Genomic DNA, 144,179 nt, shown 5'->3' on the forward strand with positions numbered 1-144,179 from the left:
CGCTCCATAGAGCTCTCAGTCCAGCTCAGTGTGTCCACTCCATTTTCTCTTTTCATCGCAATTTCGGGCCACCCACAAAGCTTTTTCTCCTCTTAATGCGATAGAATGCTCATCCAATCTTCATTTCAACTGGGAGGAATCCACATCATTCGCACTAGAGCTGCAAAACCACAAAAGACTTCGGAACCTCGCTTTAACCACTCGGCCGCAAATACCGCTCTTTACTCGCCACAATGTTGGTCAGTTGAAATTATATTTCTCTCCGTTTAAGCGACTTTTCAAAAACAGCCTCTCCTTTTGTTTTCTTCCCCCTGCTCTTCGGGTCTTTCCCATTGCTTTTCCAGTAGGAGGTTTCACTAGAAATGTGAATAAACCTCTTCAGCTAAAAGTAACTCCCTCTGCAAAGGGCCTGTCAGCCCATGTGGCAGGTCTGGATATTCACCGTTCTGCCAAAACGGAACTGGGCGCCATTGCTGGTTTGTATTTCCTGCAGAAGCTTCATCTCAAGAATCACTCAGTCAACAGTCTCCTCACATTTCCCAAGCCCGGAGGCAATAGTTTTATTACCGAGAGCGATTGCTGTTTGGACAACACAGAGTCGGGAAAGACAGAAAGAAACACAAAGGGACAGAGATGAAGTGAGCTGGACAGAAAAAACACCTTTTTACTCTGTTAGTATTTTTTCAGATTATTGCAGTCATTCCTTGCCTCCATCAATCTGTCCTAAGTATCTGATTCTCCTCAGCTCTCACCACAGAATTCCGACTCATCGACCTGTACTGCCCAGGTACTGACAATCGCCACTTTGCTGGCAGTTGAACCATGGGCATTGCAAGTACATCAATTTAGTAGATGTGACCAGGCGCCAATCGCTGAAGCTACACTGGGAATGGAGCCGAGACCAAAGCTGGATCTGAATTGGGAATGTCGCCAATCGCCTTATATTTGCGCTTCTCCTCGATATTTTACCTGTAGTTTCCGTCATATACAAGATGCTTTCAGGTTTTATTCTAGCAGATAGTGCGCTCTATTTCCTTCGCACATTTCCAATAAGGTTCGTGTTATTATCTGGTACATTTGTTCTTGTATTTGAAATTAATAGCGATAAAGTGTGTCGGTAACGTCAGAACTAACAATGTTTCTGCAATCATTTGTTGCAGGTGAAGACAGAGCACAAGAATTTCCGGCAGAAACTTTTTAAGGCGGGAACTGAAAGTATCAGTTTCGCCTGAGGGTGTAATTCTATTTTCAACATTTCCTTTCCCATTTCAGATTTAATTTTAGCGATTTAAATTCTGGAGCACCAAGCAGGAACATGGGGACTGCGCTCAGCTTGGAAGCAATACATTGTTTTTGGCATCACAAGATATGTTCTCATGAATAACTGTTTGTTTCCAGACTACTTTCCGGAGATGACACTGTAAAACACATGGAGGACTCGCTGCCGTGACTGGGATTTGAACCGACGTTGCTACTGCCACAAGACAGAGTGCTGACCATTAGACAGTCACACTGACACACACCAACTGCTTGCAAACTGCTGACCTCCTGTTACTTCTCATGATTCTGCGGAGGGAAGGACCGTTGTCCGGGTGATTGTTCAACTGAGGTTTCTGTAGGAAACTCATAGCAGCAATGGTAGCCAGTTTCCCGCTAGTAATGTCGCGAATATCCCCACCACCTGTCCTCGAAAGGGCTGACGCGCAGAGGTCATCATTACAACGTGAAGGCTTTCATTTTCATGTATTTATGGATAAAAAGAGTGGAGAAGAGCAAAACAGCAAACACAGAACATGCAAATGGCTGTGCTCCAAATGATAAATAGACACTTCCACAACCAGGATCCGATTGAGCAGAGTCAGCATGGATTTACAAATAACCAATCTTGTTTGACCACCTTAACAGAATCATGGAATCCGTCCACTGCAGGAGGAGGCCATTCGGCCCAACGGCTCTTTATTGATCCTCTGAAAGAGCACCCTGCTTAGGCCCACTCCACCCGCTCTATCCCCATACCCACACCAAACATTTGGGCACTAAGGGGCAATTTATCACGGCAAATCCACCTAGCCTGCTCATCTTTGGACAGTGAGAGAATACCGGAGCACCCTAAGAACAAAGAACAAAGAAATGTACAGCACAGGAACAGGCCCTTCGACCCTCGAAGCCTGCGCCGACCGTGCTGCCAGTCTACCCTAAAATCTTCTGCACTTCCGGGGTCCGTAATCCCTCTGTTCCCATCCTATTCATGTGTTTGTCAAGATGCACATTAAACTTCACTATCGTCCCTGCATCCACCACCTCCTCCGGCAGCGTGTTCCAGGCACCCACTACACTCTGTGCAAAACCTTTGCCTCATACATCTCCTCTAAACCTTGCCCGTCGCACCTTAAACCTATGCCCCCGAATAATTAACCCTTCTACCCTGGGAAAAAATCTCTGAATATCCACTCAGGCTATGCCCGTCTGAATTCTGTAGAACTCTATTAGGTCGCCCCTCAATCTCCGTTGTTCCAGTGAGAACAACCCGAGCTTATTCAACCTCTTATCATAGCTAATGCCCTCCATACCAGGCAACATCCTGGTAAATCTCTTCTGCACCCTCTCTAAAGCCTCCGCATCCTTCTGGTAGTGTGGCGACCAGAATTGAACACTATACTCCAAGTGTGGCCTAACTAAATTTCTATACAGCTGCAACATGACTTGCCAATTTTTATACTCAATGCCCCGCCAATGAAGGCAAGCATGCCGTATGCCTCCTTGACTACCTTCTCCACCTGTGTTGCCCCTTTCAGTGACCTGTGGACCTGCACACCTAGATCTCTCTGACTGTCAATATTCTTGAGGGTTCTACCATCCGCTGTATGTTCCCTACTTGTATTAGAACTTCCAAAATTCATTACCTCACATTTGTCCGGATTGAACTCCATCTGCCATCTCTCCGCTGAAGTCTCCAAATGATCTAAATGCTGCTTTTTCCTCTGACAGTCTTCATCACTATCCGCAATTCCACCAACCTTTGTGTCATCCGCAAACTTACTAATCAGACGAGCTCCATTTTCCTCCAAATGATTCATATATACTATGGACAGCAAAGGTCCCAGTACTGATCCCTGCAGAACACCATTAGTCACAGCCCTCCAATCAGAATGCACAATTCCATTGCTACTCTCTGCCCTCTAATACCTAGCCAGTTCTGTATTCACCTTGACAGCTCACCTCTGATCCCGTGTTAATACACCTTTTGTACCAGTCTGCCATGAAGGACCTTGTCAAAGGCATGACTGAAGTCTATATAGACAACAGCCACTGCCCTGCCTGCATGAATCACCTTTGTAACCTCCTCGAAAAACGTGTACAAAGCCTTGGGATTTTCCTTAACCCTATTTGCCTATGACTTTTCGTGACCCCTTTTAGTTCTTCTGACTTTCTTCCTACTTTCCTTATATTCCACACAGGTTTCGTCTGCCACCACCCTTCTAGCCCTGAAAAATGCCTCCTTTTTCTTTTTGACGAGGCCAAGAATATATCTCGTTATCCAAGGTTCCCGACATTTGCCAGAGGACACCCTTGTAGACACGTGGAGAACGTGCAAACTCCAGTCACCGAAGATGGGAATAGTAACCTGGATCCCTGGTGCTGTGAGGCAGCAGTGGTAACTACAGTGTCACCGTTCCACCAAAACTGGTGACGTTTTTTTGACAATGTCACTCCGAAATGGATAAAGGTCCATGCAACGAGAATATTTAGTCTTTCACATGATAAAATCCCCACATGAGATATTTAACATGGAATGTGAAGCAACAAACTGTCAGGGATTGAGGCAAGATGACTCTTTAACAAAGCAGCTTTGGCAAAGCGTCACCTGGACTCGAAACGTTAGCTCTTTTCTCTCCCTACAGAGCTGCCAGACCTTCTGAGATTTTCCAGGATTCTCTCTTTGGTGTCACGGATTGAGAATTGGTTAAACAGAGATAAGGAATAAGTGTGCGATTCTCATGTGGCAGCCTTTGACTAATGGGGTACTGGAAGGATCAATACTTTGGGTTAAAATCAGAAAATTCCTGATAATCTCAAGAGATGTGGCAGCATTAGTGGATAGACGCAAAGTTCACGTTTTGGTTCAAAAGTTCCTGCTGCAGAACCATTGAATTCATTCTGCATTATCTGTTATTTTTATTTCAGATTTCACGAAGCCGAAGTATTTTGCTTTTAGGTCAGTACGTAGGCCCCAGCTGTTCACAATCTATTACAATCATTTGGATGTGGGCGCCAAATGTAATATTTCCAAGTTCAGGCATGATACAAAACTAGATGGGAAGGTGTTTAAAAATCGAGCTTTGACAGAGGGTCATCTGGACTCGAAACGTTAGCTCTTTTCTCTCCGTACAGATGCTGCCAGACCTGCTGAGATTTTCCAGCATTTTCTCTCACTAGGTGGGAATGTGTTTTGTGAAGAAGATGCAAACTGATTACAGGAGGATTTGGACAGACTTAGCTAGCGAACGGGCAAGAACATGCAGAATGTGCAAAAATGTGGGGTAATTCATTTTATTAGAAGGAACAGATGTGCACAGTATTTTCTAAATGGTAAGAAACTAGAAAGCATAGGTATACAAAGGGAAGCCTGTGTCCTTGTCCAGAAGTTACTGAAGGCTAGTATGCAGGCGCAGCAAGTTACGAGAAGGCTGAGGGATTTTCTGCCTTTGCAGTAAGAGTGAGGTCTTGCTTCAACTGTATCGGAGTTCAGTGAGTAAGTACTGTGCATCGATTTGATCCACTTACATCAGAAGGGATATTTTTCTCACGGAGGGGAAACAACAAAGGTTCACTGGACTTGTTCCGAGGACGGAGGGATTTACACAGGTTTCTTCAATTTATTAAAGAGGAATATACTGACATTGAAGGTTGTCCTGAGAAGGTTGCCCGGGTTGATTCCAGGAATTTAAAGTTATTTTTGAGGAACGGTTGCGCATATTAGATCGGAGACAAATGAGAGTTGACTAGCTGAAACCCACGTTGACAGTTGGTGTGTGGCGCTGTGATCGTACGGTGGTTAATACTCTGCGTTGTGGCCCCAGCAACCACGGTACCAATGCGAGCCATGGCAATTATATTCATTGGATTATATTCATTGGAGTTTAGGAGGTTGAGGGGAGATCTAATAGAAGCTTACAAGATAATGAATGGCTTAGATAGGGTGGATGTAGAGAAGTTGTTTCCATTAGCAGGGGAGACTAGGACCCGGGGGCACAGCCTTAGAATAAAAGGGAGTCACTTTAGAACAGAGATGAGAAATTTCTTCAGCCAGAGCGTGGTGGGTCTGTGGAATTCAATGCGACAGAGGGCGGTGGAGGCCGGGATGTTGAGTGTCTTTAAGACAGAAGTTGATAAATTCTTGATTTCTCGAGGAATTAAGGGCTATGGAGAGAGAGCGGGTAAATGGAGTTGAAATCAGCCATGATTGAATGGTGGAGTGGACTCGATGGGCCGAATGGCCTTACTTCCACTCCTATGTCTTCTGGTCTTATGGTCTTAATGGGTAATTTGCTGCATTATCTCCAACGTGAATGCATTGAGGAATCAAACATTTTCGTTCGTAAATACATTTTTTTCATGACACACTCTACTTATTGTTTCCAAACTGAGTGCATGTCTATGCCCTTGTTAGTGAAATGGTGAAACATATTATCAAGGGACAGTAGCTGTGCTAGCCTATGTATCACGAATACTCAGGTCCCACAATTAATTCTCAATGTCAGTAAACTTCCACATTCATCAAAACGTTCACACAGTGGAAAAACATTCTCCGATGAAGTCTGTAACCTCAGCTTTTCAGAATTATCGAGCCTTGTGAATCACCGGCGCATCACATGGGGGAGAAACAATTCAGATGCGAGGTATACGAAAAATCATTGTCAAAATCATCAAACTTCCTTTCAGATCAACAAAGTCAGATGGGGATAAACCATTGAAATGCGCTTTTAGCAAAGAAGCTTTTGTAAGGTATTCGAACCTTCAGATACTCCAGAGAATTCACATGGGAGAGAAACCCTCAAAGTGTGAGATGCGTGATCAAACCTTTTTGAAGTCAGAGAAACTGCACACACATCAACACATGCATACTGGTGAAACCATTTAAATGTGACATATGTAACAGAGGTTTTGCACAATCATTGGCTCTGCTGGATAACTCTCAAATTCACACTGGTTAGAAAAACTTCGTCTGTGAGGGGGGAAACTGAACAGTCACAGGGTCATCGACCTACCGTGAAGGCTATCAGTTTCACATGGGGAGAAACCATTCACCTGAAATGTGTGCAACAAATCCTACTCCAGATGATACCAGCTTCCGCTCCATCAGATTTATCATTCTTGAAATAAAGAGACAGCAATGCATGCACACAGGAGAGAACTGACTATAGGGCGATGTTTGTGACGAGGCTCTCACCCACGACGCTGGCCTCCCAAGACACCAGCGATTGTACACGGGAGAGAACGTGTTCAATGTGAGATGTGTGATACAATGTTCACTCACTCATTGACACTCCGCACACACCAATGTACGCTAACAGGGGAATGAATATTGTCCAAGGAGTACAAGAAATCCTTCTCGAGATCGTAAAATGCCCTGCTTCAGCAGATACGATCCTGGACCAGTCTGCAACAGTTGCTGGATTACTGGATAGAAATGCAAATATTTTATTTAATTTCGGAAGACTCTGATCTCCAGAATGATTTTTATGCACAAATAGGGATGTGTGGCGAGATTCTCCATTGTCTGACGCCGAAATCGGCAAAGGTGATTGGCCGGCGTATAAGTTCTGATGTCAAAATCGCAGCGGCAGTCACTTTGATGTCAAATTGCAATTCCCGTTATCTCAGCAACAGTGTCAATGGGGTCGGGAACGCCCGTACAGTAAACACCGTTGACATGGCCGCATGCTCTGATCCTGAGGCTAAGTGTTGATGACGTCATAAATGCCGCCATGTGCATGTCTGGCCAGGGACCCAGCAATTCTCCGGGGCATATCGGCAGCTAGAGCCGCATGCTCTATGCTGCTGTCCTGCTCGCCCTCAGCAAAGTGGGAATCTGTGGCCCTTTCGCGCCAGTTTTCCTGGTGCACGGTTCCCACGCCGGCGTGGGACATAACCCTAGAATAGGAGAATCTAGCCCAGGATAAATCTTCCACGCCGGCGGGAACTCGGCCCATACAGGGCTGAGCATCGGGTGATGTCCCGAGGTCGTCCAGACAGCGTGCAGAGTACTCTGCAAGTATGTTGTTTTGGACGGAGCGGAGAATCGCAAAAGAGGCGCCACCCTCGATTTTGGACCACACGGGGATTATCCGGCCCATCACCAAATGGAATTTCGGCGTTGTAGACCAGAGAATTCCGTCTGGAGACTTGCACTTGGCATTGATGCTATGCCCTTAACAGTAGCCGGATCAGTCCATGTGCAGCGCCAGTTTTACTGGCATGAAAGTCCTCGAATTCTGCGCCAGCATCAATGCTTAGTCTCATAAACGGAATATCCCACCCATGGTATATTAAAACAAATTTTATTACTGACACAATATTAGTAATTTTAGCATCACAAAGAAAATTACATACAATTACCCATTAATAATGTTTAACAATACAGTGAAAATAATACCCGTATTCTCTCACAAACAAAGGCATCTCAGGTCACAATACACTTTTAAACACAGTTGCAGAGGCTTACATACTGGTTTAAGAGATGTGCTTTGAGACTTTTTTCAGAGATAGGTCTGAACACTGACAGAATAATGCAGAAGCTTTGTGTGGCCTCTTCAAAAAACTGTCTTCATAGCTTGACTTGCAGGAACCAAACAGAAAGCTCTGCCTGGTACACCGCTAAAATGCCTGGTCACCTAACTTCCTCCATTAGTTATATCATGTTACAAAGATTAACACAATGTCTGCAACTATCTACTCCCCAGGGAACCCTCTTAAGACAAACAAAAAACCAATCACCCAAGCTTTTACGATGTTTTAATTGCACGTCTAGTTCCAACCCAGCTGCCATTCAAACCAGGGTTCGTTTAAAACCATGATGTATCAGTCACATACGAACACAAATTTATAACGCTTACTGCAGCAAATACACATCATGCAATATATCTGAAATTCTGACATTCATCAAACCCCTTTAAAAAAATGAACCAACAATATGAAAAGGTGGCTTAATTGCTCAAAGCCTTTCAACTCTAAACATTACTGTTTACTAAACACTACCAATACTCTGTAAGATATATATCATGTTACATTTAAGCATACAAATTTAAACATGAGAATGGTTGATTTCAGTCGTTCTTTTCCACATTCCACCTTTCGAGTTTTGTCACATTTCAAAGTTTTGATAAAACATCTTCAATCATATTTCCCGTCCTTCTACATGTGAACGTTTGGAGTAAATGGTTGTAAGCAAAGAACTCCATCTGAGCAGTCTTGCATTTCCACCCTTCGTCTTTTCCCAAAAACTTTAATGGATTATAGTTTGTATATATAATTGCCTTCGATAAATGGTTCGCAACAAAAATGCGAAACTGTTGTAATGCCAATACCAAGCTCAATATTTCCTTTCCAATGTCCGAATATTATTTTGAGGCATTTTTAATTTCTGAGGAAAAATACCCCACACGTTGTTCTAATCATTTGTCGTCTTCCCACAATGGTACAGCACAAACAACCACATCACATGTAGCAATTGCTACCTTAAATTGGTTGGCATAATTAGGTGTCACCAACACTGGTTCCGTGGTTAAATCAGTCTTCAGATTACCTCCTGACATTATGATATCAAATACATTTCCTGGGCGGGATTCTCCGTTGGCTAACGCGATTGCGGAGAGAATCGGATCTGATGCCAAAATCGCGGTGGATGCTGATTTGATGCCAAATTGCAATTCTCTGCCACCGCAACAGTGGCATCAAACCACATGTACAGTAAGCACCGTTTGCATGTCATTAGGGGGCCCGACCAGTATTTTCCGAGCGAATCTCCATCTCTGATGGCTAAAGTCCCCGATGGCGTAGTTCAGTTGTGCTTTTAAAAATCGTGAAACCGGCGCGTGGCTGCCGAGGGAGAGAGAGAGAGCAGGTAGGTACCAGAGAACTGCGACTGGGGGCTGCCGGCCCGGACATTGGCTGGGCTGGCCGGGGCGGGGAGAGGCCCTTTCAGGGCCAGATGGGGAGGAGACGACGTGGACGGACGGCAGAAGAGGCCGAGTGATCGGAGTGACCCCCCCCACAGGACCGGGGTGGTGTCCAGTCACAGACTGCTATGACCGGGGCCTGCAAGCCAGCCATTTTGCTGCGCACCGCACTGATCACACACCCCGGCCCCATGTTCTGCAGACTGACACCGGATGTCTCGGTTCCCCAACACCCGCCCCCCCACGCGCACATCCCACCCCCCGCCAACCCCCCCCCCCACCCACCACCCCCTCCCCTCCACCGCCACCCCCCACCCGGCCGCAACTTGCTGGCACCCCACCCAGGGCACCGCCCACAGTAGCAGCTGCGGAGGCCACAAATCCTACCGCTGCCTTGTATAGTGCTCGCTGATGGTACCCTCGCTGAAATCAGGGACAGGCGCCAGTGCCAGCAGCCCCGACCCTACCAGCCACCTGGGATGAAGGGATGGAGGGAGGGAAATGTGGGGGCAGAGTCCGCAGTGCAAACCGGGGCCACCATGTTGGGTACGGCAAACAAACCATCGTAACTTGTCAGCCTTTCACCCACTGCGGACAATGGATATTGGAAGTCAAGCAGTAATGGCGCCACTTCTTGCTCATCGCCACAGCCCTGTGAGATACCCTACGGCTTTACAAGGATGCCCTGCTTGAGGACGAGGAGGAGTCTGCAACAGGGGGGCAGCCACCCAGGATGGAGAGCGAGCCACCCAACAGGCCGAGGAGGAGGAGGTGCAAACTAGGCACCACATCAGGCCTTGTGTGTAATGACACCACCTGTCATTCGTGGATCTGCCGGACCAGGCATGCTGTCGTAGACTCCGGCTTTGCAGAGGGAGAGACAGTGTGACAAATCTGCCAGATGATGGAGCACGTACCAGAACGGGGACAAAGAGAAAGACACCCACTCCCGGTGGCATCAAGTCAATGTGACTGTCGCCTTGATCATTTACGCCACCGGGCCTTTCCATGCCCCGAATGGGGCCCGTCCAGGAGCTCACAGACCTCAATGCACAGGTCCATCCATGCCGTCCTAGCGGGCCTATATGCCTGGCCGCGTCAATACATCCATTTCAACATGGACCAACTCCAAAGGACAGCCTGGGGAGCAGGGTTTGCCGCCACCGTCAGGATGCCCTTGGGTGCAGGGGGTGATCAACAGAGTGCATGACACCCTGCGAGCACCTGCAAATGACATGCCGCTCTACACAAACCAAAAGGGGTTCCACACGATGAACGTGCACCATCAGATTCACATCATACACATCTGCACAAGATACCCGGACAGTGGACCTGACATCTTTACAATAGCAAACTCGACGATTTCTGACAGGTTTGAGACCCCCCTCCCCCACCTCCCTCCACACACACACGCTGGGGGGATGGCATCTGGGTGACAGGGGTTATCCACTGGAGTCATTGAAAATGACGCTTCTCCGGAGGCCATACTCGAGACCGCTACAACGACGCCTGTGGAGCGATTAGGGGCATGATCACGCGGTGTTGAACCTCCTGAAGATGCGGTTCAAGTGCTTGGACAGTTCTGGAGGGGACCTCCAGCATGATGCTGAGAGAATCGCCAGCACAGTGGCGGCATGCTGTGTCATCCACAACATCGCGCATCAGAGAAGCGATGATCATGAGGGTGAACGCCAGCCCTTGTCCAACGAGGAGAATGCCGGGGAGGGCGAGGCTGGGCAGGACATTTAGACTAGGCAGGCATGGTATGCCGCAAGACGTGTGCACCAGGGCCAACATGTACGTGACGCTCTGATCACCTCCAGGTTCACCAGCGAGGGGAGGGGCTGGCCAGCGATACAGATACCACATCCCCCAGCCAAACACCTTTACTTCCTCTCGCTGGCCACTCTCTCCTGCAACTTCCCCCCTCCATGTGACATACCTGTCACACTATGTAGTTGGGGCCCTGGGTCGACAGTAACAGCGAGTCTTCTCCATTAGATGGGGGATGATGAAAACCCGCTCTGTGATGAGCTCTGGTGCCCTACATTATTTGGAAATGTGTGACTCCTGCCCACAGTAACACTTTCCATCGTCCACCTGTGTGATTCCAGCATGCGAGCTGTCTATTCCATGAAAGAGTCCCATCGGATCCCTGGGATGACAGTGATGAGGAAAGTCAGAGGTTGGGGGGGTGGGGCAACCGATGTGTAGGCCAGGCACCCGACTGGGTCGGCCCATACCCCGAAACGTCCGACCATTCCCCCCCCCCCCCCCATGTCCTCCAATTCCCCCCACCCTGCGGGAGTCACCGGCACTGGTCCCATCATTTCCTCCTCCTTCGGCGTGCTCGTTGGCTCCTGGGCTACCCCACGGGATGGGGGTGCGGACGGAGCTAACCCCCGAGCTTCGCCGGCACCTGGCCCTGTCAGCCCTGAAGATCCGCCCTGGTCTCGGACAGGGTCCGCGCGCTAAAGACCATTGAGCATAGGGAGTGGACCATCGGTGTCTGGGACTGCGCCACATCACCCATTAACTGGGCCACCACCTTCTGGCATTGTGTCACATCAGCCAGTGACTGCGCATCTCCCTCTGGGAATGGGCATCTCACTCAATTTCTGCACCACATCAGCCAGTACCTGGGCAATGCCGCCGATGTTTCAACTCATAGTCCGCTGTGATTAGGTCACGCTCAGGAGCGCCACTACGATGTTCAGGTGGCTCTGACCCACGACTGTCTGTGAGAGTTCAAACGTGCACAGAATGCCCGAGTCCTTGGACATGCTGCTCCATAGCCACGACGTTCACCCTCTATGCCTCCACAACAGCGCCACACGTGCAGTATTAGGTTGGGTGGCACACATGGTCAGCACCATTCCCTGCACCTGTACATGGTTGGACTCGTCCAACTGCACGTCGAGGTACTGGATGTTCGCCGATTTCCCCTCATGTCGTACCTGGCTCTGCAACTGTATCTCCACCATAGATGGGACTATCTGTCCAAGACACCCGAGACCCACCTGGGCGGCATCTAGATCCTCGGGCCGGCCTGCCCTCCGATCGTCCACCCCTGGGTATTCCTACGTGCAACTGTTGTACCGCATCAGCTGTGTAATGTCCACAGAGAGTGTCCCACGAAATTATTCACTCAAGTTCCCAACTGAGGTGAGTGTCTCTGGAATGGTGAATTGTGTTGGACACAGCTGTGATGGAGAAGCACTATCACGCTTCGCCCCGAGATCCGGGGTCTCTGAGGCTCGTGTGTACGAGCTACTCCCATCGCTGCTCAGCTCACGGTGGGTGGAGGGGGCTCTGGCTGTGGCACTGTCAGTGGGTGGAGTACACCAGATGGACCCATCCCATCAACAGCAGGTCCTGCAAGACTCAAGACAAGACACATGATTAAACCCCAGTCCGGGGTGGTGTGTGGATGGCGCAGGTGAGGGTGGTGTGAAGATGAGCGTGGTGTGGAGGTGGCATTTGGGCGGAAGGTGAGGGTGTGAGAGTGCTCTGTGGGTGGAGTGGATGGGGGTAAGTGTGCTTTGCTGGTGAAGGGTGGTGTGGGGGTGAGGATGGTATGGAGATGAGGGTTCTGTGAAGGTGAGGATGGCGTTGGGGAAGGGGTGAGTGTAGTGAGGTAAGGGAGGTGTTGGATTGAGAGTGTTGTGGGGGTGATGGTGTTCTTGGGGGTGAGCGTGGTATGGGGTGAGGGTGGTGATGCGGGTCAGTGTGGTGTGGAGTGAGAGTGGTGTTGTGGGGCTGACTCACGTGTCACGGGAACCACAACTAAGGAAGGTCTCACTTCCTCACTCATGACAGAACTACACATTGGGCGACCTCCCTTTCCTCCAGGCTGCCAACCACGCCCATAGCCCTCTGCTCTGTCATGGTGAGGGGCCGCAGGCCCGGCGGTCCCCCTCCTATCTTCTCCCGCTGACGGTATTTAAGCAAAGCCTTCTACTGTGCTGGCGGGGAATCATATAAAATTACTGTGCTAGACAGTCCGACTGATGCACGCCGCCCAGCGGTGTGTAGCTGCTGGGCGCAGTGGCCAGAACACCCGGCCATGGCGGCCGATATGGGTCCCGGCATGTGAGGCAGGATGCGGGCTTGGCCGCCCTCCGAGTTGAGTGCGGTAGGGTTATGGGTGTGTGGGACTGGCGTTCCTGACGAGGCAGTGCTGTCTAATCACCCTGGCCGCCCTGAGGAGGTTGTACAGGTTTTTACGGCACTGCTGGTGGTCCGGACGGTGTTGCCCACAGCAGCCACGACCTCTGCCACCTATGCTCAGGCATAACAAACTGTGGTGGCTGGCAGTCTCCTTCCCATGCTGGGCATAGAATCATGCTCGTCTCCTCTATGGCATCCAGGAGGGTCTCCAGCCCGGTGTCGGTGAAACATGGGACTGCGCTTCTTGATTCCTTCTTGTTGGCTGGGATGGAACCTGTAGGGGAGAATTGTTTATTCCTGAGTGCCTCCAGAGTGACCATCGCGAATCCGGATAATCCGGCACCATTTCTGATTGGAATCGACTGTATCCCATGTGGCGCCAGTGCTAGCCCCTTAACAGTAGCGGAATCGGTCCAGGTACGGCGTCAGTTTTACTGTCATGAAAGTCCACCAATTCTGGGTTGGCATCAATACTTAGTCTCAGAAATGGAGATTCCCGCCCCCTATGCTTTTTCAGAGATCCAGTCAGTGGCGCAACCAGACTGCTAAAATTCAGCATGAATTCAGCATGAGAACGCTTCATACCTCTGTGCAGCTAGAAGTATTTCAACCTGGCTGTGTTCATTCGCATGCTCGCCAATTGAGCAGCGTACAGTAGTTTCACCCAGGCAGTGAACCTGATCCAAATCCAAACTATTCCAGTACCTTTATGAGGTATTTGTACTGAACTCTGTCAATGGTCTTTACTACATCCAAGGAGATGACCACTTCTGGTGTCCTCTCCCGAGATGGGGTCACCATAACATTCAGCAGGCGCCTGAAGTTCAATATTAGCTGCCTGTCCTTGACAAGTCCGTTTGGACTTCCGCGACCATCTCTGGCAAGCAGCTCTCCAGTCGCCCCAACAGGGTGCTTGCCAGGGTTTTCACATCTGCAATAAACAGCGGGATGGGTCTGTCGGACCTGCACTCAGTCGGGTCTTTGTCTTTCTTTGATGTCAGCGATATTGCGGCTTGCGCCAGTATTGGTGACAGGGAGCCACTTACCAGCGAGTCTGCAAACGTCCCTTGCATGTAAGGGACACATATTTGCCCAAATCGTAGTAGACGTCCGTCAGGAATCCATTTGAGTCCGGCGTCTCCCCCTCCCCCTTCCCACCTCCCCCGGCTTGGACTTTATACTCTGAATTACTTCCCCCAGTACTCCCAGGCCCCTCATCTATCTTGCCCCACGACTGTCATGTCCAGTTCAACGAGGGACAGATTCATCTTCGAATCCACCGAAGAGGGCGAGGAGGTGCATAGTCCCCTACAGAAGGCCTTGAATGCTTCGTTGACCTTTCCCAGTTGAGCTACCAGCCTGCTCTCTTATGGTTGCGTGCTGCGTCTCCAGCCGCACCTCTGCCTTTCCCAGGGCCACCTGCAACGTGATCTGTGCCTCTGCCACTGTCACTTTGACGATTGCCCTCATCGCTGCTTCGATGGCCTCCTTAAGCTACGAGTTATTTTGTAAGGAACATCCTCCATCCGTTATTCGGGGAAGGGGAGCTCTCTGCACGGGCCTGGTGGTCTCTGTCGGCCAGGAGTGGCCGGGACCTCGTCACCCCACATGCTTATCTCCTCGATTCGTCATTCAGGCTTTTGCTGCCTTTTCCGTTCTTTCAGCCACTGGACCTGCTGCTGCTCGGTATATCCAGTGCTGGTGTTGTTGGAAGAGGGCGAGGATTGTTTTGTACTGATTTTAGAGGGTATTTTTGAGCATACAGTGCTAAATTCCAAGTTTTCATGAGGAGACCCACCTTTCGTGCGTCTGTTCAGGTCATCCCCCTCACCAGAAGTCTGGTCCAGTTTCTCTTCGGACAAATCCCACCCGCCTTCCTAAGTTTTCAATTAGCTGAAACAATTTTCCCCAATCTACACGAGCTTGTCTCCTTAAAATCTTCAAAAACTTCGATCAGACTTTGTAATTTCAGGAAAACTAACCTTAGTATTTACAATCTTTCTTTTAAATTATCCCTTCGAGTCCATGCAATATTTTGGAAAAATTGCACTTTGTTCCGCTAAGCCATTATATTCTCGCAAGGTCTGCTTCCCGGTATCGCACAAAATACACAGATACAATCTCATCCATGTTTTGTACAGCTGAAACGTGATTCATAGAGTTTGAAATATTTCTTCGAGATTCAAAGGGCAGAATTCCAGTAGATTTCCCGACGGCGCATTTCACCTGTGCTCTCAGTTGCCGGATGTCCCCAGCGCCACCTCAGACGGGCGGGAGCCGTGCTGCTGGTGGGGGGCTTCAGCGAGGGCGAGGGGAATGGTCGGGAATGGCGAGAGTCCAGGGGGGCACGTCCTAGAAAGTCGGGTCCGCGTGCAGCCAGCGCCATGTTGTACGGCAAAACCGCTGCAAGTTGTCACCGTGCGCACGTGTGGCCACGGACCAGGCGATTCTCCAAGCGGGATGGTTGTCAATTCTTCGTGTCGCAGCTGCTTGCCCCTCACCGGTTCTGGAATCTGCTGGGGCCTCGTCGACATTTTAATCGCAAAACTGGACACATGCTCCGGAAATAGCCACAAAACCCGAACAAATGATTTTGTTTCCCTCCACCTCAGTCAATGCCATCCAGTTTCAAACCAGTCAGTGCATAAAAAAGGTTTGTTCACATATCTTCATTTCTTGTTTCATCAATCTGAAATTATAATGTCCACTGGTTTTCATGGATTCCACCAATTGGAAGATTTGCTCTCTATCTGCTCTGCTGAGAACCGTAATGGTTTTGAACATACCTATCCAATGTGCTTTCAGGCCTCTCTTCGCTAAGCTGAACAAATTTCAGCATGTACAATCTAACCATGTAGCTCATACATAGCTCATACATGACTGGTGAAATGATGGAAAGATATCCACGGGGAAACAGAGAGCATAGCGGCTCACTCTATGCAGATAACCTGCTCCACCACGTCTCGGAACCCCAAGCCAGTATCATAAAGCTCTCAACGGAGTTTGGAACCTTTTCGTCTACAACCTCAGCCTGAATACAAGTGAAATATTCCCGTGAACCTGCAAGGGAGAGGGACAACGCCGGGGTGATTACGATTCAAAGGAGCCAAAACAAATTCTGCTACCATTAAACCAAATTCCCCACGACTGCACACCGCTGCACAAATGGAACCTGAAGAATCATTTAGAAAGCAGTGGCAGGATCATTCAGAGTCAGCATGGATTTATGAAGGGAAAATCATGCTTGACAAATCTGTTGGAATTCTTTAAGAGGTAACCAGTACAGTCGATAAAGGGGAGCCAGTCGATTTGATATATTTGGTCTTTCAGAAGGCGCTTGACAAAATCCCGCATAAGAGATTATTGTGCAAAATGAGAGCGCATGGGATTGGGGGAAATGTATTGAGGTGGATAGAAAACTGATTGGCAGAGAAGAAACAAAGAGTAGGGATTAATGGGTCCTTTTCAAATTGGCAGGCAGTAACCAGTGGGGTGCCACAGGGATCGGTGCTGGGACCCCAGCTATTTACAATATATATTAATGATTTGGGTGAGGGAACAAAATGTAACATCTCAAAATTTGCAGATGATACCAAATTAGGTGGGAGGGTGAATTGTGACGAGGATGCAGGGATACTACAACAAGATTTGGAGAGGCTGAGCGAGGGAGCAAACCAATGGCAGATGCTGTATAATTTGGAATAGTGTGAGGTTATTCATTTTGGAATCAAAATCAGGAAGCAGATTACTACCTGAATGGTTGCAAATTGGGAGAGGGGAGTGTTCAGCGGGACCTGGGTATCCTTGTGCACCATTCGCTGAAGGTATGCATGCAGGTGCAGCCGTCGGTAAAGAAGGCTAATGGTATGTTGGCCTTCATTGCAAGAGGTTTCGAGTATAGAAGGAGCGATGTGTTGCTGCAATTATACAGTGCCTTGGTGAGGCCACATTTGGAGTATTGTGTGCAGTTTTGGTCTCCTTCTCTGAGGAAGGATGGTCTTTCTCCAGGGATGGCGGGACTGTCATATAAGGAGAGATTGACTAGGTTGGGATTGAAGATGGAGCCAGTTCCAAAAGTGGCCTTTTTCTGGGTAAAATCAGCCACAGATTTATAATGCTCCTAGTTTGACTATGTGCTTTCTTTATCTGGTTTTCTGTTTTGTATGTTCTTTCTCGTTTTTTAACGACCTACTGCACAATTGTAAATATAAATTTCTCTCTGGTTGTTTGGCTCAACAATATGCGCTTTGATGAACTCTGTAAAATATAAAAGTACAAATTTGGATGTGTAACACAAAATGTGAAAACCGATAAAAACATTTCCAAAAAAGGAAATAGAACCGATCCTTCAGTAGTGAATCTGGGAACGACTTTGACATACAAAGGGTGTTTCTGACCTCTTTCCACAAACAGATTTTCATGATCGACAAATTTAAAACTGACATTGATTTTTGTTCGCCAGAGGTATCAAAGGTTATGAGGCAGAGGAGGGGCATATAGAGTTAGACTGCAGATCTGCCATGATCGCATTGTGGCAGAGCAGCCTCGAAGGGCTAAACTAACATCTCTTATTCCGATATTATGGTTGTTACCGGATCAGTCAACGTTCTGATCTTCTCTTAATGTCCTTCCCAATGAAAATGGACTTGGGGAGCGGTGGTAAAGCATCCCCAAATGAAAGATATCACCAGTCTGACATCATCAACACATGCAAATATTATAACCATTGATTGCCATTGGGAATAAAATCAGGCAAGCATTGAAACAGGCAGTGAAGCAGTTGAGGCTCCTTCTTTAAACGTTTTTAAGAAAAAGATAGATGCCTTTCTAAAGAATAAAGGGATTCGGGGGTATGGTGTACGGGCCGGAGAGTGGAGCTGAGTCCACAAAGATCAGCCATGATCTCATTAAATGGCGGAGCAGGCTCGAGGGGCCAGATGGCGTACTCCTGTTCCTAGTTCCTCGTTCTTATGTTCTTTACTGTTTCCTGTAATCAACAGTGACGTTGTCCAAAACTAATTCTGTCTTTATTGGCATTTACCTAGATTAAGTCTTATTCCTTCAATAATTGTGTCATTTTACAGATTGAACAAAGAAGGGAGATTCCCTGTGAGAGGGCCTTCCCACAACTCAAGGCCAAGTGCAGGCCTGTTTAAATTTGCTCAATTGGTGCCAAAACTAGAGGATAGGGATGTTGAGGCATTTTTTCTTTTCAGTTGAGGAAATTACAAAACATGAAATGGCCTGAAGAACGCTGGATGCTGCTAATGCAACGTAAATTAACAGGCAAAGCCCATGGGCGTGGAATGCCCTGCCTGCAACAGTAGTGGACTCACCAACACTAAGGGCATTCAAATGGTCATTGGATAGACATAGGGACGATAAGGGAATAGTGTAGATGGGCTTTAGAGTGGTTTCACAGGTCGGCGCAACATCGGGGGCCGAAGGGCCTGTACTGCGCTGTAATGTTCTATGTTCTATGTTCTATATGTTGAGCAGACAGAAGTGGAGAGAGACAGCAAACAAGACAACATTTTAACGTGTCATTTAGTTTCAATTTCCTGGAGGCACTAACTTTATGAGAGTCAACGGAATTTAAGAATACGTTTTCATTCCTCTCTGAATTTAGCCTGAGCCACTGCATAGATAACTGTATTTGTCCATGAACTCAAACACTGAAGCATATATCCAGTCTGCTCCGTGATGGCGAATGTGTCATTATAATCTGTGAGCATAAACTGAATGCCGGCGAAATGTTTAAATACAGAATGAAGAAAAGTCACCATTCATAACAATATAAAGCAGTCAGAGGTGTTCAGCATTAATATGATCTATTTTCTTTGGTTCTCCATCTCTGGGTCGTTGTGCTCGTCACCAGTATTACTCCTACTCCGGCCCTTTCTCACTCTGTTTGCCTAACACTGTGTCTGATGATGAAACATTGAGCAGCACAATCAATACAGCGGTGCAAATGGAGTGCAGGTGATGTCAAAGAAGAGGTATGCTACCCATAGAGGTAAATTGGAGAGGCTTGATTTCACACTGCAGAACCAGGCTACAGTATCAATCATCCCCAAATGCTCAGTTTCAAAGTACATCGGAATGTTTTCCACAAAGCTCAGTCCAAACCCAATGGCTAAAACTACGTTCTCATTTCTTTCATTCCATTAGTTTTCTTTAAACCTCTGGCAACAAATGGCGATGAATGAATCAAAGGTGAAACAGACAGTTAACCAGACCGAACAATCAATGGCTGTGAAAACCAGAACACCGTTGAGACGGCAAACGGGTGTGTAGTCCAAGAACGACTATGAGAGATAAATCTCATTAATTTCAGAACATATTACATAAAATATTATCACCAGTAGATCTGCCACTGACATGGCACCAGGAAACAAGTGATACATTTGGAAAGATGCCATATTCCACAAGAGAGAATAACAATTGCCATTAAATTACCTGCAGGAAAAGGGAAAATCAAATGATGCACTTCACAGCAGTAATCAGTTTGAGAATATGTTAGACGTACATTGTGTAGGATGAAAAGAGTAACCATGGCCATTTTGAATGGACATCTATCAAAAGGAAATCCGGTGTACAGGGGCACATCCTCAAGGTAAGTATGGGTGATCCCGCAGGAACAGAAACCACCCACCAGGATAGTCACCTGAAACTTTGGGGGATTTATCGGCACAGTGAAAACATAGAACATAGAAAAATACAGCACAGAACAGGGCCTTCGGCCCATGATGCTGTGCCGAACTTTTGTCCGAGATTGAGAACAAATGAATCTACACCCCATCATTCTACCGTAATCCATGTACCTATCCAATATCCGCTTGAAGGTCCCTAATGTTTCAACCTCAATTACTTCCACAGGCACTGCATTCCATGCCCCCACTCCTCGCTGGGTAAAGAACCCACCTCTCATATCCCCCCTATATCTTCCACCATTCACCTTAAATTTATGTCTCCTTGTAATGGTTTGTTCCACCCGGGGAAACAGTCTCTGACTGTCTACTCTATCTATTCCCCTGATCATCTTATAAACCTCTATCAAGTCGCCCCTCATCCTTCTCCGTTCTAATGAGAAAAGGCCTAACACCCTCAACCTTTTTTTCGTAAGATCTACTCTCCATTCCAGGCACCGTCCTGGTAAATCTACTTTGCACCTTTTCCAAAGCTTCCACATCCTTCCTAAAATGAGGCGATCAGAACTGCACACAGTACTCCAAATGTGGCCTTACCAAGATTTTGTACAGCTGCATCATCACCGACGGCTCTTAAATTCAATCCCTCTGCTAATGAACGTTAGCACACCATAAGCCTTCTTCACAGCTCTATCCACTTGAGTGGCAACTTTCAAAGATGTATGAACATAGACCCCAAGATCTCTCTGCTCCTCCACATTGCTAAGAACACTACCGTTAACCCTATATTCCGCATTCATATTTGTCCTTCGAAAATGGACAACCTCACACTTTTCAGACTCTCTTTGCAGCCGCCAACAGCCCTCCTCACGATCCACATCTCCACCAATCATTGTATCGTCTGCCAATTTACTGACCCACATATCACCTCCCTCATCCAAGTCATTAATGAAAATCACAAACAGCAGAGAACCCAGAATTGATCCCTGCGGTACGCCACTGGTAACTGGGATCCAGACTGAATTATTGCCATCCACCACCACGCTCTGACTTCTATCGGTTAGCCAGTTCATTATCTAACTGGCAAAATTCCCCACTATCCCATGCCTCCTTACTTTCTGCATAAGCCTACCATGGGGAACGTTATCAAATGCCTTACTAAAATCCATGTACACTACATCCACTGCTTTACCTTCATCCACATGCTTGGTCACCTACTCAAAGAATTCAATAAGACTTGTGAGGCAAGACCTACCCCTCACAAATCCGTGCTGACTAACCCTAATCAAGCAGTGTCTTTCCAGATGCTCAGAAATCCCATCCCTCGGTACCCTTTCCATTACTTTGCCTACCACCGAAGTAAGTCTAAATGGCCTGTAATTCCCAAGGTTATCCCTCCCCTCTTTTTTGAACAGCGGCACGACATTCGCCCCTGATCCAGAGTTGTGCCCAACTGGGATGACACAGAATTTATAATGAAGACCATGGTGGAAATCCCTGATAGATACGCAACGTCTGAAGTTTGGGGGCGGGTGGGGGGAGAGGGGGGGGGAGGGGAGGACTTTAACTGTGAACAGGATCTGCTGATGGACAGATCAACCACTAGAACAGGGAAAACGGCAGGCTGGTAGGGAACTGGGAAGGTTCATGGGGCAGATGGGGGCTGTGAATCCATGGTGTCATCAGCGCACAAGGTCTACACCTGTATCGACTTATTTCCAGTGGGGAAATTCGTGCTTCCAGAAAAAGTAAGTGTGGAATACTCTGCGATTCTAATCTCTGACCAAACTCCACTTTACATGGATCTGAGGTTGGAGACGGGCCATGCCCAGCACCCCACATGGATGTTTTACAGGTCGACACGATCGTCTCTGAGAAATTAACTCAGGCCACAGGCGGGTATGTAATGAGCAACTGCAATGGGGAAGTCTGACTGTCCACATTCTGGGAGACATTGAAGGCTGGAATTAGGGGAAATACTATTGCCTACAAGGCACGCAGAGATAGGGAAGATAAGGCGGCTAGGCAGCAACTGATCGACTCCATACCAAAGACCGACAGACCGTACTCCGAGGTCCTTACCGTAGATTGCCTGCGGAGAGCAAGACGCTACAAATGGACCATTACCTGCTTTCCAACAGGGAAGTTTTGTACCAACTCCGCCACACACAGCGGACCTTTTGTGGGCATGGAGACAACGCTAGTCGCTCGCTGGCTCACCAGCTGAGAAAGCAGGTAGCCACGAGGGAATAGCCAAGGTAAAGGACAAAAGAGGCAGAAGGTGGCACGGTAGCACGGTGGTTAGCACTGATGCTTTACAGGTCCAGGGTCAAAGCTTGGGTCACTGTCTGTGCGGAGTCTGCACATTCTCCCTGTTTCTGCGTGGGTTACTGCCTGATGCTCCGGTTTCCCCCCACAGTCCAAAGATGTGCAGTTTAGGTGGATTGGCCATGCTAAATTGTCCTTAGTGTCCAAAAACTTTCGGTGTGGTTCCTGGGTTACGGGAATAGGGTGGAGATGTGGCCTTAAGTAGGGTGCTCTTTTCAAGAGTCAGTGCAGGTTCGATGAACTGAATGCCTCCGTCTGCATTGTAAGTTCTCTGATTCTCTGATTATATGGTAGCCAAACCAAAAAATGTCAACAAAGCAGTCGAGGTGTTCTACTGGGGAAACCTACGAGCCACCGACAGGGACTCGGCGATAAAGTGGGTTATCAATGGATTGGGCTTGCCAGTCGTGGGGTCTCAAAGGTGGAGGGAGCTGGACGCATCATTCTTACCGGGAGAGGTCATGAAGAGCAGCAACTCTATGCAGGCGGGGAAAACTCTGCGCTGACTTTTACAGAATATTCGTGCCAGCACCCGAGGGAGATGTTTGCAGACTCACTCGTGAGGGGCACTCTGCCTCCAATGCTAACACAGGCCACTATATTGGTGGATCATACAAAGCCATTATGCTGCTCAACGGAGCCGTAAAAATACCCGCAAACCTCCTGGCCAAGAGACTACAGAATTGCATAACGCAGGTGGTCACAGAAGACCAGACAAGGGTAGGCAGCTAACTGCGAACATCTGACGTTTGCTGAATGTGATATTAACCTCATCCATGGAGGGAACACTAGAGGTATCGTCTCCCTGGACGCAGAAAAGGCCTTCAACAGAGTACAGTGGAATTACCTCTTTAAGATGCTGAAGTGGTTTGGGCTGGGGATAGGGTTCACCTCATGGGTGAAACTCATATATGACACTCCTAACATGAGCGCATGGACCAATCCAACAGTCCTAAACACCTCCAGCTGCACAGAGGCAAAAGACAGGGATGCTCGCTGTCCCTGCTCTTATTAACCCTGACAATTTGCCATTGGCAATCACTGTGCAGGAATCAGGAGGCTGGAAGAGAATCCGAAGAGGAGCCAGTGAGCACAGACGCAGTAGCTCTGATGTAGCTCTGGCGTCCACCCTCAACCAAGAGGGCAGACCCGTGGCCTTCTTCTCTCGTACCCTCCATGATTCCTAAATCTTCCACTCCTCAGTCGATGCCCAGGCCATAGAAGAAGCTTTGCGACATTGGAGGCATTAGCTTGCCGGCAGGAGATTCACTCTCCTCACGGACCAACGGTCGGTTGCTTTCATGTTTGATAATGCACAGCGGGGCAAGATAAAAAACGACAAGATCTTGCGGTGGAGGATCGAACTCTCCACCTTCAACTACGAGATCTTGTATCGTCCCGGGAAGCTAAACGAGCCTCCTGACGCCCTGTCCCGCGGGACATGTGCCACCACACAAGTGGACCGCCTCCGAGCCCTCCATGAGGACCTCTGCCACCCAATTTTACCATTTTGTCAAGACCCGCAACCTGCCCTGCTCCATCGAGGAGGTCAGGACATCCCCCAGGGACTGCCAAATCTGCGCGGAGTGCAAACCGTACTTCTAACGACCAGAGAAAGCGCACCTGATAAAGGCTTCTCGTCCCTTTGAACGCCTCAGTATGGACTTCAAAGGCCCCCTCCCCTCTCCCGACCGCAACACGTACTTTCTGAACGTGATTGACAAGTACTCCCGGTTTCCATTCGCCATCCCCTGCCTCGACATGACTGCAACCACCGTCATCAAGGCGCTCCAGAGCATCTTTGCACTGCTCGGGTTCCCCGCTTACATACACAGTGGTAGGGGTTCCTCCTTTATGAGTGACGAACTGCGTCAATTCCTGCTCAGCAAGGGCATCGCCTCGAGCAGGACGACCAGTTACAACCCCCGGGATAACGGACAGGTAGAGAGGGAGAACGGAACGATCTGGAAGGCCGTCCTATTGGCCCTATGGTCCAGGAACCTCCCAGTCTCCCGCTGGCAAGAATTCCCCCGGATGCCCTCCACTCCATCCGGTCACTGCTTTGTACGACCACCAATCAGGCACCTCACAAATGCCTCCTTGTCTGCCGTAGGAAGTCCTCCTCTGGGACCTCGCTCCCGACCTAGCTGGCAACACCCGGACCCATCCTGCTCCGAACATACGTGCGGGCGCACAAGTCGGACGCGTTGGTCGAGAGGGTCCATCTGCTCCATGCTAACTCAGTACGCCTCCGTGGCGTACCCCGATGGCCGACAAGATAGGGTCTCCCTACGGGACCCGGCGCCTGCCGGAACCCCACACACTTCCCAGCCACCACTCCCACCCTCCCCTCCACGGCAGCACCTTACAGGAGGCTCGGTCCTTCCACCGGCCCCGTCTAGGCCCCCCACCCACGGACGCCCCCGCAGGTGCTTCGTTTTCCCCACCAGCCGAAGGGTGCCGAAGCTGCCATGGAGATCGAAGCCACGCTCCCGGAGTCACAGACGCCCAAGCCTCCACCGGAGTCACCACCGAAGCTCCGACGATCACAATGGACGACCAGGGCCCCCGATCGACTGATTGCTTCATTTCAATTGTAAACTGTAAATATAAACCATCAAATGTACATAGCTATCAGAATTGTAAATAGTTACTAAACACTCTACGGAGGTATTATGGTACCTCCAGAACTAATTATACCACGTTGCCATGTTTTGTAGTTTCAGGCCACCACCCCCGCTGGACTCATTTTTAACTGGGGGGGGGGGGGCGGGGGGTGAATGTGGTATTATAGGTATTACGGTACCTGATAGGCTGAAGCACCATTGGTGGAAACTGTATGCTTTCTATTGTTTAGAATGTATGATAGCTCCGCCCTGCTAGGCGGGGGTATAAGAACCAGTGCCTCCCCAGCAGCCTTCATTCTGTACCTGAGCTGCTGGGGGAAACATCTAGCTTATTAGAGCCTTCAGTTGGACTACAACCTCGCTTTAGTGGTCATTGATCGTGGATCACCCAATTAAGAGACGGTTGCACGAAAATTATTCAATTCCAGTCCACCGCAGACCCGCACAGCTTCTTTGAGGAGGTGCGCCAACAAAAGGTTCTGTACGGCCTAGGTGAAAGGGTAGTAACGCTAATACTTATGAGCCTTAGGCAGTCCGTAAGATCAGCCCAGCCAGAATCCCAAAATGTAGCAGGAAAAACCCTACAGGAAATGAAAACAGCCATATTAGATGGCATCGGGTATAACAAATAAGAGCCAGTTGGGGGTTTAAATCACTGCAGACAAAAGTAGAGAGAACACCCGACCGCGTTTGCTCGTCGTCTCTGGAGTCATTTCATGGCAGCCTACGGACAATTGAGCCGCACACACCTAAATGAGGAGGACACCTTCGTCTCGCTTGCCACAGACGCAGGTCAAAAGGCTTGTGCAAACTACGACCCCACAGACAACACACACACAATGAGGTTTGGTTACTTAAACGACTTTCTAGAGCATGGGAACAATCCCTACACCGACGGACAGATCAGGACGATATAGAAGCAAACATGCACGGTAGCACAGTGGTTAGCACTTTGGCTTCACAGCGCCAGGGTCCCAGGTTCGATTCCCCACTGGGGCACTGTCTGTGTGGAGTCTGCACGTTCTCCCCGTGTCTGCGTGGGTTTCCTCCGGGTGCTCCGGTTTCCTCCCACAGTCCAAAGAAGTGCAGGTTAGGTGGATTGGCCATGATAAATTGCCCTTAGTGACCAAAAAGGTTAGGAGGGGTTATTGGGTTACGGGGATAGGGTGGAAATGACGGCTTAACTGGGTTGGTGCAGACTCGATGGGCCAAATGGCCTCCTTCTGCACTGTATGTTCTATGTTCTATGTTCTATGCACCCAGTGAGGACTAGCCAGTGGCCCGCATGGCTAAACGAGGGTCGAGGAAAGTCACATATCCCAGGGAACCATACCCAAGGGAGCAATACACCAGAGAGCCTGCTCCACCTTACGCGCCCCAGGAGTCATGTTACAACTGTGCGCAGTCAGGACACTTCGCCAGAGATTGCAGGAGCACCAGCTGGACCAGCACCCAGACATGAAAGAGAACACCACCATTAGAAGCTGCAAGGCCCCAAATTGTCAGGGGGATAGGAAAACGAGGGGTAGTCCAGAAGCCAGTGTTGAGAGTAGTGAGGTATTGAGGAGGGTATCAAGGTCGCAGGAGTGACCGGCAGACAGGAAAGTGTTTTGAAGTGTGTCTACTTCAATGCAAGGAGCATCCGGAATAAGGTAGGTGAACTTGGAGCATGGATTGGTACTTGGGACTACGATGTTGTGGGCATTACGGAGACATAAGACCATAAGATATAGGAGCGGAAGTAAGGCCATTCGGCCCATCGAGTCCACTCCACCATTCAATCATGGCTGATTTCAACTCCATTTACCAGCTTTCTCTCCATAGCCCTTAATTCCTCGAGAAATCAAGAGTTTATCAACTTCTGTCTTAAAGACACTCAACGTCCCGGCCTCCACCGCCCTCTGTGGCAATTAATTCCACAGACCCACCACTCTTTGACTGAAGAAATTTCTCCTCATCTCTGTTCTAAAGTGACTCCCTTTTATTCTAAGGCTGTGCCCCTGGGTCCTAGTCTCCCCTGCTAATGGAAACAACTTCCCTACATCCACCCTATCTAAGCCATTCATTATCTTGTAAGTTTCTATTAGATCTCCCCTCAACCTCCTAAACTCCAATGAATATAATCCGTGGAGCCTCAGACGTTCATCACATGTTAGGCCTACCATTCCTGGGATCATCCGTGTGAATCTCCGCTGGACCCGCTCCAGTGCCAGTATGTCCTTCCTGAGGTGTGGGGCCCAAAATTGCTCACAGTATTCTAAATGAGGCCGAACTAATGCTTTCTAAAGCTTCAGAAGTACATCCATGTTTTTATATTCCAAGCCTCTTGAGATGAATGACAACATTGCATTTGCTTTCTTAATTACGGACTCAACCTGCAAGTTTACCTTTAGATAGTCCTGGTCTAGGACCCCCAAGTCCCTTTGCACTTCAGCATTTTGAATTTTGTCACCGTTTAGAAAATAGTCCATGCCTCTATTCTTTTTTCCAAAGTGCATGGTTAGAACAGGGACAGGAATGATTGTTGGAAGTTCCGGGGTATAGATGTTTCAGTAAGAGTAGGGAAGGTGGTACAAGAGGTGGAGGAGTAGCATTGTTAATCAAGGATAATTTAACGGCTGCAGAAAGGCAGTTCGAGGGGGATCTGCCGACTAAAGTAATATGGGCTGAAGTTAGAAATAGGAAAGGAGCGGTCACGTTGTTCGGAGTTTTCTATAAGCCCCCAAATAGTAATAGAGATGTGGAGGAAGAAATTGCAAAACAGATTATGGATAGGAGTGGAGGTCTCAGGGTAGTTGTCATGGGTGACTTTAACTTTCCGTATTTTGATTGGAACCTCTATAGGTCGAACAGTTCGGATGGGGCAGTTTTTGTACAGTGTGTGCAGGAGGGTTTCCTGACACAATATGTGGATAGTTTGACAAGAGGTGGAGCCACATTGGATTTGGTACTGGGTAATGAAACGGGCCCAATGTTAGATTTGTTTGTGGGAGAGCACTTTGGAGATAGTGACCACAATTCGGTGTCTTTCACTGTTGCAATGGAGAGGGATAGGGCCATACGGCAGGGCAAGGTTTATAATTGGCGGAGGGGTAATTATGATGCGATTAGGCAAGAATTCGTGAGCAAAAGATGCGAACAGAAACTGTCAGGGAAAGGCACAAATGAAAAGTGGAGCTTGTTCAAGGTACAAATACTGCCTGTCCATGGTAGGTATGTCACTGTCAAGCAGGGAGCAAATTGCCGTGTGAGTGAACTATGGTTCAGAAAAGAGGTTGAATGTCTTGTCAATAGGAAAAAGGAAGCGTATGTAAGGCTGAGGAAACAAGGTTCAGTTGGGTCGCTTGAGGGTTACTAGGTAGCAAGGAATGAGGTAAAAAAAAAAGGGTTTCGGAGAGCTATAAGGGGGCATGACAAGTCCTGAGCGGGTCGGATCAAGGAAAACCCTAAGGCTTTTTACTCTTATGTGAGAAATGAAAGAATGACCATGGTGAGGTCAGGGCTGGTCAGGGACAGTAGAAGGAATTGGTGCATGGGGTCAGAGGAGATAGGAGAGGCGTTGAATGAATATTTTTCTTCAGTGTACACCAAGGGGAGGGGCCATGTTTCTGAGGATAAGAGTGTGATGCAGGCGGGTAGGCTGGAGGAGGGAGATGTTCTGAGGAAGGATGTATTAGCAATTTTGAAAAACCTTATGGTCGACAAGTCCCCTGAGCCAGATGGGATATATCCTAGGATTCTTTGGGAGGCAAGGGATGAGTTTGCAGAGCCTTTGGCTTTGATCTTTGGGTCCTCACTGTCCACGGGGATAGTGCCAGAGGAGTGGAGAGTGGCGAATGTTGCTCCTCTGTACAAGAAAGGGCACAGGTATGACCCTTGTAATTACAGGCCGTTTAGTTTTACTTCGGCGGTCGGTAAGTTAATGGAAAAGGTCCTGAAGGATAGGATTTATGACCATTTGGAAAGATGCAGCTTAATCCGGGATAGTCAACACAGATTTGTTAAGGATAAGTCTTGCCTCACAAATTTGATTGAATTCTTTGAGGACGTAACTAAGTGTGTAGATGAAGGTAGAGCAGTTGATTTTAGTCAGGTGCTTGGTAAGGTTCCCATGGTCGGCTCATGAAGAAAGTAAGAAGGTGTGGGATAGAGGCAAATTTGGCCAATTGGATAAGTAACTGGCTATCACATAGAAGACAGAAGGTGGTGGTGGATGGAAAATTGTCAGACTGGAGACCAGTTACCAGTTGTGTACGACAGGGATCAGGGCTGGCTCGTCTGCTATTTGTGGTTTTTATCAATGATTTGGAGGAGGGGGCTGAAGAGTGGGTCAGTAAATGTGCTGATGACACCAAGATTGGTGGAGTAGTGGATGAGGTGGAGGGCTGCTGTCGGCTGCAAAGAAACATCGAAAAAACATAGAACCTAGAACATTACAGCGCATTACAGACCCTTCGGCCCTCGATGATGCGCCGACCTGTGAAAACACTCTAAAGGCCATCTACACTATTCCCTTATCGTCCATATGTCTATCCAATGACCATTTGAATGCTCTTAGTGATGGCGAGTCCACTACTGTTGCAGGCAGGGCATTCCACGCCCGGACTACTCTCTGAGTAAAGAACCTACCTCTGACATCTGTTTTATATCTATCTCCTCTCAATTTAAAGCTATGTCCCCTCGTGCTAGACTTCACCATCCAAGGAAAAAGGCTCTCACTGTCCACCCTATCCAATCCTCTGATCATCTTGTATGCCTCAATTAAGTCACCTCTTAACCTTCTTCTCTCCAACGAAAACAGCCTCAAGTCCCTCAGCCTTTCCTCATATGATCTTCCCTTCATACCAGGCAACATTCTGGTAAATTTCCTCTGCACCCTTTCCAATGCTTCCACATCCTTCCTATAATGCGGCGACCAGAATTGCACGCAATACTCCAAATGCGGCCGCACCAGAGATTTGTACAGCTGCAACATGACCTCATGGCTCCGAAGCTCAATCCCTCGACCAATAAAAGCTAGCACGCCGTATGCCTTCTTAACAACCCTCTCAGCCTGGGTGGCAACTTTCAGAGATCTATGTACATGGACACCGAGATCTGTCTGCTCATCCACACTGCCAAGAATCTTACCATTAGCCCAGTACTCTATCTTCCTGTTATTCCTTCCAAATGAATCACCTCACACTTTTCTGCATTAAACTCCATTTGCCACCTCTCAGCCCAGCGCTGCACCTTATCTATGTCCCTCTGTAACTTGTAACATCCTTCCGCACTGTCCACAACTCCACCGACTTTAGTGTCATCTGCAAATGTACTCACCCATCCTTCTACGCCCTCCTCCAGGTCATTCATGAAAATGACAAACAGCAGTGGCCCCAAAACAGATCCTTGTGGTATACCACCAGTCACTGGACTCCAGTCTGAACATTTCCCATTCACCACCACCCTTTGTCTTCTTCCAGATAGCCAATTTCTGATCCAAACTGCTAAATCACCCTGAATCCCATGCCTCCGTATTTTCTGCAGTAGCCTACCGTGGGGAACCTTATCAAACGCTTTACTGAAATCCATATACACCACATCAACTGCTTTACCCTCATCCACCTGTTTGGTCACCTTCTCAAAGAACTCAATAAGGTTTGTGAGGCACGATCTACCCTTCACAAAAACATGTTGACTATCTCTAATCATAGGATGTAGAGCTGGGCCGCAAAATGGCAGATGGAGTTTAACCCTGATAAGTGCGCGGTAAATCATTTTGGTAGGAAAAATTTGAATGCGGATTACAAGGTCAACGGCAGTGTTCTGAGGAATGTGGAGGAACAAAGAGAACTTGAGGTTCATGTCCACAGATCTCTGAAGATTGCCACTCAAGTGGATAGAACCGTGAAGAAGGCCTATAGTGTGTTAGCGTTTATAAACAGGGGGCTTGAGTTTAAGAGCCGTGGGGTTATGCTGCAACTGTTCATGACCCTGGTGAGACCACAGTTGTGTGCAGTTCTGGTCACCTCACTATATGAAGGATGTGGAAGCATTGGAAAGGGTGCAAAGGAGATTCACCAGGATGCTGCCTGGTTTGGAGCATAGGTCTTATGAGGAAAGGTTGAGGGAGCTAGGTCGTTTCTCTTTGGAGTGGAGGAGGATGAGAGGCGGCTTAATAGAGGTTTATAAGATGATGAGGGGGGATTGATAGAGTGGACGTTCAGAGACTATTTCCTCTGTGGATGCAACTGTTACAATGGGGCATAACTATAAGTTTCAGGATGGGAGATATCGGAGGGATGTCCGAGGTAGGTTCTTTACTCAGAGAGTAGTTCGGGTGTGGAATGGACTGCCTGCTGTGGTAGTGGAGTCGGACACTTTAGGAACTTTCAAGCGGTTATTGGATAGGCACATGGAGCACACCAGAATGACAGGGAGTGGGATAGCTTGATCTTGGTTTCGGACAAGGCTCAGCACAGCATCGAGGGCCAAAGGGCCTGTTCTGTGTTGTACTGTTCTATGTTCTGTATTCTATGTCCCAGCTGCCCCCAGCACACTGTGAGCAGTTTCCCGCCACTTCTCATGGAAGGGACACTTAAGCAATGCCACTTCATTTTTGTTTCTCTCCTCCTTCCTCTCTTCTTCGGTCACACTACACCGACTCCATATGCCAGTTACACCCCAGGCCAAATGTAATTGCGGCTAAGAAATATAGATAACTGACCGCCTAGCAATTCGGCTGGTTAAGCAAAGCCGCAACCTCCCATGGTTGTGAGCGAAGATGGAAACTGGTCGAATAAATTGTCCACCCACTCCCCGCATCGACCACAAGCTGCTCGTGTCTCTGCATTTTATAAATTTACATTTCTTGTCTCTCCAAAATGGTATATTTTTTTAAAATGAGGGAGTCACACATTCATAACGGGAGTAAGGAGAGCCAGACTAATAAAATGAGATATTAACCGAAGATAATAACAGATACTATGCTTGCATCCCCAGGATTACACGGAAAACAGAAAACACAGGATGAAGCAAGGACTGCTGACATGCGTTTGGATCCTCGCTGGACTTCTAAAACTGCGCGCGCAACGAAATTTCGTTAGACACTATAGCAGCCCCGAACCCTACCACCCAACAGGCCACCACCAGCCCGGACACTACACCACACATAAAGACAGACATAGAAACCCCCACCTGGTGCAAAACCATTGCCAAATGGAACCCCCTTCATACATAGTAGACGCCGTTCTAATAATTGCAATAATCTACAGTGTCATTCAGACACTCCGACTCTGTAAATGGTGAGCAAAATCCTCCCGTTCCTCGATATACACAGTCCGAGCCCCCTTCTTTGGAATTCAACAAAATTGAACGCATGTAATCATCGCTGCCAAAAATAAACCACGTACCTCTTTTACTTTATTAGGATTAAGTAGAAATGTGATGCTTCTGTTTGAAATGTTGTACTGTATATAAGTTCTTTGCTATTCACCAGCAGCATGAGAGTAGCTGAGATAGCCTTAGCTAGAGATGAACTGTGCGGATAAACTAAATGTTATAGTGACCTAAATGATAGTAACCGTTAGAGATGAATTAAATTTATGAATATATTCATGGAATATTAGGTAAATGTCCCAAACTATAAGATAGACTAGAGTAGAACCTTGTCTTTACCAAGGGTGACCGGTCCACCAAGGATGAACAAGGATCAATAGTGTGATCCACCACACTTCACGCTCAGGATCAAAAGGACGGAATGTATCCATCTAAGATGGCCACCTGCAAATCCACATGGGCCAACCCAGGACTCAGATAGAAAGTATATGTGTATCTCAAACACAGGTAAACAGACCTGACCGAAACCCCCCGCTCGTTTCCATTTTAACGGCCCATTTTCCCAGGACACTAGAACTCCAATCAAGCAACCAGTGCAGCCACAGACTGATCGGCGCCACTCCATTGCTCAGAAAGCACAACTGCCAAGGTCAATGACAGCTTAGTACCCGCCCAGCTACCAAGGCTCCCACCCCTTTATTGGCCGAAATCAAGAGAGTGATTAGGGTCCTGTCGAACTATTGGGTCCAAGGATTAGGACCGCACCAATGGGCGTGAAATGCCAGAGGGATAAAGGAGAGCGCAGCCATGTGTTTTTTGGATCCGACCTGTGCCAACCCAATTGCAACAGGAACAGCCAGCTAAGTTCAAGACCGCTACCTGGTGGATGAGGCCAGCAGAGACAGAGCCACTTTCTTCGAACCAGCCAAGTGAAATCCAGATAAAGAACTTTAATCATTTGCACAGTGCCGGTCGCCCTGATGTTAAGTATAGGTTATTGTAGCTGATAGGCGTAGTTTAACCCGTAGCAGTTATTGTGTTTGCATGTTGAGATAATTCTTGTGTCTGTAAATAAACCATCTTTTGAACTAACTAACTGGTTGTGTGGTAATTTGATTGATATAAGGGAAAGGCTTGTGGTTCACCGAGATAAATAGAAATACCCACAGGATTGGCGACACTATTGGGACCTAGAAACAGAACAACAGCTAGCAGTGCCCTGCAGTAAAGTCTATTTAAAAAGTGTCCCCTAGTAAAGTCTATGTAACCAGTACCCTTCAGTAAAATCTATTTCACAGTGCCCTGCAATATAGTCTGTTTCAACAGTGCGCTAGAGTAAAGTCCATTTAAACAGTGCCCTGCAGTAAAGATTATGTAAACAGTGCCGTACAGTAAAATCTATGTAAACAGTGTCCAAGAGAAAAGTATACGTGAATAGTGTCACACAGTAAAGTCTATGTAAACAATGTCCTACGATAACGTATTCAGAAATGTCTACGTAAACAGTTCCCTACAGTAAAGACTATAGAAACATTGTCCTACAGTAATGTCGATGTAAAAAGTGCCCGACAGTAAAGTCTAGGTAAAGCGTGCATGCAGTGAAGCATATTAAACAGTGCCGTATGCTAAAGTTTATGTAAGACTGCCCGACAGTAAAGTCTATGTAAACAGTGCCCTACAGTAAAGCCAATGTAAACCAATGTCCTCAGTCTATCTAACCAGTGCCCTTGAGTAGTCTATGTAAACAGTGCCCTACAGTAAACTCTATGTAAAGTGCCCTCGTGATGGATCTACCCCTCCCCCCCCCCCCAACCCCACACGCCCACCAGGGCGGCCGCAGAATAAGTCCGCAGCCGCCACTCCGAGCTCCCGTCAGGTGGAACCATGAGTGCACCACACCGGCGAGAACACGGCCAGTTGTCGGCGGAGAAACGCAGCGGGGGGCCTCTTTCAATGGCCCCCACCCGGTGTCACATCAACCGTGCACGCACGATTGGCTGCAATTCTCCTTTGGACCCACGGAGAAGTTTCACTGAAATGACTGCACGATGACATCAATATGTTCCATCCCACCATCAGCCTCACAATGAACTACTCTCCAGAATCGGTTGCATTCTTGGAGACACTCATCTCCATCAAGGGCGGTCACCTCAGCACTTCGCTTTCCCGCAAGCCCACGGATAACCTCACGATGCTCCACTTGTCCAGCTTCCACCCTAAACACATTAAAGAAGCCATGCCCTATGGACACGCCCTCTGTATACACAGGATCTGCTCAGATGAGTAGGAGCATAACAGACATCTACAGAAGCTGAACGATGACCTCATACGAGCGGGATATTGCGCTCGACTTATCGATCGACAATTCCAACGCGGCACAGCAGAAAATCACACTGACCTCCTCAGAAGACAAACCTGGGGCGCAACCGACAGAGTACCCTTTGTCATCCAGGTCTTTCCCGGAGCGGAGAAACTACAACATCTTCTTCGCAGCCTTCAACATATCATCGATGAAGACGCGCATCTTGCCAAGGCCATCCCCACACCCCCGCTACTTGCCTTCAAACAACCTCGCCGTCTTTGCAGCAAACTACCCAGCCTTCAGAACAGCAACCACAACATCACACAACTCTGCCACGGCAATCTCTGCAAGACGTGCCAGATCATCGACATGGGTACCACCATTACAAGTGAGAACACCACTCACCAGGTACGTGGCACAAACTCGTGTGCCTCAGCTGATGTTGGCTGCCTCATACGCTGCAGGAAAGGATGTCCCGGAAAGTGGTACGTTGGCGAGACCATGCAGGCACTGCGACAACGGATGAACAGACATTGTGCGACAATCGCCAGGCAGGAATGTTCCCTTCCAGTCGGGGCACACTTCAGCAGTTAAAGGCATTCAGCCTCTGATCTTCGGGTAAGCATTCTCCAAGGCGGCCTTCGGAAAGTGCGACAACGCAGAATCGCCGAGGAGAAACTTATAGCCACGTTCCGCACACATGAGAATGCCCTCAACCGGGACACCTTGGATTCATGTCTCATTACAATCCCCCCACCCCACCCCCCCCCCCCCCCACTCCCCCCCCCCCCCACCATCTTGCCTGGGCCTGCGGAATCCTACCAACTATCCTGGCTTCAGACAGTTCATATCTCTTTAACCTGTAATTATCCCTCGCTCCAGTTGCTCCGTTTGGACCTGTAAAGACGTAATTACCTGCAAAAACTCGCATTCAAAGTATCGTATTGCATCTTTGACTTTGTCTATATAAATGTTTCTGGAGCATACCTCTTCATTCACATGAGGGAGGAGCAGGGCTCCAAAGCTAGTGATTCAAAATAAACCTGTTGGGCTTGAACCTGGTGTTGAAAGACCTCTTACCATGTAAACTGTGTCCTACAGTAAAGTCTATTTTACAGTGCCCTACAGGAAAGTCTGTTTGAACAGTGCCTTACTGCAAAGTCTATTTAAACAGTAAAGTCTTTGTAAATAATGCCTTGCAGGAAAGTCTATTTAACAGTGCGCAACAGTAAACTCTTTTTCACAGTGCCATACATTAAGTCAATTTAAACAGTGTGCTAAAGTAAAATCTATTTAAGCAGTGCCCTACAGTAAAGTCTAATTAATCAGTGTTCTACAGTAAAGTCTATGTAAACAGTGTCCTACAGAAAAGTCTCAGTAAATAGTACTCTACAGAAAAGTCTATTCAAACAGTCCACTAAAGTAAAACCCAGTTAAACAGTGCCCTACAGTAAAGTCTGTTTAAACAGTGTCCCACAGTAAAGTCTATCTAAACAATGCCCTATCTAAATACCTTGTAAACAGTGCCCTCGATTAATGTCGATGTGAACAGTGTCCTAGAGTAAAGTCTATTTCAAGGATTCCTGCAGTAAATTATATTTAACGTGCCATGCAGTAATGTCTACTTAATAGTTCCTTCCAGTAATTTGTATTTAACATTGCCCTACAGTACAGTCTATCCTGGGCTAATGGTAAGATTCTTGGCAGTGTGGATGAGCAGAGAGATCTCGGAGTCCATGTACATAGATCCCTGAAAGTTGCCACCCAGGTTGAGAGGGTTGTTAAGAAGGCGTACGGTATGTTAGCTTTTATTGGTAGTGGGATTGAGTTTAGGAGCCATGAGGTCGTGTTGCAGCTAAACAGCACTCTAGTGCGGCCGCATTTGGAGTATTGCGGGCAATTCTGGTCGCTGCATTATAGGAAGGATGAGGAAGCAAAGGAAAGGGTGCAGAGGAGATTTACCAGAATGTTGCCTGGTATGGAGGGAAGATCTTATGAGGAAAGGCTGAGGGACATGAGGCTGTTTTCGTTAGAGAGAAGAAGGTTAAGAGGTGACTTAATTGAGGCATACAAGATGATCAGAGGATTGGATAGGGTGGTCAGTGAGAGCCTTTTTCCTCGGATGGTGATGTCTAGCACGAGGGGACATACCATTAAATTGAGGGGAGATAGATATAAGACAGATGTCAGAGGTAGGTTCTTTCCTCAGAGAGTAGTAAGGGCGTGGAATGCCCTGCCTGCAACAGTCGTAGACTCGCCAACACTTAGGACATTCAAATGGTCATTGCAGAGACAGATGGACAATAATGGAATAGTGTAGATGGGCTTTAGAGTGGTTTCACAGTTCAGTGCACCATCGAGGGCCGAAGGGCCTGTACTGCACTGTAATGTTCTCTGTTATATGACTCTGAACGGGTAGCGGGCATCCTGAAGGGGTAGGTCAAACAGGCATTGGTCGTTGTACATATTAGTACTAACGACATAGGCAGGAAAGGGCGTGTGCTCCTGCAGCAGGAGTTCAGGGAGCTAGGCAGCAAGTTAAAAGACAGGACCCCTCGGGTTGTAATCTCGGGATTACTCCCAGTGCCAGTGAGGCTAGAAATAGGAAGATAGAGCAGCTAAACACGTCGCTCAGCAGCTGGTGTAGCAGGGAGGGTTTCCGTTATCTGGACCACTGGGAGCTCTTCCGGGGCAGGTGGGACCTGCATAAGAAGGTCGGGTTGCATCTAAACTGGAGAGGAATGAATATCCTGTCTGGGAGGCTTGCTAGTGTCACAAAGGAGGGTTTAAGCTAGTATGACATGGGGGTGGGTACCGAAGCAATAGATCAGAAGGTGAAAGCATTGAGGGAGGACCAGGGAATAAGGCCACTATGGCTCTGAAGAAGAGAAGGCCGGGAGATGTTTCTGAAAACAGCTGATCTGGTGGCCTGAATTGCATCTGTTTTATTGCAAGAAGTATTACGGGTAAGGCAGATGAATTTAGAGCTTGGATTAGTACTTGGAACTATGATGTCGTTGCATTACAGAGGCCTGGTTGAGGGAAGGACAGGATTGGCAGCTAAACGTTCCAGGATTTAGATGTTTCAGCCGGGATAGAGGGGGATGTAAAACGGGTGGCTGATTGCGCTACTGGTTAGGGAGCATATCACAGCTGTACTAGACTGGTGTGTAGACTGGTGCAAAAGATGAAGTCACATGGGATCAGGGGTGAGCTGGCAAGATGGATACAGAACTGGCTCGGTCATAGAAGGCAGAGAGTAGCAATGGAAGGATGCGTTTCTAATTGGAGGGCTGTGACTCGTGGCGTTCCGCAGGGATCATTGCTGGGACCTTTGCTGTTCGTAGTATATATAAATGATTTGGAGGAAAATGTAACTGGTCTGATTAGTAAGTTTGCAGACGACACAAAGGTTGGTAGAGTTGCGGATAGCGATGAGAACTGTCGAATGATACAGCAGGATTTAGATAGTTTGCAGACTTGGGCGGAGAGATGGCAGATGGAGATTAATCCGGGCAAATGTGAAGTGATGCATTTTGGAAGCTATAATGCAGGTTGGAAATATACAATGAATGGTAGAACCCTCAAGAAAGTCAGAGAGATCTAGGTGTACAGGTCCACAGGTCACTGAAAGGGCCAACAAAGGTGTAGAAGGTACTCAAGAAGACATACGGCATGCTTCCCTTCATTGGCCGGGCATTGAGTATAAGGATTAGCAAGTCATGTTGCAGCTGTATAGAACCTTAGTTAGGCCTCACTTGGAGTCCCGTGTTCAATTCTGGTCGCCACACTACCAGAAGGATGTGGAGGCTTTAGAGAGGGTCCAGAAGAGATTTACCAGGATGTTGCCTGGTATGGACGGCATTAGCTATGAAGAGCGGTTGAATAAACTTGGTTTGTTCTCACTGGAACGACGGAGGTTGAGGGGCGACCTGATAGAGGTCTACAAAATTTTGAGGGGCATAGACAGAATGGATATTCAGAGGCTTTTTCCCAGGTGGTCAATTACTAGGGGGCATAGGTTAAATGTGCGAAGGGCAAAGTTTCGAGTAGATGTACGAGGCAAGTTTTTTTACACAGAGGGTAGTGGGTGCCTGGAGCTCGCTGCCGGAGAAGGTGGTGGAAGTAGGGTCGATGGTGACATTTCAGGGGCATCTTGAGAAATACATGAATAGAATGCGAATAGAGAGATACGGACCCAGGAAGTGTACAAGATTTTATTTTAGACAGGCAGCATTGTCGGCACTGGCTTGGAGGGCCGAAGGGCCCGTTCCTCTGCTGCACTTTTTTTGTTCTTTGTTCTATGACTCCTTTCCCCAGTTTCTTTCCCTCGCAGGCAGAAACTGATGTCGGAAACCAAACTTTGATTTATGAACTAATTCATAATGATCTGACATTTCTGCTGCTAATCTCGCTTTTAACCCTCTGCTCTTCCAGATGAGTTCTCAATACATTAGGAATTTAAACTCCTCCAAAATTACCATTTCTCTAAGAGTTTGATATGTTTGGACTATTTTCAAAGCCTTTATTCACATGGCAAAATTTATCTGTTTGATCCTTTCAAACTCCACGTGTGTTTGACCAGGTTCTTTCCTTAAATTTCTAAACCTTTGTCTGTAGGCTTCAGGCACTAATTCATATGCACGTAAGATGGATTTTTTCACCTCATCAGCCGTCCCAGATACCGCCTCTGATCGTGATGCAAACACTTCAGTATCTCTACCTACCAACTTTGTTTGAATCAGTAATATCCGCATATCCTGTGGCCATTTCATTTGTTTAGCTACCTTCTGAAATGAAATGAAAACGGCTTCTACATACATCTCATCAATCTTGGCAGTGCTGCGACATATTTAATTAGAACCCCACCAATCCTTTGACTGTGACACTCTTTCTCAATATCCTCATCGCTATCCTAAGACTGTAAATTTCTCTTTACCTCTGCCAATTGTAACTGACTTTCACGTTTCATGGCCAGTTTCTGAAGTTCAAAGTCTCTCTCGTTTTCTTTTTTCTCTGTCTCTTTTTTTCCTCTGATCTACATCTCCCTTTCTCTGGCTTTTTGTTCTGCTCTGGCTATTCTTTCTTTTTCCCTTTCTTCTCTCTCCTTTTCTTTTTCCCTGATCTTTACCTCCCTTTCTTGTTCTTTCTCCCTCCTTTCGTATTCGAGCTGCTTTAATTATTTTTCATCTTCAAGCTGCTTCATCTGTAATTGAATCCTTGCAATTTCCAATGATTCTGACTGTGTTCCAGGCAATTTTAAATGCTCAGCGACCGCCGCAATTATCTCGTCTTTTTTTATATTTTCAGGCAATGTTAACTGCAATGTTGTTGCCAAATCTGAAAACATTTTTTAGCTCTCCATTTGTAAGGTACTGCATGTGACTTTCTCCACCCACCGCCACCCCCCCCCCCCCCCCCCACCCCCCGCCCAAAAAAACTTCTGAGCCTGTGAATGAGCCATTGTACACAAAACACTCTCTATTTAAACTTGAATACAACACCTGACAAGCAAACAAATATATGCTCACTCCTCACTGTCCTTCAGTTCACAATGTCAACCCAATCATGAAAGATAGACTTTTATCCCGGACGAGCCCCCCTATATATTATGGACCAGGGTTTAGAAAACTCCAAAGTATATCTTAGAGTTCACCAGACCTAGAACTTTTTATTGAATTTGCCTAGGATGAGCAGAAGAGCCTGTCTTTCAGATGTTATTCAACAGAGTTGTTATGCACTTTTAATCAAAAAACAAGCTATCTTCTACGAATTTAGTTAACATTTGTATAAACACATACAGCAAAACGTTTTATCATCTCCAAAAAAAAACAGCCACACACAGCGACAGCAATCTATGTTTAATCCTTGATGTGTTCCCCCTTGACTGTTCGAATTCAATAACAAAATCCAAGTAAAACCAAAAACTCCTTTTCAAAGGTGTGGCCCATCACATGGCGTTCTGACTGGTATAAGACTTGTTATTGATAATCGGTTCCCCTTTTCAAACAGCAGATTTGAATTCCTTCCAGGAAGCAATTGTTTGTTTTACGTTACCAAGTATTCTGGACACAGCTTTAAAATGAAGATAGAGAAACACTTATTTCAAACTGTGGAGTTGAACAAAGAACAAAGAACAAAGAAATGTACAGCACAGGAACAGGCCCTTCGGCCCTCCAAGCCCGTGCCGACCATACTGCCCGACTAAACTACAATCTTCTACACTTCCTGGGTCCGTATCCTTCTATTCCCATCCTATTCATATATTTGTCAAGATGCCCCTTAAATGTCCCTATCGTCCCTGCTTCCACTACCTCCTCCGGTAGTGAGTTCCAGGCACCCACTACCCTCTGCGTAAAAAACTTGCCTCGTACATCTACTCTCAACTTTGCCCCTCTCACCTTAAACCTATGCCCCCTAGTAATTGACCCCTCTACCCTGGGGAAAAGCCTCTGACTATCCACTCTGTCTATGCCCCTCATAATTTTGTATACCTCTATCAGGTCGCCCCTCAACCTCCTTCGTTCCAGTGAGAACAAACCGAGTTTATTCAATCGCTCCTCATAGCTTATGCCCTCCATACCAGGCAACATTCTGGTAAATCTCTTCTGCAGCCTCTCTAAAGCCTCCACATCCTTCTGGTAGTGTGGCGACCAGAATTGAACACTATACTCCAAGTGTGGCCTAACTAAGGTTCTATACAGCTGCAACATGACTTGCCAATTCTTATACTCAATGCCCCGGCCAATGAAGGCAAGCATGCCGTATGCCTTCTTGACTACCTTCTCCACCTGTGTTGCCCCTTTCAATGACCTGTGGACCTGTACTCCTAGATCTCTTTGACTTTCAATACTCTTGAGGGTTCTACCATTCACTGTATATTCCCTACCTGCATTAGCCCTTCCAAAATGCATTACCTCACATTTGTCCGGATTAAACTCCATCTGCCATCTCTCCGCCCAAGTCTCCAGACAATCTAAATCCTGCTGTATCCTCAGACAGTCCTCATCGCTATCCGCAATTCCACCTACCTTTGTGTCGTCTGCAAACTTACTAATCAGACCAGTTACATTTTCCTCCAAATCATTTATATAACTACAAAGAGCAAAGGTCCCAGCACTGATCCCTGTGGAACACCACTGGTCACAGCCCTCCAATGAGAAAAGCATCCCTCCATTGCTACCCTCTGCCTTCTATGGCCTAGCCAGTTCTGTATCCACCTTGCCAGTTCACCCCTGATCCCGTGTGACTTCACCTTTTGTACTAGTCTACCATGAGGGACCTTGTCAAAGGCCTTACTGAAGTCCATATAGACAACATCTACTGCCCTACCTGCATCAATCATCTTAGTGACCTCCTCGAAAAACTCTATCAAGTTAGTGAGACACGACCTCCCCTTCACAAAACCGTGCTGCCTCTCACTAATACGTCCATTTGCTTCCAAATGGGAGTAGATCCTGTCTCGAAGAATTCTCTCCAGTAATTTCCCTACCACTGAAGTAAGGCTCACCGGCCTGTAGTTCCCGGGATTATCCTTGCTACCCTTCTTAAACAGAGGAACAACATTGGCTATTCTCCAGTCCTCCGGGACATCCCCTGAAGACAGCGAGGATCCAAAGATTTCTGTCAAGGCCTCAGCAATTTCCTCTCCAGCCTCCTTCAGTATTCTGGGATAGATCCCATCAGGCCCTGGGGACTTATCTACCTTAATATTTTTTAAGACACCCAACACCTCGTCTTTTTGGATCACAATGTGACCCAGGCTATCTACACCCCCTTCTCCAGACTCAACATCCACCAACTCCTTCTCTTTGGTGAATACTGATGCAAAGTATTCATTTAGTACCTCGCCCATTTCCTCTGGCTCCACACATAGATTCCCTTGCCTATCCTTCAGTGGGCCAACCCTTTCCCTGGCTACCCTCTTGCTTTTTATGTCCGTGTAAAAAGCCTTGGGATTTTCCTTAACCCTATTTGCCAATGACTTTTCATGACCCCTTCTAGCCCTCCTGACTCCTTGCTTAAGTTCCTTCCTACTTTCCTTATATGCCACACAGGCTTCGTCTGTTCCCAGCCTTTTAGCCCTGACAAATGCCTCCTTTTTCTTTTTGACGAGGCCTACAATATCACTCGTCATCCAAGGTTCCCGAAAATTGCCGTATTTATCTTTCTTCCTCACAGGAACATGCCTGTCCTGTATTCCTTTCAACTGACACTTGAAAGCCTCCCACAAACCAATGCAAACTCAAAGCGAAAGTAAAAACCACAGGCCACAGCCCAGCTCCACCCACACAATGAATCGCTGAAGCCTTGTGATAAGGCAAAAACATGTTGTAAAGGGGCATGACAGCCCCCACATTGTCAGCGGGAAATCGAGAAGCAAATATGTAAGGAAATTACAGATAACTGCAGGAAAAAATAGGGTTGTTAATAGTAGGGAATTTAACTTTTCAACATTAACTGGTAGCCATAGCATATAGAACATAGAACATAGAATTTACAGTGCAGAAGGAGGCCATTCGGCTCATCGAGTCTGCACCGGCTCTTGAAAGAGCACCTCGCCCAAGGTCCACACCTCCACCCTATCCCCATAAACCAGCAACCCCACCCAACAGTAAGGGCAATTTTGGACACTCTGGGCAATTTAGAATGGCCAATCCACCTAACCCGCAGATCTTTGGACTGTGGGAGGAAACCGGAGCACCCTGAGGAAACCCACGCACACACGGGGAGGATGTGCAGACTCCGCACAGACAGTGACCCAAGCTGGGAATCGAACCTGGGACCCTGGAGCTGTGAAGCAGCTATCCACAATGCTACCGTGTTGCCCTAAGGGTTTGGGTTTGGATGAAAACATATTTCTCGAGTGTATTTCGGGAGAATTCTTCATTCAATATGTGGATGGCCCGACTCTAGAGGGGGAAAAACGTGACCCCACCCCCCTCTTGGGGAATAAGGAAGGCAGGTGACGGAGATGTTGGTGAGGCATCACTTTGGGACCAATGACCACAATTGCATTAGTTTTAAGATCGCTATGGAGAATGATAGTTCTGGCCGAAAAGTTAAAATCCTAAATTGGACCAAGGCCAATTTCGAGGGTATCAGGCTTTGGAACTCTGCTCTTTGTCGTTTTTATAAATGACTTGAATGAGGAAGTGGAAGGGTGGGTTAGTAAGCTTGCCAATGACACGAAGGTTGGGGGATTTGTAGATAGTGTTGAGGTTGTTGCAGGTTACAGCAGGGTATTGACAGGATGCAGAGCTGGGCTGAGAGTTGGCAGATGGAGTTCCACCATGGTAAATGTGAAGTAATTCATTTTGGAAGGACGAAAAAGAATGCTGAATACAGGGTTAAAGGCAAGATTCTTGGAAGTGTGGAGGAACAGAGGGGTCTTGGGGTCCACGTACATGGATCCCTCAAAGTTGCCACTCAGGTTGATAGGGTTGTTAAGAAGGCGTATGGTGTGTTGGCTTTTATTTAAGAGCCACGAGGTTTTGCTGCAGCTTTATAAAACTCTCGTTACCACAGTTGGAATATTGTGTCCAATCCTGGTCGATTCAGTATCGGAAGGATGTGAATGATTTTGAGAGGGTACAGAGAAGATTTACCGGGATGCTGCCTTGACTGGAGGGCATTGTCTTATGAAAAAAGGTTGAGGGAGCTCGGGCTTTTCTCACTGGAGCGAAGAAGGCAGAGAGTATACTTGATCGAGGTATACAAGGTGTTGAGAGGCATGGAGAGAACGGATAGCCAGGGACTTATCCCCAGGGCGGAAATGGCTCTCACGAGGGGACATAATTTTAAGGTGATTGGAGGAAGGTGTAGGGGCGATGTCAGAGGTAGGTTCTTTATACAGAGAGTGGTGTGTGTGTGGAATGCACTGCCAGCAGAAGTGGTGGAGTCAGAGTCAGAAGGGACATTTAAGCGACTCTGAGGCAGACACATGTACAGCAGTAAATTGAAGGGTTCTTCTTTGATTAGGATAAATGGTCGGCACAACATTGTTGGTTGTAGTGCCTGCACTGTGCTTTTCTGTTCTATGCTCTATGTTCTGTGATAACTTTCAAAGGTTGATTGCGGTGCCAGTTTACAGGCAAGGGGATACAGCTGGTAAGTGGGAGTCTTTCAAAAGGTGTCAACTAGGGTTGAGGGTGAGCACATTCCTCGTAGAGTAAACGGTAAGGCTGGTAGAAGGATGGAACCCTGGATGACTTGGGATATTGAGGGCATGGTTAAAAGGAAGAAAAGGCAAATGGCATGCATCGGCAGCTGGGATTAATGGATTCTTTGAAGAGCATACGGCTTGTCGGAGTGGAGTTAAGAGAGAAATCGCAGGGCAAAAATGGGACATTAGAACATAAGAACTAGGAGCAGGAGTAGACCATCTGGCCCCTCGAGCCTGCTCCGCCATTCAATAAGATCATGGCTGATCTTTTGTGTACTCAGCTCCACTTTCTGGCCCGAACACCATAACCCTTAATCTCTTTATTCTTCAAAAAACTATCGATCTTTATCTTAAAAACATTTAATGAAGGAACCTCTACTGCTTCACTGGGCAAGGAATTCCATAGATTCACAACCCTTTGTGAAGACGTTCCTCCTAAACTCAGTCATAACTCTACTTCCCCTTATTTTGAAGCTATGCCCCCTAGTTCTGCTTTCACCCGCCAGTGGAAACAACCTCCCACATCTATCCTATCTATTCCCTTCATAATTTTATATGTTTCTATAAGATATCCCCTCATCCTTTTAAATTCCAACGAGTAAAGTCGCAGTCTACACAATCTCTCCTCGTAATCCAAACCCTTCAGCTCTGGTGTTAACCAAGTGAATCTCCTCTGCACACCCTCCAGTGCCAGTATGTCCTTTCTCAAGTAAGGAGAACAAAACTGAACACAATACTCCAGGTGTGGCCTCACTAACACCTTATAGAATTGCAGCATAACCTCCCTCATCTTAAACTCCATCCCTTTCGCAATGAAGGACAAAATTCCATTTGCCTTCTCAATCACCTGTTGTACCTGTAAACCAACTTTTTGCGACTCATGCACTAGCACACCCAGGTCTCTCTGCACAGCAGCATTTTTAATATTTTAGCATTTAAATAATAATCCTTTTTGCTGTTATTCCTACAAAAATGGATAACCTCACATTTGTCAACATTGTATTCCATCTGCCAGACCATAGCCCATTCACTTAGCCTACCCAAATCCCTCTGCAGACGTCCAGTATCCTCTGCACTTTTTGCTTTACCACTCATCTTAGTGTCGTCTGCAAACTTGGACACATTGCACTTGGTCCCCAACTCCAAATCATCTATGTAAATTGTGAACAATTGTGGGCCCAACACTGATCCCTGAGGGACACCACTAGCTACTGATTGCCAACCAGATAAACACCCATTAATTCCCTCTCTTTGCTTTCTATTAACTAACCAATTCTCTATCCATGGTACTACTTTATCCTTAATGCCATCCAACTTTATCTTCTGCTGCAACCTTTGTGTGGCACGTTGTCAAAGGCTTTCTTGTAATACAGATATACCATACCCATTGGCTCCCCGTTATCTACCGCACTGGTAATGTCCACAAAAAAATTCCACTAAATTAGTAAGGCACGACCTGCCCTTTATGAACCCATGCCGCGTCTGCCCAATGGGACAATTTCCATTCAGATGCCTTGCTATTTCTTCCTTGATGATAGATTCCAGCATCTGCCCTACTACCGAAGTCACTGGCCTATAATTACCTGTTGACTGCCTACCTCCTTTTTTAAACAGTGGTGTCTCGTTTGCTAATTTCCAATCCGCCAGGACCACCCAGAGTCGAGTGAATGTTGGTAAATTATCACGAGTGCATTTGCAATTTCCCTAGCCATCTCTTTTAGCACTCTGGGATGCATTCCATCAGGGCTTGCCCATCACTACCTCCTTAGTGATAACAATCCTCCTCACCTGTCAAAGCCTCATTTCTATCAGTCACTGGTATGTTATTTGTACCTTCACTGTGAAGACCGACCCAAAAATCCTGTTCAGTTCCTCAGCCATTTCCTCATCTCCCATAACTAAATCTCCCTCCTCATCCTCGAAAGGACAATATTTACCTTAGCCACTCCATTTTGTTTTATATATTTGTAGAAACTTTTACTATCTGTTTTTATATTCTGAGCAAGTTTACTCTCATAATCTATCTTACTCTTCTTTATAGCTTTTTTAGTAGCTTTCTATTGCCCACAAATGATTTCCCAGTCCTCTAGTCTCCCACTAATTTTTGCCACTTTGTATGCTTTTACCTTCAATTTGATACTCTCCCTTATTTCCTTAGATATCCATGGCCGATTTTCCCGCTTTCTACCGTCCTTCCTTTTTGTTGGTATAAACCTTTGCTGAGCACTGTGAAAATTTCACTTGGAAGGTTCTCCACTGTTCCTCACTGTTTCACCATGAAGTCTTTGCTCCCAGTCTACCTTAGCTAGTTTTCTCTCTTTGCATTGTAACCTCCTTTGTTTAAGCACAAAAGACGAGTGTTGATTTTACCTTTTCACCCTCCATCTGTATTTTAAATTCCACCATATTGTGATCCCTCCTTCCGAGAGGATCCCTAACTATGAGATCATGAATCAATCCTGTCTCATTACACAGGACCAGATCGAGGACCGCTTGTTCCCTCGTAGGTTTGATTACATACTGTTCGAGGGAACTATCGCAGATACATTCTAGAAACACCTCCTCAAGACTACCTTGACCGACCTGGTTAAATCAACCGACATGTAGATTAAAATTCCCCATGATAACTGCTGTACCATTTCTACATGCATCCGTTTATCTTTGGTTATTGCCTGCCCCACCATAATGTTACTATTTGGTGGCCTGTAGATTATTCCTATCAGTGACATTTTCACCTTACTATTCCTGATTTCTCCCCAAATGGATTCAACCTTATCCTCCAAAGCACCAATGTCATCCCTTACAGTTACCCGGATGTCATCCTTAAATAACAGAGCTAAACCACCTCCCTTACCATCCACTCTGTCCTACCGAATAGTTTGATACCTTCGAATATTTAACTCCCAGTATTGACCATCCTTTAACTATGTTTCAGTAATAGCCACTAAATCATAATCATTCACGATGATTTGCACCATCAACTCATTTACCTTATTCCGAATACTACGAGCATTAAGGTAAAGTACGCTTATATTAGCTTTTTCCCTCTGTTTTGAATCTTTAACACCTCAATCAATAACCTCTCCTAAGTTATATTTCCTCTTAATTTTTCTCCGAATTTTCCTTGTCATTGAACCCATATCTTCATGTAACAACCTGCCGCGTCGCTGACCATTAATGTTTATCCTCCCGTTTTGTTCCTTTTTTTATTACTGGGCCTATTCACTGAGCTCTCCTCAGTCACTGTACCTTGTACTGTCGCCCTTTTTGATTTTTGTCTCTGGCTTCTCTGCCTTACACTTTCCCCCTTACTGCCTTTTGTTTCTGCCCCTGTTTTACTACCTTCCAACTTTCTGCTTCGGTTCCCATCGCGCTGCCACATTAGTTTAAACCCTCCCCAACAGCTCTCGCAAACACCCCACCCCCCTCCTTCATGACATTTTCTTGGCAGATAAGGCAAAGGAAAATCCAAACAGCGTTTGCAGATACATGAAGGGTAAAAGGGCGACGAGGGTGAGGGTAGGGCCTCTTAACCATAATGAGGGTCATCTCTGTGCAGATCCACAGCGGTTGGAGAAGTCCTAAATGAATATTTCTCGTCAGTATTTACTGCTAAGAAAGGCACGAATGTTAGGGAAATAGGGGAAATAAAAAGTGATGTCTTGAGGAGTGTACATATTACAGAGAAGGAAGTGCTGGAGGTACTAAAGCGAATCAAGGTAGATAACTCCCCAGGACCTGATGCACTGTATCCCAGGACGTTTTTGGAGGCTAGGGAGGAAATTGCCGGCCCCTTAGCTGAGATATTTGTATCGTCGACAGCCACAGGAGTGGTACCTGAAAATTGGAGGTCAGAAAATTGTGTGCCCTTGTTTCAGAAGGGATGTAGGGATAAGCATGCGAACTACAGACCGGTTAGCCTTATGCCTGTAGTGGGTAAATTGTGAGAAGGTATTCTGAGGGACAGGGTCTACAGGCATTTAGACAGGCTGTCTTTTAGGGAAAGTCAGCATGGCTTTGTAAATGGTAAGTCATGTCTCACGAATTTGATTGAGTTTTTTGAAGGGGTAACCAAGAAGAGAGATGAGGGCAGTGCAGTCCACGTTTTCTACATGGACTTGAACAAGACCTTTGACAAGGTACTATATGGTAGGTTGTTGCAAAAGGTTAAATTTCATGGAATCCAGGGTGAGGAAGCGAATTGGATACAAAATTTGCTTGGCGACTGAATCCAAAGGGTGGATGTGGTGGGTTGTTTTTCAAACTGGATGCTTGTGACCAGTGGTGTGCCTCAGGGATCGGTGTTAGATCCACTGTTATTTGTTGTTCATATTAATGATTTGAATGAGAATGTAGGAGGCATGGTTAGTAAGTTTGCAGATGGCACAACGATTGGTGGCATAGTGGATCGTGAAGAAGGTTATATAAGGTTGCAACATGGTCTTGACTAATTGGGCCAGTGGGCTGATGAATGGCAGATTGAGTTTAATTTGGATAAATGTGAGGTTATGCATTTTGTTGGATTAAATTGGGGAAGAACCTACTCAGTTGATGGTAGGGAGTTGGGGAGAGTTACAGAACAAAGGGATCCATGAGTACAGGTTCATAGCTCCTTGAAGGTGGAGTCGCAGGTGGACAGGGTGATGAAGAAGTCATTCAGCATGCTAGGATTTATTGATCAGAATATTGAATACAGGAGTTGGGACCTCTTGTTGAAGTCGTACAAGACATTGGCAAGACCGCACATGGAATCGTGTGTTCAGTTCTGGTCACCCTATTATAGGAAGGATATTGTTCAACTAGAAAGAGTGAAGAAGTGAGTTACAAGGATCCTACCAGGATTTAATGGTCTAGGTTACAAGGAGAGGCTGGACAGACTTTTTTTCCTGGAGCGTAGGAGGCTTAGGGGTGATCTTATGGAGGTCTATAAAATAATGAGGAGCACAGGTAACGTAGATAATTGACAGTTTTTCCCAACAGTAGAGGAATCTAGAACTAGAGGGCATGGCGATACAACAGAGACCAGCGGAGAATTTGTTTCACACAGAGTGTGAGAGCATCTGGAACGGGCTGCCAGAGGCAATGGTGCAGGCGGGTATAATATTTTCCTTTAAAAAGCAATTAGACAGTTACATGGGCAGAGAGGGTATAGAGTGATAGGGACCAAATGCGGGAAAGTGGGACTAGCAGTGATAGAAACTGGGCGGTATGGACAAGCTGGGCCGAAGGGCCTGTTTCCAATCTGTATACACCTATTACTCTATGACACAGGAGATAGTTTTATTTGTGGTGTTACGAACCGTCTTAAATACTCAATGCACAGTGAGTTTGAATCCACACTTTCACTATGATATCTTGTATCCGCCGTTCAGTCCAGTGCTCTCTCTGGGAGAACTGGTCCCTCTTTTTAGAATTGTGCATCTCGGGCTAATATTTGACTTCATTTTATCAATAACAATGATAATTATTATTGTCAGAAGTAGGCTTACATTGACACTGCAATGAAGTTATTGTGAAATGCCCCAGTCGCCACATTCCACCATCTTTTCCGGTACACAGAAGGAGAATTTAGAATTTCCAAATTACCTAACAAGTAGTCCTTCAGGACTTGTGGCAGGAAACCAGAGCACTCGGAGGAAATCTACGCAGACAGAGGGAGAAGATGCAGACTCCGCACAGCCTGTACCCAAGCCGGGAATCGAAACTGGGTCCCTGGCGCTGTGAAGTGACAGTGCTAATCACTGTGCTACCATGATGCCTAAAGGGGAGACACCGTCCCTATATATGGACAGGTTTGGCATTGCTGGGATCTAAGGATGAATGACGATTCATTAAGTTAATATTATATGCCTGATTGATTAGTGGGGGCACGTGGTACAGTGGTTAGCACTGCAACCTACGGCAATGAGGACCCGGGTTTGAATCCCGGCCCTGGGTCACTGCCCCTGTGGAGTTTGCACATTCTCCCTGTGTCTACGTGGGTTTCACCCTCGCAACACAAAGATGTGTACGTTAGGCGGATTGGCCACGCTAAATTGCCCCTTAATTGAAAAAATAATAATTGGCCACTCTAAATTTAAAAACAACATGTGCAATTTTGTATCTGATTCGTTGTGTTGGACCGGTTGCTGCTGGATTACGGTTTCTCTGAGAGTGTGGTTTCAGAGCTCACATTCCTAATTCCATTCAGGTGAAAGATATATCTCGATTCGCCTCTCCCAAATGATGCGAATGCATGGAAACCATTCTATCTGTCCAAAGGTAAAGTTGGAAATCAAACTCAAGAATGTACATCTATGGGGAAGATGAAACAGCGAAGAATCATCCTGCTCCATCTTTAGTTAGAACCACTTAACACATTGATTAAGCAGTTGCTTAGATGTACGGATCACAATAACAAAGTTTCAATAAATATTAGTCACTGCATATATGTAAACAGCAGTTTGAATAATGTTACATTCAATGGCACCGATACAACATTATTCAAACTGCTGTTTACATATATGCAGTGACTAATATTTATTGAAACTTTGTTATTGTGATCCGTACATCAAAGCAGATAAAATTAAAGCAGCAACAAGAACAGTAATACAACCACATTGTGGAAATGAAAGAAGAGCCGATGGTGGTAACTTACAGGAACGCCAACCAGTGCAAGAATCGGATAGTAAATCGCTTCCATCTGTGGAATTATAGGTCGTCCCATTTTTTTTTAAGAGGTGGATAAACCTCTTGCTAAAATTCACGCACGGATTAGACAGATTGAACTGAACCAGATTTATAGCTTTGAAAAATCTCAGTGGAGACAATTGGAACTGATGTTAGTTAGAACCACTTAACACATTGATTAAGCAGCTGTTTTTGTTCGAATGCTCAGTGGGGCCGGAAAATAAACATCACATTTCTCAATGGAAATGATAAACATTAACAATCGACACTTCATTGAATTAATATTGAATGTTCAGCTACCTTTAAAGTTTCGATTCCTGAGTCATAATCACCAAGTCGACGGATTTCAGCCATGTGTTTATTGACATTAGCATGTGTGTTATGTTTGATGTCATACACGTTCGTTTGTCAGCAAATAAGCGCTTTCAGTATTTGCAGCCAGTGATATTCACCAAAAAAGTCGTACCTTCGGGTGTTGGATCATCCGAGCTTACATACATCAGATGAATGCTGTGCAACCAGACTACACGGGCTGCAGAATTTTGCTGTGAATTTATCATCGGGCAAAATTGGGGCACAGGCTCCATTCACTCGAAAAGGATGCCAGGCTCTCCAGGAAGTGCTATCGAGGCAAGCAATTCTCACGATGGGAATCAATCTGTGACCAAGTACTGCTGTCATTCGCAAGTCTGCTTTCACTGGCCACTATAGGCATTAGGATTCCTACAGCATTGGGTGATTGTCTATCAGTAAATAGGGCCCGAAACGGTTTTCCACAATGCAGACTTCACTACAAAATAAAGTGCAGCAAAGGCACCTTGCTGGAAAATGCCTACTCCAATTAGTTCATTGCTCACTGTGCACACTCATGAATGGGCTTTAGGCCGCCAATTTCAGACCTGAGACATGTCCAGTCCACCGTACATTGCCCGGGGTGTTTAAGACATCTCAAAAATATGAGCAGTCGGTGAAGGGGACTACTTGAGCTGTTACTATATTGAAGAAATGTGGGTGATATATTCCATCGGAGAGTTACTAGCACGAAGCCAATAATATGTACTGCGCACCACAGAAATGAGTAATGTGAAATGTTACTTTCAGTGCCAGTGCGATGTCAGGTTTATGGGCCGCAGGCTGCCGGTGGCGGCCATGAGCTGAGCAGTCGCACAAAAAGTGGCTTCTGCCTTTAAACCTGCCTTGGACCCGTTAGACCCGAGGAACGAGCATCAAACCCGTAAAAAGGCAAAACCAATCGGACCCCCATCAACAACACGACGGCTTAGGGATGCAGGCAAACCAGCAGACAGGTCGCAAAGGGAGGGAGCGAAAAACCCCAACATCGGAGCCAGGGCAGCCGCGTGGCAACGTAAATCTGAACATGGCGGAGCCAGCGGAGTTGCTAAAGCTGTCCCAGTTATCAACTGTGAGGTCGATGGAGTTCATCCTAAGAGAAGTCCAAAAGCATAAGAGGGAGTAAAGGAGGACCTACGGACGGCGATGAAGAATTGGAATGGAGGCTGCGCTGGCCCCTGTACCCGGGTTGATGGACACGATGAAACAACAGCTGGAAGTGCAGGAAGTGACGATGCGGCAAATGGAGATAAAGGGAGGGAACATCTGCCGGCGGGGGGGGTGGTATATTAGCGGGCTGAGGGAGGGGGGAAGTGTTCGCAGGAAACGAGGAGTTGGGGTGGTTGTGGAGGAGGCCGGTCGAGGAGAGAGGAAATCTCTCGATCGGTGGGGATTTATGGGAGGGGGAATGGATAGGTGCGTAGACAGGGAGCAGAATAGACATGGATGGACGAAGAACAAATTCAAATTCAAACGTACAGGGGCATGTCCACGAACAAGCATGGCTGACCACATGGGGGGGCAGGTGGACAGGACCACCCCGGCAGGATAGACAGCTGCAAGGTGAGGGAACGTAATGGTCTCGGTCTTCCTCCACCTGAAAAGCCTGAGTGTCGACGTAATCTCTCTCCAGGAGACCAAGGTAAGGAATACCTGGATGGGACAGGCAGATCAAGCGAGCTTCGACACCAGGGCAAGGGGTTGACAATTCTATTTAGCAAGATGATAGTCTGCAAGGCGGCCAGCACGGTAACATACCCGGGTAGATGGTACATAATGGTGAATGGGGTACTGGAAGGGTATCTGGTCGTACTCGTGTAAATGTGTACACCCCAAACTGGGACATTGCTGAATTCATCAAAAAGACAATAGCAGAGATTATGACTTCGACTCCCAACAACCCATCATGGGGGAAACTTAAATTGTGGCCTGGGCCGATGGCGAATAGCTTGTGCCCCGAATCAAGCGCAAAATCCGTAATGGCGAAGGAACTGCCCATGTTAAAGGCACAGATAATTCAGCCACCCAAAGGAGAAGGACTTCTAATTTTTCTTCCATTTCCACCTGGCCTATGCCCGAATAGACTTATTTCTGGGAGGGAAATCAGTGTTTCCAGGGGTAGTAGGGACAGAATACTCCACACTTGTAATCTCAGACCACGTATCATACTACTTTGATATGAGGTTGGAGATACTTTGGGCCCATCGTTCCCCATGGAGGGTCAACACGGCCTACCCCGCCAACAATTATTTTTTGTAAGGACATCACCAGCCATCAACAGGTACATGTGCTGCAAGCAGAACAGGGACGTCTCTCCCTCCACAATCTGGTAGGCACTGAAGTAAGTGATGAGGGGAAGATAGTAGCATTAAGGACTCTTAAAGATTGAGAGGAAAGGCAACCAGACCAGTTGATAGACTCCATGCTGCAAGTGGATCGGCAATACTCCGCGATCGTACCCCTGGAGCTGCGCGCGGGGAGGAAATGATTACAAGTGAAATTCTATCAGCTTTCCCCACTACAAAGCAGCGAACAAGCTCTACTGGACACAGGGGTCATCCACAAACAAGAGGACAATGCCAACCGCCTGCTGGCCCACTAATGGAGAAAACAGGCAGCCATGCGAGCGACATTACATCCCAGGCTTGCAAAGCTACAGAGAAGATCAATGGATCCTTTGATATCTTCTACCAGGGATCATAGACATATGAACCCTGCTTCGAAGATGAAGCAGTTCCTGTACAGGCTGCTCTTGCCAGTTTTGAAGGAGGAAAAGGGAGAGGGACTGGAAACACCGCTAGGTCTAGAGAAGCTCACACGGTGTATGAAATCCATGCAATCCGGGAAGGCCCGGGACGTGATGGGTTCCTTGCGGACTTCTACAAAAGGTTCACGCGAGTACTGTCCCTGCATGCGGTGGCTATGTTGAACTTGCTGTCCAGCCGACCCTGTCGCTCACATTGGCACAGGAGAGGCCACTATCTCACTGATGCTGAAGAAAGTTGAAGACCCAGTGGAGTATGGGTCAGACCTTAACATTTAACTGACACAAATGTCTTGATGAATGCTCGGACAAGAAGATTGGAGGGTTGCTTGCCAGAAGTGATGGCAGAGATCAGACCAGGTTTGTCAAGGGCAGACAGCTGATGGCAAACATCAGCCGCCTGCTCAACGTGGTCATGTCCAAACCCTGAGAGGAGATACCAGAAGTGATCATCTCCCTGGATGCAGAGAAGGCCTTCGAATAGGTGGGGTGGATGGGCATTATTGAGGTTCTGGAGCGATTTGAGTTCGAGCCAGTGTTCACGTCATGAGTGAAGATGCTGTGCAGTGCTCCCGGGGGTGTAAGGTATTTGTAAGCGATGTCAGGGTGATCTGCCAAACCGTGCCTACATAATACGATAAGACCATACGGCATATGAGCAGTATTAGGCTACTTAGCCCATCGAGTCTGCTCCGCCATTCAATCATGGCTGATATTTTCTCGTCATTCTGAAGCCTTCTCCCCTCAATCCCTGATCCCCGTATTAATCAAGAACCTATCTATCTCTGTCTTAAAGACACTCAGTGAATTGGCCTCCACAGCCTTCTGCGGCAAAGAGTTCCACAGATTCACCATCCTCTGACTGAAATAAATCCTCCTCATCTCTGTTTTAAAGGATCGTCCTTTTAATCTGAGATGGTGCCATCTGGTTCTAGCTTTTCCTACAAGTGGAAACATCCTCTCGCGTCCACTCTATCCAGGCCACGCAGTATCTTGTACGCTTCAATGAGATCCTCTCTCATCCTTATAAACTCCAACGAGTACAGACCCAGAGTCCTCAAACACTCCTCATACGAAAAGCTGTTCATTCCAGGGATCATTCTTGTGAACCTCCTCTGGACCCTTTCCAAGGCAAGCACACCCTTCCTGTGATATGGGCCTCACAACTGCTCACAATACTCCAAATGGAGTCTGACGAGAGCCTTATACAGCCTCAGAAGTACATCCCTGGTCTTGTATTCTAGCCTTCTTGACATGGATGCTAACATCGCATTTGCCTTCTTCACTGCCGACTGAACATGCACATTAACCTTGCTAGCCACCCTGTCTACACCTCTCATGATTTTGTAGACCTCGATGAGGTCACCCCTCAACCTCCGTCTTTCTTATTAAAATAATCCTAATCTACTCAACCTCTCTTCATAGCTAGCGCCCTCCACACCAGGCAACATCCTGGTGAACCTCCCCTGAACCGTCTTCAAATTATCCACATCCTTTTGGTAATGTGGCGACCAGAACTGTACGCAGTATTCCAAATGTGGCCTAACCAAAGTCTTAGACAACTGTAACATGTCCTGCCAACTCTTGTACTCAATACCTCTTCCGATGAAGGAAAGCATGCCGCATGCGTTCTTGACCACTCTATCGACCTGCGCAGCCACCTTCAGGGTACAATGGACCTGAGCCCCCAGATATCTCTGCGCATCAATTTTCCCCAGGGCATTTTCAATTACGGTATAGTTCGCTCTTGAATTGGATCTTCCAAAATGCATCACCTCGCATTTGCCCGGATTGAACTCCATCTTCCATTTCTCCGTCCAGGTCATAAGAGCTTATCGCACGCCTAGGGAGAAGAGAAAAAAGGGCCGCCAGGCTGTGGCCTGATCGAGTCCACACTGAGAGCAATGTCCGCCATTGCCCCATCTGCAAGAAACACAAATTTTCGGTAGCATTACCAGACGGCACCTTTAAACGGTGGTGACAGGACGACGTGACAAATACATACACGATAGGTTGGCGACCCCGTGGAACTGATGGACAAAACTCAGCAGCCGAAAGGGAGCGAGTTCTGATGCCAATAAACTTCCTACTTAAGGAGAAAATACCGTTCCCCGATTGCCAAGACAGCCCCTACTGGATAGACCTCTGACCACGGGGGACCAGAAACTGGCGGACATGTAGGGAGGACGACTGGAAGATGTATGTTCACCACTGGACGATATATAAGAGAAATGGGCGGAAGAGTTCAGTGTCGTGATTGTGCAGGCCTCCGGAGCGAAGCACTGCACAGAGCGAACTTCACCTCCTCATGTGCAGGGCTGAGCCTAACGCAGCTGAAAGTAGTGCACAGGGCGCACTTGACGAGAAAATGCATGGATGGGTTATTTCTAGAGGTGGAGAACAAATGTAAATGATGCCAAGGAGGCCAGGCCAACCACACACACATGTTCTAGCCCTGCCCCACACTGATTCCATGAATACAATTTACTACTATTCCTCCTCCATCCTGTGGTACAGTTCAAGGCAGCTCAGCAATGCGGCTGATCTGATAACTTGAGAACGGTTTCTGGAATAGTGTTGCCCTCCATCGATAATCCTTTTCAGAAATTTCGACGCCGTTTGAGCATTTCACCTTCAACTGTGCAGCTGACCCTCCTTCCTGATGCTGCCATGGTGCAGCACACTGCCAATGACGATCCTCCAACAATACATTACACCAGCAAAAATGGCCGTTGCCCCCTCTGCACCAGGGTTGTCGAGCATGGGACTCCTTATTTAAGGAAAGATTCAAATTGGGTTGGAAGCTGTTCAGTGGAGGCCTGTTAGACTAATACCTGTTATGGGGGTATTTCTTATGAGGGAAGGTTGAACAGGCTGGGCTCGTATCCATTGGAGTTTAGAAGAGTAATAGAGGCCTTGATTGAAACATATGTGGCCTGAGGGGTGGGTAGATATGGAAAGTGTGTTTCCTCATGTGAGAGAATCTAGAACAAAGAGGGCAGTTTTTTTCAGGTCACCTTTTAAGATAGGGATGAGTAAATCTTTCTCTGAGGTTCTTGGATCTTTGTTACTGACTTCCTCAAAAGATAGTTGAAGTAGAGTATTTGAATAATTTTAAAGCAGAGTCGGATAAACTATTCGTAAGCAAGGGGGTGAAGGGCCATTTGGGAACAGGTGGAGATATGGGTCTGAGGTTAACATCAGGTCAACCAAGATAGTAATGAACGGCGGAGCAAGCTCGAGTAGCTGAGTGGCTAGTCCTGCTTCTAATTCGAATGCATGCTAGTATATGACTTCCCAAAGCACGAAAGTCACCACTCTGAAAAGACTGCCATTGAAGAGGCGATCCAACACCAGATCAGCAGTTTCAGATCAGCCATCGACAAACTGCGGCAAAGTGTTTGGCAAGAAAACCTTCCAGTGAAAAGAAAGCATTTGTCATCACATCACTCACTAGGTGCTGTTTTCTTAAATCTCAAGTGGCAAACGTTGATTCGTGGGACAAAGAAGCTGATTCAAAGACACCCGAAATCATTCCGGCAGGCACAGTAAATTCCGATTACTAACCAGGTGGAACATGTTGCCTATTTGATTTGATTTGATTTGATTTATTATTGTCACATGTATGAGTATACAGTGAAAAGTATTGTTTCTTGCATGCTATACAAATAATGCATACCGTACAGAGGGAAGGAAGGAGAGACTGCTATCAGAGCAAGGTGTCGCGAAAAGATCAACTTCATATGAGGTAGATCCATTGAAAAGTCTGATGGCAGTAGAGAAGAAGCTGTTGTTGAGTCGGTTGGTACGTGACCTCAAACTTTAGTATCTTTTTCCTGATGAAAGAAGGTGGAAGAGAGTATGTCCAGGGTGCGTGGGGTCCTTAATTATGCTGGCTGCCTTTCCGAGGCAGCGGGAATTGTAGACAGAGTCAATGGATGGGAGGCTGCTTTGCCTGATGGATTGGGCTACATTCACGACCTTTTGTAGTTTCCTGTGGTCTTGGGCAGAGCAGGGTCTATACCAAGCTGTGATACAACCAGAAAGAATGCTTTCTATGGTGCATCTGCGAAAGTCGACGCTGACATGCCAAATCTCCTTAGTCTGAGAAAATAGAGTCGTTGGTGGGCATTCTTAACTATTGTGTCGGCTTGGGGGGGGGGGGGGGGGTGGACCAGGACAGATTGTTGATGATCTAGACACCTAAAAACCTGAAGCTTTCGACCCTTTCTACTTCGGTCCCATTGATGCAGACAGGGACATGTTCTCCACTACGCTTCCTGATGTCGATAACAATCTCCTTAGTTTTGTTGACATTGAGGGAGAGATTATTGTCCTCGCATCAGGTCACCAGATTCTCTATCTCATTCCTGTACTCTGTCTCGACATTGTTTGAGACCCGACCCACTACAGTGGTGTCATCAGCAAATTTGAAAATCGAGTTGGAGGGGAATTTGGCCACACAGTCATAGGTGTATCAGGAGTATAGAAGGGGGCTGAGGACACGGCCTTGTGAGACACCGGTGTTGAGGATGATCGTGGGGGAGGTGTTGTTGCCTATCCTTACCGATTGTGGCCTGTGGGTTAGAAAGCCCCGGATCCAGTCGCAGAGGGAAGAATTGCTCAAATGGTAACTACTAGTCCATCAAGCTGCATTGTTATTTCAGTCACAGCATCTAAATTATGTGGCAGAGCCGCCGGAGACAAACAGAGAACATTAAGCATTGCATGCATAGTTTATTCCACTCTCCCGTACGACATCATGTCCCATGCAAAAAGATCCGCAGGTCGGAAATCATCCATGACAGTCACAGGAAGACGCATGGCAGAAATTCGCTCCATGATAAAGAATCGAGTGACAGCCAACGCCGTTGATGACATCATTAGTACTCATGCCACCTACCTCACTGAGCGTGTTGCACTCAATCAGTACTGATCCTCTGACAATTTATCACTCTCTGCCTATTGGTCAGTCGAAATTGCTGCATTATCTCATTACTGCGCTTTCGACAATACATCTCTGCCTCAGTCAAACACTGTTAGCTCAGGCGCATTTTTTCTTCTGGGATTTTCAGTCAGCAGAGCTGTTGTTAATTTTATTCTCCAATTTATCTGAGTATGGTTATTATACAGTAGTCTATAAGCTGTTCTGTGTTCAGAAATGACATATTGTCATTTGCAGGATTTCTTCCAATCACTACAGGCTCCTCAGACTCCACCCTGATTTGGAACTATATCTTCATCCCTTCACTGTTGGTGCTTCAAAATGCTGTAACTCCCACCATTACAGTGATTTGGATGGATATACGGTTCCAGGGGGCGGTTCCGCACTACTTCCTCAACGTAAATAAGGACGGAGATTGCCTAATGTCCTTGTCTGTGCCATTAACATCCCAAGAACAAAAAAATAATAATTTATGGCTCTGCGAGTCTCCACCACCCGACAGAATATTACAATTCCTACTTGGATAGCTATCATTGATGATGACCGGTTCTTGAACACAGTTTGGAGGTATAGTACGGAATATTATGTTTTTATTTCATATGTCAGAACCCACCTCTAGCTATCTAAACAAACTTTTATCAGCTTCGATATCACAAGTCAGCGTTTTATTCTATGTGGCTTCATGATAACCAAACACAGTTAATTATATATATTCACGGCAGCACGGTAGCATTGTGGTTAGCACAATTGCTTCACAGCTCCAGGGTCCCAGGTTCGATACCAGCTTGGGTCACTCTCTGTGCGGAGTCTGCACATCCTCCCCGTGTGTGCGTGGGTTTCCTCCGGGTGCTCTGGTTTCCTCCCACAGTCCAAAGATGTGCAGGTTAGGTGGATTGGCCATGATACATTGCCCTTAATGTCCAAAATTGCCCTTAGTGTTGGGTGAGGTTAGTGGGTTATGGGGATAGGGTGGGGGTGTTGAACTTGGGTACGGTGCTGTTTCCAAGAGCCGGTGCAGACTCGATGGGCCGAATGGCCTCCTTCTGCATTGTAAATTCTATGATCTATGATGATTCATATGTAGGTTGCTCTTTTCATGAGTTTCTGGTGCACTAATTTGCGATCATGGATTTCAAATAATCAAATTGGATGATGTGTGAAAAATGTGCAAACATATTTCAGCCGGTTCATCACTTCGCTTTTTGTCATGTCCACCTCTCCTGTAATATCAGTGATCCTATTTGAGAACAGTATATTGGGAATGGTAGATAGTTCTTGGTATTTCACCGCCAATGGTTAAAGTTCGCTGTGGAGCTCCAGTTGAATTCACAGGAATATTGTCATTTAACATGGACAATCCACCTAACCTGCACATCTTTGGACTATGGGAGGAAACAATGCTGTCATTCAACATGGTCAATCAACCTAATCTGCGCATCTTTGGACTGTGGAAGGAAACCGGAGCAGGCAGAGGAAACTCACACAGACAGGAGGAGAACGTGCAGACTCCGCACAGTGACCCAATGCCAAAATTTATCCCGGGTCTCTGGCGTTGTAAGGCAGCAGTGCTAACCACTGTGCCACCGTGTAAACAATGTCCAGTAGAGCGTGGGAATCTTTTATGATGAGCGGATTGGAAGGCACGCAAACACTGGACACGTGCAGCTCATTTCAAGGAAACATGGAGAAATTAATTATATTCATGCCAGGCAAGCTGACGGTAGGAATGCTTCTTAAGTGCACAATAGCAGAGATAGCATTAAGGCAGTGATATGTTCCACCTGCCAGATGTGGGCGATTAAGAAGCTTTCTTGCGTTCCTGACGACTATGTCTGTGGGAATGTGTGATTAGCTGCATCTCCTCACAGACAGCCGAATTCAGTTGGAGCAGCAGCTGGACACATTGCGGAGATTACAGGGTCCTAGAGTGTGATAGAAACTAGCATCATGGATGTGGTCACGCCGCCGCTTTAGACAAGTAGATGGGTGACCTCCAGGAGAGGCAGGCAGGTTAGGCAGTAGCCTCCTGTGGCTATTCCACTCTCAAACAGGTATACCATTTTGGATACTGTTTGGTGGGGGAGGGGGGGACGTCGGCGGACGAAACCAGCAGCAGCCATGTCTGTGGCATCTCGCTGTTTCTGCTGTTGACCAGGGACGGGCTAATTCCAGCGGGTGGTAGTGGTAGGAGACTCGATAGTCAGGGTCACAAACAAGCGTTTCGATGGCCGCAAACGGGACTCCAGAATGGTGTGTTGTTTCCACAGTGCCAGAGCCTTGCATGTCTCTAAATGGCCACAGAGCAAACTGACAGATGTCAATGTCCATATTGGTACCAATGCCATAGGCAGGAAGAGGGAAGCGGTCCTGCTGAGACAATTCAGGGAGTTAAGTCGGGAGCTAAAGAGCAGGACCTCTAGGGTAGTAATCTCAGTATTATCCCTGTACCACGTGCTAGTGAGGCTTGGAACAGGGAGATAGTACACGTGGCTCAAGAGCTGGTGTAGGAGGGGGTGGGGGGCTTTTGATGAATGAATCACCGGGATGTCTTCTGGGGGAGGTGGGATGTGTATAGGAAGGACTGGTTGCACTTGAACTGGAGGGACATCAATACCCAGGGCAGCAGGATTGCTAGTGCTGCTCGGGAGGGATTAACCTAGTATGACAGTGGGGGGACCGGATTAACTAGTCAGAAAGTGGAGAGACTGGGGACAAATGTGAGACTGAGAAAAACATAGCGTAAAGTAAGTGCAGGCAGAGAGAAGCCGCATGACTCAGTGGAACTGTAGGTCTGGAGTGTGTTTGCTTCAATGCAAGGGGTATAACAGGTAAGATATTTGAACTAAGAGCCTGGGTTACGGCATGGAACTATGATGCAATTGCAATTACGGAAACAAAGTTAAAGGAGGGACAGAACTAGCAGCTTAACATTTCAGGATGTCGTTGTTTTATTCTCGACAGAGGAGCAAACAAAAGAAGTGGGGGAGTTGCAATGCTAATTAGGGAGCAGATCACAGCTGTGATGAGGGAGGACACTTGGGGAGGATCTTGAGTGAGGCATCATAGGTGGGGCTCAGGAATAAGAAGGGTGAAATCACAATGGCGGAATGTACTATAACTTCTCAACAGCTCGCAGGGGCAGAGGGGCAGTTGTGTAGTCAGATCCTGAAAAGGTGTAAAAAAGCAGATAGTTGTGATGGGTGACTTTAACTTTCCCCATAGTGACTGGGAATCCTTACAACATGGGCTGCGATGGAGAGCAATTTCTTAGATGTGTGCAGGACTGCTTTTTGATGGAGTACGTTGACAATCCTACCAAGGAGAAATCAATACTAGAGTTGGTATTGGTGATTGAGCCAGGCCAAGTGATTGATGTTTCCGTGGGGGAGCATTTTGGGCTGAGCAATCATAATTCCATAAGATTGGATAGTCATGGATCAGGACAAGAGTGGCCCATGGATGAGGCTGCATAATTTGGTGAGGGCCAAATACATCCAAATTAGACATGAACTGGCGAATGTGGATTGGGAGCGGCTCTTTGAGGGCAATCCAGAACTGCCATGTGGGAAGCTTTAAACGACCAGTTGATTGACGTACAGGACAGGCATGTCCCTGCAAAAATGAAGGATAGCAATGGCAGGATTCGGGAGCCGTGGATGGCAAGGGAAATTGTCATCTTCGTCAAAATGAAAAAGGAAGCATTCGATAGGTCTAGGCATCTGAAAACTGACAAAGTCCTTGAGGAGTGCAGTGAAGAAACTTAAGCGTGGAACCAGAAGGCCTAACTGGGGTCATGAAATGTCTTTAGGAAACATGGTCAAGAAGAATCCCAAGGCCTTTTATATATATAAATTAGTAACAAGAGGGAAGCAATAGAAAGAGTAGCACGCTCAAAGGCAATGGGGGGGGGGAGGGGAAGTAATGCGTGAAACAACAGGAAGTGGGTGAAAGCATACATCAGGGAGAAGGACATGATGGGTGTTGAGGTCAGGGTTAGGCGTCTGGACCCTCTTGAGAACGTCAATATATCAAAGGAGGAAGTGTTGAGTATCCTAAATTGCAAGATGGTAGACAAGTCCCCGGGGCTGGTTGGGGTCTATCCCAGGTTCCAGCGGGACCAACGAGAAAATAGTGTGGGCCTTTTCCAGCAGAGGATAGTAGAGCGGAGCTTCTGATTGGCTGTTGCGGGGGAAATGTGCATACGTCCGTGTGCTCACCCTAACTTGTAGGTGTACCTGAGCAACAGACCCTAGCTGTTCAAGTGAAGACAAGCAGCCAGTAGAGGGAAGTAGAGTGGAGCAGCTGATTGGCTGTTGCGGGGGAAATTTACATCCGTCCGTGTGGTCACTCTAATTTATGAACTAGGTCATAATGATCTGCCATTTCTGCTGCTAACCTCGCAGTCTTAACCCCTGCTCTTCCACATGAGTTCGTCCAGATGAGGAATTAAATGTTGAAACTCCTCCAAAAGGAACATTTCTCGGAGAGATTCATACGTTTGGTCTATTTTCAAAGCCCTTATCCACCTATCAAAATTACTCTGTTTGAGGGCAGCACGGTGGCGTAGTGGGTTAGCCCTGTTGCCTCACGGCGCCGAGGTCCCAAGTTTGCTCCCGGCTCTGGGTCACTGTCTGTGTGGAGTTTGCACATTCTCCCCGTGTTTGCATGGGTTTCGCCCCCACAACCCAAAGATGTGCATGCTAGGTGGATTGGCCATGCTAAATTCGCCCTTAATTGGAAAAAGTGAAGTACTCGATTTTTAAAAAATTACTCTGTTTGATCCTTTCAAACTCCATGTATGTTTGATCAGGTTCTTTCCTTAAATTTCTAAACCGTTGTCTGTAGGCTTCAGGCACTCGTTCATATGCACCTAAGATGGTTTTTTCACCTCTTCATACGACTCAGATACTTCCTCTGATAGTGAGGCAAACACATCACTCGCCCTACTTACCAGCTTTGGTTGAAGCAGTACATAGAACATAGAACATGTGGCGCAGAAGGAGGCCATTCGGCCCATTGCGTCTGCACCGACCCATTTATGTTCTCACTTCCAACCTATCCCCGTAACCCAATTATTCCTCCTAACCTTTTTGGACACTAAGGGCAATTTATCATGACCAATCCACCTAACCTGCACATCTTTGGACTGTGGGAGGAAACCGGAGCACCCTGAAGAAACCCACGCAGACACAGAAAGAATGTGCAGACTCCACACATCCAGTGAGCCAGTGGGTAATGAAAACTGGGACCCTGGCGCTGTGAAGCCACAGTGCTAGTCACTTGTGCTACCATGCTCAGTAACCCCTTTAGTAATACCCACATGTCCTGTGGCCATTTCATTTGTTTAGCTACCTTCTCAAATGAAATGAAAAAAGCTTCTACCATGGCCATTTTCTGGTTCAAACTCTCTCTCTTTTTCCCTTTCCTCTCTCTCTCCTTTTCTTTTTCTTCTCTATCTCTTCCTCTCTCATTTTCTTTTTCCCTGACCTGTACCTTCCTTTCCCTTTCTTTTTGTTCTGCCACGGCTATTCTTTCATTTTCCCTTTCTTCTCTCTCCTTTTCTCTCATTTCGTGTTCTAGCTGTTTTAATTAGTTTTCATGTTCAAGTTGCTTGATTTGTCCTTGAATTTTTGCCATTCCCAATGAGCCGACTGTATCTCGGGCAATGTCAAATGCTCAGCCACAGCGTAAGCACCTCTTTTCGTATTCTGTCAGATAATGTTAACTGCTAAATTTTTGCCAAATCTAAAAGCCTGTTTTTAGTCTCTGTTCGTAAGGTACTGCTTCTCCACCCCCCAAAACTTCAGAACCTCTGATAGAGCCATTGTCCACAACACACTCCCTACTTGAACTGGAATACCACACCTGAAAATCAAACACACATGAAATGAAAATCGCTTATTGTCACAAGTAGGCTTCAAATGAAGTTACTGTGAAAAGCCCCTAGTCGCCACATTCCCGCGCCTGTTCGGAGAGGCTGATACAGGAATTCAACCTGCGCTGCTGGCCTGCCTGGGTCTGCTTTAAAAGCCAGCTATTTAACCCACTGTGCTAAATCAAACACACATATGCTCACCCCTCACTGTCTTAAATCCACTAAGTCAACCCAATCACGAAAGATAGACTTTTATCCCACAAAGCCCAATTTGTCATGGGTCGGGGTTTCGAGAACACCAAATTATATCATAGAGTTCACCCGACCCATAACCTTTGACAGATTTTGGTTATGGGGCGCACAAGGGGTCACTTTACAGATGTGATGCAACAGAGATCGAAAGTATTTTTAAAAACAAAACATTTATTTTATGAATCCAATTAAAATTTTATAAACCCACAGTAAACATCTTACCAACAACCAACACTGATAACCCCCCAAAAAGATACAATACTCTATAGGTAACCCTTAGTAACCTTCCTAACAACATCCATGAGGCAAAACACTTCTTTACAAAGACAGTAGGTTGAATTCTCCACAGAGAACATTTATCACATCGAAATTATCAAGTGATCTAAGCACCTTGTTTAACATACAAAGCGAAACCACAATACATTGGCTTGGTTTGAATGCAGCTCTGCAACGGAAAGCGAAACTAAAACACAGAGCCAAAAAGAGCTTCCAGCTCAAAACGAAAGTAAAAAGCAGAGCAGAGCCCAGCTTTACCAATAAAATGGCAGCCATTTGATAAAACACACTTTTCTTAAAGGGACTCTCACATGACAAAATGGACTTGATGATTGATATACAGGTTATAATGTCGCAGTTAAATCTTTTATCGGAATTTATTGCACACAAACAAATGAAGCTGCAGTCAACCGATCCACCATCTGTTTCCCCACGCATTCATGGTAATAAAAATCAGTAGGAAAGAATAATGATCCGGCAATCCAATGCTGCCCAATCAGTTACTTTCTCAAATTCCTCAAATTTTATTTGCAATGGAAACAATGAAAGCAACAAAGAGAAAACTGGAAAATGAGATGTCATGACATTATCGTCCGTTTACATGCATGCAAACTAGTGGGGCAGGATTCGCCGTCGGCCGACACCGAAATTGGGAAAGGTGAGGGGCCAGAGAATCGGTCAAGAAGCCAAATAGTGGCGAGTGCCGTCTGCACGTCAGAATACCATACTTCACTGCCTCAACAGCGGTGCCAAGGCATTCTACCAATGTACGGAGGCGGTGGATATGGCGTGCGGCATACTCTGCGAGGGCGCCGCATTTCAGGGGGAGGAGCATAGCAAAAGCGGGGAGTCATCGGGGATTCTCCGCCCCATCGTCGAACTCGATTTTGGCATCGTGGATCGCAGAATTAAGCCCAGAGAGCTTCACTTGTAGTTTTTAAAATCAGGAAACAGACGTTGTGGCTGATGCGGGAGAGAGACGAGGATAGACTTGCCGAAGTGCGACTGTGGGCTGCCAGCCATGCCCCTGGCAGGACTGGCAGAGGGTGGATTTTGCCACACCTGGGGGGGACAGTGGGGGGTTAACAAGGGATGACATGACACCCCACAGTACCAGACTGGTGTATCCTAAACTCCATTATAACAAGCAGATGGGGCCAGTCTCTGGTGTGGGATTTTACAACCCCGGGCGGGGTCAGAGCATCGCCGGGGGGTTGGGGTGCAATTCACGTGACGCTGCTCCCACAACGGTCCGCCGATTGGTGACTAGGAGACATTGGCGTGGTAGCGGCCCCCCGAACTTAAAACATACAAAAATACAGCACAGAACAGGCCCTTCGACCCACGATGTTGTGCCGAACCTTTGTCCTCGATTAATGATAGATTATCATAGAGTTAACTGTGCAGAAGGAGGCCATTCGGCCCATTGAGTCTGCACCAGCTCTTGGAAAGAGCACCCAACCCAAGGTCAACACCTTCACCCTATCCCCATAACCCAGTAACCCCACCCAACACTAAGGGCAATTTTGAACACTAAGGGCAATTTATCATGGCCAATCCACCTAACCACCTGCACATCTTTGGACTGTGGGAGGAAACTGGAGCACCCGAAGGAAACCCACGCACACACGGGGAGGATATGCAGACTCCGCACAGACAGTGACCCAAGCTGGAATCAAATCTGGGACCCTGGAGCTGTGAAGCAATTGTGCTATCCACAATGCTACCGTGCTGCCCTTATGAACACACTAATCTACACTATAGCATTCTACCCTAGTCCATGTACCTATCCAATAGCTGCTTGAAAGTCCCTAATGTTTCCGACTCAACTACTTCCACAGGCAGTGCATTCCATGCCCGACTACTCTCTGGGTAAAGAACCTAGCTCTGACATCCCCCCTATATCTTCCACCATTCACCTTAAATTTATGCCCCCTTGTAATGGTTTGTTCCACCCGGGGAAAAAGTCTCTGACTGTCTATCTATTCCCCTGATCATCTTATAAACCTCTATCAAGTCGCCCCTCATCCTTCTCCGTTCCAATGAGAAAAGGCCTAGCACCCTCAACCTTTCCTTGGAAGACCTACTCTCCACTCCAGGCAACATCCTGGTAAATCTCATTTTACCTTTTCCAAAGCTTCCACATCTTTCCTAAAATGAGGCGGCCAGAACTGTGCACAGTACTCCAAGTATGGCCTTACCAACGTTTTGTACAACTGCATCATCATCTCTCGGCTCTTAAATTCAATCCCTCTGTTAATGAACGCTAGCATACCATGGGCCTTCTTCACTGCTCTATCCACTTGGGTGGCAACTTTCAAAGATGCATGAACATAGACCCCAAGATCTCTCTGCTCCTCCACATTGCCAAGAACTCTACCGTTAACCCTGTATTCCACATTCATATTTGTCCTTCCAAAATGGACAACCTCACACTTTTTAGGGTTAAACTCCATCTGCCACTTCTCAGCCCAGTTCCGCATCCTATCAATGTATCTTTGCAGCCGACAACAGCCTTCCTCACTATCCACAACTCCACCAATCTTCGTATCGTCTGAAAATTTACTGACCCACCCTTCAACTCCCTCATCCAAGTCATTAATGAAAATCACAAACAGCAGAGGACCCAGAACTAATCCCTGCGGTACGCCACTGGTAACTGCGACCCAGGCTGAATATTTGCCATCCACCACCACTCTCTGACTTCTATCGGTTAGCCAGTTCGTTATCCAACTGGCCAAATTTCCCACTATCCCATGCCTCCTTACTTTCTGCATGAGCTTTTCATGGCGAACTTTATCAAATGCCTTACTAAAATCCATGTACACTACATCCACTGCTTTACCTTCATCCACATGCTTGGTTACCTCCTCAAATAATTCAATAAGACTTTTAAGTCAAGACCTACCCCTCACAAATCCGTGCTGACAATCCCAAATCAATCAGTGTCTTTCCAGATGCTCAGAAATCCTAACCTTCAGTACCCTTTCCATTACTTTGCCTACCACCGAAGTAAGACTAACTGGCCTGTAATTCCCAGGGTTATCCCTAGTCCCTTTTTTGAACAGGGGCACGACATTCGCCACTCTCCAATCCCCTGATACCACCCCTGTTGACAGTGAGGACGAAACGATCATTGCCAACAGCTCTGCATTTCATCTCTTGCTTCCCATAGAATCCTTGGATATATCCCGTCAGGCCCAGGGGACTTGTCCATCCTCAAGTTTTTTAAAATACCCAACACATCTTCCTGCCTGACAAGTATTTCCTCGAGCTTACCAGTCTGATTCACACTGGCCTGTCCAACAATATGGCCCCTCTCATCCGTAGATACAGAAGAAAAGAACTCGTTCAAGACCTCTCCTATCTCTTCAGACTCAATATACAATCTCCCGCTACTGACCTTGGTCGGACCTACCCTCGCTCTAGTCATTTTCATATTTCTCACATATGTGTAAAAGGCCTTGGAGTTTTCTTAGATCATACCCGCCAAAGATTGTTCATGCCCTCTCTTAGCTCTCCTGATCCCTTTCTTCAGTTCCCTCCTGGCTATCTTGTATCCCTCCAGCGCCCTGTCTGAACCTTGTTTCCTCGTCCTTAGATAAGTCTCCTTCTTCCTCTTAACAAGACATTCAACCTGCCTTGTCAACCATGGTTCGCTCACTCGACCATCTCTTCCCTGCCTATGTATGACAGTGTCATACATATCAAGGACACGTAGTACCTGTTGCTTGAACAAGTTCCACATTTCACTTGTGTCCTTTCCTGACAGCCTATATGCCCAACTTATGCACTTCAATTCTTGTCTGACAACATCGTATTTACCCTTCCCCCCAGTTGTAAACCTTGCCCTTTTGCACGCACCTATCCCTCTCCATTACTAAAGTGAAAATCACAGAATTTTGGTCACTATCTCCAAAATGCTCCCCCACTAACAAATCTATCACTTGCCCTGGTTCAATTCCAAGTACCAAATCCAATATGGCCTCCCCTCTGGTCCGAATCTACATACTATGTTAGAAAAGCTTCCTGGACACACTGCACAAACACCACCCCATCCAAACTATTTGATCTAAAGAGTTTCCACTCTATGTTTGGGAAATTGAAGTCACCCATGACTACTACCCTGTGACTTCTGCACCTTTCCAAAATCTGTTTTCCAATCTGTTTGTCCACATCTCTGCTACTCTTGGGGGGCCTATAGAAAACTCCTAACAAGGTGACTGCTCCTTTCCTATTTCTGACTTCAACCCATACTACCTCTGTCTGTAGATACTCCTCAAACTGCCTTTCTGCAGTTGTTATACTATCTCTAATTAACAATGCCACCCCACACCTCTGTTACCACCCTCCCTAATCTTATTGAAACATCTATTACCAGGGACCTCCATCAACCATTTCTGCCCCTCTTCCATCCAAGTTTCCGTGATGGCCACCACATCGTAGTCCCAAGTACTGATCCATGCCTGACGTTCACCCATCTTATTCCTGAAGCTTCTTGCATTGAAGTATACACACTTCAACCCATCTCCGTGCCTGCAAGTACTCTCCTTTGTCAGTGTTCCCTTCCACACTGCCTCACTCCACGCTTTGGCGTCCTGAATATCGGCTACCTTAGTTGCTGGACTACAAATTTGTTTCCCATTCCCCTGCCAAATTAGTTTAAACCCTCCCGAAGAGTACTAGAAAACCTACCTCCCAGGATATTGGTGCCCCTCTGGTTCAGATGCAACCCGTCCTGCTTGTACAGGTCCCACCTTCCCCAGAATGCACTCCAATTATCCAAATACCTGAAGCCCTCCCTCCTACACCATTCCTGCAGCCACGTGTTCAACTGCTCTCTCTCCCTCTTCCTCGCCTCGCTATCACGTGGCACCGGCAACAAACCAGAGATGACAACTCTGTCTGTCCTGACTTTTAACTTCCAGCCTAACTCCCTCAACTCGGTTATTACCTCCACACTCCTTTTCGTACTTACATCGTTGGTACCAATGTGCACCACGACTCCTGCCTGCCCCCCCTCCCCCTTAAGGATCCTGAAGACACAATCCAAGGCAACATACCTTCCGGGAGTCTCGCCCGCGTCCACAAAATCTCCTATCTATTCCCCTAACCATTGAATCTCCTACTACTATTGCTTTTCTGTTCTCCCCCTTTCCCTTCTGAGCCCCAGAGCCAGACACAGTGCCAGGGACCTGGCTGCTAGGGCCTTCCCCTGGTAGGGCATCCCCCCCAACAGCATCCAAAACGGTAGACTTGTTTTGAAGGGGAACGGCCACGAGGGATCTCGGCACTGTCTGCCTGTTTGTTTTCTTTCCCCTGACTGTAACCCAGCTACTCTTGTCCTGTACCTTGGGTGTGGTTACCTCCCTGTAACTCTTCTCTATCATCCGCCCGGATGATCCGAAGTTCATCCAGCTCCAGATCCAGTTCCCTAACACGGTCTTTGAGGAGCTGGAGGTATTTCCAGCACTTCCCGCAGGTATAGTCAGCGGGGACATTGGTGGTATCCCTCACCACCCACATCCTACAGGAGGAGCATGCAACTGCCCTAGCCTCTATCTCCTCTTACCTTACAGAATATAGCTGCCCTGTGGACCAACTGGACCCCTGCTCTCCGACTCTGCTCCCAGTCAGCTGCACTCTCTGTAAACTCCTGGCTCCCTTCTCGCTCTTTGTGGAAATGTCGGAAACAAAATAAAGGAGCACATTACTCCCTCCTCACCTAACTTCCTCAGTCACCAAACTCTCACTATAGCACTCAAATGCACCAAATTCAGCACTCCCTCAGTAAATCACTCCCCGAGCGATTCTCCGTGTGCATTGGGCCGAGTGGCCGCCGGGATAGGCCGAGTCTCGCTGGCGCCATTCACGATTGGTCCGATCCTGCGTCCGCCTGCGGCCTGGTTGGGGAGGGCGGATCTGACCCCGGGGTGGCCTCCACCATGGCCTGGCCGGGTTCGTGGCCTACCAATCGGCGGGCCAACTGCTCTTGGTGGGGGTCTATTTTACTCTGTGCTCCGATAGCTCTCTTCATGTTGCGTCGGGCCCGGCGCTGAGAAGGCAACCATCGCGCATGCGCGAGCTCGCGCCAGTCGTAGCGCGCATGCGTTATCGGCAGCTGGTATCGACATCGAGAGCTGCCTGAGTCGCTCCAGTGCCATGCTGGTCCCCTGTGAGGTGCAGGATCGCTGCTACTGGGGGCCTGTTGACGCCGTCGTATAACGCTATGGCGTTTACAACGGAATCAACACTTAGCCTCAGGATCAGAGAATCCCGCCCCGATCTCTCCACCAGGAAACATCAGGGTTGACTTGGTGAAAATAACCAAGCGATCCAGAGCCTAATGGAACTTCAGCGCAAAGTTTTCATTTGCTAAAATTATAATTATCTTTATTCATGTCACAAGTAGGCTGACATTAACACTGGAATGAAGTTACCGTGAAAAACTCCAAGTCGCCACATTCCGGCGCCTGTTCGTGCACACAGAGGGAGAATTCAGAATGTCCAAATTGCCAAACAGCTCGTCTCTCAGGATTATGGGAGGAAAGTGGAGCACCCGGAGAAAACCCATGCAAACACGGGAAGAACATTCAAAATCCGCACAGACCCAAAGGGAAATCGAACCCGTGTCCCTAGCGCTGTGAAGCAACTGTGCTAACCACTGTGCTACAATTGAAATACTTTAAAATTATCCTGGAAATACAGCCAATAGAGATCTCGGACTGGAGGTAGATTTCACAAATAGAATCCGAACATTCTGGATTTCTCAAACGCTTCCTCTCCTTTTTTGAACTGATCGATACTTACAGCGAATGAAATGAAAATGGGGAGAAGCGAATGATGAGGGACAGAGACACAAGGAGTCTGAGCTTCCCCGGAGTGACTATCAGGAACAGACTGCCTTTCTACTTCTACTTCCTTATCTTGAATGTTTCCTGATCCTGGACCTTCCCACTCAGGCGGGGCAAGTACTGTCCAGAGCAGCGCTGTCCTGAATCTATCAGTCCCGCTCTGCAAAATCGCCCAGAGAAGGACACATACATCTTTCTAAAACACCGACTGCCTTAAATCAGACTCGTTTAAAGATGCTGACGCTTCCAAGACAGAAAGACGGAATGGTTATCAGGTGATAGGTTATTATGTGAAGTAGGGGGCGGCACATGAGGCAGTGGTTAGCACTGCAGCCTCATTCGCCCGGGTCTGCGTGGTTTTCACCCCCGCAGCGCAAAGATGTGCAGGCTAGGTGTACTGGCTACTCTAAAGTGCCCCTTAATTGGATTTTGATTTACAGTGTGGTAGAGGTGGACCAATGAGGGTTGATAGGGTTCGCCAATTAGGAGGGGCCAGGGAGCGGTGTCCACCAAACAGCAGGTGGGGGTTGGTGGTGGCCGGCAGGGGCGGAGTGGGGGGGTATTGTTAGCCAGCCGGGAGTGCTGTATTACACAGTAAATATACAACCTTTGTGATTTGCAGAAGAGATCATAATGATATCTTTGAAGCTTCATTTCTCAATGTCTACATTGTCGTGAAGATGGAAAGCATTAAATATTACATGGGATACATAATGTGAGAGAGGGGGTATTGAAAGTTTTGAACGCAAGGAAATTCAATCTGGATTTATTAAGTGAGTTAAAGTCGGAGCAGTTTGATTGAAAGTTCTATGGGGGTGAGAAATAAGGTGGACGTGGTAGCGCGGTTGATATGAATTTTAGCAAGGTTTTTGACAAAATTCCATATGGCATGCTCATAATAAAGCACAGTCCTCCCATGTAAGGAACAAAGCAAGTAGATTGCGAACGTAAAAACGCGGCTGGGACAGAGTATTGGATGATGTGGAGTCGTTTTGCGAATGGAACCTCCGACCAGCAAAGATTTTGGACGCTGACTACTGGACCTCCTAGTTTTTGTCGTTAATATCCACGATTTAGACTCAAATATCCTGGTGTGATCAAGTAGTTTTCAGATGACATAAACATTGGCCGTAGATTTGATAGTGAAGTGGCGAAGCGTCATCCAAAAACTCAGGGTAATGCTCCGGGGGTGCGGGTTCCAATCCACCAGGGCAGATTGTAAAATTTGAATTGAATAAAAAATATTCCATTTTAAACACAAGGCTAGGGATGACCTTGAAAAAAATGTTTATAAAAAATTCATGTGGTTCGGTAATGTCCCTCATGGAAATAAATCTGCTGCGGATTGCCTGGCCTGACCGACACTAGACTCCAAATGCACAGCAGTGAAATACGCTCTGAACTGACCGTGCGAGCCACTCAGTTCAAGGGCCAACTTGGGCTGAACAACAAATTCTCACGAATGAATGATAACAATAAGATCGGGGAAGATATAAATTAACTGGTTGGTTGGGCAGAATAGTGAAAAACAGATTGAATCCGAAACCAATATATTTTAGGGAGTGCAATAAGCGAGGGAATTCTCAATAAATGCTGAGTAGGGGCAGCACGGTGGCGCAATGGATGGCACTGCTGTCTCACGGCGCCGAGGTCCCAAGTTCGATCCCGTCCTGGTCACTGTCCGTGTGGCGTTTGCACATCCTCCCCGTGTTTTCGTGGGTTTCGCCCCCATAACCCAAAGTTGTACAGGGTAGGGGGATTGGCCACGCTAAATTGCCCCTTAATTGGGAAAAATGAATTGGGTACTCTAAATTTATTAGAAAAAAATGAAAATAAATGTTGAGCAGTATGAAAGAACAGGGGGGCATTGGACTGCCTGCCCACAGGTACTTAAACAAAGATAAGTTGATTAAGTAGGCAGATGCTATGCATTTCTTTGTTAACCCAAGTGTAAAATTTAAGGGCAGGGAGGTTATACTAAGAGTCTGTGCAACTCGAAAAAAAAGACGATCTCAGTACTGTGTACAGTTCTGGTCATAGATGTCAGGAAAGACGTGATCTTACAGGAGAGAGTGCAGAAGAAATTTTTAAAGGCATTTCTGGGTCCAGAAAATGTTATCAGTGCGGAAAGATTGGATGGGTTGGGGTAGGCCAAAAAAGGCACAGGGAGGCGTCTAAAATGATACGTGACAGAGAGCCCAAATGGGTAATAGGGAGCTGGAACTCGCTCCCTGGAAGATTGGTCGAGGCAGATGCCTCAGCACAATTCAAGAATACGCCCACCTGGAGAATTGGGACCGGCAGGGCTGTGGAACATCGCTACTTTCCTCTTAGCACAGACAAGATGGATCGAATGGCCTCCAGTGTGGTGACTTTTAATGCTTTTGTGATATGATATCCTCCCTCTCCAGCTCTGTAATATTATCCTTAATCATACCCACTCCTCCTCCTTAGTCTTCTTCCCTATGTTCCGTGAAACATCTTTAGCCAGGAACATTTTGTAATCTTTCCTGACCTTCTCGGAGACCAGTCTCTGTTACTCCCACATCCAATGATCCCCCATAATGATCGAGACGTAAGAGCCATGAGTGTAATCAGGGAACAGTTGACACACAGAGTGACAGATATTCGGACTTAATTTCCACAGTGAATGGTGTTATAATCAATTGTTCATGTTATATCTGAGGTTGAGAGATTTTGGAATATAGAAATTTTGATCCGATAGACCTTACACAATCTGTTTGTTTGGTGATGTGAACATTATCAGTCTCTCTGGGACCAGTCCGTTCCATCAAGGGGTTTCTCTTCACAATAAATAAGGGATTCATTTCAATGTTATCTCACGGAACAAGACAACTTGTGGTCTCAAACAGATGGACCAAATCGCGGGAAAATCGCACGGGAGTTCATCATATTCTGAAAAACCGACAGTTCCATGGGACATTCAGTTAGGGGGAACACTCGAGAAAATCGAGGAGGTATTCTATCCGCTCCTCGCTGCTGTCGGTGTTTCTTGTAAGTCTGTACATATTTATCAATTCTATACAGTATAACTGTATCAGTATATTTTAATGTAATGCCAGCTATTCCTTGATTTTCGTGTAACTGATAAGATTTCTGATGCAGCTCTAATTCACGAAATCACATTTACCTGTGTTATTACTCATTGGCTTCACTATCACCTCTATCTAGATTCAATCACCCCTGTTTGAGTAGATTTCCGTTCAGATTTACTGTCCGCTCCTTACTTCTGTCGGTGGCTTTGAAAGTCGCTCGGTGCAGTTGTTCCAATTCTAAAACATGATTATGAACTGAACATATTTACCAGACGAGAAATAACTGTTGCTGGACTCACTGTTGTGTTTTTTCATTTCTGCTGCTGAATATGGATATTTGTCAAATACTGAGACACGAACAGTAACACAAAATATAATACTCTAAATAAGATATCGCGTGCAGTCTGTAATCTGTTTCTTGAGTGTAGATGTTTACTGTAGGATTGCAGAATTCTTGTTTTTCTTCCAAATAAATCTTCATTGGTTTACATTTTACTGCCTATCTGATCAAGACCGAAAGTTTATGTCACCAGTTACATTATCACCCTTCTTCAGGTCAGTCTATTTTATCATTGTGCATTGTGGTAGCATTGTGGATAGCACAATTGCTTCACAGCTCCAGGGTCCCAGGTTCGATTCCGGCTTGGGTCACCGTCTGCGTGGAATCTGCACATCCTCCCCGTGTGTGCGTGGGTTTCTTCCAGCTGCTCCGGTTTCCTCCCACAGTCCAAAGATGTGCAGGTTAGGTGGATTGGCCGTGATAAATTGCCCTTAGTGTCCAAAATTGCCCTTAGTACTGGGTGGGGTTACTGGGTTATGGGGATAGGGTGGAGGTGTTGACCTTGGGTAGGGTGCTCTATCCAAGAGCCGGTGCAGACTCAATGAGCCGAATGGCCTCCTTCTGCACTGTAAATTATATGATCACGTTGTGTTCTGGAAGTGGGTTAAGGAAGCTTCCGTTCAAAAGAGGATAACAATTGAAAGAACTGCTTTTTACATTTTGGACAATATTTGATAAGTTGGGACGAATAGCGATTGATATATGTATTGATGCTTCAAGATCTTCGATTCAATTGTCGGTTCTCTCTCTAACTCAGGATAAATGCACAGAGGTCAGGAGCAGGGAGCTTTGCTGATTCATCCTTCTAAACCAGGATACGTGAATAGAGACAAGAGAAGGAAACCGTGCTGTTTCTTCCCTCTAACCCAGGATAACTGTATAGGGAAAGGAGCATAAGGCTGTGCTGATATCTCTCTGGAACCCAGGATAACCGAATAGAGACAGGAGCAGTATGGACTAGTGCAGTTTTCTCTCTTCAACCCATGATAATTGTATAGAGATCAGGAACAAGAACCTGTGCTGATTCTCCCCTCTAACCCAGGATAACTGTGTGGAGACAGGTGCAGAGCCCGTGCTGATTGCTATCTCTAGCTCAGGATAACTGTATAGAGATTAATAGCAGGAACCTCTATTGATTTCTCTCACTAATGCAAGGTGACTGTAGAGATCCGGAGGTGAAGCCTGTGCTTAAGTTTCAATTAACAGAGAGATTAGAACGTTTCCCGTGGTGGCTATGAAGGAGTAAGTCGCACATTTGGTGGCTCCCGCTCTGGTCGGACTTTTGGTGCTTTCCCCCGTTTTTCTACCGGACTTGAATTGTAAAACGGACGTTAGTGGCAATTGTTTACTGAATTCCCACTTCGGTGCATGGAGAGAAGGACTAGACGTGTTCGTCAGGGCAGAAACAAAAAGGTAGATAAGGCTTGGGCTGTAGCTGCAACAGAAGACAGCATGGCGGAGGTTCGGATCTCTGGATTGTCGACCCAACAGTCTATGGAGCAGCTGATGCAAGTCATTCAGGCAGGCTTTGCTGCGCAGAAACGGGACAGATTGGACCCGATAAAAGAGTCGATTGAGCAGTTGGAGCATAGATTGGACGCCCAGGATCGGGCGATCCAGAAGATGGAGAAGCCGCTGGCTGAGTAGGAGGAACATCAGACAGCGGTTGAGCTGGAGGTGGGGATGCTGAGGGACCAGCACAAGAAGCTCCTCGAGGTGGAGGACCTAGAAAATAGGCCCCACCGCCAGAACCTAAGAATCGTCGGGCTCCTGGAGGGGTCCGAAGGAACGGCTGCTGGGGCATACATCACAGACATATTTGTGAAACTGCTGGGGGATGGGGCATTCTCCCGGCCCTTGGAGGTGGATAGGGCTCACCGAGCACCTGCGAGGAAGCTGCGAATGGGCGACCCCCCGAGGGCAATGGTGGTGAGATTCCACAGGTTCTCGGATAAGGAGCGCATTCTACAGTGGGCCAAGCAGACCCAGAGCTGTAAATGGGACAATAACATCCTGCAGGTTTACCAGGACCTGCGTGTAGAGGTGGCCAGCAGGAGAGCAGGCTTGAACCAGATCAGGTCGATTCTTTTTAAGAAAAAGGTGACGTTTGGACTGTTATACCCAGCCCGTCTCTTTGTCACGCATGAGGATCAGCACTTCTACTTCGAATCGCCTGAGGACGCGTTGGACTTTGCGAAAAAAAAAGGGCTGGTTCCAGCTTGAGAACTTTTGAACTTGGCTGCAACGTTCATGTTTTTGTTTTTTCTTTTTCTTTCTCAGTTTTTGGAAAAGGTTTCTCGTTTTGCATTTCATGGAAGATGTTTGTGATGCCGTTTGCATTGATTAGGAACCAGCGGTAGAGCTGAGTGAGTTAAGGTTTTCATTTGCACTGTTGGGGAATGGAGGTGTGGTTGTTTTGATCTTGGTGTTTTTCAGTTGGGCAATTGTGTGGGGATTATTTGATGTTGGGGTTTGTTTTTATGAGCGGGGAGTGGGGGAGGGGTGGAGGGTGGAACAATAGGTGGGAGACCATCTGCCGCCGGGAGGGGGCACCAGGCTCGCTGGGCGACCTAGCTCTCGGAAGCGCAGTCTGGGGTGTGCATATGTTTAGTTTCGTAAAGGGGTTGGGTTGCAGAGTGTTGTTACTAGTTGGGGAGGGGGGGGTGAATGTTCTGCTGACGAGGGAGGGACGTGCTGAGGGACAGAGAGGAGGTTGGGGCGGGGGCTGCCTGGGGATTGACAAGGGGAGGAGTGGAGCATGGGCTGGAGGAGGCCTAAACAAGGGGATGGCTGATCGGTGGAGGAGGGGGGGGCAATGAGCCCCCGAACTAGGCTGATCACTTGGAATTTTCGAGGGTTAAATGGGCTGGTCAAAAGGGGACGTGTATTCGCGCATCTTAGGGGATTGAAGGTGGATGTGGTAATGCTTCAGGAGGTGCACCTTAGAGTAACGGACCAGGTTAGAGTCAGGAAAGGCTGGGTCAGTCAGGTCTTTCACTCGGGATTAGATTCATAGACTAGAGGTGTCGTGATCCTGATCAATAAGCGGGTGGTGTTTGAGGCGGGCACAGTAGTCTCGGACGTGGGAGACGTGGTACATTATGGTCAGTGGGAAGCTAGAGGGAGTGCAGGTGGTATTAGCAAATGCGTATGCGCCAAATTGGGATGATGTGGAGTTTATAAAGAGGATGCTGGTGAAGATACAAGACCTGGACTCGCACTGGTTGGTCATGGGAGGGGACTTCAACACAGTTCTGTACCCTGGCTTGGACCGGTCAAGCTCGAAAATGGGCAGGGTGCCAGCAATGGCAAAGGAACTAAGAGGGTTCATGGAGCTGATGGGGGAGGGGGGGGGGGGTAGGTCCATGGAGATTTGGGCAGCCGAGGATGAAGGAGTTCTCCTTCTACTCACACATACATAAAGTGTATTCCCTGATTGATTTCTTTATTTTGAGCAGGGCCTTGCTGGCTGGGGTCGTGGACACGGTGTACTCGGTGATTAGAATCTCAGACCATGCTCCGCACTGGGTTGACCTGCAGGTTAGTAAAGACAGTAACCAGCGCCTGCACTGGAGGTTGGATGTGGGACTGTTGGCGGATGAAGGAGTGTGTGAGCGGCTGAGGAAATGTATGCAGAGCGACCTGCAGATCAATAACACTGGGGAAATTTCAGCAGCGGTGGTGTGGGAAGCACTGAAGGCGGTGGTCAGGGTTGGGGGGGGGGCAGATCTCGATCCGGGCCGATAGGAAGAAGGTCAACAGGGCAGAGACGGACCGACTGGCAAAGGAGATACTTCATATTGATAGGAGGTATGCGGAGACCCCAGAGGCAGGGCTTTCAAGAAAATGGCGGAGTTTGCTCACCACAGGCAGGGCGGTGGAGCAGCTGAGAAAGGCGTGGGCGGCGATCTATGAACATGGAGAGAATGCCAGCAGAATGCTTACACAGCAGCTTAGGAAGAGCGAGGCAGCTAGGGAGATAGGGAAAGTAAAGGACGGATATGGGAACCTGGTTGGTGATTCAGTAGGGATGAATAAGGCGTTTAGGAATTTCTACAGCAGGCTGGACAGGTCGGAACCCCCTACGGTGCGGGAGGGGATGAGGCACTTCTTGGAGGGGCTGAATATCCCAAAGGTGGACGGGAGCGGGTAGAAGGGCTGGGGGCCCCAAAAGGGCTGGAAGAGATAATGGCGGGCTTGAAGGCCATGCCATGGGTGAGGCCCCGGGTCCGGAAGGGTACCCAGTGGAGATTTATAAAACGTTCTCGGGGATATTGGGGCCGGTGTTGTTGAGGATGTTCAATGAGGCAAGGGAAAGTGGGGTGTTGCCACCGACGATGTCACAGGCAACGAGTTCGCTGATTCTTAAGCGGGACAAGAACCCGGGACTGTGTGGGTCCTATTGGCCGATCTCCCTGTTGCAGGTAGATGCAAAGTTGCTGGCCAAAATCTTGTCCACCAGGATCGAGGATTGTGTTCCGGACGTTATTGGGGAGGACCAGACGGGGTTTGTTGAGGACAGGCAGTTGGTGGCCCATGTAAGAAGGCTGTTAAATGTGATCATGATGCCCCCCGGAAGTTAGGGCGGTGGAGGTAGTGATCGTAATGGATGCAGAAAAGGCTTTTGATCGGGTAGAATTGGACTATCTGTGGGAAATACTGGGATGGTTCGGATTCGGGCGGAGCTTTATTGACTGGGTCAGGTTACTGTATCAGGCTCCTGTGGCAAGTATACGGATGAATAGGACAACATCAGACTATTTTAGATTGCACCGGGGAACGAGAAGGGATGCCCCTCTCCCCACTGTTGTTTGTGCTGGCGAGAGACATTGGCAATTGCTCTGAGAGCCTCGAAGGGCTGGAGAGGACTGGTCCATGGGAGGTTGGGTCGAGGTGAGGGAGCCGGAGCACACGGTTTCGCTCTATGTGGATAACCTGCTTGTGTACGATTTGGACCCAATAGAGGGGATGGAAGAAATCATGAGGACTCCAGGGGAATTTGGCCGGTTTTCGGGGGAAAGCTTAATATGGGAAAGAGTGAGATGTTTGTGGTCCAGGAGAGGGGACAGGAGAGGCGATTGGGAAAGCTGCCGTTTAGGTTAGTAGAGGGAAGCTTTAGGTACCTAGGCACCCAAGTGGTGCGGGAATGGGACTGGCTGCATAAATTGAATCTGGCCCGGCTGATGCACCAAATGTAGGACGGTTTTCGGAGATGGGTCGTGCTTCCATTGTCTCTGGCTGGCAGGGTGCAAACGGTGAAGATGATGGTCCTCCCGAGATTCATAATTGTATTTCAGTATCTCCCCATCTTTATTCCGCGGTCCTTTTATAAGCGGGTCAACAGATTGATCACGGGCTTCATCTGGGCGGGCAAGCGCTTAGAACATAGAACATAGAACAATACAGCGCAGTACAGGCCCTTCGGCCCACGATGTTGCACCGAAACAAAAGCCATCTAACCTACACTATGCCATTATCATCCATATGTTTATCCAATAAACTTTTAAATGCCCTCAATGTTGGCGAGTTCACTACTGTAGCAGGTAGGGCATTCCACGGCCTCACTACTCTTTGCGTAAAGAAGCTACCTCTGACCTCTGTCCTATATCTATTACCCCTCAGTTTAAAGTTATGTCCCCTCGTGCCAGACATATCCATCCGCGGGAGAAGGCTCTCACTGTCCACCCTATCCAACCCCCTGATCATTTTGTATGCCTCTTTTAAGTCTCCTCTTAACCTTCTTCTCTCCAACGAAAACAACCTCAAGTCCATCAGCCTTTCCTCATAAGATTTTCCCTCCATACCAGGCAACATCCTGGTAAATCTCCTCTGCACCCGCTCCAAAGCCTCCACGTACTTCCTATAATGCGGTGACCAGAACTGTACGCAATACTCCAAATGCGGCCGTACCAGAGTTCTGTACAGCTGCAACATGACCTCCCGACTCCGGAACTCAATCCCTCTACCAATAAAGGCCAACACTCCATAGGCCTTCTTCACAACCCTATCAACCTGGGTGGCAACTTTCAGGGATCTATGTACATGGACACCTAGATCCCTCTGCTCATCCACACTTTCAAGAACTTTACCATTAGCCAAATATTCCGCATTCCTGTTATTCCTTCCAAAGTGAATCGCCTCACACTTCTCTACATTAATCTCCATTTGCCACCTCTCAGCCCAGCTCTGCAGCTTATCTATATCCATCTGCAACCTGCTACATCCTTCCACACTATCGACAACACCACCGACTTTAGTATCGTCTGCAAGTTTACTCACCCACCCTTCTGAGCCTTCCTCTAGGTCATTGATAAAAATGACAAACAGCAACGGTCCCAGAACAGATCCTTGTGGTACTCCACTTGTGACTGTACTCCATTCTGAACATTTCCCATCAACCACCACCCTCTGTCTTCTTTCAGCTAGCCAATTTCTGATCCACATCTCTAAATCACCCTCAATCCTCAGCCTCCGTATTTTTTGCAATAGCCTACCGTGGGGAACCTTATCAAACGCTTTGCTGAAATCCATATACACCACATCAACTGCTCTACCCTCATCTACCTGTTCAGTCACCTTCTCAAATAACTCAATAAGGTTTGTGAGGCATGACCTACCCTTCACAAAGCCATGCTGACTATCCCTGATCATATTATTCCTATCTAGATGATTATAAATCTTGTCTCTTATAATTCCCTCCAAGACTTTACCCACTACAGACGTGAGGCTCACTGGTCTATAGTTGCCGGGGTTGTCTCTGCTCCCCTTTTTGAACAAAGGGACCACATTTGCTGTCCTCCAGTCCTCTGGCACTATTCCTGTAGCCAATGATGACATAAAAATCAAAGCTTGCGGATCAGGAAGGTAATGCTTGAGTGGAGTCGGGGAGAGGGCGGGCTGGCGCTGCCAAATTTGAGCAACTATTACTGGGCGGCTCAGATAGTCATGATCAGGAAGTGGGTGGTGGGGGAGGGGTCGGCATGGGTGCGTATGGAGGCGGATTCATGTAAGGGCACCAATTTTGGGGCGTTGGTAACTGCGCCTCGTCCGTTGCTGCCGGCACAGTACTCCACCAGTTCAGTGGTGGTGGCGGCTCTGTGAGTTTGGGGCCAGTGGAGGAGGCATATGGGAGCAGTGCGAACATCGGTCTGGGCCCTAATCTGTGATAATCACAGGCTTGCCCCAGAAAGTATGGACGTGGGGTTCCGGATAAGGTGTAAAGTGGGAATTGAGAGGCTGGAGGATATGTTCATAGAGGGGAGCTTTCCGAGTGTGAGGGCGTTGGAGGAAAATTTTGGGTTGGCGAGAGGAACCAAATTCAGGTGTCTGCAGGTGCGGGACTTCCTTCGTAAATAGGTGTGAACCTTCCTGCTCCTACTGCTAAGGGGGATTCAGGACAGGGTAGTTTCCAGAGGAAGGGCTGGAGAACTGAGCGTCTCCGACATTTGTAAGGAGCTTATAGAGTCGGAGGAGACACAGACCGAGGAGCTGAAGCGCAAGTGGGAGGAGGAGCTGGGAGGTGAGATAGAGGATGGTCTATGGGCAGACGCGTTGAGTAGTGTCAACACTTCCGCAACATGTGCCAGGCTCAGACTGATACGATTTAACGTGGTTCACCGGGCTCACATGACAGTGGCCTAGATGAGCAGATTCTTTATAATGGAGGACAGGTGTGAAAAATGTGCGGGACGACCGGCGAACCATGTCTACATGTCCAAAACTTAGGGGATTTTGGCAGGCGTTTGCAGACGTCATGTCCGCACTGAGTACAGAGGTGGCGATTTTCGGGGTGTCGGAAGATCCGGGAATCCACGCGAAGAAAGGCAGATGTTCTGGCCTCTGCTTCCCTGGTAGCCCGGAGACGGATGTTATTTTTTTTTCTTTATAAATTTAGATTACCCAATTATTTTTTCCAATTAAGAGACAAAGTTTGGTGTGGCCAATCCACCTACTCTGCACATTTTTGGGTTGTGGGGCGAAACCCACGCAGACACAGGGAGAATGTGCAAACTCCACACGGACAATGACCCAGAGGCGTGATCGAACCTGGGACCTCAGCGCCGTGAGGCGGCTGTGCTAACCACTAGGCCACCGTGCTGCCCTCGAGACGGATATTATTACCGTGGAGGGACTCAAAGCACCGAAGTCGGAGACCTAGCTATCGGACATGGCTAGCTTTCTCTGTTTGGAAAAAATCAAGTTCGCCTTGAGAGGGTCACTGTTAGGGTTCACCCGGAGGTGGCAACCGTTCGGCGACTTCTTTGCGGGAAATTAATCGTCAGCAGGCGGGGGGAAGGGGGAGTAGTTTAGATTAGAGTAGTGGGTCAATAAGGGTGGGACCTGTACGAGAGGTGAATGGCTTTTGCACTATGTTTATGTTTTCAGGTATATTGTTTATTTTGTTGTTGTTACTATACCAAAAATACCTCAATAAAATGTTTATTGAAGAAGACAGAGTGAGTAGAACGTTAACCCAACCATCAAATCGACTTCTCACAAATGTCTTCAGTTGATCATGCCGAAGACGTTCAGTGATAACCTCTGATCAGTGAAAATATGGATAGCAGGCTAACAAAGCTACATCCGAAATTCTTATTTTCATGCTTAAAATATATTGTAAGCTCGCCTTAACCAAATTGCATTAAATGGCAAATTGGTTTATTCTTTGTCAATAATGTGAGAAGGGCCAAATCCATTGCCTGTAGTTAATTCGACTCATTGTTTTACATTTAGAAAAATGCTTTCTTTTTAGCCATGTATCCTATCTTAATGTGTTTACAGGAATCCCGTTCCTTAATACAGACTCAGACGTCAAGGGCAGTGTGTGTTTCTGATGGGAAGGGAGACAAAGGCCATTTCATTCCCATTTGTTGCAACACCTTAATTCTCTCATAAGAAAGGCAAATGGAGAAACAGTGAAATACATTAACCTATTTCTAATTCTATATTGATTATTATTTAATTGTCTTTCAATTACCAAAGTACTTGATTCATTTTCTTCTGACAAAATCGTTGTTTGCTGATCAGCAACTGTCATGTGATTGTGCTTTTGCTTAGGCTGTTGCAAAGATTAATATCATCTTATCTCAGAGTGAACACAACATGGCGATTTAACCTTTTCAGCTCTTCATCATGAAAATGACATGCAATTGATCTGAAAATGGTTGGATAAAACTAAAACCTATGATATCTGGATTAAGATCAGGAGCTAGCGGCACGGTAGCTCAGTGGTTAGTGCAGATGCTTCACAGCTCCATCGTCCCAGTTTCTATTCCCGGTTTGGGTCTATTCCCGCTCTGTCTGTGCGGAGTCTGCACATTCTCTTTGTGTCTGCGTTGGTCTCCCCAGTGTGACCTGGTTTCCTCCAACAGTCCAAAGTTGTGGATTGGCCATGCTAAATTGCCCTTTGTGTCCAAAAAGATTAGGTATCGTTACGACGATAGGGTAGAGGTGTGGGCTTAGGTAGGGTGCTCTTTCCAAGGGCCAGTGCAGACTCGATGGGCAGAATTGCCTCATTCTGCACTGTAAATTCTATGATTCCATGGTTCTGTGCTGATTCCTTTCTCTCACCCAAGTTAACAGTAGAGATCAGAAGCAGGAACCTGTACCTCTTCTTTTCTTTTTCCCAGGATAAATGTGAAGCGAAGGGAGCAGGAATCTGTGTTGATATCTCTATATACAACTCAGGATAAATATATAGAGATCAGGAGCAGGCACTTGTGCGTTATGACCTCTCAAACCCATGTTAACTATATCGAGATCAGGAGCAGGAACCTGTGCTGATTCCGCTCTTTAACTCAGGTAGCCCAGAGCAGCATGGTGGCGCAGTGGATTAGCCCTGCTGCCTCACGGCGCCGAGATCCCAGGTTCGATGCCGGCTCTGGGTTACTGTCCGTGTAGAGTTTGCACATTCTCCCCGTGTTTATGTGGGTTTCGCCCCCACAACCCAAAGATGTGCAGGGTAGGTGGATTTGCCACGGTAAATTGCCCGTTAATTGGAGAAAAATAATTGGGTACTCTAAATTAAAAAAAACTCCGGTAGACTTGATTGACATCAGGGCAGGGAGCTGTGCTGATTCCGTACTCTAACCCATGATAACTGGAGAGATGTGTTACAGTAACCTGTGCTGATTTATTTCACTAACCCAGGGTAACTGTATGGAGAGCTGGAGCAGAACCGTGTGCTGATTGCTCTCTCTCAGCCAGGATAAATGTATAGTGATCACAAGGAGAAACTTCTGCTGATTTCCCACTCCAAACTTGGATAGCTGTAGGATCAGGAACAGGAACCTATGATGATTCCGCCCACTATCCCAGGATAACTGTACAGACATTAGGAGGAGGAACGTGTGCAGGTTCCCCCTCTCTAACCCAGGATAACGATATTGAGATCAGGAGCAGGATCTGGTGCTAATTCCTCTCTCCAACCCAGGATAACTGCAAACAGATGAGGAATAAAATTTTCCGTTGGTTCGTTTCTCGACCCAGGATAACTGTGTAGAGATCAGGAGCAGGAAACGTCGATGAGTCCTCTCTCTAATACATGATAACTATCGAGATCAGGAGCAGCAAAATGCACTAATTTCTCTCTGTAAACCAGGATAAATCTGTACAGATCAGGAGTAGGAATAGCTGCTGATTCCACTCTCTAATCCAGGAGAAATGTACAGAGATCAGGAGTACAAACCTTTGCACATTCCTTTTTCTAACCTAGGACAACTAGATAGAGATCAGAACAGAACCCTGTGAAGATTCCGCTGTCTAAGACAGAATTACGTTCTTGACATCAGGGCAGGAACCTGTACTTATTCTTCTCTCTAAACTAAGGGTAACTGCATGGATAGCTGGAACGAAACCCTGTTCTGATTGCTGACTCCAGGCCATGATAACTGTACAGAGATCACCAGAAGGAATTTCAGCTGATTTCTCACTCTAACCCAGGATAACTTTTGGGGTCAGGAACAGGAACCTCTGCTGATTCCCCCACTAAGGATAACTGTGAAGCGATCAGGAGCAGGGACCTATATTGATTCCTCTATATAACCCATGATAATTTAGAGATCAGAAGCAGGTACCTCTGGTAATTCATCTCCCTAACCCAGGATACCTGTATCGAGATGAGGAGCAGTGTCCTGTGATGACTCCTCTCACTAACCCAGGATAACCGCATAGAGATTAGGAGAAGGAAGCTGTGCTGATTTCTAATTCTTATCCAGGATAACTGCATAACGATCAGTAACAGGAAACTATGCTGATTCCGTTCTCTAACCCAGGATAACTATATTGAGTGCTGGATCAGAACCCTGTTCTGATTGATCCCTCCAGGCAAAGATACCTATAGAGATCTCTAGAATAAAATTCTGCTAATTCCTCTCTGTAACCCAGGATAACTATAGGGATGAGGAGCAGGACCCTCAGCTGATTCGTCCCACGAACCCTGGATAACTGTATAGAGATGGATGAGGAATGTGTGCAGATTTCTCTCTCCCTAACACAGTATAACTGTCTACAGATCAGCAGCAGGAGCTTGCAGATAGCTCTCTATCAATCGCAGCATAACTCTATAAAGATATGGGGCGTGAACTTGTGCACATTCCTTTCTTGATCCCAGGATAACTGTGAAGAGATCTGGAGTTGGGTTCTGGGTTGATGCGATGTGACCCAGGAAAACTATACAGAGTTCAGGAGCAGGAACATGTGCTGCTATCTCTCACCTAAGGTAACTGTGTAATAGCAGGCGCACAAAACTGTGTTGATTCCTCTCTCAAACCGAGGATAACTATTTAGAGATCAGAAACAGAAACTTGTGCTGATTCTGCCCTCCATTCCAAAATTTCTCTCTGAAGGTTAACTGTATAGAGATCAGGACAAGGGGCCTGTGCTGAATCCTTTCACTAACCCAGGGTTACTCAAATGAGATTAGGGGCAGGAACCTATGCTGGTTCTTCTCCCTAATCCAGTTTAGCTGTATAGAGAGAAGGATAAGGAAGTTGTTCTGATTCCTCTCTATAAATCATGATAACTATGTAGGGATCAGAAACACGAACGTGTGCTGATTCTGCTGTCAAACGCAAAATTACTCTATTCAGATCAGGGGCTGGAAGCTGTGCTGATTCCACTCGCTAACCCAGGATAATTGTGTAGAGATCAGGAACAGCAAACTGTGCACCTTCCTCTCTTTACCCCAGGACAACCGTGAAGCGATCAGGAGCAGGAACCTGTGTTGATTTTTCTCTATAACCTAGGATAGCTATATAGAGATCAGGAGCAGGTACCTGTGATTTACCATCTCTCTAACCCAGGATAACTGTTTAGGGATCAGGAACAGGAACCTGTACTAATTCCTCTCTCTAAGTCGGGTAACTGTATAGAGATCAGGAGAAGGAAGCTGCGGTGATTCCTCCCTCTAATCCAGGATAGCGATATAGAGATCAATAACAGGAACCTGTGGTTCCGCCCTCTAACCCAGGATTATTCTATTGAGATCTGGGGCAGGAACCTGTGCTGATTCCTTTCTCCAACCCAGGATAACTGTGCGGAAATAAGGAACTGATTCCTCTCTAACATCGGAACTCACATCATCACTGCTTATTTTTCACTTCTGAACAAATTTCAGATTTTACACAGGGTCTATCTGTCCATTTCTTTCCAAATTCTTAGTCAACCCGTTTCCAATACCTTCACCAGAATGGAAAAGATATTACATTTTAATCATTTGAAAACTTATTATTACCCCTGTAATGCACATTTTACTACCTGTCACAGCTTATTCCAGTCATTTGTTTTTAAGTTGTGTAATTCATTGCTTACTTTTTCAATAGTTTCGCACTAGATCACAATGAGCTGCCACACTGATAGTGAAAAGATACATCAATGAATTAAGTCTCAAATATACACATTTTTACTGAAACAAACATGTTGCTTTTGCTCGCAGACTCTGGTATAATTTTCACATTTATTCCCCGTCAATGCAGTCAACTTAGTGGCAATTATCATCCTGTCTCGGGGCAAGTGCGGACTCTCCAAATGTGTCACTCACTACCTGGTGGCCATGGCTGCAGCTGATCTACTGGTCATTATCCTTGATGTGATATTGAGACGTATACCTATTGTTTATTCGTGGGAGCTACGATTCGTGGAGTACATTCGTGTGTGTAATATCCACGCCGTCTTCCTTCATGCAGTCACAGACTGTTCAGTCTGGTTCACCGTCCTATTTACCTTTGATCGATTTGTAGCCATTTGTTGCCAAAATCTGAAAGCCAGATTCTGCAAAGAGAGAACCGCAGTTATAGTGATAGGAGTAGTGACTCTGTTGAGCTGCCTCAAGAACATTTTCTGGTACTTTATGTATACCAGCCAATATAGGCTCGTCGATGATCTCTGGTTTTGCGTTGTAACAACGGGTGTTCGTAATTTACTGCTTTGGAGAATAATTGAACTTCTCCATTATGCTTACAACCCCTGTGCCCCATTTTTCCTGATTATAGTTTTCAATATTTTAACCGTCAGGCACATCGTAGCTGCCAATATTGTCCGCCAGAGACTCAGGGGCCAGCGCAGTGGAGAGAAGCAAAATGATCCAGAGGTGCAGAATCGGAAAAAATCCATCATTGTAATGTTCACCATTTCTGGGAATTTTATAGTGTTATGGGCTATTTATCTCCTTTATTCGATCGGTTTCCAAATGACATCATTGGGCTCCATTACGGTCCTACAATATCCGGTAATTGGGAGACTAGGATTCTTATTTCAGCTTCTAAGTTGCTCCACCAACACGTGTGTCTATGCAATGACACAAACTAAATTCAGAGTGGAGTTGAAGAAGATGATGAAATGCCCTTTAGTTGTTTTGTTAAATTACTTGCTGAAATAGTTCTTTAGTATGGAGGTAATGACGCCCTTGGTTGTGAGACAACGCTTGTGTATGCTGTATTCTTAAAAAGAAACTACATCTAACATCAATTTCCATAAATGTGAAAACTATTTATAGAGGGAGACAAATTAACAAATGAGTGGATGGATGTAAATTTTGGTCAAATAATCGTGAAAACAACGACTGAATTCCAGTTTAGGAGAGTTCCCAAAGGAATTGTGATACTTCAGTTTTAACATTTCTTCAGAATTTTTAGGAGAAGCAGGAAAGTCGGAAGGAATTTTAGAGTTACAACATTTCCGTCTAATTTCCCCCCACCCGCGTGGGAGGTCCACAGAGTGAGTCACTGGATCTATAGTTTTAGATGGTGGAGAGAGGCGGGTGAGAGACAGACTAAGATAATGTCTGGGAATAAGTTGTTGTTGTCCAGGATGAACGTCCAGGAGGATCCAGGTGAGTAACTATTCGTGTTGAGGCAAGGCGGAGGGTGAGGTCAGAAATCCATGAATGGGGGCAGCCTCACGGCGCCGAGGTCCCAGGTTCGATCCCAGCTTTGGGCCACTGTCCGTGTGGAGTTTGCACATTATCCCCGTGTTTGCGTGGGTTTCGCCCCCACAACCCAAAGATGTGCAGGGTAGGTGGAATGGCCATGCTAAATTACCCCTTAATTGGAAAACAATAATTGGGTACTCTAAATTTATTTTAAAAATGAAAAGAAATCCATGAATGGAACAGAATCTTGAGAGCGGAGCCCAACAACATTCCGTCCATGACGTAAAGGAAAGGGCGGTTTAGAGAAAGGATGAACTTTAAAAGAGGAAAAAACCGAGTATTTGTTTCAAGTGACGGCAATGGACCTGTTTCAGAGACTGACCAGTCAGTGTGTGATAACAGTTTAATGTGTCGGATGGTATGTGGAGAAAGGTTCGATGCCGAGTAGGGAAACGGGTTGGACAGGCAACAGAATTATTCCGATTGGGAAAACGAACACGGATTTGGGTGGGGGGAATATGGCAAATCAACCCGAGCTTTGTGGGTAGATGCACAAAAACAAAATACTGCGGATACTGGAAATTTAAATAAAACAGAAATTACTGGTGAAATGTAATAGATATGGAAGCGTCTGTGGAGGGAGAACCACAGTTAACATTTGGCGTCCATTCGTCTTCTTCAGCTAGTTGTGTAGCGGTTGTGAGAGGATGAGGTTGACCATGGAATGCAACACTCGGTGTTTAGATATTTGGGGAAATGACTGAGGTCGCTGAGGTCAACGGAGATGTTGTTGCTCCAGAGATGGTCAGAGGAACAGAATTAAATCCATAACCATCAGTCAATCGACCGGAGTCCGATTAGCAAAACCAGAGGAAAGGCAACTGACTCAGTGAATGGACAGGGAAATGAGGAGTAGGGAAGAAGACCCAGTTCCTGAAATTAACAGAGGAAGAATTGGCCTAATGGGATTCTTGGATTCAACTCAACTGCAACAACAACTGGTGTTTCTCGAGCGTCTTTCACATCAATAAACTCCACAAGTCCCTTCACCAGCGAATTACAAAAACAATGGAATCCACAGGAATAAGACGACATTAGAGCCAATAGACAAAAGCATATTTCAAGCGGGAGGTTCTGAGCCAAGTATTTAAGAAGGGAAGAAAGAGAAAAGGAATTTTATGAAGGGAATTCCAGAGCTTCGGACTTTTTGCAAAGTTGAACACAACCATCAACTGTGGAGTAATTGAAGTGGGGTTGGGGGCCAGGGAGGGAATTGGAAACAAGACTGAGAATTTCAAAATGCAGGCGTTCATTCCAAAGAGAAACTGTAGGTCAGGGAGCACGGGGATGATGTTCCCATTGCGCTAGGCACAAACAAGGTCACAGGCTGCAGAGTTTTCGGTTATTCAAGTTTACGGTAGGTAGAATTTGGAATTCCAATCACGAGTGTGTCAGGCTCACTTTTAAATGTGTCTACGGCTTGTAATAAATCATTTCCAGTATTATAGAAGCTGCAATAAAATTATTCAAGCATGAAGCCTTCTCATTGATAGTTCTTGGAGTGGCTCTTTCTTATTCCTGTTAACACATTAAATGCTGTTCCTCCAGAGAATGGGGCTGCCCTGTTGTGAATGTCAATGTCGACATTCCATTCAGATTTTTAAATCTGTGATTTTTCACATACTTTTGGAACATTTGGCTCTTCTCACATTTTACCCCGTTTTACACACTATTCTCGCATTGTTGTATTCCCAATTTTTCTCACTTTTTCTCATATATTTCAATCTTTGAATTTTCATTGATTTTTCGCACATTTTCATTCTGATTTCATCAAAAAAAATTCACATTTTCCTCATAAGTTCCTCCAACCATTTCCCGCACTTCACTCGGAACTTCTCTCTATTTAAAATGTGAGTATTAAATTATTTTCAATTTATTCTCATATTCAGTCTTTGAAGTTTTTGCACTCTTTTTACAAATTGGAAAGATTTTCTCCCATTTCAACTCCCCAATTGTTTCATTGTTGATTCTGATTTTGACTCTATTAATTATTCTGATATTTTACATTTCCCTCACCCGAAATTTAATACACGCTTTCCTGTCTGATTGCCTATTTTTCGATTTGTTACCCACATGTTTTCTCGAACTTTTTCACAGTTCTGAAGCTGTATGTTTTGTTCATGTTTGAACTATATTTCAGTTTCTAATTATTGTCACATTTTTGATTGTTCAATTTTCTCTCACGGTTTTGAAATTACTTTATGAAATTAACAGAAAAATGGACACATATTTCACTCGTTCCAATTTCCACCTGAATTTCACAATTTGGACAGTAGCTTCTCATGTTTTAATGTTCAATGCTTCACAGATATTCATACCTTTTCAACCTTTGAATGATCATTATTCATTTTATGTCAATATCAATAATTGGATACCACTTTTTTCTCTGTCGCATGTTTTACCCTTTGAAATTCAGTTATTGTTCTCAGTACCATTCTTTAGGTTAATAGCATCATAGAATTTACAGTGCAGAAGGAGGCCATTCGTCCCATCGAGTCTGCACCTGCTCTTGGAAAGACCATCCTACCCAAGGTCCACACCTCCACCCTATCCCCATAACCCAGTAACTCCACCCAACACTAAGGGCAATTTTGAACACTATGGGCAATTTAGCATGGCCAATCCACCTAACCCACACATCTTTGCACTGTAGGAGGAAACCAAAGCACCCGGAGGAAACCCACGCACACACGGGGAGAATGTGCATACTCCGCACAGACAGTGTCCCAAGCCGGGAATCGAACCTAGGACCCTGGAGCTGTGAAGCAATTGTGCTATCCACAATGCGACCGTGCTGCCCTCATGTCACTTTTCTCACATTTTAACACATTTCTGTCGAATGTTTTATATGTAATTGGTCGTAATATTTTCAGAATTTTAAGTAGTTGAACTATTATGTTTCCAGTTTAAATTTTACACTCCTTGACTTTAGTAACTTTTCTCACATCCACTTTTGCAATCTTTGAATATTCCCTGTTTTTGTTTTCAACATTTCACGGATAAATCCAACTTTTAACAAAATGTTCACCTTTGAAATATTATCTCAATTTTATGGCATATTTCACTCTTTGAGAGGGCGCATAGTGGCGCAGTGGTTAGCACTGCTGCCTCACGACGCCGAGGATGCTGGTTCGATCCCAGCCCCTGGTCGCTTGCTCCTGTGGTGTTCTCATATTCTCCCTGTGTCTGCGTTGGTTTCGCCCCCACAATCCAAAGATGCGCAGTGTAGGTTGATTGGCCACGGTAAATTGCCTCTTAATTGGAAAACAAAGAATTGGATACTTTAAATTTCTTAACAAACGAAAACAAATCTTTCACTCTTTGATCTGTTCTTGTATTCTTCATGTTTTCACTCATTTTTGATCAGATTTTACAACTTAATTACTGTCAAATTTTACTATTGTAAATTTGCAATCCATTTTGAATACATTACCTTTTCATTTTTTACATTGTTTGAACGTTTCTCAAAACTTCTCACATCAGCAAATCATTGAACTCTGACGCATTCACTTTCATTTTCACTCTATTTTTTTTCTCACTCATTTCTCACATTTTTACTGTTACATTTCGACGTTTCTTCCATTTTCATACCGTGAAATATCGACATATTTATATCCTGGCTCTCCACCAGCAGAACCTACTTGTGATTTTCCAATAGGTGCAGAATACGATTGAATTAGATTTATTTAATGCTGGAAAACAATTTAAATGCAGTCATTTCCACTCTCCCCTCTGTGCCTTTCTCTATTTCCATGCCCCTGTTTCCTCCCTCGGATTTTGACACGCCACTCCGTGCCTCTCTATATAAATTCTCTATTGCGTGTCACTCGCTATTTCCACTCTCTCCTGAGTTAATCTCTTTATTTCCATTTCCCTACTGCATCTCCCTGTACTTCCAAGATTTCAATTTCCACACTCCCCCGGATCTTTCTATATATGCACTCAATGCAGGAATTTAAAGGTGCATCACGAATCATCAGCTTTATTATTGTCACAAGTAGGCTTTCATTAACACTGCAATGAAGTTACTGTTAAAATCCCCTTGTCGCCACTATCCGGCGCCTGTTCGGGTACACAGAGGGAGAATTCCAATGTCCAATTCACCTAACAAGAATGTATTTTGGGACTTGTGGGTGAAAACCGGGGCACCCAGAGAAAAACCATGCAGGCGCAGTGGGGGGACGTGCACAATCCGTACCGACAGTGACCCAAGCCGGGATTCGAACTTGGGACTCTGGCGCTGTAAAGCAACAGTGCTAGCCACTGTGCTATCGTACCACCTTAAACCTTTCCAATTCCAGATATTTTTTACATCTGGCAGGGCTATTTTCCTGGCTCTCTGGATCACCAGTGCAGTGGCATTATCATTTGGTCCTACCGAACCTTGAATGTTGCAGCAAAATAATGAGGTACAATTCAAAATGATGCATTTCACTGCTTGCTTGTTAGTTCATGCCGTAAGTTAGTGGGTGAAAGTGTCCGTCTGGTAAATAAGGAATCCTGCTTAGAATCTCAGAGGTAACCCTGCCTGTTTATCCGTGAACTGGTTTCAAATCCCTGCTCCTATCCAATGATCCGGTGTGTTCAGATGTTCTCTTTGTCAACTCGAAACTCGATTCAAATTAGTCCTACCTCGTGAGAAAGGGATTAGTTAAACAGAGAACCCTTGATGGAAATGTAGGAACTGAGCTTCGGTTTAATGCGTGGAATTACAGAGACGTTAGATGGCGTCAAAGAGACAAAGCGTGTTTGGTTGCTTCGCATGGGACGGTGAATAGAGATAAAGATTTTATGACAATGACGAGCAAAGTCAGGAACAGTCAGTGAGCAGAATGACTAGAAGGGGGGAAAGGCCTTGAGATGCTACAATGTCTCGACTCACACCGAGTGGAGCTGCGGATAGACAAACTATATTTCACTTCCCCGAACACAGGCACTGGGTAATTTGGCGCGAGAGCCCCCATCATAAATTCACAATACTGAGTGTCTAACTTCTAATGGTGAATGCAGTTTTACACACTTCAATTGCATCAAACTTGGGTTATGGTGACATTTGGACACTTCAATATTTGAAGTACTTTTCCTCGTTAAATAGACCAATTCTTCTCCAGAAAATTCTGGGTCAGCAGGTTGCCATGCACGACATTATCTCATCCCATGAAAGAAGTGGAGGAAAAAATATTGTATAAAATATCAGCCTATTCTTGAGGACGAATTTTGAAGCTTGAGATTTGCTTTGGGCCTAATATTGACAACATTGAGGAGAAGGAGAGCGGAGCTGTTGCTGAGCAGATTGTTGAAGATGGAAACATTCAGACGGCTCTAGGGATAATCAAATAATAACAGCTCGCTGCAATCCTTAATGCATCCAAGTTGCAAGCAGGAGAATTCTGCCGTTCCAACTTGTATCCCCATTCTCCCCGTCTCTCCCTCTATTGATTCCCACGCTCACCCTCTCTCTATTCACACTCTCCCTGTCTTTACGTACTCACACTTCCTCCTGTCTCTCTCTTATCCCATTCGCCCCTCTATCACATTCTTTTTCTCCATTGCCACTCTCCCCTGTCTCATGCTCTCGCTATTTCTGTATTCCCATTCCCCTCGCTCTATTCCCACTATCCCCTCTATCTCTCAATTCACAGTCCAACTCTCTCTCTTTATATTCCCATTCTCTCCTGTCTCTCTCAATTCCCACTCCTCTCTTTCTCTTTCTCTCTCCCTCTAATCCCATTTTCCCCTTACTCTCTCCCTACCCCTCTTTCAATTCCCATTCCGCCTCCCTCTCTCTCCATCCCCGCTCTCCCCTGGTTCTCTCTCTCTATTCTCACTCTCCCAAGATTCTCACTCTCTTTTCCCACTCCACTATTTCTCTTTCCATATAATCGCACTCTCCCATTTCTCTCTATATTCCCACTCTTCCCTCTCTGCTTCCCTATATTCACACGCCCCCTTCTCTCACTCTCTGTCTCTCTCTCTCCCTCTCTTTCTTTCTCTCTCTCTCTTTATTTTCCCCCTCTACCCCTCCCCGTCTCTCTCTCTCAATTCACACTGCTCTCTTTCTTTTTCTCTCTCTCTATTCCCACTGTCCCCTTCCTCTCTTCCTGCCCCCATTTCAATTCCCACTCCGCCTCCCTCTCTCTCCATCACCATTCTCCCTGGTTCTCTCTATCTCTCTATTCTCACTCTGCTAAGTTCCTGCCTCTTGTTCCCACTCTTTCCTATTTCTCTCTCCATACATTCCCACTATCCTATTTCTCTCTATATTGCCATCCTTCCCTTTCTCTCTCTCTTTATTCACACTCCCCCTTCTCTCTCTATTATATATATGTATATCCCTCACTCCCTCCATTCACACTCTCCCCTGTCTCTCTCTCTCTATATATATGCACTCTTCCTGGTCTTACTTTGTGGATGCTTTGTGAAATCAACTGATCGTAGCAACTGATAGGTTAAGTTTTGCATTCATTACAGCGAGTTGATGCATTTAGTTTCCATCGCGAAATGCCCTTTACAAGGTGGTAGTGAGGTTGAACTAGTGTCTGACGTCTACGTACACATACAATGCTGATGGGAGAGAGTTCCTGGATTTTAATCCACCGGCAGTGAAGGAACAGCAATGTTTTTCCAAAGGAGGATGATGAGTGGCTGGGAGTGAAACTTGCAGGTGGTCTTGTTCCCATGTGTCCTTGTCCTTCTAAATGGCTGCGCTCCGTCACATCTTTGGGATGATCGACAGGTGCGTTCGGCTGTTAATCACACTGTTTGTTGTTCGATCCCACCCAGGAATGAAGCGTGTCCCCTAGAATGGTTCATGGCGCATCGCCTTGGCCTTTGTCCTTCAGTGTGCCATGAGAATGTCGCTTTAATTCGAAATGGCAAAAATTCAGTTGCAAATTAAACAAATGGAACATGAGAAAGAATTAATGCAGCTTGAATCCGAAAGCGAGAGAGAGGGAAAAGAAAAGGAGAAAGGAAAAAAGAAAGAATAGCCCTAGCAGAACAAAAAGAATAGGAAATGGAGATACAGATCAGGGAAACAGATAAAAAGAGAGAGTTTGAACTTCAGAAAATGACCATGAAACATGACAGTCAGTTAAAATTGGCAGACGTAAAGAAAAACGGACAGTTGGATGAAAGTGATGAGGATAGTGAGAAAGAGCGACAAAGTCGAAGGTTTGGTGGGAATCTATTTAAATATGTCCAAGCACTGCCACGGATTGACAAGAAGGAAGCTAAACAAACGAAATGGCCACAGGGCATGTGGGTATTACTGATTCTAACAAAGCTGGTAGGTAGAGCTTGTGAAGCGTTTGCTCACTACTGGAGGAGGTATCTGGGACGAATGAGGAGGTGAAAACAATCCATGCATATGAACTAGTGCCTGAATCTTACACACAAAGGTTTAGAAATTTAAGCAAAGACTTTGGTCAAACATACATGGAGTTTGAAAGGCTCAAAGAGAGTAATTTTGATAGGTGGATAAGGGCTTTGAAAACAGACCAAGCTTCCGGAGAAATTATACTTTTGAAAGAGTTTAAAAATTAAATTCCTGATGTAGTGAGAACTCATATGGAAGAGCAGAGGGTTAAAACTGCGAGCTTGGCAGCAGAGATGGCAGGTGATTATGAATTAGTTCATTAATCAAAGCTTGGTTTCCGACATCAGTTTCACCCTGTGAGGGATAAAAACTGGGGACATGAGAAATACTCAAGTGGTAAAGGTAAAGGTGACCTGATGGGAGATAATACGGAGAGTGTACCTCAGCTTAAAAAAGAAATCCAGGAGGGTGGAAAAGAAATGAAAAGTTTCAAATGTTTTCACTGTCATAAACTAGGCCATGTAAAGTCACAGTGTTGGTGGTTGAAGAAAAGCACTGAGAAGGCTGATGTGGTAAAACAGGGTAAGACAGTGGGGTTTGTAAAAGTGGTAAAGGAAAGCCCAAGTGAAGCGAAGGAAGTTAAAAAATTGTACAGCCTGATCAAGAGGTGATTGATAACAAGGAGCCAGCTCTCTTTAAAGAATTTACTTGTGTGGGTAACGTTTACTCATGTGTATCAGGAGGAGCAGGTGAAGAAGTCAAAATTTTAAGAGATACGAGAGCTAGTCAATCTTTAATGGTAAGAGATGAGGAGTTATGTAGTTTGGGAAGAATGTTGCCAGAAAAGGTGGTAATATGTGGAATTCAGGGTGAGAGGAGTAGTGTTCCAATGTATAAGGTAAGGTTCGACAGTCCAGTTAAGAGTGGTGAAGTGGTAGTAGGAGTAATGGAGAAACTATCTTGTCCAGGAATACAGTTTATCTTGGGTAATGATATAGCTGGGTTGCAAGTGGGAGTGATGCCTACTATGGTTGATAAGCCAGTGGAAAATCAAACAACTGAAGTGTTGAAGGACGAATATCGTGTGATTTTTCCGGATTGTGTAGTAACAACGTCGCAAAGTCACAGGTTAAGACTAGAGGAGAAATCAAAGGGTGAAGGTGAAGTTGAAGTACAATTATCAGAAACGATTTTTGATCAGATGGTTGAAAAAGAACAAGAACAGGTGGAGAATGAGGCGGATATTTTTAGTTCAGGAAAATTGGCATAGTTACAACAACAAGATCTAGAAATAAAACGGATGTATCAGGAAGCATATACGGAAGAGGAATCTGCCTGTATATCAGAGTGTTGTTACCGTAAAAGTGATGTCTTAATGAGAAAATGGAGGCCTGTACATATGCAGGCGGATGAAAAGAGGGCATAAGTTCATCAAGTGGTATTGTCGGTAGGGTATAGAAAGGAGGTGTTGCGAATTGCACATAAGGTACCAGTGGGAGATACGGAAAACTCAAGCTGAAATCCAGCAACATTTTTATTGGCCTGGACTACATAAAGATGTAGTTAAATTTTGTCAATCATTTCACACATGTCAAGTGATCGGGAAACCTCAAGCAGTGATAACACCAGCGCCCTTAATACCCATTCCAGCATTTGAGGAACATTTTACAAGGGTCCTAATTGATTGCGTAGGACCACTTCCTAAAACAAAAAGTCGGAATCAATATCTTTTGACTATAATCGATATGTCTGCTAGGTTTCCAGAGGCCATTACAGTACGTAATAGTGCAGCTAAAAAGATTGTGGAGGAGTTACTTAAATTCTTTACTAGATATGGACTACCCATAGAAATACAATCGGATCAAAGATCAAATTTTACCTCGAGGTTATTCAAAGAAGTTATGGATAGCTTAGGAATAAAACAATTTAAATTAACTGTGTACCATCCAGAATCGCAGGGAGCGTTAGAAAGGTGGTATCAGACATTATAGACAATGTTGAGGGCTTATTGTCAAGATGATCCAGAGGATAGGGATAAAGGAATTCCATTCATATTGTTTGCAATTAGGGATGCACCTGATGAGCCAACCAAATTTAGTCCTGTTGAACTTATTTTTGGTCATGAGGTAAGAGGACCACTGAAATTGATTACGGAAAAATTGTGTGTGAGAAATCGGAAATTACATGTCAAATTTTAGGGAACGATTAAATAGAACAGGTGAATTAGGGAGACAACATTTGAAAGTTGCACAAAGTGTGATGAAAGGGGTAGCTGACAAGACATCCAAAGTTTGTAGCTTTGCCAGTGGAGATAAAGTTTTAGTGTTGTTACCAGTGGTTGGTGAACCTATGAAAAGCAAGGTTTTGTGGACCTTATCAGAATGAAAGGAAATTAAGTGAGGTAAATTATGTGACAAAAACACCAGATAGAAGGAAGAATCACTGAGTGTGTCATGTGAATATGCTTAAAAGGTACTTTCAAAGGGAAGGAGAGAAAAAGGAGGAGGTTTTAATGATTCTAACTCAACGTGACGAACCAAATCCAGATGACTGTGAATTTCACATACGCAAATTAAATTGGAAAATGAGGATGTTCTTAAACATTGGGATAAATTGTTGAGTTACCTTCCAGAGGAAAAACGAACTGACCTGAAAGAGTTATTTATATCACATGGGCATGGTTGTGGAGATAAATTGGGAAGTACTAAAATGGCTACACATGATGTAGATGTGGAAAATGCTCTTCCAATCAAACAACATCCATATAGACTCAAACCTTTAAAATTGGCACAGGTTAGCAGAGATTGAGAGTATGCTTAATTGGCACAATTCGGTTGCAGCCAATTGAGCTCACCCATAGTGATGGTACGAAAACCAGACGGTACCCAATGGTTGTGTGTGAACTATAGAATGTTTAATGCAGTTACAAGAAAGGATTCTTATACTAATCCACATTTGGAGGACTAAATTGAAAAAGTGGGACAGTCCGCTTTTATTTCCAAATTGGATTTACTTAAAGGTTACTGGCAGATTCCTTTCTCCGAAAGGGCGAAGGAGATTTCAGCTTTTTTGACTCCAGATGGTATCTACCAATTCAAAGTTATGCCATTTGGCATGAAAAACGCCCCAGCCACATTTCAATGGTTAGCTAACACAGTCGTTTCAGGATTAGCCAATTGTGCCGTATACATCGACGATCTGGTAATTTTCAGCCAGACATGGAAAGACCATTTAAAACATCTGATGGAGTTATTTGATCGACTTCAGGAGGCCGTTTTGGCGTTAAACATAGCCAAAAGTGCATTTGGAAAAGCCTAAGTCACTTTCCTTGAGGAGTTTTCGATACCCTCAAGACGAAGCGAAATAATGTGATTTCTTGGCACGAGTGAATTTGATCGAAAATTTGTGCAAAGGGTTTGTAGCATGATTGCTCCACTGATGGTCTTGCTGAAGAAACGTAAAAAATTTCAATGGACAGTAGACTTTCAACAGGCATTTGACTGCCTGAAAGCTGTGTTAACCAATGCTCCTGTGTTGGAGAATTGCAAGGGACTCTAATGTCAGATACTTTAGTTCAATCTGATAACAAAGAGAAATGGACGGATCGTGCCGAGACCTCTTGTTCAAAGAGACTGTCAATCGAGAAGGAATTTCAGTTGGAGGAAGAAGAACGGAAAAATGGACCAAATTATTATACCTGTTTGCGTGTGTTGTTTTTTATGAAACAAAAAAGTATATTTACAGTGTGCATTTCTTAAAGAACGGTGAAAAGGTGAAAAATGAAACCATCTTGAAGTTGATGGGTTTTTCATTCTTGGGGGGAGGTGTCATGAGAATGTCGCTTTAAGAAATGTTTGGCTGCTCACGTTACAGCAGTGATGTCAGAGTGTGGGTGGAGATGAGCTCTGGTTCTGCTTTTTAGTTTCACTTTGAGAAAAGCTTGGGCGAGTCTTTGATTTTCAGTGAATTGTATCTGAAGTCTGCCATCCAAAGACAACCTTGAATTCAGAATTATAAATGTTTTCAGTCTTGAATGTAAACCCTGATGTGCTTCTGTTTAGAGGTCTGTTAAGTCTTTTGGATGTTAAAAGAACTGCACACAGATTACTTAGTGTTGTATTCTTTGGGGGGTGTTTTTGAATTAATGGTTGCTTGGATATTCACTGTTTGTTTTAAAAAGGATAACTTGAGTTCATAGAATAAACATTGATTTGTTTAAAAAAAATACTTTTCCATTTCTGTTGTACCACACCTGTACAGTGGGCCCTGTGCTCCCCATAGCATAACAACGGACAATAAAATATCCGCCAACCATTGGGAGCTCTGAGGTTAATCAGTGAGTTCCTGCCGAGATACCCTATCAATATTCGCTTCCGATAAAATATACCTACATTCATACCATTAGAAATATGCTATTGGACTGAAGGAAACGAATTGGTATCGTATCTCCACACTACCCAAATGTTAACGCCAGTGTTTGGTACCTGTCATAAAGTCAGAGAGCGACAGTAAACAACAGGCCTTCTTCTCATCGCGTCTGTGCCGGCCGTCAATCTCTAATGTACGGTAATCTAATTTTACAGCACTTGATCCGTCGCCTTGTTTGCTATGGCGCTTCAAGTTGTGGGGGTTCCCGCCTCCACCACTCTTTCAGAAAGTGACGTCGAGATTCCCATCACAGTCTGGGTACAAAGTTTCCCTCCAATCCGTTATAAATCTCCGAATCTTTACCTTAAATCTATGCCCTTTGGTTATTGTTCCCTCGACTGAGGAGGATTATGCCCACTCGTAATATTGTACATGTCAACCAGGTCCCCCCTTAGCCATATCTGATCTAAAGAGAACAACCCCAGCCTAACCAGCATGTCGTCATCGCTGAAACATTCTAGCCCAGACAACATCCTGGCGAATGTCCTCTGCACCATCTCTAATACAATCACATCTTTCCTAAAGTGTGGTGACCAGCACTGCAAACAACATTCTATCTGTGGCCTAACCCAGCGTTTTGCAGAGCTCCATCATCACCTGCCTGCTCTTATATTCTTTGCTTTGGTTAATAAAGGCAAGTATTCCATCTGCCTTCTTCACCACCTATCTGTCCCGCTGATTTCAGGGATCCCTGAGGATCAGGTGCTGGAATACTCCAATCCATTGATATTAGGCATGTGACAGTTTGTATTTCCTCTCCATCTGTTGGTAACGAGTTCCACCCTGCGGCAGCTGCCCGTACCGAGTTCAGTTCCCGGCACCCTGGCCACTAGCAACGCCTGGCCACCAACAAAGTAAAGGTCGCTGAGTCTGCCGCCTGTTGTGGAAAGTTCTGGGAAATAATTACTGGGGTTTGATTGAGAACTAGAATAACTGGGAATAAGTATCAGAAAAAATACAATTCAAAGTGATCAACGCTGTTGGATTTAAATCGTCCAAAAGGGCTCAATATGTTAAGCGTTGAACAGTTATGAGAGAGAAAGTCGCAGAAACACGTTCGTCGCTCCACAGAGCTCTCACTCCAGCTCAGTATGTCCAAACCATTTTCTCTTTTCACCCCAATTTCGGGCCACCCACAAAGCTTTTTCTTCCCTTAATGCTAGAATGCTCATCCAATCGTCATTTCAACTGGGAGGAATCCACATCATTCGCACTAGAGCTGCAAAACCACAAAAGACTTCGGAACCTCGCCTTAACCAATCGGCCGCAGATACTGCTCTTTACGCGCCACAATGTTGGTCAATTGAAACGATGTTTCACTCCGTTTAAGCGAATTTTCAAAATCAGCCTCTCCTTTTGTTTCCTTCCCGCTGCTCTTCGGGTCTTTTCCACTGCTTTTCCAGTAGGAGGTTTCACTAGAAATGTGAATAAATCTCATCAGCTAAAAGTGACTCCCTCTGCAAAGGGCCTGTCAGCCCATGTGGCAGGTCTGGATATTCATCGTTCTGCCAAAACGGAACTGCTGGTTTGTATTTCCTGCAGAAGCTTCATTTCAAGAATCACTCAGTCAACAGTCTCCTCACATTTCCCAAGCCCGGAGGCAGCAGTTTTAATCGCGAGAGCGATTGCTGTTTGGACAACACAGAGTCGGGAAAAACAGAAAGAAACACAAAGGGACAGAGATAAAGTGAGCTGGACAGAAAAAACACCTTTTTACTCTATTAATATTTTTTCAGGTTATTGCAGTCATTCCTTGCCTCCATCAATCTGTCCTAAGTATTTGATTCTCCTCAGCTCTCACCACATAATTCAGACTCGTCGACCTTTAATGTCCTAGTGCCCCGGTACTGACAATCGCCACTGTGCTGGCAGTTGAACCTTGGTCATTGCAAGTACATCAGTTTAGTAGATGTGACCAGGTGCCAATCGCTGCAGCTACACTGGGAATGGAGCCGAGACCGAAGCTGGATCTGAATTGGGAATGTCGCCAAGCGCCTTATATCTGCGCTGCTCCTCGGTATTTTACCTGTAGTTTCCTTCATATACAAGATGCTTTCAGGTTTTATTCTAGCAGATAGTGCGCTCTATTTTCTTTGCACATTTCCAATAAGGTTCGTGTTATTATCTGGTACATTTGTTCTTGTAGTTGAAATTAATAGCGATAAAGTATGTCGGTGCGAACTCAGTGGGTAACGTCAGAACTAATAATGTTTCTGCAATCATTTGCTGCAGGTGAAGACAGAGCACAAGAATTTCCGACAGGAACTTTTTAAGGCGCGAACGGAAAGTATCAGTTTCGTCCGAGGGTGTAATTCTATTTTCAACATTTTCTTTCCCATTTCAGATTTGCGTTTCATTTTAGCGATTTAAATTCTGGAGCACCAAACAGGAATATGGGGACTGCGCTCAGCTTGGGAGCAGTACATTGTTTTTGGCATTCCAAGATATGTTTTCATGAATAACTTTGTTTCTAGACTGTACTTTCCGGAGATGACACTGTAAAGCATATGGAGCAGTCGCTGCCGTGACTGGGATTTTAAACGACGTTGCTACTGCCACGAGACAGAGTGCTGACCATTATACAGTCACACTGACACACACTATCTGCCTGCAAACTGCTGACCTCCTATTACTTCTCATGATTCTAAAAGCCAATGAGTCCGGAGTCAAACCTCTCATTAGAAAGCAATCAGGCTCTATCTGTTTCTGTCTGCATCACTTTCTCGCTGCCCCTCTGTATTTCTTTGTAGCTTTGTGAACCCCTTTGTTTTTCTCACACCAAATATTTGGGCACTAAGGGGCAATTTATCAAGGCAAATCCACCAAGCCTGCTCAGCTTCGGACAGTGAGAGAAAACCGGAGCACCCAAAGAACAAAGAACAAAGAAAAGTACAGCACAGGAACAGGCCCTTCGACCCTCCAAGCCTGCGCCGACCATGCTGCCAGTCTAAACTAAAATCTTCTACACTTCCTGGGTCAGTAATTCCTCTATTCCCATCCTATTCATTTATTTGTCAAGATGCACATTAAACATCACTACGTCCCGGCATTCACCACCTCCTCCGGCAGCGGGTTCCAGGCACCCACCACCCTCTGTGCAAAAATGTTGCCTCGGACATCTCCTCTAAACCTTGCCCGCCGCACCTTAAACCTATGCCCCCCTGAGTAATTAACCCATCTACCCTGGAAAAAAATCTCTGAATATCCACTCTGGCTATGCCCCTCTGAATTTTGTAGACCTCTATTAGGTTGCCCCTCAATCTCCGTTGTTCCTGTGAGAACAAGCCGAGCTTATTCAACCTCTCATCATACCTAATGCCCTCCATACCAGGCAACATCCTGGTAAATCTCTTCTGCACCCTCTCTAAAACCTCCACATCCTTCTGGTCCTGTGGCGACCAGAATTGAACACTATACTCCAAGGGTCGCCTAACTAAATTTCTATACAGCTGCAACATGACTTGCCAATTGTTATACTAAATACCCCGGCCAATGAAGGCAAGCATGCCGTATGCCTCCTTGACTACCTTCTCCACCTGTGTTGCCCCTTTCAGTGACCTGTGGACCTGCACACCGAGATCTCTCTGACTGTCAATATTCTTGATGGTTCTACCATCTGCTGTATGTTCCCTACCTGTATTAGAACTTCCAAAATGCATTACTTCAAATTTGTCCGGATTAAACTCCATCTGCCATCTCTCCGCCGAAGTCTCCAAATTATCTAAATCCTGCTGTCTCCGCTGACAGTCTTCATCATTATCCGCAATTCCACCAACCATTGTGTCGTTTGCAAACTTACTAATCAGACGAGTTACATTTTCCTCCAAATCATTTATATATACGACGGACAGCAAAAGTCCCAGCACTGATCCCTGCAGAATACCACTAGTCACAGCCCTCCAATCAGAAAAGCACACTTCCATTGCTACTCTCTGCCTTCTATGACCTATCCAGTTCTGTATTCATCTTGCCAGCTCACCTCTGACCCCGTGTTACTTCACCTTTTGTACCAGTCTGCCATGAGGGACCTTGTCAAAGGCATTACTGAAGTCCATATAGACAACATACACTGCCGTACCTGCACGAATCATCTTTGTGACCTCGAAAAACGTGTACAAAGCCTTGGGATTTTCCTTAATCCTATTTGCCTATGACTTTTCGTGACCCCTTTTCGCTATCCTGACTCATTGCTTAACTTTCTTCCTACTTTCCTTATATTCCACACAGGCTTCGGCTGTTACCAGCGTTCTAGCCCTGACAAATGCCTCCTTTTTCTTTTTGACGAGGCGTACAATATATTTTGTTATCCTGGGTTCCCGAAATTTGTCAGAGGAAACCATTGAGTTCTCCAGTGAGTTCTCCCAGTGAGCCAGAGAAGACACAACCAGAGTGAGATAGCAAAGAGTGAGTTTGGGGATTTGAATCTAGGTGGGAATTGAATCAAATCAAATCAGTAAGTCAGCTCCTTTTAAATTTCAGGAGTTTAAATTAATTTAAATTAAACTAGAATTGTGCAGTATGGGTGAACAAGGGCTGCCCCACCCACTCACATAACTGGTTGGCAGTTAAGTGTCAGTCACTTTAAATCTGCCTTGATCTAAAAACAGGTGGGGGAGAGGAGTCAACTCAGGCCAATTCTAAAAGAACAACTTCTAAACTCACTCCCAGTGAGTTCTCCCAGTGAGCCAGAGAAGACACAGCCAGAGTGAGACAGCAAAGCGTGAGTTTGGGAATTTGAATCTAGGTGGGAATTCGAAGCTGGGTGGGGAGGAAGTACGTTTTATCCATGGTAAGTGACTGGTAAGTAGTTTTTCTGTTTTCTTTTTCTTTTCATTGGTATATTTATTTATGTTTTCTTCGTTGTTTATTTATGTTATTTGGGGGGGGGATTGTTGTTGTTGAAGTTAACCAACGGTTTAAGACATGGCAGGAGATCTCAGACCCATATCATGCTCCTCGTGTGCGAAGTGGGAGCTCAGGGACACGTCCACTGTCCCTTGCTCTATCACGTGCCTGAAGTGTGCCCAGTTGCAGCTCCTGTTAGACCGCTTGATGGCTCTGGACCTGCGGATGGACTCGCTTTGGAGCATCTGCGATGCTGAGGAACTCGTGGATAGCACATTTAGAGAGTTGGTCACACCGCAGGTGAAAGGTACTGAGGGAGATAGAAAATGGGTGACGAAAAGACAGAGCAAGTGTCGGAAGGCAGTTCAGGTGTACCCTGCGGTCATCTCCCTGTGAAACAGATATACCGCTTTGGATACTGTTAAGGGAGAGGGCTCAACAGGGGAAGGCAGCAGCAGCCAGGATCATGGCAGCGTGGCTTACTCTGCTGAGCACCTGGGCAGTAACAAGAATGGCAGCGCTATAGTGATAGGGGACTCAATAGAAAGGGGAATAGACAGGCGGTTCTGCGGACGCAATCCAGACTCCAGGATGGTATGTTGCCTCCCTGGTGCAAGGGTCAAGGATGTCTCAGAGCGGCTGCAGGACATTCTGGTGGAGGGGGGGGGGGGGTGAACAGCCAGCTGTCCTGGTGCACATAGGCACCAACGATATATGTCGGAAACGGGACGAGGTCCTACAAGCTGAATTCAGGGAGTTAGGAGTTAAAGTAAAAAATAGGACCTCAAAGGTAGTAATCTCAGGATTGCTACCAGTGCCACGAGCTAGGCAGAGTGTGAATGTCAGGATACATAGGATGAATGCATTGCTCGAGAGATGGTGCAAGAGGGAGGGATTCAAATTCCTGGGGCATTGGAACCGGTTCTGGGGGAGGTGGGACCTGTACAAACCGGACGGTCTGCACCTGGGCAGGACTGGAACCGATGTTTGCTAGAGCTGTTGGGGAGAGTTTCAACTAATGTGGCAGGGGGGTGGGAACCGATGCAGGAAGTTGGAAGGTAGTAACACAGGGACAGAAACAAAAGGCAGTAAGGGGGAAAGTGTAAGGCAGAGAAGCCATAGTCAAAAAACAAAAAAGGGCGACAGAACAAGGTATAGTGACTGAGGGGAGCTCAGTGAATAGGACCAGGAATACTAAAAGGAATAAAACTGGAAGTAAAAACATTAATGGTAAGCGACAAGGCAGGTTGTTACATGAAGATATGGGTTTAACGACACGGAAAAGTAGGAGAAAAGTTAAGAGGAAATATAATTTAGGACAGGTTACTGATCAAGGTGCTAAGATTCAGAACAGAAGTAAAAAAAACAACTTAAGTGTACTTTACCTGAATGCCCGTAGTATTCGGAATAAGGTAAATTAGTTGATGGCGCAAATCATCGTGAATGACTATGATTTAGTGGTCATTACTGAAACATGGTTGAAGGATGGTCACGACTGCGAGTTAAATATCCAACGGTATCAAACTATTCGGAAGGACAAAGTGGATGGTAAGGGAGGTGGTGTAGCTCTGTTAATTAAGGATGACATCCGGGCATTAGTAAAGGATGACATCGGTGCTATGGAGGATAAGGTTGAATCCATTTGGGTGGAAATCAGGAATAGTAAAGCGAAAAAGTCACTGATAGGAGTATTCTATAGCCCACCAAATAGTAACATTATGGTGGGGCACGCAATAAAAAAAGAAATAACTGATGCATGTAGAAATGGTACAGCAGTTACCATGGGGGATTTTAATCTACATGTCAATGGGTTTAACCATGTCGGTCAAGGCAGCCTTGAGGAGGAATATATAGAATGTATCTGCGATATTTTCCGAGAACAGTATGTAATAGAACCTACGAGGGAGCAAGCGGTCCTAGATCTGGTCCTGTGTAATGAGGCAGGATTGATTCAGGATCTCATAGTGATGGATCCTCTCGGAAGGAGCGATCGCAATATGGTGAAATTTAAAAGACAGATGGAGGGTGAGAATGTAAAATCAAACACTAGTGTTTTGTGCTTAAACAAAGGAGATTACAGTGGGATGAGAGAAGAACTAGATAAGGTAGACTGGGAACAAAGACTTTATGGTGAGACAGTTGAGGAACAGTGGAGAACCTTCCAAGCGATTTTTCACAGTGCTCAGGAAAGGTTTATACCAACAAAAAGGAAGGACGGTAGAAGGAGGGAAAATCGACCATGGATATCTAAGGAAATAAGGGAGAATATAAAATTGAAGGAAAAAGCATACAAAGTAGCAAAGATTAGTGGGAGACTAGAGGACTGGGAAATCTTTAGGGGGCAACAGAAAGCTACTAAAAAAGCAATAAAGAAGTGTAAGATAGATTATGAGAGTAAACTTGCTCAGAATATAAAAACAGACAGTAAAAGTTTCTACAAATATATAAAACAAAAAAGAGTGGTTAAGGTAAATATTGGTCCTTTAGAGGATGAGAAGGGAGATTTAATAATGGGGGATGAGGAAATGGCTGAGGAACTGAACAGGTTTTTGGGTCAGTCTTCACTGTGGAAGGCTGAAATAACGTGTCAGTGACTGATGGAAATGAGGCTATGACAGGTGAGGACCTTGAGAGGATTGTTATCACTCAGGAGGTAGTGATGGGCAAGCTAATGGGGCTAAAGGTAGACAAGTCTCCTGGAACTGATGGAATGCATCCCAACGTGCTAAAAGAGATGGCTAGGGACATTGCATATGCAATTCGTGATAATTTACCAAAATTCACTAGACTCTGGGGTGGTCCCGGCGGATTGGAAATTAGCAAACGTGACACCACTGTTTAAAAATGGAGGTAGGCAGAAAGCGGGTAATTATAGGCCAGTGAGCTTACCTTCGGTAGTAGGGAAGATGCTGGAATCTATCATCAAGGAAGAAATAGCGAGGCAACTGGATGGAAATTGTCCCCTTGGGAGGACGCAGCATGGGTTCATAAAGGGCAGGTCGTGCCTCACTAATTTAGTGGACGTTTTTGAGGACATTACCAGTGCGGTAGATAACGGGGAGCCAATGGATGTGGTATATGTGGATTTCCAGAATGCCTTTGACAAGGTGCCACACAAAAGGTTGCTGCATAAGATAAAGATGCATGGCATTAAGGGGAAAGTAGTAGCATGGATAGAGGATTGGTTAATTAATAGAAAGCAAAGCGTGGGGCTTTGCGGGTGTTTCTTTGGTTGGCAATCAGTAGCTAGTGGTGTCACTCAGCGATCAGTTTTGGCCCCACAATTGTTCACAATTTACATAGATGATTTGGAGTTGGGGACCAAGGGCAATGTGTCCAAGTTTGCAGACAACACTAAGGTGAGTGGTAAAGCAAAAAGTGCAGAGGATACTGGAAGTCTGCAGAGGGATTTGAATAGGCTAAGTGAATGGGCTAGGGTCTGGCAGATGGAATACAATGTTGACAAATGTGAGGTTATCCATTTTGGTAGGAATAACAGCAAAAGGGAGTATTATTTAAACGATAAAATATTAAAACATGCTGCTGTGCAGAGAAAACTGGGTGTGCTAGTGCATGAGTCTCAAAAAGTTGGTTTACAGGTGCAATAGGTGATTAAGGAGGCAAATGGAATTTTGTCCTTCATTGCTAGAGGGATGGAGTTTAAGAGTAGGGCGGTTATGTTGCAATTGTATAATGTGTTAATCAGGCCACACCTGGAGTATTGTGTTCAGATTTGGTCTCCTTCCTTGAGAAAGGACGTACTGGCACTGGCGTGTGCGCAGAGGAGATTCACTAGGCTAATCCCAGAGCTGAAGGGGTTGGATTACGAGGTGAGTTTGAGAAGACTGGGACTGTACTCGTTGGAATTTAGAAGGATGAGGGGGGACCTTATAGAAACATATAAAATTATGAAGGGAATAGATAGGATAGATGTGGGCCGGTTGTTTCCACTGGTGGGTGAATGCAGAACCAGGGGACATAGCCTCAAAATAAGGGGAAGTAGATTTAGGACTGCATTTAGGAGGAACTTCTTCACCCAAAGGGTTGTGAATCTATGGAATTCCTGGCCCAGTGAAGCAGTAGAGGCTTTTACGATAAAGATAGATATTTTTTTGAAGAATAAAGGGATTAAGGGTTCTGGTGTTCGGGCCGGAACGTGGAGCTGGGTCCACAAAAGATTAGCCATGATCTCATTGAATGGTGGAGCAGGCTCGAGGGGCCAGATGGCCTACTCCTGCTCCTAGGTCTTATGTTCTTATGTTCTTATGTTCTTGCAGACACGTGGAGAGTGTGCAAACCCCAGTCACCCAAGACGGGAATAATAACCTGGATCCCTGGTGCTGTGAGGCAGCAGTGCTAACTACGGTGTCAGAGTTCCACCAAAAGTGGTGTAGTTTTTTTGACAATATCACTATGAAATGGATAAAGGTCCATGCAACGAGAATATTTATGCTTTCACAAGGAGTTGATAAAATCCCCACATGAGATGGAATGTGAAGCAACAAGCTGTCAGGGATTGAGGCAAGATGACTCTTTAACAATGCTCCAGCTTTTGCAAAGGGTCACCTGGACTCGTTATCTCTTTTCCCTCCCGACAGATGCTTCCAGGCCCGCTGAGATTTTCCAAAATTCTCTCTTTGGTGTCACGGATTGAGAACTGGCTAAACAGAGATAAGGAATCAGTGTGCGATTCTCACGTGGCAGCCTTTGACTAATGGGGTACTGGAAGGATCAATACTTTGGGTTAAAATCAGAAAATTCCTGCTAATCTTAAGAGATGTGGCAGCATTAGTGGATAGACGCAGAGTTCACGTTTTGGTTCAAAAGTTCCTGCTGCAGAACCATTGAATTCATTCTGCATTACCTGTTATTTTTGTTTAAGATTTCACGAAGCCGAAGTATTTTGCTTTTAGGTCAGTACGTAGGCCCCAGCTGTTCGCAATCTATTACAATGATTTGGATGTGGGCGCCAAATGTAATATTTCCAAGTTCAGGCATGATACAAAACTACATGGGAAGGTGTTTAAAAATCGAGCTTTGACAGAGGGTCACCTGGACTCGAAACATTAGCTCTTTTCTCTCCTTACAGATGCTGCCAGACCTGCTGAGATTTTCCAGCATTTTCTCTCACTAGGTGGGAATGTGTTTTGTGAAGAAGATGCAAACTGACTACAGGAGGATTTGGACAGACTTAGCTAGCGAACGGGCAAGGACATGCAGAGGTGCAAAAATGTGGGGTAATTCATTTTATTGGAAGGAACAGATGTGCACAGTATTTTCTAAACGGTAAGAAACTAGAAAGCGTAGGTATACAAAGGGAAGCCTGTGTCCTTGTCCAGAAGTTACTGAAGGCTAGTATGCAGGCGCAGCAAGTTACGAGAAGGCTGAGGGATTTTCTGCCTTTGCAGTAAGAGTGAGGTCTTGCTTCAACTGTATCGGAGTTCAGTGAGCAACTACTGTCAATCGATTTGGTCCAGTTACATCTGAAGGGATATTTTTCTCACGGAGGGGAAACAACAAAGGTTCACTGGACTTGTTCCGAGGACGGAGGGATTTACACTGGTTTCTTCAATTTATTAAAGAGGAATATACTGACATTGAAGGTTGTCCTGAGAAGGTTGACCGGGTTGATTCCAGGAATTTAAAGTTATTTTTGAGGAAAGGTTGAGCATATTGGATCAGAGACAAATGAGAGTTGACTGCAGCTGAAACCCACGTTGACAGTTGGTGTGTGGCACTGTGATCGTACGGTGGTTAATACTCTGCGTTGTGGCCGCAGCAACCACGGTACCAATCCGAGCCACGGCAATGGGTAATTTGTTGCATTATCTCCAAAGTGAATGCATTGAGGAATCAAACATTTTCGTTCGTAAATACATTTTTTTCATGACACACTCTACTTACTGTTTCCAAACTGAGTGCATGTCTATGCCCTTGTTAGTGAAATGGTGAAACATATTATCAAGGGACAGTAGCTGTGCTAGCCTATGTGTCACGAATACTCAGGTCCCACAATTAATTCTCAATGTCAGTAAACTTCCACACAGTGGAAAAACATTCTCCTGTGAAGTATGCAACCTAAGCTTTTCAGAATTATCGAGCCTTGTGAATCACCGGCGCATTCACATGGGGGAGAAACCATTCAGATGCGAGGTATACGACAAATCATTGTAAAAATCATCAAACTTCCTTTCAGATCAACAAAGTCAGATGGGGATAAACCATTGAAATGCGCTTTTAGCAAAGAAGCTTTTGTAAGGTATTCGAACCTTCAGATACTCCAGAGAATTCACATAGGAGAGAAACCCTCAAAGTGTGAGATGCGTGATCAAACCTTTGTGAAGTCAGAGAAACTGGAAACACATCAACAAATGCATACTGGTGAAACCATTTAAGTGTGACATATGTAACAGAGGCTTTGCACAATCATTGGCTCTGATGGATAGCTCTCAAATTCACACTGGTTAGAAAAACTTCGTCTGTGAGGGGGGAAACTGAACAGTCACAGGGTCATCGACCTACCGTGAAGGCTATCAGTTTCACATGGGGAGAAACCATTCACCTGAAATGTGTGCAACAAATCCTACTCCAGATGATACCAGCTTCTGCTCCATCAGATGAATCATTCTTGAAATAAAGAGACAGCAATGCATGCACACAGGAGAGAACTGACTATAGGGCGATGTTTGTGACGAGGCTCTCACCCACGACGCTGGCCTCCCAAGACACCAGCGGATGTACACGGGAGAGAAAGTGTTCAATGTGAGATGTGTGATACAACGTTCACTCACTCATTGACACTCCGCACACGCCAATGTACGCTCACAGGGGAATGAATATTGTCCAAGGAGTACAAGAAATCCTTCTCGAGATCGTAAAATGCCCTGCTTCAGCAGATACTATCCTGGACCAGTCTGCAACAGTTGCTAGATTACTGGACAGAAATGCAAATATTTTATTTAATTTCGTAAGACTCTGATCTCCAGAATGATTTTTATGCACAAATAGGGATGTGTGGCGGGATTCTCCATTGTCTGACGCCAAAATCGGCGAAGGTGATTGGCCGGCGTATAAGTTCTGATGTCAAAATCGCAGCGGCCGTCACTTTGATGCCAAATTGCAATTCGCGTTATCTCAGCAACAGTGTCAATGCGGTCGGGAACGCCCGTACAGTAAACACCGTTGACATGTCGCATGCTCTGATCCTGAGGCTAAGTGTTGATGCCGTCATAAATGCCGCCATGCGCATGTCTGGCCAGGGACCCGGCAATTCTCCGGGGCATATCGGCAGCTAGAGCCGCATGCTCTATGCTGCTGTCCTGCTCGCCCTCAGCAAAGTGGGAATCTGTGGCCCTTTCACGCCAGTTTTCCTGGTGCACGGTTCCCACGACGGCGTGGGACATAACCCTAGAATAGGAGAATCTAGCCCAGGATAAATCTTCCACGCCGGCAGGAACTCAGCCCATACTGGGCTGAGCATCGGGTGATGTCCCGAGGCCGTCCAGACAGCGTGCAGAGTACTCTGCAAGTATGTTGTTTTGGAGGGAGCGGAGAATCGCAAAAGGGGCGTCACCCTCGATTCTGGACCACACGGGGATTATCCGGCCGATCACCAAATGGAATTTCGGCGTTGTAGACCAGAGAATTCCGTCCGGAGACTTGCTCTTGGCACTGGTGCTATGCCCTTAACAGTAGTCGGATCAGTCCATGTGCAGCGCCAGTTTTACTGGCATGGAAGTCCTCGAATTCTGCGCCTGCATCAATGCTTAGTCTCATAAACGGAATATCCCACCCATGGTATATTAAAACAAATTTTATTACTGACACAGTATTAGTAATTTTTGCATCACAAAGAAAATTACATACAATACCCATTAATAATGTTTAACAATACAGTGAAAATAATACCCGTATTCTCTCACAAACAAAGGCATCTCAGGTCACAATACACTTTTAAACACAGTTGCAGAGGCTTACATCCTGGTTTAAGAGATGTTCTTTGAGACTGTTTTCAGAGATAGGTCTGAACACTGACAGAATAATGCAGAAGCTCTGTGTGGCCTCTTCAAAAAACTGTCTTCATAGCTTGACTTGCAGGAACCAAACAGAAAGCTCTGCCTGGTACACCGCTAAAATGCCTGGTCACCTAACTTCCTCCATTAGTTATGTCATGTTAACACAATGTCTGCAACTATTTACTCCCCAGGGAACCCTCTTAAGACAAACAAAAAACCAATCGCCCAAGCTTTTACGATATTTTAATTGCACGTCTAGTTCCAACCCAGCTGCCATTCAAACCAGGGATCGTTTAAAACCATGATGTATCAGTCACATACGAACACAAATTTGTAACGCTTACTGCAGCAAATACACATCATGCAATATATCTGAAATTCTGACATTCATCAAACCCCTTTAAAAAAATGAACCAACAATATGAAAAGGTGGCTTAATTGCTCAAAGCCTTTCAACTCTAAACATTACTGTTTACTAAACACTACCAATACTCTGTAAGATATATATCATGTTACATTTAAGCATACAAATTTAAACCTGAGAATGGTCCATTTTAGTCGTTCTTTTCCACATTCCACCTTTCGAGTTTTGTCACATTTCAAAGTTTTGATAAAACATCTTCAATCATAATTCCCGTCCTTCTACATGTGAACGTTTGGAGTAAATGGTTGTAAGCAATGAATTCCATCTGAGCAGTCTTGCATTTCCACCCTTCGTCTTTTCCCAAAAACTTTAATGGATTATAGTTTGTATATATAATTGCCTTCGATAAATGGCTGGCAACAAAAATGTGAAACTGTTGTAATGCCAATACCAAGCTCAATATTTCCTTCCCAATGTCCGAATATTTATTTTGAGGCATTTTTAATTTCTGAGGAAAAATAACCCACACGCTGTTCTAATCATTCGTCGTCTTCCCACAATGGTACAGCACAAACAACCACATCACATGTAGCAATTGCTACCTTAAATTGGTTGGCATAATTAGGTGTCACCAACATTGGTTCCGTGGTTAAATCAGTCTTCAGGTTACCTCCTGACATTATGATATCAAATACATTTCCTGGGCGGGATTCTCCGTTGGCTAACGTGATTGCGGAGAGAATCGGATCTGATGCCAAAATCGCGGTGGATGCTGATTTGATGCCAAATTGCAATTCTCTGCCACTGCGACAGTGGCATCAAACCACATGTACAGTAAGCACCGTTTGCATGTCATTAGGGGGCCCGACCAGTATTTTCCGAGGTCTCTGCGATTCTCCATCTCTGATGGCTAAAGTCTCCAATGGCGTAGTTCAGTTGTGCTTTTAAAAATCGTGAAACTGGTGCGTGGCTGCCGAGGGAGAGAGAGAGAGAGAGCAGGTAGGTACCAGAGAACTGCGACTGGGGGCTGCCGGCCCGGACATTGGCTGGGCTGGCCGGGGCGGGAAGAGGCCCTTCCAGGGCCAGATGGGCAGGAGACGACGTGGATGGACGGCAGAAGAGGCCGAGTGATCAGAGTGACCCCCCCACAGGACCGGGGTGGTGTCCAGTCACAGAGTGCTATGACCGGGGCCTGCAAGCCAGCCATTTTGCTGCGCACCGCACTGACCACACACCCCGGCCCCATGTTCTGCACACTGACACCGGATTTATCGGTTCCCCAACCACCCCCCCCCCCCAACGTGTACATCCCACCCCCCGCCAACCCCCCCCCCCCCACCCCCTCCACCGGCACCCCCCACCCGGCCGCAACTTGCACCCAGGGCACCGCCTACAGTAGCAGCTGCGGAGGCCACAAAGCTTACCGCTGCCCTGTATAGTGCTCGCTGATGGTACCCTCGCTGAAATCAGGGACAGGCGCCAGTGCCAGCAGCCCCGACCCTACCAGCCACCTGGGATGCGGGGATGGAGGGAGGGAAATTTGGGGGCAGAGCCCGCAGTGCAAACCGGGGCCACCGTGTTGGGTACGGCGAACAAACCATCGTAACTTGTCAGGCTTTCACCCACTGCGGACAATGGATATTGGAAGTCAAGCAGTAATGGCACCACTTCTTGCTCGTCGCCACAGCCCTGTGAGATACCCTGTGCTTTACAAGGACGCCCTGCTTGAGGACGAGGAGGAGTCTGCAACAGGGGGGCAGCCACCCAGGATGGAGAGCGAGCCACCCAACAGGCCGAGGAGGAGGAGGTGCAAACTAGGCACCACATCACGCCTTGTGTGTAATGACACCACCTGTCATTCGTGGATCTGCCGGACCAGGCATGCTGTCGAAGACTCCGGCTTTGCAGAGGGAGAGACAGTGTGACAAATCTGCCAGATGATGGAGCACGTACCAGAACGGGGACAAAGAGAAAGACACCCACTCCCGGTGGCATCAAGTCAATGTGACTGTCGCCCTGAACATTTACGCCACCGGGCCTTTCCATGCCCCGAATGGGACCCGTCCAGGAGCTCACAGACCTCAATGCACAGGTCCATCCGTGCCGTCCGTGTGGGCCTATATGCCTGGCCGCGTCAATACATCCATTTCAACATGGACCAATTCCAAAGGACAGCCTGGGGAGCAGGGTTTGCCGCCACCGTCAGGATGCCCTTGGGTGCAGGGGGTGATCAACAGAGTGCATGACACCCTGCGAGCACCTGCAAATGACATGCCGCTCTACACAAACCAAAAGGGGTTTCACACGATGAACGTGCACCATCAGATTCACATCATACACATCTGCACAAGATACCCGGACAGTGGACCTGACATCTTCACAATAGCAAACTCGACGATTTATGACAGGTTTGAGACCCCCCCACCTCCCTCCACACACACACGCTGGAGGGATGGCATCTGGGTGACAGGGGTTATCCACTGGAGTCATTGAAAATGACGCTTCTCCGGAGGCCATACTCGAGACCGCTACAACGACGCCCGTGGAGCGATTAGGGGCATGATCACGCGGTGTTAAACCTCCTGAAGATGCGGTTCAGGTGCTTGGACAGTTCTGTAGGGGACCTGCAGCATGATGCTGAGAGAATCGTCAGCACAGTGGCGGCATGCTGTGTCGTCCACAACATCGCGCATCAGAGAAGCGATGATCATGAGGGTGAACGCCAGCCCTTGTCCAATGAGGAGAATGCCGGGGAGGGCGAGGCTGGGCAGGACATTTAGACTAGGCAGGCATGGCATGCCGCAAGACGTGTGCACCAGGGCCAACATGTACGTGATGCTCTGATCACCTCCAGGTTCACCAACTAGGGGAGGGGCTGGCCAGCAATACAGATACCACATCCCCCAGCCAAACACCTTTACTTCCTCTCGCTGGCCACTCCCTTCTGCAACTTCCTCCCTCCATGTGACATACCTGTCACACTATGTAGTAGGGGCCCTGGGTCGACAGTAACAGCGAGTCTTCTCCATTAGATGGGGGATGATGAAAATCCGCTCTGTGATGAGCTCTGGTGCCCTACATTATTTGGAAATGTCTGACTCCTGCCCACAGTAACACTTTCCATCGTCCACCTGTGTGATTCCAGCATGCGAGCTGTCTATTCCATCAAAGAGTCCCATCGGATTCCTGGGATGACAGTGGTGGGGAAAGTCGGAGGGGGGTGGGGGGCAACCGATGTGTAGGCCAGGCACCCGCCTGGGTCGGCCCATACCCCGAAACGTCCGACCATTCCACCCCCCCCCCAATGTCCTCCAATTCCCACCACCCGCCGCCCCGCCTCCCCCCTCCCCCACCCCACCCCCGGCCCCCGCCAGTCGAACCCAACCCAACGATCACACTCATGTTATAGAGCACCGAGGTTGCAACATTGTGCACCGGTGTTTAATGTGCACGAATATGCACAGATTTGTGCCAAGTCCCTGTAACTAAACTGTACCCTGCACCAGTGCCAACTTAACTGATATCTAACTTTCTGGCCTTACGGTTCCCCAGATGGAGCAGCAGCAGTCGAGACAGCTGGTTGTCATTCCTGCCCTGCGACCTAGCTTCCCGTTGGTTCATGTCTTCTGGGTGACCGGTCCTTATCAGCTCGACTGATACTGAGGTGTCCCACTGGCGTACTGCTGTCCCTTTCCTCCCGCCTGAGTGGTGAGTTCAAGGTGCTGCGGTGTTCCGCCTCATGCCCTGCGGGAGTCACCGGCACTGGTCCCATCATTTCCTCCTCCTTCGGGGTGCTCGTTGGCTCCTGAGCTACCCCACGGGATGGGGGTGCGGGCGGAGCTAACCCCTGAGCTTCGCCGGCACCTGGCCCTGTCAGCCCTGAAGATCCGCCCTGGTCTCGGACAGGGTCCGCGCGCTCAAGACCATTGAGCATAGGGAGTGGACCATCGGTGTCTGGGACTGCGTCACATCACCTATTGACTGGGCCACCACCTTCTGGCATTGTGTCACATCAGCTAGTGACTGCGCCATCTCCCTCTGGGAATGGGCATCTCACTCAATTTCTGCACCACATCAGCCAGTACCTGGGCAATGCCGCCGATGTTTCAACTCATAGTCTTCTGTGATTATGTCACGCTCAGGAGCGCCACTACGATGTTCAGGTGGCTCTGACACATGACTGTCTGTGAGAGTTCAAACGTGCACAGAATGCCCCAGTCCTTGGACATGCTGCTCCATAGCCACGACGTTCACCCTCTATGCCTCCACAACAGCGCCACACGTGCAGTATTAGGTTGGGTGTCACACATGGTCAGCAACATTCCCTGCACCTGTACATGGTTGGACTCGTCCAACTGCACGTCGAGGTACCGGATGTTCGTTGATTTCCCCTAATGTAGTCCCTGGCTCTGCAACTGTATCTCCACCACAGATGGGACTATCTGTCCAAGACGCCAGAGACCCATCTGGGCGGCAGCTAGATCCTCGGGCCGGCCTGCCCTCCGACCGTCCACCCCTGGGTGTTCCTACGTGCACCTGTTGTACCGCATCAGCTGTGTGATGCCCACAGAGAGTGTCCCACAAAATTATTCACTCAAGTTCCCAACCGAGGTGAGTGTCTCTGGAATGGTGAATTGTGTTGGACACAGCTGTGATGGAGAAGCACTATCACGCTTCGCCCCGAGATCCGGGGTCTCTGAGGCTCGTGTGTACGAGCTACTCTCATCGCTGCTCAGCTCATGGTGGGTGGAGGGGGCTGTGGCACTGTCAGTGGGTGGAGTACACCAGATGGACCCATCCCATCAACAGCAGGTCCTGCAAGACTCAAGACAAGACACATGATTAAACCCCAGTCCGGGGTGGTGTGTGGATGGCGCAGGTGAGGGTGGTGTGAAGATGAGCGTGGTGTGGCGGTGGCATTTGGGCGGAAGGTGAGGGTGTGAGAGTTCTCTGTGGGTGGAGTGTATGGGGGTAAGTGTGCTTTGCTGGTGAAGGGTGGTGTGGGGGTGAGGATGATATGGAGATGAGGGTGGTGTGAAGGTGAGGATGGCGTTGGGGAAGGGGTGAGTGTAGTGAGGTAAGGGAGGTGTTGAATTGAGAGTGTTGTGGGGGTGATGGTGTTCTTGGGGGTGAGCGTGGTATGGGGGGAGGGTGGTGTAGCGGGTCAGTGTGGTGTGGAGTGAGAGTGGCGTTGTGGGGCTGACTCACGTGTCACGGGAACCACAACTAAGGAAGGTTTCACTTCCTCACCCATGACAGAACTACACATTGGGCGACCTCCCTTTCCTCCAGGCTGCCAACCACGCCCAGAGCCCTCTGCTCTGTCATGGTGAGGGGCCGCAGGCCCGGCGGTCCCCCTCCTATCTTCTCCCGCTGCCGGTATTTAAGCAAAGCCTTCTACTGTGCTGGCGGGGAATCATATAAAATTACTGTGCTAGACAGTCCGACTGATGCATGCCGCCCAGCGGTGTGTAGCTGCTGGGCGCAGTGGCCAGAACACCCGGCCATGGAGGCCAATATGGGTACCGGCATGTGAGGCAGGGTGCGGGCTTGGCCGCCCTCCGAGTTGAGTGCGGCACGGTTATGGGTGTGTGGGACTGGCGTTCCTGGCGAGGCAGTGTTGTCTAATCACCCTGGCCGCCCTGAGGAGGTTGTACAGGTTTTTACGGCACTGCTGGTGGTCCGGACGGTGTTGCCCACAGCAGCCACGACCTCTGCCACCTATGCTCAGGCATAACAAACTGTGGCGGCTGGCAGTCTCCTTCCCATGCTGGGCATAGAATCATGCTCGTCTCCTCTATGGCATCCAGGAGGGTCTCCAGCCCGGTGTCGGTGAAACATGGGGCTGCGCTTCTTGATTCCTTCTTGTTGGCTGGGATGGAACCTGTAGGGGGAGAATTGTTTATTCCTGAGTGCCACCTGAGTGACCATCGCGAATCCGGATAATCCGGCACCATTTCTGATTGGAATCGACTGTATCCCATGTGGCGCCAGTGCTAGCCCCTTAACAGTAGCGGAATCGGTCCAGGTACGGCGTCAGTTTTACTGTCATGAAAGTCCACCAATTCTGGGTTGGCATCAATACTTAGTCTCAGAAATGGAGATTCCCGCCCTCTATGCTTTTTCAGAGATCCAGTCAGTGGCGCAACCAGACTGCTAAAATTCAGCATGAATTCAGCATGAGAATGCTTCATACCTCTGTGCAGCTAGAAGTATTTCAACCTGGCTGTGTTCATTCGCATGCTCGCCAATTGAGCAGCGTACAGTAGTTTCACCCAGGCAGTGAACCTCATCCAAATCAAAACTATTCCAGTACCTTTATGAGGTATTTGTACTGAACTCTGTCAATGGTCTTTACTACATCCAAGGAGATGACCACTTCTGGTGTCCTCTCCCGAGATGGGGTCATCATAACGTTTAGCAGGCGCCTGAAGTTCAATATTAGCTGCCTGTCCTTGACAAGTCCGTTTGGTCTTCCGCGACCATCTCTGGCAAGCAGCTCTCCAGTCGCCCCAACAGGGTGCTTGCCAGGGTTTTCACATCTGCAATAAACAGCGGGATGGGTCTGTCGGACCTGCACTCAGTCGGGTCTTTGTCTTTCTTTGTTGTCAGCGATATTGCCACTTGCGCCAGTATTGGTGACAGGGAGCCACTTACCAGCGAGTCTGCAAACGTCCCTTGCATGTAAGGGACACATATTTGCCCAAATCGTAGTAGACGTCCGTCAGGAATCCATTTGAGTCCGGCGTCTCCCCCTCCCCCTTCCCACCTCCCCCGGCTTGGACTTTATATTCTGAATTACTTCCCCCAGTACTCCCAGGCCCCTCATCTATCTTGCCCCACGACTGTCATGTCCAGTTCAACGAGGGACAGATTCATCTTCGAATCCACCGAAGAGGGCGAGGAGGTGCATAGTCCCCTACAGAAGGCCTTGAATGCTTCGTTGACCTTTCCCAGTTGAGCTACCAGCCTGCTTTCTTATGGTTGCGTGCTGCGTCTCCAGCCGCATCATTGCCTTTCCCAGGGCCACCTGCAACGTGATCTGTGCCTCTGCCACTGTCACTTTGACGATTGCCCTCATCGCTGCTTCGATGGCCTCCTTAAGCTACGAGTTATTTTGGAAGGAACACCCTCCATCCGTTATTCGGGGAGGGGGAGCTCTCTGCACGGGCCTGGTGGTCTCTGTCGGCCAGGAGTGGCCGGGGCCTCGAAACCCCACATGCTTATCTCCTCGATTCGTCATTCAGGCTTTTGCTGCCTTTTCCGTTCTTTCAGCCCCTGGACCTGCTGCTGCTCGGTATATCAAGTGCTGGTGTTGTTGGAAGAGGGCGAGGGGTGTTTTGTACTGATTTTAGAGGGTATTTTTGAGCATACAGTGCTAAATTCCAAGTTTTCATGAGGAGACCCACCTTTCGTGCGTCTGTTCAGGTCATTCCCCCTCACCAGAAGTCTGGTCCAGTTTGTCTGCGGACAAATCCCACCCCCCTTCCTAAGTTTTCAATTAGCTGAAACAATTTTCCCCAATCTACACGAGCTTGTCACCTTAAAATCTTCAAAAAATTATCGATCAGACTTTGTAATTTCAGGAAAACTTACCTTAGTATTTACAATCTTTCTTTTAAATTATCCCTTCGAGTCCATGCAATATTTTGGAAAAATTGCACTTTGTTCAGCTAAGCCATTATATTCTCGCAAGGTCTGCTTCCCGGTATCGCACAGAATACACAGATACAATCTCATCCATGTTTTGTACAGCTGAAACGTGATTCATAGAGCTTGAAATATTTCTTCGAGATTCAAAGGGCAGAATTCCAGTAGATTTCCCGACGGCGCATTTCACCTGTGCTCTCAGTTTGCCGGATGTCCCCAGCGCCACCTCAGGCGGGCGGGAGCCGTGCTGCTGGTGGGGGGGGGGCTTCAGCGAGGGCGAGGGGAATGGTCGGGAATGGCGAGAGTCCAGGGGGGCACGTCCTAGCAAGTCGGGTCCGCGTGCAGCCAGCGCCATGTTGTACGGCAAAACCGCTGCAAGTTGTCACCGTGCGCACGTGTGGCCACGGACCAGGCGATTCTCCAAGCGGGATGGTTGTCAATTCTTCGTGTCGCAGCTGCTTGCCCCTCACCGGTTCTGGAATCTGCTGGGGCCTCGTCGACATTTTAATCGCAAAACTGGACACATGCTCTGGAAATAGCCACAAAACCCGAACCAATGATTTTGTTTCCCTCCACCTCAGTCAATGCCATCCAGTTTCAAACCAGTCAGTGCATAAAAAAGGTTTGTTCACATATCTTCATTTCTTGTTTTATCAATCTGAAATTATAATGTCCTCTGGTTTTCATGGATTCCACCAATTGGAAGATTTGCTCTCTATCTGCTCTGTTGAGAACCGTAATGGTTTTGAACATACCTATCCAATGTGCTTTCAGGCCTCTCTTCGCTAAGCTGAACAAATTTCAGCATGTACAATCTAACCATGTAGCTCATACATCGCTCATACATGACTGGTGAAATGATGGAAAGATATCCACGGGGAAACAGAGAGCATAGCGGCTCACTCTCTGCAGATAACCTGCTCCACCACGTCTCGGAACCCCAAGCCAGTATCATAAAGCTCTCAACGGAGTTTGGAACCTTTTCATCGACAACCTCAGCCTGAATACAAGTGAAACATTCCCGTGAACCTGCAAGGGAGAGGGACAACGCCGGAGTGATTACGATTCAAAGGAGCCAAAACAAATTCTGCTACCTGGGAATCCAAATTCCCCACGACTGCACACCGCTGCACAAATGGAACCTGAAGAATCATTTCGAAAGCAGTGGCAGGATTATTCAGAGTCAGCATGGATTTATGAAGGGAAAATCATGCTTGACAAATCTGTTGGAATTCTTTCAGAGGTAACCAGTACAGTCGATAAAGGGGAGCCAGTCGATTTGATATATTTGGTCTTTCAGAAGGCGCTTGACAAAATCCCGCATAAGAGATTATTGTGCAAAATGAGAGCGCATGGGATTGAGGGAAATGTATTGAGGTGGATAGAAAACTGATTGGCAGAGAAGAAACAAAGAGTAGGGATTAATTGGTCCTTTTCAAATTGGCAGGCAGTAACCAGTGGGGTACCACAGGGATCGGTGCTGGGACCCCAGCTATTTACAATATATATTAATGATTTGGGTGAGGGAACAAAATGTAACATCTCAAAATTTGCAGATGATACCAAATTAGGTGGGAGGGTGAATTGTGACGAGGATGCAGGGATACTACAAGATTTGGAGAGGCTGGGCGAGGGAGCAAACCAATGGCAGATGCAGTATAATTTGGATAAGTGTGAGGTTATCCATTTTGGAAGCAAAATCAGGAAGCAGATTACTACCTGAATGGTTGCAAATTGGGAGAGGGGAGTGTTCACCGGGACCTGGGTATCCTTGTGCACCATTCGCTGAAGGTATGCATGCAGGTGCAGCCGTCGGTAAAGAAGGCTAATGGTATGTTGGCCTTCATTGCAAGAGGTTTCGAGTAAAGAAGGAGCGATGTATTGCTGCAATTATACAGTGCCTTGGTGAGGCCACATTTGGAGTATTGTGTGCAGTTTTGGTCTCCTTTTCTGAGGAAGGATGGTCTTTCTCCAGGGATGGCGGGACTGTCATATAAGGAGAGATTGACTAGGTTGGGATTGAAGGTGGAGCCAGTCCCAAAAGTGGCCTTTTTCTGGGTAAAATCAGCCACAGATTTATAATGCTCCGAGTTTGACTATGTGCTTTGTTTATCTTGTTTTCTGTTTTGTATGTTCCTTCTCGTTTTTTAACGACCTACTGCACAATTGTAAATATAAATTTCTCTCTGGTTGTTTGGCTCAACAATATGCGCTTTGATGAACTCTGTAAAATATAAAAGTACAAATTTGGATGTGTAACACAAAATGTGAAAACCGATAAAAACATTTCCAAAAAAGGAAATAGAACCGATCCTTCAGTAGTGAATTTGGGAACGACTTTGGCATACAAAGGGTGTTTCTGACCTCTTTCCACAAACACATTTTCATGATCGACAAATTTAAAACTGACATTGATTTTTGTTCGCCAGAGGTATCAAAGGTTATGAGGCAGAGGAGGGGCATATAGAGTTAGACTGCCGATCTGCCATGATCGCATTGTGGCAGAGCAGCTTCGAAGGGCTAAACTACCATCTCTTATTCCTATATTATGGTTGTTACCGGATCAGTCAACGTTCTGATCTTCTCTTAATGTCCTTGCCAATGAAAATGGACTCGGGGAGCGGTGGATAAAGCATCCCCAAATGAAAGATATCACCAGTCTGACATTATCAACACATGCAAATATTATAACCATTGATTGCCATTGGGAATAAAATCAGGCAAGCATTGAAACAGGCAGTGAAGCAGTTGAGGCTCCTTCTTTAAACGTTTTTAAGAAAAAGATAGATGCCTTTCTAAAGAATAAAGGAATTTGGGGATATGGTGTATGTGCCGGAGAGTGGAGCTGAGTCCACAAAGATCAGCCATGATCTCATTAAATGGCGGAGCAGGCTCGAGGGGCCAGATGGCGTACTCCTGTTCCTAGTTCCTAGTTCTTATGTTCTTTACTATTTCCTGTAATCAACAGTGACTTTGTCCAAAACTAATTCTGTCTTTATTGGCATTTATCTAGATTAAGTATTATTCCTTCAATAATTGTGTCATTTTACAGATATGTTGAGCAGACAGAAGTGGAGAGAGACAGCAAACAAGACAACATTTTAACATGTCATTGAGTTTCAATTTCCTGGAGGCACTAACTTTATGAGAGTCAACGGAATTTAAGAATACGTTTTCATTCCTCTCTGAATTTAGCCTGAGCCACTGCATAGATAACTGTATTTGTCCATGAACTCAAACACTGAAGCATATATCCAGTCTGCTCCGTGATGGCGAATGTGTCATTATAATCTGCGAGCATAAACTGAATGCCGGCGAAATGTTTAAATACAGAATGAAGAAAAGTCACAATTCATAACAATATAAAGCAGTCAGAGGTGTTCAGCATTAATATGATCTATTTTCTTTGGTTCTCCATCTCTGGGTCGTTGTGCTCGTCACCAGTATTACTCCTACTCCGGCCCTTTCTCACTCTGTTTGCCTAACACTGTGTCTGATGATGAAACATTGAGCAGCACAATCAATACAGCGGTGTAAATGGTGTGAAGGTGATGTCAAAGAAGAGGTATGCTACCCATAGAGGTAAATTGGAGAGGCTTGATTTCACACTGCAGAACCAGGCTACATTATCAATCATCCCCAAATGCTCAGTTTCAAAGAACATCGGAATGTTTTCCACAAAGCTCAGTCCAAACCCAATGGCTCAGACTACGGTCTCATTTCTTTCATTCCATTAGTTTTCTTTAAACCTCTGGCAACAAATGGCGATGAATGAATCAAAGGTGAAACAGACAGTTAACCAGACCGAACAATCAATGGCTGTGAAAACCAGAACACCGTTGAGACGGCAAACGGGTGTGTAGTCCAAGAATGACTATGAGAGATAAATCTCATTAATTTCAGAACGTATTACATAAAATATTATCACCAGTAGATCTGCCACTGACATGGCACCAGGAAACAAGTGATACATTTGGAAAGATGCCATATTCCACAAGAGAGAATAACAATTGCCATTAAATTACCTGCAGGAAAAGGGAAAATCAAATGATGCACTTCACAGCAGTAATCAGTTTGAGAATATGTTAGACGTACATTGTGTAGGATGAAAAGAGTAACCATGGCCATTTTGAATGGACATCTATCAAAAGGAAATCCGGTGTACAGGGGCACATCCTCAAGGTAAGTATGGGTGATCCCGCAGGAACAGAAACCACCCACCAGGATAGTCACCTGAAACTTTGGGGGATTTATCGGCACAGTGAAAACATAGAACATAGAAAAATACAGCACAGAACAGGGCCTTCGGGCCAGAATGCTGTGCCGAACTTTTGTCCGGGATTAAGAACAAATTAATCTACACCCCATCATTCTACCGTAATCCACGTACCTATCCAATAGCCGCTTGAAGGTCCCTAATGTTTCAACCTCAATTACTTCCACAGGCACTGCATTCCATGCCCCCACTACTCTCTGGGTAAAGAACCCACCTCTCACAGCCCCCCTATATCTTCCACCATTCACCTTAAATTTATGTCTCCTTGTAATGGTTTGTTCCACCCGGGGAAACAGTCTCTGACTGTCTACTCTATCTATTCCCCTGATCATCTTATAAACCTCTATCAAATCGCCCCTCATCCTTCTCCGTTCTAATGAGAAAAGGCCTAACACCCTCAACCTTTCCTCGTAAGACCTACTCTCCATTCCAGGCACCATCCTGGTAAATCTACTTTGCACCTTTTCCAAAGCTTCCACATCCTTCCTAAAATGAGGCGATCAGAACTGCACACAGTACTCCAAATGTGGCCTTACCAAGATTTTGTACAGCTGCATCATCACCTCACGGCTCTTAAATTCAATCCCTCTGCTAATGAACGTTAGTACACCATAAGCCTTCTTCACAGCTCTATCCACTTGAGTGGCAACTTTCAAAGATGTATGAACATAGACCCCAAGATCTCTCTGCTCCTCCACATTGCCAAGAACACTACCGTTCACCCTATATTCCGCATTCATATTTGTTCTTCGAAAATGGACAACCTCACACTTTTCAGACTCTCTTTGCAGCCTCCAACAGCCCTCCTCACTATCCACATCTCCACCAATCATTGTATCGTCTGCCAATTTACTGACCCACACATCAACTCCCTCATCCAAGTCATTAATGAAAATCACAAACAGCAGAGAACCCAGAATTGATCCCTGCGGTACGTCACTGGTAACTGGGATCCAGACTGAATTATTGCCATCCACCACCACGCTCTGACTTCTATCGGCTAGCCAGTTCATTATCTAACTGGCAAAATTCCCCACTATCCCATGCCTCCTTACTTTCTGCATAAACCTACCATGGGGAACGTTATCAAATGCCTTACTAAAATCCATGTACACTACATCCACTGCTTTACCTTCATCCACATGCTTGGTCACCTACTCAAAGAATTCAATAAGACTTGTGAGGCAAGACCTACCCCTCACAAATCCGTGCTGACTAACCCTAATCAAGCAGTGTCTTTCCAGATGCTCAGAAATCCCATCCCTCGGTAGCCTTTCCATTACTTTGCCTACCACCGAAGTAAGTCTAACTGGCCTGTAATTCCCAAGGTTATCCCTCCCCCCTTTTTTGAACAGCGGCACGACATTCGCCCCTGATCAAGAGTTGTGAATATGCACGTGCCCAACTGGGATGACGCAGAATTTATAATGAAGACCATGGTGGAAATCCCTGATAGATACGCAACGTCTGAAGTTTGGGGGCGGGTGGGTAGAGAGGGGGGGGGGAGGACTTTAAATGTGCACAGGATCTGCTGATGGACAGATCAACCACTAGAACAGGGAAAACGGCAGGCTGGTAGGGAACTGGGAAGGTTCATGGGGCAGATGGGGGCAGTGAATCCATGGTGTCATCAGCGCACAAGGTCTTCACCCGTATCGACTTATTTCCAGTGGGGAAATTCGTGCTTCCAGAAAAAGTAAGTGTGGAATACTCTGCGATTCTAATCTCTGACCAAACTCCACTTTACATGGATCTGAGGTTGGAGACGGGCCATGCCCAGCACCCCACATGGATGTTTTACAGGATCCTCTTGGTCGACACGATCGTCTCTGAGAAATTAACTCAGGCCACAGGCGGGTATGTAATGAGCAACTGCAATGGGGAAGTCTGACTGTCCACATTCCGGGAGACATTGAAGGCTGGAATTAGGGGAAATACTATTGCCTACAAGGCACGCAGAGATAGGGAAGAAAAGGCGGCTAGGCAGCAACTGATCGACTCCATACCGAAGACCGACAGACCGTACTCCGAGGTGCTTACCGTAGATTGCCTGCGGAGAGCAAGACGCTACAAATGGACCATTACCTGCTTTCCAACAGGGAAGCTGTGTACCAACTCCGCCAGACACAGCGGACCTTTTGTGGGCATGGAGACAACGCTAGTCGCTCGCTGGCTCACCAGCTGAGAAAGCAGGTAGCCACGAGGGAATAGCCAAGGTAAAGGACAAAAGAGGCAGAAGTTGGCACGGTAGCACGGTGGTTAGCACTGATGCTTTACAGGTCCAGGTTCAAAGCTTGGGTCACTGTCTGTGCGGAGTCTGCACATTCTCCCTGTTTCTGCGTGGGTTACTGCCTGATGCTCCGGTTTCCCCCCACAGTCCAAAGATGTGCAGTTTCGGTGGATTGGCCATGCTAAATTGTCCTTAGTGTCCAAAAACTTTAGGTGTGGTTACTGGGTTACGGGAATAGGGTGGAGATGTGGCCTTAAGTAGGGTACTCTTTTCAAGAGTCAGTGCAGGTTCGATGAACTGAATGCCTCCGTCTGCATTGTAAGTTCTCTGATTCTCTGATTATATGGTAGACAAACCAAAAAATGTCAACAAAGCAGTTGAGATGTTCTACTGGGGACACCTACGAGCCACCGACAGGGACTCGGCGATAAAGTGGGTTATCAATGGATTGGGCTTGCCAGTCGTGGGGTCTCAAAGATGGAGGGAGCTGGACGCACCATTCTTACCGGGAGAGGCCATGAAGAGCAGCAACTCTATGCAGGCGGGGAAAACTCTGCACTGACTTTTACAGAATATTCGTGCCAGCACCCGAGGGAGATGTTTGCAGACTCACTCGTGAGGGGCACTCTGCCTCCAATGCTAACACAGGCCACTATATTGCTGGATCATACAAAGCCATTATGCTGCTCAACGTAGCCGTAAAAATACCCGCAAACCTCCTGGCCAAGAGACTACAGAATTGCATAACACAGGTGGTCACAGAAAACCAGACAAGGGTAAGGCAGCTAACTGCGAACATCTGACGTTTGCTGAATGTGATATTAACCTCATCCATGGAGGGAACACTAGAGGTATCGTCTCCCTGGACGCAGAAAAGGCCTTCAACAGAGTACAGTGGAATTACCTCTTTAAGATGCTGGAGTGGTTTGGGCTGGGGATAGGGTTCACCTCATGGGTGAAACTCCTATATGACACTCCTAACATGAGCGCATGGACCAATCCAACAGTCCTAAATACCTCCAGCTGCACAGAGGCAAAAGACAGGGATGCTCGCTGTCCCCGCTCTTATTAACCCTGACAATTGTGCCATTGGCAATCACTGTGCAGGAATCAGGAGGCTGGAAGAGAATCCGAAGAGGAGCCAGCGAGCACAGACGCAGTAGCTCTGATGTAGCTCTGGCGTCCACCCTCAACCAAGAGGGCAGACCCGTGGCCTTCTTCTCTCGTACCCTCCATGATTCCTAAATCCGCCACTCCTCAGTCGTTGCCCAGGCCATAGAAGAAGCTTTGCGACATTGGAGGCATTACCTTGCCGGCAGGAGATTCACTCTCCTCACGGACCAACGGTCGGTTGCTTTCATGTTTGATAATGCACAGCGGGGCAAGATAAAAAACGACAATATCTTGCGGTGGAGGATCGAACTCTCCACCTTCAACTGCGAGATCTTGTATCGTCCCGGGAAGCTAAACGAGCCTCCTGACGCCCTGTCCCGCGGGACATGTGCCACCACACAAGTGGACCGCCTCCGAGCCCTCCACGAGGACCTCTGCCACCCAATTTTTCCATTTTGTCAAGACCAGCAACCTGCCCTGCTCCATCGAGGAGGTCAGGACATCCCCCAGGGACTGCCAAATCTGCGCGGAGTGCAAACCGTACTTCTAACGACCAGAGAAAGCGCACCTGATAAAGGCTTCTAGTCCCTTTGAACGCCTCAGTATGGACTTCAAAGGCCCCCTCCCCTCTCCCGACCGCAACACGTACTTCCTGAACGTGATTGACAAGTACTCCTGGTTTCCATTCGCCATCCCCTGCCTCGACATGACCGCAACCACCATCATCAAGGCCCTCCATAGCATCTTTGCACTGTTTGGGTTCCCCGCTTACATACACAGTGGTAGGGGTTCCTCCTATATGAGTGACGAACTGCGTCAATTCCTGCTCAGCAACGGCATCGCCTTGAGCAGGACGACCAGTTACAACCCCCGGGATAACGGACAGGAAGAGAGGGAGAATGGAATGGTCTGGAAGGCCGTCCTATTGGCCCTATGGTCCAGGAACCTCCCAGTCTCCCGCTGGCAAGAATTCCCCCGGATGCCCTCCACTCCATCCGGTCACTGCTTTGTATGACCACCAATCAGACACCTCACAAATGCCTCTTTGTCTGCCGTAGGAAGTCCTCCTCTGGGACCTCGCTCCCGACCTAGCTGGCAACACCCAGACCCATCCTGCTCCGAACATACGTGCGGGCGCACAAGTCGGGCGCGTTGGTCGAGAGGGTCCATCTGCTCCATGCTAACTCAGTACGCCAACGTGGCGTACCCCGATGGCCGACAAGATAGGGTCTCCCTAAGGGACTCGGCGCCCACCGGAGCCCCACGCACTTCCCAGCCACCACTCCCATCCTCCCCTCCACGGCAGCACCTTACAGGAGGCTCGGTCCTTCCGCCGGCCCCGTCTAGGCCCCCCACCCACCGACGCCCCCGCAGGTGCTCCGTTTTCCCCACCAGCCGAAGGGTGCCAAAGCTGCCATGGAGATCGAAGCCACGCTCCCGGAGTCACAGACGCCCAAGCCTCCACCGGAGTCACCATCGAAGCTCCGACGATCACAATGGACGACCAGGGCCCCCGATCGACTGATTGCTTCATTTCAATTGTAAACTGTAAATATAAACCATCAAATGTACATAGCTATCAGAATTGTAAATAGTTACTAAACACTCTACGGAGGTATTATGGTACCTCCAGAACTAATTATACCACGTTGCCATGTTTTGTAGTTTCAGGCCACCACCCCCGCTGGACTCATTTTTAACTGGGGGGGGGGGGGATGTGGTATTATAGGTATTACGGTACCTGATAGGCTGAAGCACCATTGGTGGAAACTGTATGCTTTCTATTGTTTAGAATGTATGATAGCTCCGCCCTGCTAGGCGGGGGTATAAGAACCAGTGCCTCCCCAGCAGCCTTCATTCTGTACCTGAGCTGCTGGGGGAAACATCTAGCTTATTAGAGCCTTCAGTTGGACTACAACCTCGCTTTAGTGGTCATTGATCGTGGATCACCCAATTAAGAGACGGTTGCACGAAAATTATTCAATTCCAGTCCACCGCAGACCCACACAGCTTCTTTGAGGAGGTGCGCCAACAAAAGGTTCTGTACGGCCTAGATGAAAGGGTCGTAACGCTAATACTTATGAGCCTTAGCCAGTCCGTAAGATCAGCCCAGCCAGAATCCCAAAATGTAGCAGGAAGAACCCTACAGGAAATGAAAACAGCCATATTAGATGGCATCGGGTATAACAAATAAGAGCCAGTTGGGGGTTTAAATCACTGCAGACAAAAGAAGAGAGAACACCCGACCACGTTTGCTCGTCGTCTATGGAGCCATTTCATGGCAGCCTACGGACAATTGAGCCGCACACACCTAAATGAGGAGGACACCTTAGTCTCGCATGCCACAGACGCAGGTCAAAAGGCTTGTGCAAACTACGACCCCGCAGACAACACACACACAATGAGGTTTGGTTACTTAAACGACTTTCTAGAGCATGGGAACAATCCCTACACCGACGGACAGATCAGGGGTTATAATCTCTGGATTACTACCCGAGCCACGTGCCAATTGGCATAGGGTTGAGAAAATTAGAGAAGTTAACACGTGGCTAAAGGAGTGGTGCGGGAAAGAGGGATTCCATTTCATGGGGCATTGGCATCAGTACTGGGGCAGGAGGGACCTGTACCGTTGGGATGGTCTTCACCTGAACCATTCTGGGACCAGTGTTCTAGCGAATAGGATAAATAGGTTGGTCACAAGGACTTTAAACTAGCAAGTTGGGGGGAAGGGAAGTGTAAAGCTATGGACAGTATGGTTAATGGAGATCAAGGCAGCAGGTTCCGTGACAGGTTATTATGTAGAGATATGGGTTCAAAGACAAGGACAATTAGGAGAAAGGGTAAGAGGAAAAATAAATTGCGAAAAGTTACTGATCAAGGTGTTAGGATTCATAACAAAGACATAAAAAATAAGTGTACTTTACCTGAATGCTCGTAGTATACGAAATAAGGTAAATGAGTTGATGGCACAAATCATCGTGAATGACTATGATTTCGTGGCCATTACTGAAACATGGTTAAAAGATGGTCACGACTGGGAGTTAAATATCCAAGGGTATCAGACTATACGAAAGGATAGAATGGACGGTAAGGGTGGTGGTGTAGCTTTGTTGTTTAAGGATGGCATCCGGGCAATAGTAAGGGATGATATTGGTGCTATGGAGGACAAGGTTGAATCAATTTGGGTGGAAATCAGGAATAGTAAGGCGAAAAGGTCACTGATAGGAGTAGTCTATAGGCCACCAAATAGTAACAGGATGGTAGGGCAGGCAATAAGCAAAGAAATAACGGATGCATGTAGAAATGGTACAGCGGTTATCATGTGAGATTTTAATCTGCATATCAATTGGTTTAACCAGGTTGGTAAAGGCAGCCTTGAGGAGGAGTTTATAGAATGTGCCGGGATAATTTCCTGGAGTATGTAATGGAACCTACAAGGGAACAAGCGGTCCTAGATCTGGTCCTGTGTAATGAGGCAGGATTGATTTCTGATCTCATAGTTCGGGACCCTCTTGGAAGGAGCGACCACAATATGGTGGAATTTAAAATGCAGTTGGAGGATGACAAGGTAAAATCAAACACTAGTGTTTTGTGCTTAAACAAAGGCGATTACAATGGGATGAGAGAAGAACTAGCTAAGGTAGACTGGGAACAAAGACTTCATGGTGAAACAGTTGAGGAACAGTGGAGAACCTTCCGAGTGATCTTTCACAGTGTTCAGAAAAGGTTCATACCGACAAAAAAGAAAGACAGTAGAAAGGGGAAAAATCGACCATGGATATCTAAGGAGGTGAGGGAGAGTATCAAATTGAAGGAAGAAACATACAAAGTGGCAAAAATTAGTGGGAGACTAGAGGACTGGGAAGTCTTTAGGGGACAACAGAAAGCTACTAAAAAAGCCATAAAGAAGAGTAAGGTAGACTATGAAAGTAAACTGGCTCAGAACATAAAAGCAGATAGTAAAAGCTTCTACAAATATATAAGACAAAAAAAGAGTGGCTAAGGTAAATATTAGTCCTTTGGAAGATGAGAAGGGAGATTTAATAATAGGAGACGGGGAAATGGCTGAGGAGCTGAACAGGTTTTTTGGGTCAGTCTTCACAGTGGAGGACACAAATAACATGCCAGTGACTGATGGAAATAAGGATATGATAGGTGAGGACCTTGAGATGATTGTAATCACTAAGGAGGCAGTATTGGGCAAGCTAATGGGGCTAAAGGTCGACAAGTCTCCTGGCCCTGATGGGGTGCATCCCAGAGTGTTAAAAGAGATGGCTAAGGAAATTGTAAATGCACTAGTGATAATTTATCAAAATTCACTAGACTCTGGGGTGGTCCCAGAGGATTGGAAAGTAGCAAACGTGACACCACTGTTTAAAAAAGGAGGTAGGCAGAAAGCGGGTAATTATAGGCCAGTGAGCTTAACTTCGGTAGTAGGGAAGATGCTGGAATCTATCATTAAGGAGGAAATAGCGGGGCACCTGGAGGGAAATTGTCCCATTGGGCAGACACAGCATGGGTTCACAAAGGGTAGGCCGTGTCTGACTAATTTGGTAGAATTTTTTGAGGACGTTATCAGTGCAGTAGATAACGGGGAGCCAATGGATGTGGTATATCTGGATTTCCAGAAAGCTTTTGACAAGGTGCCACACAAAAGGTTGCTGCATAAACTAAAGATGCATGGCATTGAGGGTAAAGTGGCAGCATGGGTAGAGGATTGGTTAACTAACAGAAAGCAGGGAGTGGGGATAAATGGGTGTTTCTCTGGTTGGCAACCTGTAACTAGTGGGGTCCCTGAAGGATCAGTGTTCGGCCCGCAGTTGTTCACAATTTACATAGACGATTTGGAGTTGGGGACCAAGTGCAATGTGTCAAAGTTTGCAGATGACACTAAGATGAGTTGTAAAGCAAAAAGGGCAGAGGATACCGGAAGTCTGCAGAAGGATTTGGATAGGTTAGGTGAATGGGCTAGGGTCTGGCAGACGGAATTCAATGTTGCCAAGTGTGAGGCTATCCATTTTGGGAGGAATAACAGCAGAATGGATTATTATTTAAACGGTAAGATGTTAAAACATGCTGCTGTGCAGAGGCACCTGGGTGTGCTGGTGCACGAGTCGCAAAAGGTTGGTGTGCAGGTGCAACAGGTGATTAAGAAGGCTAATCGAGTTTTGTCTTTCATTGCTAGAGGGATGGAGTTCAAGACTAGTGAGGTTATGCTGCAATTGTATAGGGTGTTGGTGAGGCCGCATCTGGAGTATTGTGTTCAGTTTTGGTCTCCTTACCTGAGAAAGGACATATTGGCACTGGAGGGAGTGCAGAGGAGATTCACTAGGTTGATCCCAGAGTTGAGGGGATTAGATTATGACGAGAGGTTGAGTGGACTGGGACTGTACTCATTGGAGTTTAGAAGGATGCGGAGGGATCTTATTGAGACATATAAAATTATGAAGGGAATAGATAGGATAGATGTGGGCAGTTTGTTTCCACTGGTCGGGGAAAGCAGAACTAGGGGGCATAGCCTCAAAATAAGGGGAGGTAGATTTAGGACGGAGTGTAGGAGGAACGTCTTCACCCAAAGGGTTGTGAATCTCTGGAATTCCTTGCCCAGTGAAGCAGTTGAGGCTCCTTCTTTAAACGTTTTTAAGAAAAAGATAGATGCCTTTCTAAAGAATAAAGGGATTCGGGGATATGGTGTACGGGCCGGAGAGTGGAGCTGAGTCCACAAAGATCAGCCATGATCTCATTAAATGACGGATCAGGCTCGAGGGGCCAGATGGCCTACTCTTGTTCCTAGTTCTTATGTTCTTATGTCCCTGATGCTTGTTTTGCTATGCTCTTGACGTAGCATAAGCTGCTTCCTTGATATGCACTCTGACAAAGGAAGGTTCAGACTTGGAGATAGTTTTAACACGTTTATTAAACTGTTAACAATTCTCCTACTTGGATTCGACTCTCCTGTTAATCCTGTTATAGCTACTCAGACTGACGAACCAGTCTGCTACAATCCACGTGGTGGGTGTGATGTGTTTCAAATCAACCCTGTGTCTGTACACACTGAGTGTCTCCACTGGAAAGAGACTGAGCACGTGTGCTGTGTCCTTTTATATGGGTTGGTGTAATGCCCCCCTGTGGTAGTGTCACCTCTGTGTGTATCGTGAATGCCCATTGGTCGTGTCCTATCTCACTGACCTATTGGTTGAATGTCTGTGTCATGTCTCTGGTGCTCCCTCTAGTGTCTATCTAGTCTACTTGTATTTACATTAACCCCTTGTGTACTTACAGTGATGCATATCACCACAATGCTGTGAGGCAACAGTGCTCACCACCATATCGCCCACAGCTATCTCTTGGAATCGAATGGGGCAAAATACTGTTAATGCTGAAAATGTGATAGAGATTCAGAGAATGCTGGAAATGCTGAGGTCAGGCAATGTCTGTGGAGAGAGAAGCAACCTCTCTGCAGCCTTTGACATGCCGACCACACTGTCCTCCCCCTGCAACTGTTCTGTGTTGTCCAGTCAGTGGGACTGCTATGACTTCTGGGATTTTTTCCTCTTCTGTTGTATGCAGAGAATCTGCTGCAATGGTGAATCTTCCCACCGCCATCGCTCTGGTTCCTACCAAGGGTCAATCTCTGCTTTTCAATTCGATTCAGCCGCTCGGGCTCACGCTTCCTCACATTCCAACTCCTGAATGCTGGGCGCCAACCGCTGCTGTGCGCAGTAGAACTACAGCTCTAACCACGCATAGCGGGGCTGCCCTCTGCTGAGTCCATTCTGCCGCTCCTCACTGCGAAGGCTCCGGGACACATGCAACATGGGTAATGTAGTTCGGACCGCGTGAGAGTCCGTCTGGAAAGTGGTTCAGTGGGGACAGCGCAGAATGCCCTGCCCTCTCCAATGTGATTGGCCGTGAGGTGGGATTAGTCATTGTGGGTGGTGCTCCTCTACTCGCCTCTGTTTGCGAGAGCCGTCAATCAGAGAGCTGAGCTGTGTGTTGGATATTGAGTGTGTTTATTGGAAGCATTTCCCTTCTGATTTACAGACTAAGTTTTGTTGATGGGTCATCACTGAATATGAGAAGGTGAGGTGTAATTATCTGGGAGGGGCAGAAACACATTTATTGAAATGTCTTTTCATGGTCTTCTTTAAAGATTTTACTTGATGGCCTCATCATTTCCCAGAAGCCTGGGCTTGGATTTGATATACCTCTTCATTCACCTGAGGAAGGAGCAGTGCTCCGAAAGCTAGTGACATCGAAACAAACCTTTTGCACTTTAATCTGGTGTTGTAAGACTTCTAACTGTGTTCATGCCGGCATCTCCCGATCTTGGATTTGATAGTTTAGCCCAGTGTCTGAGAGCTGAATTTGGGATGTGCAGTCTGAATGAGTGCAGTGTATCAAATTTTCCAGGATAAACCAGAACCCTTCCATCAGCGACACTGAGGGAAGATTTTCCTCAGCTTCTAGCACTTCCTGCCCAATGTGTTTTCTTCAAAATATTTTGTAAAACAAGGGGAGAAATTTCAAAATCTCCATTGAATTAATAATTTTCATGAAGTTTTTATATTAAACAGATACTCAATGGGTGAAACTAATTTTCAGGATTTCGGCGGCAGCGGTGCGCAGGGGCCTTCTTGGAGGTGAGTAGTGAGTTTAAAAGCTCTTACCTTTACAGGAGCAGCCCTTTGGATTTCGGCGGCAGCGGTGCGCAGGGGCCTTCTTGGAGGTGAGTAGTGTATTTAAAAACCTTACCTTTACATGAGCAGCCCTTTGGATTTCGGCGGCAGCGGTGCGCAGGGGCCTTCTTGGAGGTGAGTAGTGTATTTAAAAACCTCTTACCTTTACAGGAGCAGCCCTTTGGATTTCGGCGGCAGCGGTGCGCAGGGGCCTTCTGGGAGGTGAGTAGTGAGTTTAAAAGCTCTTACCTTTACAGGAGCAGCCCTTTGGATTTCGGCGGCAGCGGTGCACAGGGGCCTTCTTGGAGGTGAGTAGTGTATTTAAAAACCTTACCTTTACAGGAGCAGCCCTTTGGATTTCGGCGGCAGCGGTGCGCAGGGGCCTTCTGGGAGGTGAGTAGTGAGTTTAAAAGCTCTTACCTTTACAGGAGCAGCCCTTTGGATTTCGGCGGCAGCGGTGCGCAGGGGCCTTCTGGGAGGTGAGTAGTGAGTTTAAAAGCTCTTACCTTTACAGGAGCAGCCCTTTGGATTTCGGCGGCAGCGGTGCGCAGGGGCCTTCTTGGAGGTGAGTAGTGAATTTAAAAAGCCTTGCCTGGTCCCGTGTCTGTTCTTCTTTTCTGTTTTATTTGTTTTTCTATAAGGCGGGAACCGGAAGTTCGACCTCTGGCAAGTCCCCCCCCCCCCCCCCCCCCCCCAACCAATAAATTCTGGTGGAGAGGAAACCCGAGACACTACACGTGTAGTGTCTCCCACCCGCCCTCCTCCTCTAACCTAATAATAAGACCCATTGGTGACAGGACCTCGAGGGTTGTAATCTCGGGATTACTCCCTGTGCCACGTGCCAGTGAGGCTAGAAATAGGAAGATAGAGCAGACAAACACGTGGCTAAACAGCTAGTGTAGGAGGGAGGGTTTCCGTTATCTGGACCACTGGGAGCTCTTCCGGGGCAGGTGTGACCTGTATAAGATGGACGGGTTGCATCTAAAACGGAGAGGCATAAATATCCTGGCCGCGAGGTTTGCTAGTGTCACACGGGAGGGTTTAAACTAGTATGGCAGGGGGGTGGGCACGGGAGCAATTGGTCAGAAGGTGAGAGCATTGAGGGAGAACTAGGGAATAGGGACAGTGTGGCTCTGAGGCAGAGCAGACGGGGAGAAGTTGCTGAACACAGTGGGTCTGGTGGCCTGAAGTGCATATGTTTTAATGCAAGGAGCATTACGGGTAAGGCAGATGAACTTAGAGCTTGGATTACTACTTGGAACTATGATGTTGTTGCCATTACAGAGACCTGGTTGAGGGAAGGGCAGGATTGGCAGCTAAACGTTCCAGGATTTAGATGTTTCAGGCGGGATAGAGGGGGATGTAAAAGGGGAGGCGGAGTTGCGCTACTTGTTCGGGAGAATATCACAGCTATACTGCGAGAGGACACCTCAGAGGGCAGTGAGGCTATATGGGTAGAGATCAGGAATAAGAAGGGTGCAGTCACAATGTTGGGGGTTTACTACAGGCCTCCCAACAGCCAGCGGGAGATAGAGGAGCAGATAGGTAGACAGATTTTGGAAAAGAGTAAAAACAACAGGGTTGTGGTGATGGGAGACTTCAACTTCCCCAATATTGACTGGGACTCACTTAGTGCCAGGGGCCTAGACGGGGCGGAGTTTGTAAGGAGCATCCAGGAGGGCTTCTTAAAACAATATGTAAACAGTCCAACTAGGGAAGGGGCGGTACTGGACCTGGTATTGGGGAATGAGCCCGGCCAGGTGGTAGATGTTTCAGTAGGGGAGCATTTCGGTAACAGTGACCACAATTCAGTAAGTTTTAAAGTACTGGTGGACAAGGATACGAGTGGTCCGAGGATGAATGTGCTAAATTGGGGGAAGGCTAATTATAACAATATTAGGCGGGAACTGAAGAACATAGATTGGGGGCGGATGTTTGAGGGCAAATCAACATCTGACATGTGGGAGGCTTTCAAGTGTCAGTTGAAAGGAATACAGGACAGGCATGTTCCTGTGAGGAAGAAAGATAAATACGGCAATTTTCGGGAACATTGGATGACGAGTGATATTGTAGGCCTCGTCAAAAAGAAAAAGGAGGCATTTGTCAGGGCTAAAAGGCTGGGAACAGACGAAGCCTGTGTGGCATATAAGGAAAGTAGGAAGGAACTTAAGCAAGGAGTCAGGAGGTCTAGAAGGGGTCATGAAAAGTCATTGGCAAATAGGGTTAAGGAAAATCCCAAGGCTTTTTACACGTACATAAAAAGCAAGAGGGTAGCCAGGGAAAGGGTTGGCCCACTGAAGGATAGGCAAGGGAATCTATGTGTGGAGCCAGAGGAAATGGGCGAGGTACTAAATGAATACTTTGCATCAGTATTCACCAAAGAGAAGGAATTGGTAGATGTTGAGTCTGGAGAAGGGGGTGTAGATAGCCTGGGTCACATTGTGATCCAAAAAGACGAGGTGTTGGGTGTCTTAAAAAATATTAAGGTAGATAAGTCCCCAGGGCCGGATGGGATCTACCCCAGAATACTGAAGGAGGCTGGAGAGGAAATTGCTGAGGCCTTGACAGAAATCTTTGGATCCTCGCTGTCTTCAGGGGATGTCCCGGAGGACTGGAGAATAGCCAATGTTGTTCCTCTGTTTAAGAAGGGTAGCAAGGATAATCCCGGGAACTACAGGCCGGTGAGCCTTACTTCAGTGGTAGGGAAATTACTGGAGAGAATTCTTCGAGACAGGATCTACTCCCATTTGGAAGCAAATGGACGTATTAGTGAGAGGCAGCACGGTTTTGTGAAGGGGAGGTTGTGTCTCACTAACTTGATAGAGTTTTTCGAGGAGGTCACTAAGATGATTGATGCAGGTAGGGCAGTAGATGTTGTCTATATGGACTTCAGTAAGGCCTTTGACAAGGTCCCTCATGGTAGACTAGTACAAAAGGTGAAGTCACACGGGATCAGGGGTGAACTGGCAAGGTGGATACTGAACTGGCTAGGCCATAGAAGGCAGAGAGTAGCAATGCAGGGATGCTTTTCTAATTGGAGGGCTGTGACCAGTGGTGTTCCACAGGGATCAGTGCTGGGACCTTTGCTCTTTGTAGTATATATAAATGATTTGGAGGAAAATGTAACTGGTTTGATTAGTAAGTTTGCAGACGACACAAAGGTTGGTGGAATTGCGGATAGCGATGAGGACTGTCTGAGGATACAGCAGGATTTAGATTGTCTGGAGACTTGGGCGGAGAGATAGCAGATGGAGTTTAATCCGGACAAATGTGAGGTAATGCATTTTGGAAGGGCTAATGCAGGTAGGGAATATACAGTGAATGGTAGAACCCTCAAGAGTATTGAAAGTCAAAGAGATCTAGGAGTACAGGTCCACAGGTCATTGAAAGGGGCAACACAGGTGGAGAAGGTAGTCAAGAAGGCATACGGCATGCTTGCCTTCATTGGCCGGGGCATTGAGTATAAGAATTGGCAAGTCATGTTGCAGCTGTATCGAACCTTAGTTTGGCCACACTTGGAGTATAGTGTTCAATTCTGGTCGCCACACTACCAGAAGGATGTGGAGGCTTTAGAGAGGGTGCAGAAGAGATTTACCAGAATGTTGCCTGGTATGGAGGGCATAAGCTATGAGGAGTGATTGAATAAACTCGGTTTGTTCTCACTGGAACGAAGGAGGTTGAGGGGCGACCTGATAGAGGTATACAAAATTATGAGGGGCATAGACAGAGTGGATAGTCAGAGGCTTTTCCCCAGGGTAGAGGGGTCAATTACTAGGGGGCATAGGTTTAAGGTGAGAGGGGCAAAGTTTAGAGTAGATGTACGAGGCAAGTTTTTTACGCAGAGGGTAGTGGGTGCCTGGAACTCACTACCGGAGGAGGTAGTGGAAGCAGGGACGATAGGGACATTTAAGGGGCATCTTGACAAATATATGAATAGGATGGGAATAGAAGGATACGGACCCAGGAAGTGTAGAAGATTGTAGTTTAGTCGGGCAGTATGGTCGGCACGGGCTTGGAGGGCCGAAGGGCCTGTTCCTGTGCTGTACATTTCTTTGTTCTTTGTTCTTTGATGACCTGAGCGCATGGTGAATTGATAGCCCGTTTGACACTTCGCCCCACTCTTTTTCATTGCCCTCATGGGGACAAGGAAGGTGAGGGACTGGGTGGAGTAAAGAAAGTAGCCATGTTGTCTGCTCCTGGTCATTATCAATGGAAATTGAGGGTGTGTGACAATCAAGTGAGGAAAAAGAAAGGAGTTGCATCTGATCCCCGCACAGGGAAATAGTAAATTGGCACTCACTGTGGAACAGTCTCTAACTGAGGAGTCAGCCCCTTCAGCAAAGGAGGAGAGGGAATTAAAGAAAATCATGTTTCCTTTTCCTGTTTTACAGAACGGATGCACCATGTGACACCACAGAATACAGAGAGGATTGACACCACAGAGAGATCCTGACAATCACCCAAGGAACAGCTGTACAATTGTGGGAAGACATCCAATACTTTCACAGCTTTGCTCAACAGACAGAGTTGGAGGGTGAACTCTGCAGAATTTGAACGAAGAGAAACCATTCAAGAATGAGATGTGTGTCCAAACCTGCACACAGTCATTGATGCTCTTGAATGACCAACGCATTCACACATGTGAAAAACTTTTCATATGCAAGGTGTGTGGCAAATAATTCACAAACATCAACGCATTCACACCAGGGAGAAACCATTCACATGCAAGGAATGCCTCAAATCATTCTCGGACTTATCGCACCTTTGCAGGCACCAATGCATTCACACCGGGGAGAGGCCATTCTTGTGCAAAGTGTGCAACAAATCATTCCCTCAACTATCAACCCACCACGCACAACAACACATTCACATAGGGGAGAAACCATTCACGTGCAAGGTGTGTGAGAAATCATTCTCACTCATTGAGCTTCCGTGATCACTAACGTACACGGGAGAGACTATTCCAGTGCGAGATTTGTGACAAGGCTTTCACCTACTCCTCCGATCTTCTGAAGCACCAGCAGATCCATATTGGGGAGAAACGATTCACATGCATCAACGCATTCACACAGGGGAGAAACCATTCCCTTGTGACGTGTATAACAAATACTTCTCAGACTCATTGGGCGAAATTCTCCCGAAACGGCGCGATGTCCGCTGACTGGCACCCAAAACGGTGCCAATCAGACAGGCATCGCGCCGCCCCAAAGGTGCGGAATGCTCCGCATCTTTGGGGGCCGAGCCCCAACATTGAGGGGCTAAGTCGGAGCCGGAGGAATTTCCGCTCCGCCAGCTGGCGGAAACGGCCTTTGTTGCCCCGCCAGCTGGCGCGGAAATGACATCTCTGGGCGGCGCATGCGCGGGAGCGTCAGCGGCCACTGACAGTTTCCCACGCATGCGCAGTGGAGGGAGTCTCTTCCGCCTCCGCCGTGGCGGAGGCGGAAGGGAAAGAGTGCCCCCACGGCACAGGCCCGCCCGCGGATCGGTGGGCCCCGATCGCAGGCCAGGCCACCGTGGGGGCAGCCCCCAGGGCCAGATCACCAGGACCCCGGAGCCCACCCACGCCGCCTGGTCCCGCCGGTAAGGTAGGTGGTTCAATTTAAGCCGGCGGGACAGGCAATTTATCGGCGGGACTTCGGCCCATCCGGGCTGGAGAATCGAGCGGGGGGTCCCGCCAACCGGCACGGCGCGATTCCCGCCCCCGCCGAATCTC

Source organism: Scyliorhinus torazame, chromosome 14 (genome assembly GCF_047496885.1).
Source record: "Scyliorhinus torazame isolate Kashiwa2021f chromosome 14, sScyTor2.1, whole genome shotgun sequence".
NCBI classification, from domain to species: Eukaryota; Metazoa; Chordata; class Chondrichthyes; order Carcharhiniformes; family Scyliorhinidae; genus Scyliorhinus; species Scyliorhinus torazame.